A 144179-nucleotide genomic window follows, 5' to 3' on the forward strand; every position below is an offset into this window, starting at 1 on the left:
ATGATATCCAGGCGAATGGTCTCAAAAATCACATCGGTAACCACGTTTGCAATGCTCACAAGCACTCCTTCCATCTCTGCCACTTTCTCTAAACCCTTTCGAAGATGGGCTGTAAAAACAGTCTGTATATAGTTTTCCCTATTTTCCAGTAGCCAATCACATAAGGAGACTCCCACTTTTATTATGTGGAAAACGGATCCGTCATAAAAACGGATGGAAACAACGGATGCAACGGATCCAGTTTTTCGACGGAACCGTCTAGCGAATCGACGAGGCATCCGTCGAAATAATGTAAGCGTTGTATCCGTTTTCCTGTCTTTACGACGCATCCGTCGATGCGTCGCAACCACGCATTTCGACGGCCGCAAGACGACGCTAGTGTGAAAGCAGCCTTAGACACAAAATGAGAAATACCTGTGCTAAAAGCCTTCAGAGAAGGACAGCCTATGGGAGAAAACAAAAGCTGCAAACAGGTATATTGCACACCCAGTCAAATGTCTACAAATTTACATAAGATACACTCAAGAAACCATAAATAGGTATATACCTTTTGCGCTATTATGTTGGTCCCAGGCAGGGCCGGACTGGGACTAAAATTCAGCCCTGGCATTTGAAGTTACACAGGCCCACTTGTCACTTGGTGACTGTATAATATCTTTGTACACTTGTAGGCAGGGCCGGTTTTAGGCAAAGTGGGGCCCTAGGCAAACTTTAAAATGGGGACCCAAATGCTAACATATTGCACATCACACAAAAGCATTTCGGTTGTATTTACGTGCGGTGAGTTCAGGCCGCTAAATGAGTTTGATCAACAATACTGAAGTTGTTCAACACTTGTTTCCCGGCCTCTTTCCACCAGCTGAGGAATAATGATGAGACAGAACGATCACTAATAGATCACTAACAGATCACCATACAGCATCATGTTATCAGCAGCACATCTACAGTTTACACCGGCGATATACCCCATAGTCCTCCATATATTATAATATGCTCCACAGTCCTCCATATAGTATAATACACTCCCTATAGTCCTCCATATATTAAAATACACTGCTCAGTCCTCCACATAGTATAATACACTCCTCATATTGCTCCATATAGTATAATGCACCGCCATAGTCATCCATGTAGTACAATCCACTTCCCATAGTATAATGCACCCCATAGTTCTTCATATAGTATAATGTATTCCCCATAGTCCTCGATACAGTATAATGTAGCCCACATATAGTATAATGCAGCCACCACCCTACAGAGTATAATGCAGCCACCCCACAGAGTATAATGCAGCCACCCCAGAGTATAATGTAACCCCCCATAGAATATAATACAACCCACCTCCCCATAATATATAATGTATCCCCCCATAGAATATAATGCAGCCCCCCATAGTATATAACACAGCCTCCCCCATAGAATATAATATACCGTCCCATAGTATATAACACAGCCACATAGTACATAACACGGCCTCCCCCATAGAATATAATATACTCCCCATAGTATATAGCAAAGCCCGCATTGTACTGTATATAGCACAACCCGCATAGTATATAGCACAGCCTGCATAATATAGCACAGCCCGCGTAGATAACACAGGCCACACAGTAGTATACAGCACAGCCCACGTAGTAGTATACAGCACAGCCCGGTAGTAGTATATAGCACAGCCCACACAGTAGTATATACTGCACAGCCCGCGTAGTAGTGTATACAGCACAGCCCGCGTAGTAGTGTATATAGCACAGCCCACACAGTAGTATATACAGCAGAGCCCACACAGTAGCATATACAGCACAGCCCACACAGTAGTTTATACAGCACAGCCCACACAGTAGTTTATACAGCACAGCCCACACAGAAGTATATACTGCACAGCCCGCGTAGTAGTGTATACAGCACAGCCCACACAGAAGTATATACTGCACAGCCCGCGTAGTAGTGTATACAGCACAGCCCACACACTAGTATATACAGCAGAGCCCGCGTAGTAGTATATATAGCACAGCCCACACAGTAGTATATACAGCACAGCCCACACAGTAGTTTATACAGCACAGCCCACACAGTAGTATAAATTTTATTTACGGTGGTGGATGAAGCGACAGTTTTTTTGACGTTTCGGCCGAACTCCGGCCTTTATCACATAGTCGCTGGAAAAAATATAAAACAATATATACAATCAGAATGCTTCATATACAAATATACAAGATATTTACAAAATATAAGAGAGCTAGTCTATCCAGGTTGATGAGGGTGCAAATATGTTAGGCTGGCAATATCAAAAACGACACTGGGTATCAGTAGTACAGGAGTTGGCATAGAACGTAAATGATTAAGTACAGAGTAAAAAGACATAAAAAGACATGGAGCATACCCTTTAAGGTCACCGAAAGGTTATTGGCACCGTTTATTGGGATGTCTCAAATTGATGATGCTCGTATTCCGCATCCAGTGCAGCACACAATTACTGCACGAGCACGTTGTTGCTCCCGCAAGACTACTACGCCTTCTATTTCTGTGAGTACTGTTGCATACATCTAGCACCCACCCGGTAAAATGACTCCAGCGCTATCATATACCATATTCTTACCCTGACTACTTTGCCCATTGTAGCTCAATTATCAAAATCAGGACAGCACTCCTTTAGCTTGCCGCAAACCCCTCCTGGATCATCCATTAAACGGGTACATATATATATATATATATATATATATATATATATATAATTCTTTCCCCTCTTAGTTTTTTTCTCTCCTCTTGTTCCCACCCCCGGTCACGTCACACTATATCATTCAAGAGACGCACTACTACAAACTACATCAAGGTCACTGTTCTTAATGTTACACTTTGCCAGCGATTTCTAGGCCACCTTCTTAACTATTCTTCCCCCTCTCCTTTCACCTTCAGTAAGTATATCATCAATTTGAGACATCCCAATAAACGGTGCCAATAACCTTTCGGTGACCTTAAAGGGTATGCTCCATGTCTTTTTATGTCTTTTTACTCTGTACTTAATCATTTACGTTCTATGCCAACTCCTGTACTACTGATACCCAGTGTCGTTTTTGATATTGCCAGCCTAGTTGCATCTGCATATTTGCACCCTCATCAACCTGGATAGACTAGCTCTCTTATATTTTGTAAATATCTTGTATATTTGTATATGAAGCATTCTGATTGTATATATTGTTTTATATTTTTTCCAGCGACTATGTGATAAAGGCCGGAGTTCGGCCGAAACGTCAAAAAAATTGTCGCTTCATCCACCACCGTAAATAAAATTTATTCACTTGAAAGCATACCTTCTCTATTGAGTGCAGTGATTCTATAGCTATTTTTGGACTTTACGGAATCTTTGGTTCCTTTTCACTTGCACCTTTTTCTACGTGGTCGAGTGCTAACCATCTATACTAAAAAAAAAAAAATCACACAGTAGTATATACAGCACAGCCACGTAGTAGTATATACAGCACAGCAGAGTCCTGCATACACTGAGGCCCCTGATCATGTGACCCCCTGACTCCTCCCCTCCTGTGACCTCATCACAGGTCCTGTGTGCACAGAGCGAGAGCAGCCATATATGTGGAGTGCGGCTCTGCGGGTGGAGGTTGGTGCTGGAGGCCCCATTATTCTCTATGTGGAGTGCGGCTCTGCGGGTGGAGGTTGGTGCTGGAGGCCCCATTATTCTCTATGTGGAGTGCGGCTCTGCGGGTGGAGGTCGGTGCTGGAGGCCCCATTATTCTCTATGTGGAGTGCGGCTCTGCGGCTGGAGGTCGGTGCTGGAGGCTCCATTATTCTCTGGTTGAGCCTAGACTGTATGTTCTCCTTCCAGGTATATATTATTGAACATAGCAGACTTTATGGGCTGCTGCCTGGCCCTGACTGCTGCCTATACATGACACTAGAATGTATGTGCTCCTTCAAGGTATAAATTATTAATGCCAGCAGAATATATGGGCTCCTGCCGGGTCCTGACTGCAGCCCATACAGTCTAGCCGGCTCACTGGTGAAGACACTAGACTGTACGGGCTCCTGTCAGGTATATATTATTGTAGATATAGACTGTACAGGCTCCTGTCAGGTATATATTATTGTAGATACAGACTGTACGGGCTCCTGTCAGGTATATATTATTGTAGATACAGACTGTACGGGCTCCTGTCAGGTATATATTATTGTAGATACAGACTGTACGGGCTCCTGTCAGGTATATATTATTGTAGATATAGACTGTACGGGCTCCTGTCAGGTATATATTATTGTAGATACAGACTGTACGGGCTCCTGTCAGGTATATATTATTGTAGATATAGACTGTACGGGCTCCTGTCAGGTATATATTATTGTAGATATAGACTGTACGGGCTCCTGTCAGGTATATATTATTGTAGATATAGACTGTACAGGCTCCTGTCAGGTATATAATATTGTAGATACAGACTGTACGGGCTCCTGTCAGGTATATATTATTGTAGATATAGACTGTACGGGCTCCTGTCAGGTATATATTATTGTAGATATAGACTGTACAGGCTCCTGTCAGGTATATATTATTGTAGATATAGACTGTACGGGCTCCTGTCAGGTATATATTATTGTAGATACAGACTGTACGGGCTCCTGTCAGGTATATATTATTGTAGATACAGACTGTACGGGCTCCTGTCAGGTATATATTATTGTAGATACAGACTGTACGGGCTCTTGTCAGGTATATATTATTGTAGATACAGACTGTACGGGCTCTTGTCAGGTATATATTATTGTAGATACAGACTGTACGGGCTCCTGTCAGGTATATATTATTGTAGATATAGACTGTACAGGCTCCTGTCAGGTATATATTATTGTAGATACAGACTGTACGGGCTCCTGTCAGGTATATATTATTGTAGATATAGATTGTACGGGCTCCTGTCAGGTATATATTATTGTAGATACAGACTGTATGGGCTCCTGTCAGATATATATTATTGTAGATACAGACTGCACGGGCTCCTGTCAGGTATATATTATTGTAGATACAGACTGTACGGGCTCCTGTCAGGTATATATTATTGTAGATACAGACTGTACGGGCTCCTGTCAGGTATATATTATTGTAGATATAGACTGTACGGGCTCCTGTCAGGTATATATTATTGTAGATACAGACTGTACGGGCTCCTGTCAGGTATATATTATTGTAGATATAGACTGTACGGGCTCCTGTCAGGTATATATTATTGTAGATATAGACTGTACAGGCTCCTGTCAGGTATATATTATTGTAGATATAGACTGTACGGGCTCCTGTCAGGTATATAGTATTGTAGATACAGACGGTACAGGCTCCTGTCAGGTATATAGTATTGTAGATATACTGTAGATTGTACGGGCTCCTGTCAGGTGTATATTACTGATGATATCAGAATGTATGGGCCTCTGTGAGGTATATATTACAGTAGTGATGATATCAGAATGTATGGGCCCCTGTCAGGTATATATGCTGCGATTGTTCTCGTATGCTGATTCGGCATGTAAAAATAATCACAGATGTGATCTGCCCCATAGATTAACACTGGTCCGAGTGCCATGCGATGTTTTCTCACATAGCGCTCGTCCGTATTCTACGCTAGTGTGACCCCAGCCTTAAACTTATGAAGCGACACAGACCACCTGCAGTTCAGCCACCATCAATATTTAAATTACAAGTTTTTCACCATCCAAAACCTAGTTCAATAGGTTTCTTAAAGGGAACCTGTCACCAGGTTTTCCCCATATATAGTACCACCAGCACCTATATGCCCTTATACACACCCTTCTAGAGTGCTGTACCGTATATACTCGAGTATAAGCCAAAATTTTCAGCCCACTTTTTTGGGCAGAAAGTGACCCTCTCGGCTTATACTCAAGTCATTGTCGGCGGGGGAGCGGCGGCTGTCACATACTCACCTTCTGGCGCGGTCCCTGCATGTCCTATGGTCTCTGGGCAGCTCTTCCTGTGTTCAGCGGTCACGTGGTACCGCTCATTAAAGTAATGAATATGGACGCATATTCATTACTTTAATGAGCGGAACATGACTGCTGAACATAGGAAGACGCTGCTGGCTCCCGGAGACCATCTGACAGTGAGAAGCTGCCAGGGACCGCGCCGGGAGCAGGTGAGTATGACGGGGGGAGGTGAGCATTGTGCGATATTCACCTCTCCCCGTTCCAACGCAGGGCGCTGCTGTCTTCCGTCCTCTAGCTATGGCTGTTCAGGTCAGACGGCACAATGACGTAGTTAGTGTGCGCGACGCCCTCTGCCTGAACAGTCAGTGCAGAGGATGGAAGACAGAGCAGCGCACAGCGGTGGAATGTGGAAGGTGACTATCGCAAGTGCCGGGGGCCTGAGCGAAGAGAGGTGAGTATGTGATTTTTTTTATTTTAATTGCAGCAGCAGCATATAGGGAATAATGTGTGGAGCATCTTATGGGGCATAATGTGTGGAGCATCGTATGGGGCATAATCAGTGGAGCAGCTCATGGGGCATAATCTATGGAGCATCTTATGGGGCCATCAACCTTCATGCAGCATTGTATGGGGCAAAAGTTTCTATGGAGCATCTCATGGGGCCATTAACATTTGTGCAGCATTATATGGTGCATATTTTAATATGGAGCATCTTATGGGGCCATCATGAACTGTACTGAGCATTATATGGGGCTCCTGATTCAATATGGATATTCAAAAACACTTAACCTACTGATGTCTCAATTAATTTTACTTTTATTGGTATCTATTTTTATTATATATATATTTTTTTGACATTTACCGGTAGCTGCTGCATTTTCCACCCTAGGCTTATACTCGAGTCAATAAGTTTTCCCAGTTTTTTGTGGCAAAATTAGAGGGGTCGGCTTATACTCGGACCGGCTTATACTCGAGTATATACTGTATGTCTGTAAGCCAATGTGCATAATGTAAATAACTTCTTATACTCACCTACGGGGCGGTTCGGTGTTATGTTTGGTGCTGGTCTTCATCCGGTGCAGTCCTTCCCATGGATGATGTGTTCTACATCATCCACACTCCCTCCCTCATCACGCTTCTGTGCAGGAACATTTCTCTGCTGAGCACAAAGCAAAGTACTGCAAAGGGCAGAAAGAAGTGCACTTGCAAAGGAGCGCGATGGAAGACACCATGTGGATGACATAGGACGCGTCATCGACTCAAAGAAAGAAGGATGGTGATAGAAGAGAAGGCACCAGATTAAGACTAGCGAAGCCCATTGGATGGGGCTAGGCAAGTCTAATATGCCACTATCTTAAGGGCATACAGATAGTGGTTGTGCTTTATAAAATGCTGTATATAAGGGTATACAGGCAGTTGGCCTACTATATATGCACAGCATTTTAGAATGCTGTATATACGTGCATATAGATGGTGGCTGTACTTTATATGGGGGGGGGGGACAGAAACAATGATTGAATAACTTGTACTAAGTAAACGGCTATGGTGCAAGAAAATATAGGGTACTTAGTTAACACGTTTGTTTGATTAAAAAAAAATTGCAAAAGCAATCCCACCACTTCATGGTGAACCTAATTGGGACAGTCCTAACTAATATTAAAAACCTTAATATACACTGCTCAAAAATATAAAAACGGAACACTAAAATCCCACATCCTAGATATCACTGAATGAAATATTCCAGTTGTAAATCTTTATTCATTACATAGTGGAATGTGTTGAGAACAATAAAAGCTAAAAAAAGAACAACGTAAATCACAACTAATATAGCACAGAGGTCTGGAGTTGGAATGATGCTCAAAATCAAAGTGGAAATTGAAGTTATGGCTGATCCAACTTCAGCGGAAATGTCTCAAGACAAGGAAATGATGCTCAGTAATGTGTGTTGCCTCCACGTGCGTGCATGATCTCCCTACAATGCCTGGGCATTCTCCTTATGAGGCGGTGGATGTTATCCTGAGGGATGTCCTCTCAGACCTGGAATAAAGCATCCGCCAACTCCTGGCCAGTCTGTGGTGCAACGTGACATTGGTGGATGGAGCAAGACAAGATGTCAAAGATGTGCGCGATAGGATTAAGGGCTAGTGGACGGGCAGGCCAGTCCTTAGCATCAATGCCTTCATCTTGCAGGAACTGCTGACACACTCCAGCCACATGAGGTCTGGCATTGTCATGCATCAGAAGGAACCCAGGGCCCAATGCACCAGCATATGGTCTCAGAAGGGGTCTGAGGATCTCCTCTCGGTACTTAATGGCAGTCAGGCTACCTATGGCGAGCACATGGAGGGCTGTGTGGCCCTCCAAAGAAATGCCACCCCACACCATTACTGACCCACTGCCAAACCGGTCATGCTGAAGGATGTTGCAGGCAGATCTCTCTCCATGGTGTCTCCAGACTCTGTTACGTCTGTCACATGTGCTCAGTGTGAACCTGCTTTCATCTGTGAAGAGCATAGGGCGCCTGTAGTGAATTTGCCAATCCTGGTGCTCTGTGGCAAATGCGAAGCGTCCTGCACGGTGTTGGGCTGTGAGCACAACTCCCATCTGTGGTCGTCGGGCACTCAGACCATCCTCATGGAGTCAGTTTCTAACCGTTTGTGCAGACACATGCACATTTGTGGCCTGCTGGAGGTCATTTTGCGGGGTTCTGGCAGTGCTCCTCCTGTTCCTCCTTGCACAAAGGCTGAGGTAGTAGTCCTGCTGCTGGGTTGTTGCTTTCCTACGGCCCCCTCCATGTCTCCTGGTGTACTGGCCTGTCTCCTGGTAGCGCCTCCAGCATCTGGACACTACGCTGACAGACACAGCAAACCTTCTTGCCACAGCTCGCATTGATGTGCCATCCTTGATGAGCTGCACTACCTGAGCCACTTGTGTGGGTTGTAGAGTCCGTCTCATGCTACCACGAATGTGAAAGCTCAACCAGCATTCAAAAGTGACCAAAACATCAGCCAGAAATCATTGTTACCGAGATGTGGTCCCCACCTGCAGAACCACTCCTTTTATTGAGTGTCTTGATAATTGGCAATCAATTCCATCTGTTATATTTTCCATTTGCACAAAAGAATGTGAAATTGATTGTCAAACAGTGTTGCTTCCTAAATGGACAGTTTGATTTCACAGACGTTTAATGTACTTGGAGTTATATTCTGTTGTTTAATTGTTCCCTTTAGTTTTTTGAGCAGTGTATATTGATGTGGTTTTCCATTGCTGTGTCCAGTAGGTGGGCCCAATCCTTCTCATCCCTTATACACATGCATGTCACATGACAAAATAGTGTTTTTAATTTTAGACTTAGGACTGTCCAAATTACGGTCACCGTGGAGTGGTGGGATGGCTTCGGCTTTTTTTTTTTTTTGTTACATAACACTTTTTTTTAACTAAATACCCTATATTATTTTCATGCACTATGCTATTTATTTACTGCAGGGTATTCAATCATGTTTCAGTCTGTTTTTTTATCTGTTCAGAGGTGTCACGATATTGTATGACATGTAATATGATTTTGTAGCTTTGCCTGTCAGACCCATGCTGCAGGCTAAAACCCCCCCTTCTCTCTGTGTTTGTGTTTGCTGAGATGTGGACGTGTATAAAAGTTTTTATTGCTAGCTGTAAATTCCAGGCTCTGGGCAACTTACTCATCCCTCCTCCCATCTATAATCAGCTAGAACTGGTATAGAATTTCCCAAAATCCATGAAGTCCTTTGTTCCAATACTGTAAGATATTGGGCCAACAATTTGGCCTAGGAAAATAATAAGTACATATTGCTAAGGTCCATCGGCGGATCTGTGAAACACTGTAAGCATGAGCCTCTAGTTCAAACAGGGACAGAGTACAGATTTCTCCGGAACCGGGTGTCAAAATGAGCCCGAATTTAGTATCATTAGAAAGCCAATTTTAGAATAAGAAGAATGCTGGGTGTGTTATGATTCTGGCATGTTTGGGAATGAAAATACGAGACTTATAAGAATTAGAGTTAAATTTGGTAAGTTTGAAGGGAGAGGACGGACTGGGAAAGCCAGCCCTTTTGGTGATGTCACGGGCTGCAGTCTATAAGTCTCTGGCAGGCCCCCAGCAGTTGGTTTTACCTGAGGAGCCCTGACTGCTAGCCCTGATGAACTGGGACATATGGGAACTCCGCCCACTAGCCTGGTTGCCTGCAATGCCCTGAATACATGTAAGTGTTAATGTCTCATTTAACCCCTGTTATTTTTATAATTACCTTGTACATATTTTCAATTGTCTCATATTGTAACATCTTTATATGCCTTTTTGTAAACACTGCATTAATTTTTTACGGAGTAAAATATCTAAATACTAGTTTCGTTCTCCTGTTCTAAAACGTACCCTAAGTCTTCTGAAGGGAGTTACGCTACTGTTTTGGGTTAGCTTCGGACCTGTTTAATCGAAGCTGGTGGCAGCATACCTTTGTTCTGTGCCTTTGGGAGTCACCTTAGCGATGGCAGCGTTGATAATTATTGTTCCTGCCTGAGTGGGAGTAGTTATATCGCCTCGCTGCAGCTTGCCCAATAGCCAGTACAAAGCAGGCAGCCTTTCTGGCGACTAATTACCCTAGGTGCAGTACCTAACCTGACCTGAGGTTAAGGGGGGCGCCAGAGAGCTGCAAGTTCAAGCGTAACTGTAAAGCAGGATATACATAAATCCCTGCAGTTCGTGGTATATTGAAGAGCAGGGGGATAACTAAAATAAACCCCTGCTGTAAACGAAGAGGTCAATAGCCTTGTGTGTGTTTTTTCATCACATTGTAGCAGTGGAGGGATAACTAGGATAAGCCCCCCTGTGCATGTGATAGCCGTCTATTGGCCTAAAGTCACCCTGATCCGTGACGTAGGGTGTTATGACCTGGTGGTTAAGGAACAACACTGATATGACCTGGTGGTTAAAGAACAACATGGGACGAGCTCTGGTAGCTGTACTGACCGCAGTTCCTAATCCTAACACCAACACTAGCAGTAGCCGTGGGATGTTCCTGTCACTCCCTAGACACCTCATCACAGCCTGAGAACTAACTACCCCTAAAGATGGAAACTGAAAACTATCTTGCCTCAGAGAAAACCCCCAAAGGAAAGAGCCCCCCACAAATATTGACTGTGAGTGGAGAGGGAAATGACATACACAGAAATGAAAACAGATTTTAGCAAAGGAGGCCAATACTAATCTAAATAGACAGAATAGGAAAGGATACTGTGCGGTCAGTATTAAAAACTAAAAATCCACGCAGAGTTTACAAAAATGATCTCCACACCGACTCACGGTGTGGAGGGCAAATCTGCTTCCCCAGAGCTTCCAGCTAGCCTGAATATATCATAATGACAAGCTGGACAAAAAGAAACATAACATGAGCAGAGCAATAAGTCCACAGCAAATGGACAACAAGAGAACTAGCAAAAACTTATCTTTTGCTGAAATGGACAGGCCATAAGAGAAATCCAAGGGGAGATCTGAATCCAACCCAGAAAACATTGACAGCTGGCAAGAACTGAAGACCAGAGCCAGGTTAAATAGCAAAGCCAGGAGAGACAATGAGTGAAAGCAGCTGCTAAGCTAAACTCAAGGAGCAGCAGTTCCACTCGAAACCACCAGAGGGAGCCCAAGGGCAGAACTCACAAAAGTCCCATTCACAACCACAGGAGGGGGCCCAAGAACGGAATTCACAACAGTAGGGGTGACGGTCATGGTGTGAATCGTGACAAGAGGCCAGTGTGAATGTGTACTTACACGCTGCATGCAAACACCTGGTCACAGATTCCCTTTAACTCCTTAATGACCAATACACCTTTTTTACTGATCTAAAATGTAAGATCTAAGAGAATACCATCCCCAGACAGGTGGCAACCCTGCAGCTGTTGGCTGTACAACAGGGGTGTCAGACTGCATTCCTCGAGGGCCTCAAACCATGCATGTTTTCAAGATTTCCTTAGCATTGCACAAAGTGCTGGAATCATTATCTGTGCAGGTGGTTAAATTATCACCCGTGCAATACAAGGAAATCCTGAAAACATGACCTGTTTGCGACCCTCGAGGAATGCAGTTTGACACCCCTGCTGTACAATATAGCTGACAAAATGCTGCATCAGCCACAATCAGTGTTGGCACTGACCTTGGCTGTTTAAACCCCTTAAATGCTGCTGTCAAGTGACTTAAGCACCTAAATGGTTAAGGCTATGTGCGCACGTTGCAGATTTGCTTGAGGAAATTTCTGCATGGTTACTGCGTCTCTTAGCAGAAAACGCAGTGGAAATTCTGTACTTTTTTATGTGGATTTGATGCGTTTCTATAAATCATGAGCGCTAAATATATATTAAAAAAAATAAAAATAAGGAAAATGCATCACAATTCCTTTATTTATTCAAACTCTTCATGAGATACCCTCATTAATATTAACTAAAGACACACACACACACACTCACTCACTCACTCACTCACTCACTCACTCACTCTCACTCTCTTGTAGGAGCATTAACATAATTAACCTACATATGCTGTAAAAAAAACAACTAAGAAACCTGCGTGAAATGCAATGTTTATTTTTCAAAAAATTAAAATAAAACCTGCCTGGGCTCCCGCATAATTTTCATAACCAGCAGAGGGAAAGCTGACAGCTGATGTTACTATTCTGGAAAGGAGCCAATAACCATAAAGGCTCCCAGGCTATTAATATCAGCTCACAGCTGTTTGCTTAGCCTTTACTGGCTATTTTACAGGGAGACACAAAATATTGACATGGGGTCCCTCTATCAAATCCAACCAGCAAAGGTTAGGCAGACAGCTGTAGGCTGATATTAATAGCCTGTGAAGAGGCCATGGATATTGGCAGCCCCACAGGCTAAAAACCATCAGCTCTCAGCCGTCCCAGAAATGGCGCATATTATAGATGTGCCAATTTTGGCATTTAGCCTCGCTCTTCCTACTTGCCCTGTAGCAGTGGGGTTCATATTTGTGCGGTTGATGTCACCTTTTTATTGTCAAGAAACAACAAGCCCACAGGTTAGTAATGGAGAGGCATCTATCAGACATCTCTCCATTACTACGCTGGCCTAATGTCACCTTACAATACAAAGGTGACATTAACCCCTTATTACCCCATATGCCACCGCTACAGGGCAGTGAGAAGACAGAGGCTGAGTGCCAGAATTGGCGCATCATACAGATGCACCTTTTCTGGGGTGGTAATAACCATGGTCCCTCTCTAGGCTATAATATCTGTCCTCAGTCACTGGCTTTCCCTCTGTGACACAGAAAATTGTGCGGGAGCCCACGCCAGTTTTTTCAGTGAAGCATTTTTATTAAATACACACAGGCCCCAAATTTTACAGACACACACACACACACACTACTAACCGTATTAGTCACTGACCTATATAAGTCTAACTGTTCTGCAATGGTTTGCTGTATGTAAACCATGTCTCCTATCCTGTCAGCCTCTGCAATGATTTGACAGAAGCCAACAAATTGACTATCGGCTATTCTGCTGTCCGTGTGATAGATTATATGTATACACACACACACACACACACACACACACACACACACACACACACACACACACACACACGTTTAGACACACCTCATTTAAAGATTTTTCTGTATTTTCTCGACTATGAAAATTGCACATTCACACTGAAGGCATCAAAACTATGTGGAATTATATACTTAATAAAAGTGTAAGACAACTGAAAATATGTCTTATATTCTAGGTTTTTCAAAGTAGCCACCTTTTTGCTTTGATGGCTGCTTTGCACACTCTTGGCATTTTCTTGATGAGCTTCAAGAGGTAGTCACCGGGAATGGTCTTCCAACAATCTTGAAGGAGTTCCCAGAGATGCTTAGCACTTGTTGGCCCTTTTTGCCTTCACTCTGCGGTCCAGCTCACCCCAAACCATCTCGATTGGGTTCAGGTCTGGTGACTGTGGAGACCAGGTCATCTGGCGTAGCACCCCATCACTCATCTTCTTGGTCAAATAGCCCTTACACAGCCTGGAGGTGTGTTTGGGGTCATTGTCCTGTTGAAAAATAAATGATGGTCCAACTAAACGCAAATAGGATGGATAGCATGCCGCTGCAAGAAGCTGTGGTAGCCATGCTGGTTCAGTATGCCTTCAATTTTGAATAAATCCCCAACAGTGTCACCAGCAAAGCACCCCCACACCATTACATCTCCTCCTCCATGCTTCACGGTGGGAACCAGGCATGTAGAGTCCATCTGTTCACCTTTTCTGTGTTGCACAAAGACACGGTGGTTGGAACCAAAGATCTCAAATTTGGACTCATCTGACCAAAGCACAGATTTCCACTGGTCTAATGTCCATTCCTTGTGTTATTTAGCCCAAACAAGTCTCTTCTGCTTGTTCCCTGTCCTTAGCAGTGGTTTCCTAGCAGCTATATTACCATGAAGGCCTGCTGCACAAAGTCTCCTCTTAAGGGCTTGTTTCTATTTGCGAGAAACACGTCCGTATCTCGAATGTGGAAACCAAGCTGTGGCGCCGGCACTCCAGAGCGGAGCGTGCGGCTGCATACGAACACATGGAGCTGCACGCTCCGCTCCAAAGTGCCGGCGCCACAGCTTGGTTTCCACATGCGAGATACGGATATTTTTCTCGCAAATGGAAACAAGCCCTAACAGTTGTTGTAGAGATGCATCTGCTGCTAGAATTTTGTGTGGCATTGACCTGGTCTCTAATCTGAGCTGCTGTTAACCTGCGATTTCTGAGGCTGGTGACTCGGATAAACTTATCCTCAGAAGCAGAGGTGACTCTTGGTCTTCCTTTCCTGGGGCGGTCCTCATGTGAGCCAGTTTCTTTGTAGCGCTTGGTGGTTTTTGCCACTGCACTTGGGGACACTTTCAAAGTTTTCCCAATTTTTTGGACCGACTGACCTTCATTTCTTAAAGTAATGATGGCCACTCGTTTTTCTTTACTTAGCTGCTTTTTTTTCCTTGCCATAATAGAAATTCGAACAGTCTATTCAGTAGGACTATCAGCTGTGTATCCACCAGACTTCTGCACAACACAACTGATGGTCCCAACCCCATTTATAAGGCAAGAAATCCCACTTATTAAACCTGACAGGGCACACCTGTGAAGTGAAAACCATTTACGGTGACAACCTCTTGCAGCTCATCAAGAGAATGCCAAGAGTGTCGAAAGCAGTCATCAAAGCAAAAGGTGGCTTCTTTGAAGAACCTAGAATATAAGACATTTTCAGTTGTTTCACCCTTTTTGTTAAGTATATAATTCCACATGTGTTAATTCATAGTTTTGATGCCTTCAGTGTGAATGTACAATTTTCATAGTCATGAAAATACAGAAAAATCTTTAAATGAGGTGTGTCCAACTTTTGGTCTGTAGTGTGTCTCTTTAGATTTTATATACACCTATACTGTGTGTATATATCTATTCTATTGTAACCTGTCAGTGTGATTTTACTGTACACTTCACCTGAATTGTTGGCCTTTCATAGGACACCGTTGCGTATTTATCGCAAGTCACACTGATGGCCCGTGTGGTGCGAGTTTTTCTTGCACAAATAGACTTTCATTGGCGAGTCTCGGCTGATATACGGTGCAAATCACAGCATACTGCAATTTCACTCGCACATATAATAGGGCCGTGAAAAAAAAAAAAAAGTGATGGGAGATTAACATTGGTCTGAGTGCTATGCGATTTTTTTTCTCGCATAGCACTCGTCCGTATTCCTCTCTAGTGTGACTCCGGCCTTCAAGGGAGAATCATTCAAAATTGCTATTTTTTACAATTTGTAAAATTTCTGATTTTTTTACAAAATAAAGCAAAACAAATCAACCCAAGTTTACCATTATCATAAAGTCTAATATGTCACGAAAAAAAAAAAAAAAATCTCAAAAGCAATGGGATGTTGAAGCATTCCAGAGTTATTACTATATAAAGTGACACTGGTCAGATTTAAAAAAAATTGGCCCGTCACTAAGGGGCTAAGAGCTTGTACAAGTGAACATTGTTTCAAAAGTGGTTTACCTGTCTCAGGCAGGTTTCACACCAGCGTTCGGCAGCCTTCTTCCTCCGTTAAGCCCCCCCCCCCACTACTGCACCTCTTCCTTCAGCTCCGCCTAAGTCTGCATGCGTCCCCTATCTTTAACATTGGGTATGCAGGCATGCTTCATTTTGACGATGCGCTGAACTGCGTCGAACACAACATGTTGCATTTTATTGCGGTCGGCGCAGCGTTAAAACACATGCGGAGGCATCCGCTTGTCCTGCGTACCCAATGTTAACCCCTTAACGACCTTTGACGCATACGCTGCGTCATGAAAGTCGGTGCCAAAACGACCTATGACGCAGCGTATGCGTCATGGAATGATCGCGTCCCTGCAGATCGGGTGAAGGGGTTAACTCCTATTTTACCCGATCTGCAGGGAGAGGGGGAGTGGTGCTTCAGCCCAGGGGGGGTGGCTTCACCCCCCCGTGGCTACGATCGCTCTGATTGGCTGTTGAAAGTGAAACTGCCAATCAGAGCGATTTGTAATATTTCACCTAAAAAACTGGTGAAATATTACAATCCAGCCATGGCCGATGCTGCAATAACATCGGCCATGGCTGGAAATACTAAAGTGCCCCCCCCCACACCCACCGATCGCCCCCCCAGTGCTCCGTTAGTCCTCCGGTCCCCTCCGTCCGCCTGCCGGCTCCCCCGTCCTGCTGTCCGCTCCCTCCTTGCTCAGATCCCCCCCCCCCTGTGCTCCGATCACCCCCCCTGTGCTCCGATCCACCCCCCCACCACCCCTTCATACTTACCGATCCTCCCGGTGTCCGGCCGTCTCCTCCCTGGGCGCCGCCATCTTGGAAAATGGCGGGCGCATGCTCAGTGCGCCCGCCGAATCTGCCAGTCGGCAGATTCCTTACAGGTACATTTTGATCGCTGTGGTAGGTTCTATCACAGCGATCAAAATAAAAAAAATAATAAATAACCCCCCCCCTTTATCACCCCCATAGGGACAATAATAAAATAAAGAATTTTTTTTTTTTTTTTTTTCCACTAGGGTTAGGGTTAGAACTAGGGTTAGAACTAGGGGTAGGGTTAGGGTTACGGGTAGGGTTAGGGGTAGGGTTATGGCATGTGCACACAGAGCGGATCGGCCGCGGATCCGCAGCGGATCGGCCGCGGATCCGCAGCGGATTGGCAGCGGATTGGCCGCGGATCCGCAGCGGATCCGCAGCGGATTGGCCGCGGATCCGCAGCGGATTGGCAGCGGATTGGCCGCGGATCCGCAGCGGATTGGCAGCGGACCCGCAGCGGATTGGCCGCGGATCCGCCGCGGATCCGCCGCGGATCGGCAGCGGATCGGCAGCGGATCCGCAGCGGATCCGCAACGGATCGGCAGCGGATCCGCAGCGGATCCGCAGCGGATTGGCCGCGGATCCGCAGCGGATTGGCCGCGGATCCGCAGCGGATTGGCAGCGGATTGGCCGCGGATCCGCAGCGGATCGGCAGCGGATTGGCCGCGGATCCGCAGCGGATTGGCAGCGGATTGGCCGCGGATCCGCAGCGGACCCGCAGCGGATTGGCCGCGGATCCGCAGCGGATCGGCAGCGGATCGGCAGCGGATTGGCCGCTGCGAATTCGAAGCAGTTTTCCATCAGGTTTACAGTACCATGTACACCTAAGGAAAACCAAATCCGCTGTGCCTATGGTGCGGAAAATTCCGTGCAGAAACGCTGCATTGTATTTTCCGCAGCATGTCAATTCTTTGTGCGGATTCCGCAGCGTTTTACACCTGTTCCTCAATAGGAATCCGCAGGTGAAATCCGCACAAAAAAACACTGGAAATCTGCTGTAAATCCGCAGGTAAAACGCAGTGCCTTTTACCTGCAGATTTTTCAAAAATCGTGCGGAAAAATCTCACACGAATCCGCAACGTGGGCACATAGCCTTAGGGTTAGGGTTGGAATTAGAGTTAGGGTTGGAATTAGGGCTAGGGTTTGAAATAGGGTTAAGATTAGGCTTGTGGTTAGGGTTACGGATAGGGTTAGGGGTGTGTTGGGGTTACAGTTGTGGTTAGGGTTGGGATTAGGGTTACGGTTGGGATTAGGGTTAGGATTAGGGTTGGAATTAGGGTTACGGGTGTGTTGCGGTTAGGGTTGTGGTTAGGGGTGTGTTGGGGTTAGGGTTGTGATTAGGGTTATGGCTACAGTTGGGATTAGGATTAGGGGTGTGTTGGGGTTAGTGTTGAAGTTAGAATTGAGGGGTTTCCACTGTTTAGGCACATCAGGGGTCTCCAAACGCAACATGGCGCCACCATTGATTCCAGCCAATCTTGCGTTCAAAAAGTCAAATGGTGCTCCCGCCCTTCCAAGCCCCGACGTGCGCCCAAACAGTGGTTTACCCCCACATTTGGGGTACCAGCGTACTCAGGACAAACTGGGCAACAACTGTTGGGGTCCAATTTCTCCTGTTACCCTTGCAAAAATAAAAAATTACTTGCTAAAACATAATTTTTGAGGAAAGAACAATTATTTTTTATTTTCACGGCTCTGCGTTATAAACTTCTGTGAAGCACTTGGGGGTTGAAAGTGCTCACCACACATCTAGATAAGTTCCTTCGGGGGTCTAGTTTCCAAAATGGGGTCACTTGTGGGGTGTTTCTACTGTTTAGGCACATCAGGGGCTCTGCAAATGCAATGTGACGCCCGCAGACCATTCCATCAAAGTCTGCATTTCAAATGTCACTACTTCCCTTCCGAGCCCTGACGTGCGCCCAAACAGTGGTTTACCCCCACATATGGGGTATCAGCGTACTCACAACAAACTGGGCAACAAATATTGGGGTCCAAATTCTCCTGTTACCCTTGTGAAAATAAAAAATTGCTTGCTAAAACATCTTTTTTGAGGAAAGAAAAATGATTTTTTATTTTCACGGCTCTGCGTTGTAAACTTCTGTGAAGCACTTGGGGGTTGAACGTGCTCACCACACATCTAGATAAGTTCCTTGGGGGGTCTAGTTTCCAAAATGGGGTCACTTGTGGGGGGTTTCTACTGTTTAGGCATATCAGGGGCTCTGCAAACGTAACATGATGCCCGCAGACCATTCCATCAAAGTCTGCATTCCAAAACGTCACTACTTCCCTTCCGAGCCCCGGCATGTGCCCAAACAGTGGTTTACCCCCACATATGGGGTATCAGCGTACTCAGGAGAAACTGGACAACAACTTTTGGGGTCCAATTTCTCGTGTTACTCTTGCAAAAATAAAAAAATTCTGGGCTAAAAAAATATTTTTGAGGAAAGGAAACACATTTTTTATTTTCACGGCTCTGCGTTATAAACTTCTGTGAAGCACTTGGGGGTTCAAAGTGCTCACCACACATCTAGATTAGTTCCTTGGGAGGTCTAGTTTCCAAAATGGGGTCACTTGTGCGGGAGCTCCAATGTTTAGGCACACAGGGGCTCTCCAAACGCGACATGGTGTCCGCTAATGATTGGAGCTAATTTTCCATTCAAAAAGCCAAATGGCGTGCCTTCCCTTCCGAGCCCTGCCGTGCGCCCAAACAGTGGTTTACCCCCACATATGGGGTATCATCGTACTCAGGACAAACTGGACAACAACATTTGGGATCCAATTTCTCCTATTACCCTTGGGAAAATAAAAAATTCTGGGCTAAAAATCATTTTTGAGGAAAGAAAATTATTTTTTTATTTTCACGGCTCTGCGTTATAAACTTATGTGAAGCACCTGGAGGTTATAAGTGCTCACTATGCATCTAGATAAGTTCCTTGGGGGGTCTAGTTTCCAAAATGGGGTCACTTGTAGGGGAGCTCCAATGTTTAGGCACACAGGGGCTCTCCAAACGCGACATGGTGTCCGCTAACGATTGGAGCTAATTTTCCATTCAAAAAGTCAAATGGCACGCCTCCCTTTCCGAGCCTTGCCGTGCACCCAAACAGTGGTTTACCCCCACATATGAGGTATCGGCATACTCAGGAGAAATTGCCCAACAAAATTTAGGATCCATTTTATCCTGTTGCCCATGTGAAAATGAAAAAATTGAGGCTAAAATAATTTTTTTGTGAAAAAAAAGTACTTTTTCATTTTTACGGATCAATTTGTGAAGCACCTGGGGGTTTAAAGTGCTCACTATGCTTCTAGATAAGTTCCTTGGGGGGTCTAGTTTCCAAAATGGGGTCACTTGTGGGGGAGCTCCAATGTTTAGGCACACAGGGGCTCTCCAAACGTGACATGGTGTGGGCTAAAGATTGGAGCCAATTTTTCATTCAAAAAGTCAAATGGCGCTCCTTCCCTTCCGAGCCCTGCCGTGCGCCCAAACAGTGGTTTACCCCCACATATGAGGTATCAGCGTACTCGGGACAAATTGGACAACAACGTCCGTGGTCCAGTTTCTCCTTTTACTGCTGGGAAAATAAAAAAATTGTTGCTAAAAGATCATTTTTGTGACTAAAAAGTTAAATGTTCATTTTTTACTTCCATGTTGCTTCTGCTGCTGTGAAACACCTGAAGGGTTAATAAACTTCTTGAATGTGGTTTTGAGCACCTTGAGGGGTGCAGTTTTTAGAATGGTGTCACTTTTGGGTATTTTCAGCCATATAGAACCCTCAAAATGACTTCAAATGTGAGGTGGTCCCTAAAAAAAATGGTTTTGTAAATTTTGTTGTAAAAATAAGAAATCACTGGTCAAATTTTAACCCTTATAACTTCCTAGCAAAAAAAAAAAATGTTTCCAAAATTGTGCTGATGTAAAGTAGACATGTGGGAAATGTTATTTATTAACTATTTTGTGTCACATAACTCTCTGGTTTAACAGAATAAAAATTAAAAATGTGAAAATTGCGAAATTTTCAAATTTTTTGCCAAATTTCCGTTTTTTTCACAAATAAACTCAGAAATTATCGACCTAAATTTACCACTAACATGAAGCCCAATATGTCACGAAAAAACAATCTCAGAATCGCTAGGATCCGTTGAAGCGTTCCTGAGTTATTACCTCATAAAGGGACACTGGTCAGAAACGGCAAGGTCATTAAGGCCAAAATAGGCTGGGTCATGAAGGGGTTAAAGATAGGGTATGCAGGACGCATGCAGACGTAGGCGGAACTGAATGAAGAGTTGTGGCAGTGAGCGGGGCTTAGGCTACTTTCCCACTAGTCCGTCGGCCCGACGGACAGTGTGTTTTATGTAGCACAACGTGGGCAGCGGAGGCAGTTTTACAACGCATCCTTGGCCCATTGTGAGTTCCGGGGAGGAGGGGGCGGCGTTTCGGCGTCGAAAATGGCGGACTCGACGCACAAAAAAAAGTTACATGGAACTTTTTTTTTGTGCCGACGGTCCGCCAAAACACGACGGATGCGACGTGTGGCAATCCGTCCCAGTGTGTCGCTAATGAAAGTCTATGGAGAAAAAACGCATCATGCAGGCAACTTTGCAGGATGCGTTTTTTCTCCAAAACGACGCAATGAGACATGCCTCACACGACGCTAATGTGAAAGTAGCCTTAACGGAGGAAGAAGGCTGCCATCCGCATCCCTGCCGAATGCTGGTGTGAAACCAGCCTAAGGCTGTTATTATAGCACCTTACATGTGTTACACAGTGTAGCATGGCTAAAGGGTGTCTAATCGACGGGAGATATGTGTCACATAGATGGCTTACCGCTGTGATGTAACCATAGCTGTCAGTATGTGTGTCAGGACCTGTGGTGGGGTCACAACCACATGTCTGATCATGTGATGGGTTCTGGGTGTGGTTAGACCTATTAAAGAAAGCCTAATGCTAGCCTCCAGAGTGAGTGTTAGGCCATGTTCACACTTTGCGGTTTTTACCGCGGAACCGCCGCGATTTTGATGCTGCGGGTCCGCAGCAGTTTCCATAGCGTTTACATTAACATGTAAACCCTATGGAAACCGCAAACCGCAGTGCACATGCTGCGGGAAAAACCGCGCAGAAATGCAGCAGTTTACAAGCCGCAGCATGTCACTTCTTTGTGCAGAATCGCTGCGATTCTGCACCCATAGGAATGCATTGAACCGCTTACTTCCCGCATGGGGCTGTGCCCACGTTGCGGGAAGTAAGCGGTTAATGTGCGGGTGGTACCCGGGGTGGAGGAGAGGAGACTCTCCTCCAGGCCCTGGGAAGCATATTTGGGTGTAAAAAAAAAAAGAATTAAAATAAAAAATCATGCTATACTCACCTCTCAGCGCTGCCCGCGGCGTCCGGTCTCAGTTGCTGTGCGAACAGGACCTGTGGTGACGTCGCGGTCACATGACCGTGATGACGCCGCGGTTACATGACCGTGACGTCACGAAGGTCCTTGTCGGCACAGCCGCTTGCAGCGCCGAGGAGATCGCAACGTCAGAGGGTGAGTATAGCCAATTTTTATTATTTTTTACATTACTATTGATGCTGCATATTGCTGCATATGCAGCATCAATAGTACAGGAGTAATCCCGCAGCGGAAACCGCGGAACAAACCGCGATAAATCTGCAGGGATAACCGCAGCGGGTTTGCCCTGCAGATTTCTCAATTCCGCTGCGGGAGAACCCGCAGAGCACACCGCAAAGTGTGCACATAGCCTTAGGGATTCTGTCCTGGTGGACAGAGATCCCTGTGTCCAGGTGGGACACTACAGACAGGAGTCTGTGTGTGTGGAGGAGAGAGCCTCCACAGTGTGTTAAGGCTTCAGATAGAGCCTGAGTGCTGGACATTGCACAGCCTGTGTGCCCACAGGCCTGAGAAGAGCAGAGATCTTCTATGGACTTTTATGTTATGTTGGCCTGATGTACGGACTGTTTACCCGTTGTTCATGTTGCTATGTGGTTTATGGAGTGAATAAACCTACATGAACGCTAGAGAATGTGTCTCCTGTTTCCTCCAACGCACCTGAGCGAGTGAATCCTTACACAGATACATCAGGGGCTTGTCCTGCCCTACGCCTGAAATGAAAGGCTAAAATACAATGTGGAGACTTCATCAGAGCAATGTTTTATTTACATTCAGAACTGGTTTAAGAGGAACAAATTACCATTTCCCACAGAAATCTCAGACTTTTACTTATAGAAATACTGGATAAATATCATTTTACCATAAGATATAGAAACATTTCTAATTTTATAAAACTGCATTTATTTTGCATTGAATAACTTTATGCCTTTGCTTGTTTCATTTTATGCATTTCTAAAGTATTGTAAAACTGTAATATGCTGTTGGTGCATGCGGGCTGGACTGTCGGTTTGGTATGTGGCTCTGCCCCCCCCCCCAGGCCTTCCTCCGGTGTCTGAGGTTTCGGTGTCCCAGACCAGAGATCATAATACCGGCCTTGAATTGTGAAGGACACTGCAGCCGACCCTGAGAAACATCCAAGGTGGGAAAGCCCCATCATGTCGAAGAGTCTGCTAGATCCAGGCCTAGCAGACCAGTGCTGGTGGGTTCATGGATGCCAGAAGGGGGCTGGCCTAAAGGAAGGTCTCGTCTTTTCCTGGTGGGTCGGAGAGTTGTCCCGTCGGTTTTTTGGACAGAACATTTCCAAAACAACCAAAATTGAACAGCAGATCTCTTGGGAGGCAGACTTTAGTCCTCTGTTGCAGAAGCAAAGTACTCTTAAACTGATCGGTGCAGAGTAGGATGCACTAGAAAGTTGGCGTGCATGATTGTTCAGGGCACTGGTGGTGTGGACCGGCCACCAGAGAAGGCCTAGACCGAAGCCTGGATATTTTAAGAGCAGGGTCACAGGAGCCTCTGGAAAACATGGAGGCTGCATGAATAGGAAGGTTTCCTCAGGAGACGTCCATATTGCTCAGGGGCAAACTAGGACATATTTGTCCTGTCCTTTCCATTTTTTTTCTTTTTTTTTTTTTTAAAGTAGCCCCCTCACTGCCTGGTAGGATATACCTGTCCTGAAGATCACACATCATTCTTCGCAGACCGATGATGAAGATGGGCATGGAATAACCTGGACGCAGACCTTTCGGCGGCTGGCACATAACGGATTCGTCTTCCCTCCCTACTCTATCTGGCTCTGGGGGGGCGAGAGGGTAGGGGGATTCGTGGCATGGACCGTCCTCTGGGGAACCACAAACACTCTTGATGTGTTAGGGCCTTGCCTCGTAGACCACAGATGATACGGTAGTGACAATTCTAGGTGGGAGATTAGAGTGACAATTCCACTATCGCCCTCAAAAGCCGTAAAAAAAAAAATTAAAAGAAAAAGGAAAATCGTTAATAAAAAAAAACCCCCAAAACCTAAGTCAGAAACTGGGCTGGGCGGTCCAGACCCATGTCTGCCTCCTACTGACATTAAGCTAAAAAGGATTAGCTTCGTGCCAGTTGGTGGTGTAGCCTACTCTACAGGGAAATACCTAAAATTTTTTTTTTTGCATAGCATAAGCAGCATACACTCATACCCCCCACATCAACCAGATGGCCACACAGCATAACCTCGCTCCCCCAGTCAGAAACCTCCACCTCACATTAACCAGCGGACCCCACAGGATAAATCCAAAGCCCACCAGACATTCCCTCCCCCAAGCGTAAATCCAAATATGATGCCCCCTGACCCAACCATAAATCCCATCAGACACCCCCCCCCAATCGAACGCCACCCCAGCTTAAACTCTCATCGGAGGACATCCAACCCCCACAAACCCATCCCACGTCCAACCCCCACAAACCACCATCGGATGTCCAACCCCCACAAACCACCATCTGACGTCCAACCCCCATCGGATGTCCAACCCCCACAAACCCCCATCAGACGTGGACCCCCCACCCAGCACAAACCCCCAGATGCAGACCCCCCACCCAGCACAAACCCCCAGATGCAGACCTCCCACCCAGCACAAACCCCCATCGGACGTGGACCCCCCCCCCCTCCTACCCAGCACACACCCCCTTCGGATGTCCACCTCCCACCCAGCTTAAACCCTCTTCAGCCCCCCAAACCCAACCCATAAGCAGGTTGCCCCCCAATAAAAGGTATCCCCCAGTAAGCAGCAGGTCACCCCCTAATAAAAGGGTTCTATCCATAATCAGCAGGTCGTCCCCAAATCCCACCACGGGATCCCCCCCAATAGCCAGCAGCAGGTCGCCTCCCCACATTCCACGACAAGCAGGTCGCACCCCACAAACAGGCCGCCCTCAAATCCCACTGCAGGGGTCCCCCACAATAGCCAGCAGCAGCGGAGCCCCCCAAAATCCCACCGCAGGGGTCTCCCACAATAGCCAGCAGCAGCGGAGCCCCCCAAAATCCCACCGCAGGTCGCTCCCCACACAGACAAGTAGGTCGACCACCACAGGGCCTCCCCCCAATAGCGATCAGCAAGTAGCATTTTTTCACCCTGAAACCACGGAGCCCATACACTCTAGCATTTACCATTATTCTCTATGTGGAGGTCGGTGCTGGAGGCTCCATTATTCTCTACTAGACTGTGGCCCGATTCTAAAGCATCGGGTATTCTAGAATATGCATGTCCCCGTAGCATATGGACAATGATGATTCCAGAATTCGCGGCAGACTGTGCCCGTCGCTGATTGGTCAAGGCAACCTTTTATGTTACCAATTATATTATTCTCTATGTGGAGTGCGGGTGGAGGTCGGTGCTGGAGGCTCCATTATTCTCTATGTGGAGTGCGGCTCTGCGGGTGGAGGTCGGTGCTGGAGGCTCCATTATTCTCTATGTGGAGTGTTGCTCTGCGGGTGGAGGTCGGTGCTGGAGGCCCCATTATTCTCTATGTGGAGTGCGGCTCTGCGGGTGGAGGTCGGTGCTGGAGGCTCCATTATTCTCTATGTGGAGTGCGGCTCTGCGGGTGGAGGTCGGTGCTGGAGGCTCCATTATTCTCTATGTGGAGTGCTGCTCTGCGTGTGGAGGTCAGTGCTGGAGGCCCCATTATTCTTTGTGTGGTGTGTGGCTCTGTGGGTGGAGGGTCCACACCAGAACTGTAGCAGGTAAAGACCCCAATATTCACATGTGTCCCTTCTAATTGGAGGGGAAGCTATCATCTCTAATAATCCTCGGACAGTTCTGACAAACACGGAAAAGTGTCCCTTTATGGAGGTGACAAAGTCTGTTTAGTCACTTTAGCTCCATAGTATCAGCTCTAATCCAATGATAAGATAGCGATTTACCCTGAAGGGTCACAGATTGTGGGGTTGTTGTAAAATGTTATATTTAGGGTGTTTTGTGTTGTCTCCTTATAAGAATCACAATGGTTTTGTTCCTTTTCGCTGATAGATACAAACGACCAAAATATGAAAGACGGGAACCAAGGAAACATGTATTACTCTCATAGTACGGGGCCTCCACACAGTATTGTCGGGAAACCTTCATATAGAGGCCGGTGGGGATGGAGTCAGTGATGAACTCTGGACAAATCTGTTTCTAGAGCCGTAGTAGAAGATGAAGATGTCGTCCTCACCATGAAGTCGTTATTTCTCCTGTCACGTGTAATGAATATCTCCTGCAGTATTGCTAATGCCGATTCCAGGGTCGGTAAATGAGACGAGAATTAGCGATATGGAAGATGAGTCTATGAGAATCGTTTTCCGCTGCCGACTCCGAGGGAGAAACTGCTTGTTGTCTGTGGCCTAAATATATAGGGTTTATTAGTAGATGGAAAGAAGAAAACTAAACACTGTAAAATAGCAAATATACCATTGCTGCTTGGGTCCCCGCCAGTCTCTGATTGGCTGTAAGAATCATAACTTCGTTAGGACTGAGCAGAAAATACAGTCACCAAAGCAGTGAGTAACATAGGCAGTGATTGGGAGCATGGAGGAGATGTCTTAGTCAGCAATTCAACTTACGTTCCAGTCCATACAAGACTAGAGAATACAACATCTACAAGTTTTATCTTTTTATGTGTTTCCCCTTATTATCGCCAGGATTTTTATGATGTTACATCGGCTCATCTTTTTTTCATTCAGGTCTCTACAATATCCGATCCTCTGTGAAGATCTACTATAGAAGAGAATTTTCCTGATTTACCCATCAAAGATGGATATGGACAGAGACAAGATGGCGGAGAGGATATTACACCTCACCCTAGAGATCCTCTTCCGGCTTACTGGAGAGGTGAGAGATTCTGATGACGTCACATTACATCATTCTTATCTATGGGAATAACAGATGGACAGAACTGGAGAGGTGAGGACTCTGGAAATGTCTGTAGTGAGATTTATTAATGTGTCTCTCCATAACCAGGATTACACAGTAGTGAAGAAGACCTCTAGTGAGCGCTGTCAGGACCCTGTGTCTGAGGGACGGGGAAGACCCCTAAGCCCAATCACGGGACCTCAACCTCACCCCCTGATACATGAGAACATCAATGACCAGAAGATCCTAGAACTCACCTACAAGATGATTGAGCTGCTGACTGGAGAGGTGATACTGCTGGGAATGCTGGGACATTATACAGTAACGCTATGAAGGGATCGGGGGGATGACGGTGTCATTGTGTGTGTCAGGTTCCTATAAGGTGTCAGGATGTCTCCGTCTATTTCTCAATGGAGGAGTGGGAGTATTTAGAAGGTCACAAAGATCTGTACAAGGACATCATGATGGAGGTTCCCCAGCCCCTAAAATCACCAGGTAATGGACTGGACTAAATACAGACGGCCTATAATTATCTGTATGTAAAGAATAAATTCAGTCCCTGTATGTGTTTCTTCCAGATCTATCCAGTAGGAAGACAACACCAGAGAGATGTCCCCATCCTCTTCTTCCACAGGACTGTAAACAAGAAGATCCCAATATTCCTCGGGATCATCAGGTAGATAGAGAGGTGTCATGAGATCTCCCCTATGATGTGTAGACAACTGTGAATGTTTTGTGCTCAGTTTTGTTTTATCCACCATTATTGTGTTGTTTTTTTTTTCATTATCGCTGATCGCACCCACTGAGAGAAGGGATCCGTCCCCAGTAACAGGAAACCTACAGATGAAAAGGGGCTCACCTCCTCAGTTGGTTTCTTGTTCCTGCGGGAACCTGCACAGGAAAGGTTACCTGGGCCTGTGCCTGCCACCTGTGAGGTGTCTGGGGAACGGCAGGGGCTGCGGCACCTGAAGCAGCGTCTGGAGATCCCTGCCTGTCAGTCTTCACCCTCGTCTGATGGTGGATGATGTGAGGCCAGGATCCGGAAGAGGCTGTCCTGGCTCACGCGGTGCAGTAGGACCAGACCGGCACTCATCTTGTGGAGCGGGATGCGTGCATCGGCTGCCCTTCTCTTCCATCGGGCAGTGCTTTCGGATTTAGGCCCATGCATGCGCACTGCCCATTCAACATTACTGAACTGAAATTGCTTGGGTTCACTTCCAGGGGTCCGGGGAGGCTTGTTCCGGAGATGGACGGGCTGTAAGTATAAGATCCGGCGGCCTCCTGCTGCCAATGTGTCCCAAAGATGTCCTCTCCAGGAGAATCTGAGGTGCACCCACAGGTGGTGGAAGTGCAGCCGGACAGCAATCCCAATAACAGCAGTGGGCGCTTCCAAGAGGGCAACTCCACTAACAAGAGTGTACGGAGTAAGCTGTACCATCTAGAACTCGTGCTGTGCCTCCGCTTCCAGAACCGGTACCACATGACAGCTTCACTGGGTGAGTGTTACATGACTCTGCCTCAGGGTGGATTGATTTAAATCACGCCGATTTAAATCATGATTTAAATCACGATTTAAATCAAAAGATTTTTTTCTATTTAAATTGGATCGATTTAAATCATGATTTTAATCATGATTTAAATCACTGATTTAAATCAAAAGTTTTTTTTTTAATATAAATCACGATTAAAATGAGAAGTGAGAGCAGTGCGCATGTGCGCCCATAGTTACACAGACGAAACTAGGGGCAACGATCTAACGCCAGGGTGAGGGGGGGACCCCAAAGTAAGTAAAAATCTTTTTTGTTTTACTATATGGCAATAGGTAGGTGTTTAAAAGCAGCATGTCTTAATTGTATAAACTATTAATAGCCTCCACATTTTGTTCATACTGCCCCTTTAATTCCACACTTCTAGCTTGGTTTCACTTTTGGTTTAGTTTCTTTTTCCATTCAGTTGACATGCCCAAACTTGTTGGATAGTCAGCATCCTACAGAAACCTCTGGAAGAGCATGGCATTGTGAATGTTACACATATACAGCCTTTATTCTACTGAGTTAAACAACTCAGCTTTATCTCATGATGGAAGAACCTTTGGATGGTAAAATATTTCCTCAAAAAGCAGTTTATTGAAAAAAATCCGATTTAAATAAAAAAAATCCGATTTAAATCAAAAAAATCCGATTTTTTTGATTTTTTTAAAAAAACATTGATTTTTATCCACCCTGCTCTGCCTACTAAGCTGACTCACCTTCTTTCTGTGTACCTCCCTATCAGGCTAAGAAAACTAAAAAAGCCAAGCACAAAGAATGTGCCTTGTGCTCACAACCCCTTCCTGACCTCTATCTTAAAAGACTGTGTCAGAGTTGTATCAGCCAGACTTTAGAGGAGGAGTCCTCAGTTAGATCCGCTGATATATGATTAATGATAAGAGAGGAACTTCAGTCCTTAGGATGTTCAAACAGGCATGAGAAACATAAGTCTAAAGCAAGGAGTGTTACCCCTGTCTCCAGTTCTGCTTCCAGTAGTGACCAGGCTGGATTCTCTGGTGCTTCTGATTCATTGTCATCTGGTGAAGAAGGGCTATCTTTTTTTTCCCATAGAGAGTATGGATAACCTGGTGAAATCAGTTAGAAATAGTTAGAAATACCATGGGGCTTTTAGAGGTGAAAGAGGTTAGATCTACAAAGGAAATTATGTTTGCAGGTCTCTCGCAGAAAAAGACGAGCTTTCCCGGTTATTGGTGTGGTGAAGGATTTGGTCAGGATGGAATGGAGCAAGCAGGGACAGCGCGAGGGTTCCTCCCTTCATCTTCCAGGAGGAGGTATCCCTTTGTCCCTTTGAGGAAGATGACCGGACAGCTTGGTCCAAGGTGGACTCCGCAGTGGCCTCGACTTCTAGACATTTTGTCCTGCCTGTAGAAGATTTTGTGGTCCTATCTGACCCTCTAGACAAGTGTTTCTCAACTCCAATCCTCAAGACCCACCAACAGGTCATGTTTTCAGGATTTCCTTAGTATTGCCCAGTTGATGGAATTAATGCTTGAGCAGGTAATGAAATTATCACCTGCGCAATACTAAGTAAATCCTGAAAACATGACCTGTTGGTGGGTCTTGAGGACTGGAGTTGAGAAACATTGCTCTAGACTGCAAAGCAGAGACATTACCTAAAAGATCATGGGAGTCCTGCACCAGAGCCTTTAGACCGGCTATATCCAGAACATGTACAAAAATTGTACATGTTCTGGATAAAATTGTACAAAGTCTAAATTGTGCTCAATTCCATGCCAAGGTGAGTTCCTGTTTGGCAGTGTGCTCGATTAGATCCTCACCAAGGCGGGAAAGAGAAAGAAGGGGTTCCCTAAACAGTCTGTTCCGTCCTACAGGAGGGCCTTCAGAAAGTGACCATTCGGTAGAAGGTGGCCTTATGAAAACGCTGGGAGACAAAGGAGACCAAACAAAAAGGTGCCCATTTTAGCGGATCCTCTCCCAGGAAGAGTAATAAATTCCATTGACCCTGACCTCCTGTGGGCGGCAGGTTAAAAATGTTTTGCCACAGATGGCGGGAGATCACTTCTAATCCCTGGACCCTGAGCTTAGTAACATCGGGGTTGAAACTAGAGTTTTGTCGAATCCCCTCAGATTCCTTTGTCATCACCTCTCTTAGATCCCCGGCACGTCCAGGATAGTTACTACGAATGCTAGCCCTGATGGATGGGGAGCTCATATGGACGATGACCTGGCCCAGGGGCAGAGGTCCATAGAGGAGGCTCTTGACTCCTCAAATCTAAAGGAATTAAAGGCAGTCAGTCATGCTTTACATCGCTTTCTCCCACAGCTGCGGGGGACGCATGTGAGAGTTTTGTCGGACAATACCATGTCAGTTTCATTCGTATACGTAAATTGGCAAGGCGGAACTTGATCAAAATTGCTGATGTCTACTGTGGTGGATGTTCTCGATCTGGCCGAAGCCCATCTCTTGTCCCTCTCAGCCCTTCACATCAGGGGAGTGGAAAATCTTAAAGCGGCTTCCTCAGTCGTCATACGTTATATCAGAGAGAATGGGGTCTCAGTCACCAAGTATTCAGGAATTTAGTGGACTTGTGGGGACTTCCGAAAATAGACTTGTTTGCTACCAGGGACAACAGAAAGGTCCAAAGATTTGCCTCCCTGGACAGAGCAGATCAGCCGGAGTTGGTCGACTCCCTCCAGTTCCCTTGTCGCTTCAGTCTGGCCTATGTGTTTCCTCCAATGATGGTGCTTCCACAAGTCATCAGGCAGATCAGGGACGAGAGAGAAAGGGTAATTCTCTTCGCTCCTTTCTGGCCCAAGAGACCTTGGTTTTCATGGCTCAGAGCCATGTCCATATCTGACCCCTGGATCTTCCCATCAGATCCGGGCCTGCTCTCTTGCAGTCCATTCTGTCATCCTTGGGTGAGAGGTCTCCACTTGACGGCGTGGGACTTGAGGCAGTTGTTGAAATTAAGGGGGTTTTCTGACAACCTGATTAGTACCAGTCTGCAGAGTAGGAAAGAATCCACGACCAAGATATACAGTAGAGTGTGGAGGAAGTTCCTTAATTTTCATACTGGGCCTTTCTCTAGTGAGGTTCCAGTTGCTGCAATTTTCGAGGGTTGGGAGCTGGGTTTTTCAGTTAACACATTAAAGGATCAGATATCAGCTTTTGGGAGCCCTATCTAGTCCTAATATTGCAGGAGATAGATGGGTTGCACGGTTTATTTCAGCGTGTGAGCGTAGCGACTCTGTACACATTGCTCGCTTGCCTCCCTAGGACCTGAATCTGGTCCTTGATGCCCTGATAGGTCCGTCTTCTGTCTTGTCGCATTAAAGTACATATCATTAAAGTACATATTAAATATCCCTGAAGGCAGAGTACGGCTCTGTTTGTGTCTTTTCAGAGCCACAGGAAAGGGTTTGGAGTCACAAGGAGCACTTTATCACGTTGGATCACAGATACAATCTGTCTGGCTTACTCAGCAAAGGGTGAAGGTCCTCCGGATGGAATAAGGGCACATTCGGCACGGGCTATGGCATTCTCCTGGGCTAAGAAGGCGGACATCTCGATTGATCTGATATGTAATGCTGCAACATGGTCTTCACCATCTATCTTTTACAGCCACTATAGACTCAATTTGTCATCTGACTTTGTTTTCGGGAGACCTGTCCTCAATACAGTGGTCCCTCCCAGATGATGGTTCTCTGTAAGTCTCTCAGTGGGTGCTGTCATGGCGAGAATAAAAAAGGATTACTTACCGGTAATTGTATTTTATGGAGTCCACGACAGAACCCACTTCCCTCCCTTAGTAGCACATAATAGAGATGTGTATGTATTTCACTCCGGGTGATGGTAGTATACGTTGAAGTATATGTTTATACATATTGAGTAGTTTTTATGAAGATGTTCTAATGTTTTCTTGGCGGTTCCTCTTGTACTCTGTAATCCAACTGAGGAGGGGAGGGGGACCACCCCTTTTTATCTGTAGGCTTCTTGTTCCTGGGGGTGGATCCCCTCTCTCAGTGGGTGCTATCGTGGACTCCATAAAATACAATTACTGGTAAGTAATCCGGTTTATCCAGTTTGTAATAAGAACGGTGGAGATGGCAGGATTAGAGCTGATCATAGATGTGACTTCTCCATCTGTCTGTGACTTTTACAATATTTGTTTCAGTGTGAAGATCTGACCCGTATTAATACTACAGAGACGTATGTGAGGGGTGATGACGAGTGGTGTAAAGAGGAGATTCCTACATATGACTACCCAGGTGAGTAGTAACCACTAAATGCAGAGAAGTCACAGATTCTTCTCAGCCACTGTCTGTGGCTGCTTTATCGGTGGTGTAGTCTGGCTGGATCACAATCGTGTGATCACCATTTTGCCTCGAGACCACAACATTCTCCTCCACCCAAAACTGTTCAAATGACTTTGGACTTTAAAAGCCCTTTTCTATAGAATATATAGCCTGGAGGGCCAACCTACACCCTGAAATTAGGAGACGATGGTCATAACCTGCCCAGATCTGTAAACTCAAATGACAGTGTACGTAGAATGTGCTGACAAGTTAGAAAATCACTTGAAGAAAAATACTATGATGGGCCTGTAAGAGAAATTGGAGGGTAATGATGCTGTTGGCTTCCTATAACCTGTTATCTTATTGGATGAATCTACCTTCTTCCCCTTCTGTGCTGCTGAATGTGCTCATATGGTCCCCACAAGACCAGGTCCAGTCTTTCTGGACAAACTTTGCTTTTATGATCGACAACATTAAATGTGCAGTGAGGGCCTAGTGTGAATTTCTGTACTGTAAGGGTATGTGTCCACGTTCAGGATTGCATCAGGATTTGGTCAGGATTTTACATCAGTATTTGTAAGCCAAAACCAGGAGTGGAACACTTAGAGGAAAAGTATAACAGAAACATATGCACCACTTCTGCATTTATCACCCACTCCTGGTTTTGGCTTACAAATACTGATGGAAAATCCTGACCAAATCCTGATGCAATCCTGAACGTGGACACATACCCTAACAGTTTCCCTTTTATACTGAATTATCAATTTTACCTCTCACCACGACAGCACCCACTTGAGAGAGGGACCCGCCCATAGGAACAGGAAACCCACAGAGATAAAAAGGGCTGTCCCCCTCTCCTCCTCAGTTGGTTTCCTGTTCCTATCAGAAATCCCTGGATTCCTACAGATGGAGGTGGTTGGAGCACCTCCAGATTACCTGAGCCTGTGCACCCGCCTGTGTGGTCCTCTCGATGACAGCAGGGGCTGCGGCATCAGTAGTAGCGGCGGGGGAGCCACTGCATGCAGCCTCCCCCCTCGTCTGTTCACCATTCGACAGGTTCCGGACAACAAAGCCCGGCCTATGGAGGAGGCATGTGTGTGGGGCCGATCTTCCAGTTACCAGCGGTGGAGTGCAGTGCTAGAAGGCGGCGGAGGCTGCATCGTGCGGGTAAGTCCATGCTGCTTCATTGAACCGGAAGTGGTCGGAGCACTTCCGGTTCGCGGCGGGCGGCGCGCTGCAGATGACCGCGCAATTCAAATGGCTGTCCCCGGCGCATGATGAGCATCCACCAGTGGTGGAGCAAGATAGCGCTGTCAAAATCAGCACTAAGGGCTCAAAATCATCGGCAAAAAGGAGTTGTCGTTCCATGGAAGGATCTGACACTCACATGAGAAGTAAAACGAGGAGTAGAGATGCAGATCTACTCAGACCCCACACAGTGTGTCCACCTCCAGAACCGGTATGATGATGATGAAGATGATAGCTTCACTGGGTGAGTGTTTATGATCCTCTACCTATAAGCTGATCCCTTCCTTCTCTGCCTCTCCCCTTAGGCTAAGAAGACCAATAAATCTAAGTATAAGGAGTGTGCCCTGTGTATGCAACCCGTGCCCGACACGTATCTTAAAAGGTTGTGTCAAAGCTGTATAGATCAGACCTTACAGGATGAGGCGGCTGTTACGACCACAAATATCAGAGCCATAAAAAGGCAGGTGATCCAGTATCTGGGATCAAAATCCCTAAAGAAACATGGAAGTAAGCGCCTTTCTCCCGTTTCCAGTTCAGAGTCTGAAGAGGGCTTAATCTGATCCTTCAATACCTCAGGATCATCTCCCAGCTCTTCTGAGGATGAAGGCGGAGCATGTTTTCCAGTCGACAGTATAGACAACCTTATAAAATCCGTTAGGAACACTATGGGGTGTCCAGATACTAAGGAGGTCAGGTCGGTTCAGGACATCATGTTTGCAGGACTAGGCCAGAAAAAACGGCGTGCCTTTCCAGTCATTTCCGCATTTGACCTTGTCAAAAAAGAATGGTACAAACAGGGCAAAGGGTTTCTCCCATCATCTTCCAAAAGGCGTTACCCTTTTAGTGATGAGGAATTAGCAGTGTGGTCTAAAGTCCCTAAGGTAGATGCAGCGGTAGCATCCACCTCAAAGCAATCTTCCCTTCCGGTAGAAGATGCAGGAATCTTACTAGATCCACTAGATCGTAAGACTGCAGCTCTCCTTAAAAGATCTTGGGAGACGAACACGGGAGCCTTTAAACCGGCCATATCAGGCACATGCACAGCTAGGTCACTATTAGTTGGATAGACCAGCTGGAGCAACAGGTAAAAGGCAAGATCACAAGAGAAAAAATTCTCCCAGACAGTTCCACTGATCAGAAGTGCTGCGGCATTTTTAGCGGACGCTTCAGCGGATTCTCTCCGTCTGGCAGCGAGATCAGCAGGCCTGGTCAACGCGGTTCGTCGAGCCCTCTGGCTGAAAGGATGGAAGGGGGATGCACAGTCAAAATCCAGACTATGTACAATCACGTGCCTGGGTGAGTTCCTGTTTGCAAAGGTTCTTGACGACCTACTCAATAAAGCAGGAGAAAGAAGGAAGGGATTTCCTAAACAGTTTCTTCCTTCTTATAGGAGAGCGTTAATAGAGTAGTCACAAACATTTTACATGTACGAATATATAATCAATATTCTATCAGAAGAAAATTTACTGTGAATGTCACCTGCATGCATGTCAGGACTATAATCAGGAAAAGTGTTTTTTGTGATGTTTATATATGGAGTTTTGGCACAGTTAAATGCTCCCATAAAATGTATAAGTTTATTTAGAAACCAATAAAACATATATCAAAACAGAGGACAGATTAATGGATAACAATGAGGGAAGTGAAGCGCTATGTGGTGGTATAAGTTGCCCAAGGACTACAAGGCTCCATCACTGCACAACCATACCAATGATTATAATTAATAAATAAACGACCCATGGCCATATCAAGTAGAAAGGATCAATATCCCTATGTATGGAAGCATAATAGCAATACACCGGGGTCCGGGGTGGACTCTAGGCTTCCCGCTGTAACACATACCAGGTATTATTGTTGCATATTTAGATGCATGTGGCCATGATTTGTGTATTGCTATTATGCTTCCATACATAGGGATATTGATCCTTTCTACTTGATATGGCCATGGGTCGTTTATTTATTACCGTATATACTGGAGTATAAGCCGAGATTTTCAGCACACTTTTTTGGGCTGAAAGTCCCCCTCTCGGCTTATACTCGAGTCATACCCAGAGGTCGGCAGGGGAGGGGGAGCGGGGGCTGTCTAAAAATACTCACCTAGTCCAGGCGCGGTCCCTGGCTTCCCCGGCGCTGGCAGCAGCAGCTTCAGCTTCTTCCTGTACTGAGCTGTCACATGGTACCGCTCATTACAGTAAATGAATATGCGGCTCCACCTCCCATGGGGGTGGAGCCGCATATTCATGACTGTAATGGGCGGTAACGGTGACCGCTCAGTACAGTTAGAAGCTGCAGCGCCGGGGAAGCAGGGACTGCACAGCGCCAGGACCAGGTGAGTATACGGGGAGGGGAGCGCAGCGCTGTGCGATAGTCACCTTTCCTCGTTCCGGGCGCCGCTCTGTCTTCAGCAGTGACTCTCAGGTCCGAGGGCGCGGTGATGTAGTTAGTGTGCGCCCTCTGCTGAACGTCGGTGCTGAACATGGAGTGGCGCCGGAACGAGGTGCGGGTGACTATTGAAAGTGCCGGGGTCCTGAGCGACGGAGAGAGGTGAGCATGTGATTTTTTTTTTTTTTTTATCGCAGCAAATGGGGCAAATATCTGTATGGGCATCTATGGGGCCATAATGTTTGTGCAGCACTATATGGGGCCATAATGTTTGTGCAGCACTATATGGGGCCATAACGTTTGTGCAGCACTATATGGGGCCATAACGTTTGTGCAGCACTATACGGGGCCATAACGTTTCTGCAGCACTATATGGGGCCATAACGTTTGTGCAGCACTATATGGGGCCATAATGTTTGTGCAGCACTATATGGGGGCCATAACATTTGTGCAGCACTATATGGGGGCCATAACGTTTGTGCAGCACTATATGAGGCAAGTGTCTGTATGGGGCCATAATTAACGTTTGTAGGGCACTACAGTATATGGGGCAAGTGTCTGTATGGAGCATCTTATAGGGCCATAATCAAGGTTTTTGCAGCACTATATGGGGCAAATATCTTTATAGAGCATCTTATGGGGCCATAATCAGCATTTGTGCAGCATTATATTGGGCAAATGTGTCTATGGAGGATCTTATGGGGCCTTTATTAACCTTTATGCAGGATTATATGGGGCATATTTTAATATGGAACATCTTATGGGGCCATCATAAACTGCATGGAGCAATATATGGGGCTCCTGATTCAATATGAATATTCAAAAACACTTAACCTACTGATGTCTCAATTAATTTTACTTTTATTGGTATCTATTTTTACTTTTGACATTTACCCTAGGCTTATACTCGAGTCATTAAGTTTTCCCAGTTTTTTGTGGCAAAATTAGGGGGGTAGGCTTATACTTGGGTCGGCTTATACTCGAGTATATAAGGTAATTATAATCATTGGTATGGTTGTGCAGGGATGGGGCCTTGTAGTCCTTGGGCAACTTGTACCAACACATAGTGCTTCATTTCCCCTCATTGTTGTCCATTAATCTGTCCTCTGTTTTGATATGTTTTATTGGTTTCTAAATAAACTTATACATTTTATGGGAGCATTTAACTGCGTTTTTGTGATGTTTATTTATAGGAGAGCGCTTAGAAGACGGCCATTTAACAGGAAAAGGCCGTATGAGCCACAAAGGGATCGCTGGGAAACAAAGGAAACAAAACAGAAAGGTGCCTTATTTAGTTATCCCGAAACATCCAGACGTGGTAGATACCATCAGTAATGAAATCCCAGTGGGTGGAAGACTGAAATATTTTCACCACAAATGGGAATGCATAACTTCAAACCAGTGGATCCTTCGTCTAGTAAAATCCGGACTAAAATTAGAATTTTCCCAACTACCAAGGGATAATTTTATTGTAACATCACTGAGAGCACCGGAACAGCAAGAAGCGCTTCAGTCAGAAATTCTGAGTCTTTTGGCTAAGAATGTTCTTATAGAAGTACCAAAGCATCAGGAAGGGAGAGGATTTTATTCCTCTTTGTTTCTGGTTCCTAAACCGGATGGTTCTTTTCGTACTATAATTAACCTAAAAAGATTAAATTCCTTTTTGCATGACCACACCTTCAAGATGGAGTCAATAAGGTCCACTGTTAAATTTTTGTTTCCTAGATGTTTCATGACTGGTCTAGATTTGAAGGATGCGTACTACCATCTTCCCATCTATGCAGAACATCAACAATACCTCAGAGTGGCGGTCAACCTACAGGGCCGGATCCGTCACTTCCAATTTACGGCTATGCCATTCGGCCTTTCCATGGCTCCTCGGGTTTTCACAAAAGTCATGCTCGTGGTGATGGCTTATCTGTGTCATCAGGATACGTTAATCGTACCTTACCTAGATGACTTTTTAATAATTGCAAATTCAGCCTCGCAATGTAAAGAACGTTTGGCTAATACCATTTCATCTTTGCAGGCTTTAGGTTGAATTGTGAACTTCAAAAAATCCAGGCTTCAACCAGAAACACTTCAGTCCTTCCTAGGACTAATCTTGGACTCTGTAAGTCAAAAATGTTTCTTACCAGAATCCCAAAAATTAACCATAATTTCAAAAGTTACTATGGCAAGGTCTAATCCTCAAATGTCCCTAAGAGATGCCATGTCTCTTTTAGGCTTACTCTCCTCCTGCATCCCTGCGGTTCAATGGGCCCAATATCATACTAGGGCCTTGCAACATGAGATTCTGTATGCACAATCACACTGTCAGGGTCCTTTAAATACAAAAATTACCCTATCAAAAGACATGATTAATTCACTGCATTGGTGGTTAGATAAAAATCATTTGTCCAGAGGTGTCTCATGGACAATAATCCCCTCTAAAATAGTCACCACTGACGCAGGCCCAGAGGTGTGGGGAGCCCATTTCAGTAAAAATATAGCTCAAGGTTGCTGGAATACGGTAGAGATTCAGCAGTCCTCCAACTGGAAGGAACTAAAAGCGGTTAATTATGCCTTAAATGCTTTCCTTCCTCAGCTCCAAGGATCCCATATGAGAATCCTATCAGACAACACAACATCCGTCGCATATTTAAATCGTCAAGGCGGAACGCGATCAGGAAGTCTGTCTTCAGCGGCAAACATTTTCAACCTAGCAGAACCCAATTTTCTGTCACTCACGGCTCTCCATATTAGAGGAGTAGAAAATTAAAATGCCGACTTCCTAAGCCGCCATGCACTCCGCCAAGGAGAATGGACTCTCAATCCTCAAATATTCAGGAGCATAGTGAAGATATGGGGTCTTCCACAAATAGACCTGTTCGCCACCAGAAAAAACAGCCAAGTGCAGATGTTCGCCTCCTTAAATGTAGTAGATCATCCAGACATAATAGACTCGCTCCAGTACCCGTGGAACTACGACCTAGCCTATGCCTTTCCTCCAATGATGCTGATTCCGTTGGTCATCAAGAAGATAAGGGAAGAAAAGGCCAGGATCATTCTGATAGCAACATTGTGGCCAAAAAGGCTGTGGTTCTCTTGTCTTCGAGCGATGTCAGTTTGCGATACCTGGATTCTGCCAGTGATCCCAGACCTACTGTCTCAGGATCCATTTTACCATCCACAAGTGAAAGGTCTTCACCTAACGGCGTGGAACTTGAGAGGCAAATACTGACATTAAGAGGGTTTTCTCAAGAACTAATTAACACCTTAATGTTAAGCAGGAAGAAATCTACAACTTTAATATACAGTAGAGTATGGAAAAAGTTCCTGACTTTCTATACAAAACCCTTCTCTAGCAAGGTTCCTATTAAAGCCATCCTAGAGTTCCTACAAAAAGGCCATGCATTGGGTTTGTCAGTCAATACGTTAAGGGTTCAGGTGTCCGCTTTAGGAGCCCTCTATAGTGCTAACATAGCGGGGGACAGGTGGACAGCAAGATTCATTAGAGCATGCAAAAGATGTACCCTAGTACATATCCCACGTTTACCTCCCTGGGACTTGAATCTAGTTCTTGATGCTTTAAGTGAACCCCCTTTTGAGCCCTTACATTCTATTCCTCTAAAAAATCTCACGTATAAGGTAGCCTTATTGATAGCCTTGACCTCGGCCAGAAGAGTAGGGGACATCCAAGCTCTCTCCATAGACCCTTCTTTCTTAATGATATACCAGGACAGGGTGGTTCTCAAGCCTGATCCATCATATCTTCCCAAAATAGCATCCTATTACCATAGATCTCAAGAGATCGTGTTGCCTTCCTTTTATGACAATCCATCAAATCCAGAGGAAGAGAAGCTACATATGTTGGATGTGAAAAGAGCAGTCTTAAATTACAAAGAGAGAACCCAGTCCTGCAGACAGAGTAGGGCTCTGTTTGTATGTTTTCAGGGTCACAGAAAAGGCCACAGGGTTACGAAGGCTACCTTGTCCTGCTGGAACAGAGATGCCATCTGTCTGGCCTACTTATCAAAAAGCAAAAATCCTTCAGAAGGAGTGAAAGCACATTCGGCCCAGGCTGTATCATCCTCGTGGGCAGAGAATAAAGACATCTCCATCGAGCTCATATGTAAGGCCACAACCTGGTTGTCACCCTTGACCTTTTATAAGCATTATAGACTTGATCTATCTTCTACATCTGACTTGGCATTCGGGAGAGCTGTCCTCAGCACGGTGATCCCACCCAGGTGAAGGTTCTCTGTAAATCTCTCAAGTGGGTGCTGTCGTGGCGAAGGGTAAAAAGCCAGATTACTTACAGGTAATGCCCTTTTAATGAGCCACGACAGCACCCTGTCACTTCCCACCCTTGTTGCTATGTATGGTTACATATACGGTATATTTTGTTCATGGGTGAATATAAATAAGATAAAACGTACAAAAGTTTACGGATATATATTAATTTAACAACGGCGGTTCCTCTCGTACTCTGAAAAACAATTGAGGAGGAGAGGGGGACCCTTTTTATCTCTGTAGGTTTTCTGTTCCTATGGGCGGGTCCCTCTCTCAAGTGGGTGCTTTCATGGTTCATTAAAAGGGCATTACCGGTAAGTAATCCGGCTTTTCTTTTAAAACCAAATAACTTCAAGGAGAATTGTGATAAACTACATAAAAAACATTACACCTGTGCCATGATATATCTCTAAGCTGTGTGGCGCTGATGGCTGTAATATACAGTACAGACTAAAAGTTTGGACACACCTTCTCATTTAAAGATTTTTCTGTATTTTCATGACTATGAAAATTGTACATTCACACTAAAGGCATCAAAACTATGAATTAACACGTGGCATTATATACTTAATTTCAGTTGTTTCACACTTTTTTGTTATGTCTTATATTCTAGGTTATTCAAAGTAGCCACCTTTTGCTTTGATGACTGCTTTGCACACTCTTGGCATTCTCTTGATGAGCTTCAAGAGGTAGTCACCGGAAATGGTTTTCACTTCACAGGTGTGCCCTGTCAGGTTTAATAAGTGGGATTTCTTGCCTTGGTTGGGACCATCAGTTGTGTTGTGCAGAAGTCTGGTGGATACACAGCTGACAGTCCTACTGAATAGACTGTTCGAATTTGTATTATGGCAAGAAAAAAGCAGCTAAGTAAAGAAAAACGAGTGGCTATCATTACTTTAAGAAATGAAGGTCAGTTAGTCAGAAAAATTGGGAAAACTTTGAAAGTGTCCCCAAGTGCAGTGGGAAAAACCATCAAGCGCTACAAAGAAACTGGCTCACATAAGGACTGCCCCAGGAAAGGAAGACCAAGAGTCACCTCTGCTTCTGAGGATAAGTTTATCCAAGTCACCAGCCTCAGAAATCGCAGGTTAACAGCAGCTCAGATTAGAGACCAGGTCAATGCCACCCAGAGTTCCAGCAGCAGACACATCTCTACAACAACTGTTAAGAGGAGACTTTGTGCAGCAGGCCTTCATGGTAAAATAGCTGCTAGGAAACCACTGCTAAGGACAGGCAACAAGCAGAAGAGACTTGTTTGGGCAAAAGAACACAAGGAATGGACATTAGACCAGTGGAAATCTGTGCTTTGGTCTGATGAGTCCAAATTTGAGATCTTTGGTTCCATCCACCGTGTCTTTGTGCGACGCAGAAAAGGTGAACGGATGGACTCTACATGCCTGGTTCCCACCGTGAAGCATGGAGGAGGGGGTGTGATGGTGTGGGAGTGCTTTGCTGGTGACACTATTGGGGATTTATTCAAAATTGAAGGCATACTGAACCAGCATGGCTACCACAGCATCTTGCAGCGGCATGCTATTCCATCCAGTTTACGTTTAGTTGGACCATCGTTTATTTTTCAACAGGACAATGACCCCAAACACCTCCAGGCTGTGTAAGGGCTAATTGACCAAGCAGGAGAGTGATGGGGTGATACGCCAGATGACCTGGCCTCCATAGTCACCAGACCTGAACCCAATTGATGGTTCGGGGTGAGCTGGATCGCAGAGTGAAGGCAAAAGGGCCAACAAGTGCTAAGCATCTCTGGGAACTCCTTCAAGATTGTTGGAAGACCATTCCCGGTGACTACCTCTTGAAGCTCATCAAGAGAATGCCAAGAGTGTGCAAAGCAGTCATCACAGCAAAAGGTGGCTACTTTGAAAAACCTAGAATATAAGACATATTTTCAGTAGTTTCACACTTTTTTGTTAAGTATATAATTCCACATGTGTTTATTTATAGTTTTGATGCCTTCAGTGTGAATGTACAATTTTCATAGTCATGAAAATACAGAAAAATCTTTAAATGAGAAGGTGTGTCAAAACTTTGGGTCTGTACTGTACATTTATTCACCCCTGCAGGAGATGTGTTGGCATGGCTCGAGCCCTGGTTTCATGGATTCACTCCACATCATAAATTACCGTATATACTTGAATATAAGCCGAGATTTTCAGCCCATTTTTGGGGGCTGAAAGTCCCCCTCTCGGCTTATACTCGAGTCATACCCAGGGGTCGGCAGGGAGAGGGAGCGGTGGCGTCTAATTATACTCCCCTGCTCCTGGTGCGGTCCCTGCAGGTCCCTGGCGCCCCAGCTTCTTCCTGTAATGAGTGGTCACATGGTACCGCTCATTACAGTAATGAATATGCTGCTCTACCTCCCATAGGGGTGGAGCCGCATATTCATTACTGTAATGAGCGGTAACGGTGACCGTTCAGTACAGGAAGAAGCTGCGGCGCCGGGGAAACAGGGACAGGAGCAGGTGAGTATAACGGGGAGCGCAGCGTTGCGCGGTATTCACCTCCCCGTTCCGGGCGCCGCTCCGTCTTCAGCGTCTTCTGCAGTGACGCTCAGGTAAGAGGGCGCGATGACATGGTTAGTGCGCGCCCTCTGCCTGAATGTCAATGCAGAAGACGCTTAAGATGGAGTGGCGCCGGATCGAAGTCAGGTGAATATTGAAAGTGCCGGGGGCCTGAGCGACGGAGAGGTATGTTGTGTTTTTTTTGTTTGTTTGTTTTTTAAATCGCAGCAACAGCAAATGGGGCAAGTGTCTGTATGGATCATCTTATGGGGCCATAACATTTGTGCAGTACTGTATGGGGCAAGTGGTGTCTATATGGAGTATCTTATGAGGCCATAATTAATGTTTGTGCAGCATTATATGGGACAAATGTCTGTATGGAGTATCTTTATGAGGCCATAACGTTTGTGGAGCATTATATGTGGCAAGTGTCTATATGGAGCATCTTATGGGGCCATAATCAAGGTTTGTGCAGCATTATATGGGGCAAGTGTCTGTATGGAGCATCTTATGGGGCCATTATTAACCTTTATGCAGGATTGTATGGGGCATATTTTAATATGGAGCATCTTATGGGGCCATCATAAACTTTATGGGGCTCCTGATTCAATAAGGATATTCAAAAACACTTAACCTACTGATGTCTCAATTAATTTTACTTTTATTGGTATCTATTTTTTACTTTTGACGTTTACCGGTAGCTGCTGCATTTCCCACCCTTGGCTTATATTCGAGTCATTAAGTTTTCCCAGTTTTTTTGTGGCAAAATTAGGGGGGTCGGCTTATAATCGGGTCGGCTTATACTCGAGTATATGCGGTACATTAGGCTTTCAATCCTCAATAATTCTGATTAATGTACAATCTCTCCTGAAATGGGGGGCACTAATACTTTCTCTACTCTTCTAGACAGGACTCTCATAATTTTTCCAGTGGTTCACCATAAATGGGTGCTCTGGTTTAGTGTTTGAGCTCTCCCCTCATACATACGTTGTTGTTGGGGATGTATCATAAAATAAAAAGTCTATATTTTTTTTACCTGTTCATCTGTATGATATTTTGATTGTGGTGGGATCACCCTGCCTCAGTTATCTGAGTCTGTAACTCCGTGGTAGTCCTTAACCCCTTTCCGACATCGGGTCACCGATGGGTTGGCATGACAACCAGAGGTCTCCTGGAGACCTCTATGGTTGTCACTGCTGGCTTGCACGTGGTGGGAGCACATACAAGTGAGTAATCCTGCTACATCCAGGTGATCTGATCATCGCTTGTATGTAGCTGAGCCGATCGGGTTATGGCAGCTTCTAGTCCAAAATAGAAGTGTCCATGGAGACTATTGAAGCATGCCAAAAGTAGAAAAAAAAATGTTTTTAAAAATATAAAAAAATATAAAAGTTCAAATCACCCCCTTTTGCCCTATTTAAAACAATAAAAAAATCAAACATAAACCTATTTGATATCGCTGAGTTCAGAATCACCCAATATATCAATATTAAAAAAGAACTAACCTGATTGCTAAATGGCGTAGCGACCAAAAAAGTCAGTGCCAGAATTACTTTCTTTTTTTTGGTCTCCATGACATTGCATTAAAATGCAATAACTGACGATCAAAACATCATATATGCACCAAAATGGTATAATTAAAAATGTCAGCTCAGTGCGCAAAAAATCAGCCCTCACCCAACCCAAGATCACGAAAAATGGAGAAGCTACGGGTATCGGAAAATGGTGCTATTTATTTATTTTTTAACAAAGTTTGGATTTTTTTTTTCACCACTTGGATAAAAAAGAACGTAGACATGTTTGGTGTCTATGAATTTGTGGTAATCTGGAGAATCATACTGGCAGGTCAGTTTTAGTATTTAGTGAATATAGTAAAAAACCAAGACAAAAAACAACTGTGGGATTGCCCTTTTTTTTTCAATTTCACTGCACTTGGAATTTTTTTTCCCGTTTTCCAGTAAACAATATGTTAAAACTAAACTCTCGTTCAAAAATACAACTCAACCCACAAAAAACAAGCCCTCACATTACAATATTTAACAAAAAATAAAAAAAAGTTATGGCTCTGGGAAGAAGGGGAGCAAAAAATGAAAATGCAAAACCAAAAATACCTCTGGTCGTTAAGGGGTCAAAAAGGTCTCCATTCCCTTTTCCAAATGCTTGAGATCTAAATTTATCAAACGTCTGCTCTACACTATTGGGCTATATGCACACAATCCATTTTCGTGGCATTTTTTTTTACGTCTGTAAATGCTCCGGAAATGCAATGGAATACTAAAGCAAGGGAAATCAAAGACAATCCTGAAGTGTACTGCACATGATCAGTAAATTTCTGTCCGTATTTGTATTGTTTTATTTTCTGCAGCATGCCAATTCTTTTTGCGTTTCTGCTGCGTTTTTGACTCATTGACTTCAACTGAGTCAGTCAAATCTGCAGCTAAATCAGGTGTAAAAAGGTTTGCGGACTAGCTTCAGATTTGCTGTCAAAAACGCTGCAAATTGTCAAAGGGAAATACTGTCAAAAGGAGGAAAAGTGTGTAGGCGGAGAATATGTATGTGTCTGTGTGTAGGCAGAGAATATGTATGTGTCTGTGTGTGGGCGGAGAATACGTGCGTGTGTGTCTCTGTGTGTGGGCGGAAAATGTGTGTCTGTACTCAAGCGACGGACATGTATACCCAGGCGCCGTCTGATGGGACTACTACTCCCAACTGGCTACATCTTTTGACAGGAGGTAGTCGCTTCCGCAGTGTACCACTGAGCCACCGTGAAAGTTCACTGGAGTTGATTAGCTGATCAGCTCCGGTGCTCTCACTTACGGCATCGCTGTATGGGAAAGTTCTCACACAGCGTTAGTGCCCTAAGTGAGAGAATCGCAGCTGATCAGCTGATGAACTCCGGTGAACGCTCACAGCAGCGCACTGATACACTGCGGGAATAATTACCTCCTGTCAATGTATCACTGGTGGCCAGGTATAGCAGTCACATCTCCTGATGTGACTGCTTTACACGTGAGATCGCCGTGGGACACTTGATATTAAATGGACTACGGCGGACAGGATAGTATATGTTGGTTTATTATTGTTTTGATTGTTTGCGGGAGACAAGGGAGTTGGAGATTAGGCATTCAGTAAATATGGTATATTTTGATTCAATAAAGAAGTCTGTGATTATTTCAAATAAAGGACTTTATTCTGGGTGTCTGTGTTTTATACAATATCATTGGGGCTAGTAATGGATAGGTGTCTTATAGAAGTCTCTCCCTTACTAACCTGTGGGCTTGATGTCACCTGATAATACAAAGGCGACATCAACCCCACAAATATGAACCTCACTAGCCAACGCTACAGGGCAAGTGGGAAGAGCAAGTGGGAAGAGCGAGGCTAAGTGCCAGAACTGGCGCATCTATAAGATGCGCCACTTCTGGGGTGGCTGAGAGCTGAAGTTTCTAACCTGGGGGATGCCAATATCCATGGTTCCTTCCCAGGCTATTAATAACACCCCGCAGCTGTCTGTCAAGCCTTAGCTGGTTCGAGCTTATAGGAGGAACCCATGTCAATTTTTTTTCTGGGGTTTCCCTGTAAACTAGCCAGTAAAGGCTAAGCAAATAGCTGTGAGCTGATATTTATACTCGTAGCCTGCAAATCTTTGGCTTTTAGCTCCTTCCCAGAATATTTACATCAGCTGTCGGCTTTCCCTCTGCTGGTTATGAAAATTATGCGGGAGCCCGGGCAATTTTTAAAAAAATATTTTGAAATATAAAACAGATATTGCATTTCATGCAGATTTCTGACAATTGCTTTTTTGTTACAGCATATGTAGGTTAATAATGTTAATGCTCCTACATAGGCTGGTGTGTGTCTTTATTTAATATTAATGAGGATACCTGGCTGAAGAGGTTGAACAAGGAAATTACATCACAATTATAATTTATTTTTTTTTAAATATATCTTTATTTAGCTCTTTGGATATGCAAAAACACATAAAAAACCACGTGTATTGTCAGCTGCGTTTTTCTGCCAAGAGATGCAGAAACCGTGTAGCAAATACGCAATGTGCGCACACAGCCTTATATATAGTTTTATTTAAAAGTATATTTCTTGTTGAAATTAATGTGATAGTTTATATTGCTATCATAAAGGCCAATATTTTCTAAGAGCCACTGAGTTCCATACTCTAATTACCCTGACGAGGTTTTGCCGTTAGTTACTCATTTTTTCTTTTTATACTTAAAAAGACTGTTCAGCTTGATTATTTCAGTAGGTGTGTTATTTAGTTGCAGTTTTGCCCATCATCCTTTAACTTCTTTAACCCCTTTACATCTGGATTTACACACAGACCCCTAGGCTTGGACCACATTGATATTTGCATTTCAGTAGTATGAGATGACAAGAAGAATAGTCAGGTAGTCTGGCTACAACCGTGAGGGAAGAGAAAATACAAAATCAAAAGACACAAGAGTAACCAGTAAACAGGCCGGAGTCACTACAGGAAACAAATACCCAAGCTGGGAGCTGAGTACAGAGGACTGAACCAGAGGAGAACCAGCCTGTATCTCGCAGCTTCCAGCAATATGCTTCAAGCTTTAGTGGGGTGCGGTGCTTTCCAGTTGGCTGAAGTAAGGAGCAGATTACTCTAGCTGGACAGCGTGCACACCCAAACCCATGGATGGTACCCCTGCCAGAATGGATGGTGTCACAGGTTGCAGGCAACTTAAACTTGGTGGCTCGACAGTCTGCGCCCCCCAGAGCTTCTGGTTCTTATGTCTCCTCCATTACCAGCGCCACCTATAGAATGAATAAGCAGACGGCATAAGAGCAGATCCCAGAGAAGCTGGGACACAGCATTTGTAAAAGCCCTAATATGACAAAATGTCAGAAAACCAGAGCAGTAGAAATCCCTATAAAGTGACTCCATTTTGGACAGCATAACCCTCTGTGAATTAATCTTTAGGAGTAGTGACAATTTTGACTCCACAGCCACTTTCCGTTAATTAGCGCACAGTGGATGTTGGGTAATAAAATGGTAAATTTTCCATTTTTACTCTCCAACACATAGTGCCCAGATTGTGCTCCAGAAGACACACGCACCATAAATTAAGTGGGTTCTTCTCGCTATAGTAATGCCAAATACATGGATGCTAAATGTGGTTTGAGCACACTGCAAGGCTAGTAAGCGAGGGGGAGATTTAACTTTGGAGAGTGGATTTTGCTAGATTGGTTTATGGAAGTGATGTTGCTTTTCAAGCCACTAATAATGTAGAAACCTCTGTTTTTCCATTGACAGATGATGGACCTGAGAGGGGACTTGTTTTTTGTAATATGAGTAGAACTTTTCATTGGTATTATTTTGTCTACATAACATTGTTTGGTGGCTTTTTATTCCATATATGGGAGACAGCATGAACAAACTGTTGACTGTTGAACCCCACGCTCCACTGGTTCATCATATGATGTTTTCTATTAGACTGTGAACTGTCATTTTGTTGGTGAATAATTCAAATATATTACATAAGTTGCCATTTTTAATGACCGTTTAAGTAGAAATGTTCAAAAAATATTAAATTGTTGATATTTCGTGGAAAAATAATTGGTTTTATTCTTAGCAGATTACTGTACCAGGAGATCAGAGGGCCAGCTTTCATCTTCAATTTTTAAATCAGAGGATCTTGAGATCACACGGGATACAATTGAAGTGAATGTCATTACGCCAGATATACCATCATGCCTTCACAGCAAAGATCTGCCATCTGATCCTTTGAAATGGGTCCTGTCTTCTGATTCCTTACCAACTACTAAGGAAAATCAAAGTCACAAAATAAGCATTAAAAAACGAACTGCTCCTAAATCAAAGAAGCCGTTTTCACCTTCCGAATATGGAAATAGCTTTCCGCTTGAAAAGCATTTTCTTAAACATCAAACAATTCACACAGCAGAGAACAGATGTTCCTGTTCAAAATGTGGGAAATGTTTTAACCATAAATCAAATTTGCTTAAGCACCAGAGAATTCACACAGGGGAGAAGCCTTTTTCATGTTCAGAATGTGGGAAATGTTTTAGCCAGAAATCAGATATGCTTAAGCACCAGAGAATTCACACAGGGGAGAAGCCTTTTTCCTGTTCAGAATGTGGGAAATGTTTTAGCCAGAAATCAACTCTGCTTAAGCACCAGAGAAATCACACAGGGGAGAAGCCTTTTTCCTGTTCACAATGTGGGAAATGTTTTTGCCAGAAATCAGCTCTGCTTCAGCACCAGAGAATTCACACAGGGGAGAAGGCTTTTTCCTGTTCAGAATGTGGGAAATGTTTTTGCCATAAATCAGATTTGCTTAGGCACCAGAGAATTCACACAGGGGAGAAGCCTTTTTCCTGTTCAGAATGTGGGAAATGTTTTAACCAGAAATCAGCTCTGCTTCAGCACCAGAGAATTCACACAGGGGAGAAGGCTTTTTCCTGTTCAGAATGTGGGAAATGTTTTAACCGAAAATCAAATCTTGATTACCACCAGAGAATTCACACAGGGGAGAAGCCTTTTTCCTGTTCAGAATGTGGGAAATGTTTTAACGAGAAATCACATTTGCGTACGCACCAGAGAATTCACACAGGGGAGAAGCCTTTTTCCTGTTCAGATTGTGGGAAATGTTTTAACGAGAAATCAGATATGCTTAAGCACCAGAGAATTCACACAGGGGAGAAGCCTTTTTCATGTTCACAATGTGGGAAATGTTTTTGCCAGAAATCAGATTTGCGTACGCACCAGAGAATTCACACAGGGGAGAAGCCTTTTTCTTGTTCAGAATGTGGGAAATGTTTTAACGAGAAATCACATTTGCTTAAGCACCAGAGAATTCACACAGGGGAGAAGCCTTTTTCATGTTCAGAATGTGGGAAATGTTTTATCCAGAAATCGGCTCTTGATCACCACCAGAGAACCCACACAGGGGAGAAGCCTTTTTCATGTTCAGAATGTGGGAAATGTTTTATCCAGAAATCAGCTCTTGATCAGCACCAGAGAACCCACACAGGTGAGAAGCCTTTTTCTTGTTCAGAATGTGGAAAATGTTTTAGCCAGAAATCAGATATGCTTAAGCACCAGAGAATTCACACAGGGGAGAAGCCTTTTTCCTGTTCAGAATGTGGGAAATGTTTTAGCCAGAAATCACATTTGCTTACGCACCAGAGAATTCACACAGGGGAGAAGCCTTTTTCCTGTTAAGAATGTGGGAAATGTTTTATCCGGAAATCGGGTCTTGATCACCACCAGAGAACCCACACAGGGGAGAAGCCTTTTTTCTGTTCAGAATGTGGGAATTGTTTTAGCCAGAAATCAGATTTGCTTAAGCACCAGAGAATTCACACAGGGGAAAAGCCTTTTTCATGTTCTTAATGTGGGAAATGTTTTAAACGGAAATTGTATTTTCTTAAAGGAGTTGTCATCATGTTTTGCCTTGTTAAAATTAAAAAAAAAATCATTCACCTTCCGTACCGGTGTTATTCCAGTGGTATCGTCACTCACATTCCTGGGGCTCATGAGGTTGTTGCATCACACAAGCCCTGTGCCCAATCAGCCCCAGCTTCACTGTCCCTGCCCTCGATGTATTGAACATGAAGCCAGTAGGGTTGAGCGAAACGGATCGGACATTTTCAAAAATCGCCAACTTTCAGCAAAGTTGGGTTTCATGAAACCTGACCCCACTGTGGGTTCGGCCATGCGGTCGGCGATCTTTGCGCCAAAGTCGCGTTTCGTATGACGCTTTCCCCGCCATTTTTTCAGCCAATGAAGGAGTGTGGGCAACGTGATGACATAGGTTCCGGCTTGCTTTCTGCGGCGTCACAGGGGGTATAACTGCCATATTACCGTTTGGGATGTAGCGATTTCCACAGTCCAACACAACCAATGCTTTGCACGGAGGGGAGAGAGAGAGAGACTTTGATTTCCCATTGACTTACATTGGGTTTCGGTCGATCCCTGACTTTTCGCAATAATCGGCCGATTTCAATCGACTCGACTTTTGAGAAAGTCGGGTTTCGTGAAACCCGACTCGATCCTAAAAAAGTAAAAGTCGCTCAACCCTAGAAGCCAGTGCTGTGACTTCTCTTTGACTTCCTCTTATTGTTCGATTTGTTTGAAGGTGAGAACAGTGAAGCCAGCGCTAATTGGAAGCAGGGCTCATATGACATAAAAACCTGAGCCCCCGAATTGCAAGTGCTGACACTGCTGGAACCGCGCCAGCATGGGAGGTTTACAGAAGTGTTTATATTTTAACAGGACCAAACATGAGGAATGAGAAGTCAAAATCCCACACAGAGGAAATGACATTATCATACCTAGAGTGTGAAAAATGAATTACTGGAAAATAGTATTTTGTTGACCATCAAAAATAACTCAAACTATATACATTATTGACAAATTGTACAAAAACATATAAAAGACAGACTTATTATTGAATGAGAAAGGGAAATTACTTTAGAAATTACTATATTTCATGGTCTATAATACACACTTTTTTATTAGATAATTTTTATTAGGAAAATTACACAATAGTTTTTACAGAGACATCAGTATGACAAATATTTTCAATGTTACATGGTATCATTATATGTTATTGTTCTACATAAAATATAACAAAGTTGTCATCTTCCAAGGATTCGATTTATTTTTATTTTTTTTCATTCAAACTAATACAACCATCCCTCCCCGATAATACTCCAGAGAAATCTGTATTCATATTATTTTTTTGTGGTGTGTATACATTAGAATATCTGCCATTCAGTTATCATAATTAGTTTGCATGTGTACTCGCCCTACTTATCTCATTTAACCTGGATTGATGATACTACAAGTGTTCATGAAGCCAGAAATTGCCATATGTTATTTCTCTGGAGTACTCCAGATGGTAGACATGGAACATTCAACCAGGTTCCTCAGATGTTGTCAAATTTCCAACCAAATAATATTGTTTTGCTTATTTATTAACTCATTAACTGTCGGTGGTTGACCGTCTGGCCAATGTTGCGCAATAAGTTTGTTAACTTGATACAATGTTCGCAAAAGATCTACAGCTATTGGGGATTCAAAACTTCCATAATCCGCATCACATCTGCTTCCTATTTTAATGTAGCTGTCAGGGGATGGTCTCCCATGTGAGACTGTGAGAGAGTTGCTGATAATTTCAAACATCTAAGCCGGTGGTGTATTTTGCCGCTGCTATTGAGTCTCTAGTAAATATTTATTTCGTATATCCGGGGCCACAGCACTAAAATGAATTATGCATGCAGATCTAAGTTGTAGGTATCGAAAGAAGAGGCCGTGAGGCAATCTAAACTCTTTTTGTAGTTTGTTAAAGCTTTTAAGTGTTCCATTTCCTACTAACTGATCTAAAGTCTGAATTCCCCTTGATTCCCAACCTCTGAAACCAGTAAATTTGTCAAAGTCCACCAGTCGCTGATTTTGCCATAATGGGGTAAAATTAGAGTATTCCCTTATCCCCAACAGTCTCTCCTATGTCCCACACGTTGTACATTATTGCTAAGGTCTCAACAGGATAACTCCTAGCAATTGGCTGGAAGCCATTTTACAGGTGTAGTAATTATACTAAATGGCTCTGAAAAACAAGCTGGAGGGTATTTAGTATATGCTTGTGCTGCCCCTTTAAGAATGAAGGAGTGTGCACATGTGTGTACTAGGTGCGCCGCTACAGCACTCACACAACCAGGAAGCAGGAAAATGCAGATGATTGTGCCGAGGGTCTGCGGCAGAGAGTAAGCCGGCGTCACCAGGGGGAAGGTGACACCATGCAGGGATGCCAGTAGTAGTACTACAAACACACTACGCCGTCATGGATTAAAATCTTTCAGGGCACGCAAGGTCCTGATACTCACGCCAGCATATGTCAAGGCCCGTTAGAAGTTCGCCAATGGCCATCTGATTGATCCAGAGGAGGCAAGGGAGAAGATCATGTGGTCAGATGAGACAAAATAGTACTTTTTGCTATCAACTCCTCTCGCGATATTTGGAGGAAGAAGCAGAATGAGTGCAACTCCAAGAACACTGTTCCAACCATGGAGCATTGTGGGGAACACATCATACTTTGGGGTGCTTTTCTGAAAACCAGACAGGACAACTGCAATATATTGAAGGGAGGATGAATGGGTCATGGATCGCAAGATTTTGGCCTTCTTTCAGTAGGTGCATTGAAGTGGGTCGTGGCTGGGTCTTTCAGCATGACAATGACTCAAAACACACAGCAAGTGCAACTAAGGAATGGCTCCGTAAGAAGCATTTCAAGGTCCTTGTGTGCTTAGCCGGCCTCCAGAACTGAAACCAATAGAAAATCTTTGGAGAGAGCTGAATATCAATGTTACACAGCAACAGCCCTGAAATCTGAAAGATTTGGAGCAGATCTGTATGGAGGAATGGGCCAAAATCCCTGCTGCAGTGTGTGCAAACTTGGTCAAGAACTACAGGAAATGTCTGACCTCTGTTATTTCAAACACAGGTTTCTGTACCAAATATTTAAAACGTTATCTACTACCCTAATTCGTTTCATTTTTTATTCATTAATCTATTATTTGGCCAGTAAATGCATCCATACTCCTATTATAGATATATACCTTTATCATGCAGATAGCATCACTTGGTGTCTGCCAGATGCAACTCTGATGTTTTTAAATCACTTCTTGTCCCCAGGCGTACTGTTTTCTAATACTACAAGCTCCATCATGCGTTGCAGTGGCCTGTGAGCTAGCACTTAGCACGTCTTCTCCATTTTCCACACATATATATATACATAGACATATGCACACACATTTCCTATTCTTTTGCATGTTTGTCACACTTATATGTGTCAGATCACCAAACAAAAGTAAATATTAGACAAAGATAACACAAAATACAGTTTTTAAATGAAGGTCTTTATTATTACAGGAAAAAAAATCCAAACCTACAGGGCCGTGTGTGAAAAGTGATTGCCCCTTAAACATAATAACTGGTTGGGCAGCCCTTAGCAGCAACAACTGCAATCAAGTGTAAGACACCAGGGTCCTGGTTGTTACAGTGGCATTACTTTCCTCACGGGGAGAGTGATGTTACGCTTGGAAGCGAGGAAGGATATCTTTTATCAGGCAATCACAATACACACATGTTCACCCTCCAGGCCACAAGGGGGAGCTTTTGATCCTATTTCTAGGTGACTCCCCTGTGTGTGTGTGTGTATGTATGTGTATGTATATATATATATATATATATATATATATATATATACACTCACCGGCCACTTTATTAGGTACACCATGCTAGTAACGGGTTGGACCCCCTTTTGCCTTCAGAACTGCCTCAATTCTTCGTGGCATAGATTCAACAAGGTGCTGGAAGCATTCCTCAGAGATTTTGGTCCATATTGACATGATGGCATCACACAGTTGCCGCAGATTTGTCGGCTGCACATCCCAAAGATGCTCCATACAAGGCAGGATGGATCCATGCTTTCATGTTGTTTACGCCAAATTCTGACCCTACCATCCGAATGTCGCAGCAGAAATCGAGACTCATCAGACCAAGCAACGTTTTTCCAATCTTCTACTGTCCAATTTCGATGAGCTTGTACAAATTGTAGCCTCAGTTTCCTGTTCTTAGCTGAAAGGAGTGGTACCCGGTGTGGTCTTCTGCTGCTGTAGCCCATCTGCCTCAAAGTTCGACGCACTGTGCGTTCAGAGATGCTCTTAGGCCTACCTTGGTTGTAACGGGTGGCGATTTGAGTCACTGTTGCCTTTCTATCAGCTCGAACCAGTCTGCCCATTCTCCTCTGACCTCTGGCATCAACAAGGCATTTCCGCCCACAGAACTGCCGCTCACTGGATTTTTTTTCTTTTTCGGACCATTCTCTGTAAACCCTAGAGATGGTTGTGCGTGAAAATCCCAGTAGATCAGCAGTTTCTGAAATACTCAGACCAGCCCTTCTGGCACCAACAACCATGCCACGTTCAAAGGCACTCAAATCACCTTTCTTCCCCATACTGATGCTCGGTTTGAACTGCAGGAGATTGTCTTGACCATGTCTACATGCCTAAATGCACTGAGTTGCCGCCATGTGATTGGCTGATTAGAAATTAAGTGTTAACAAGAAGTTGGACAGGTGTACCTAATAAAGTGGCCGGTGAGTGTATATATATACAGTATATTGTGGTTTGGAGGGAAAGTGAGTCAGATAGTGCCGGACAGCAGTCTGAGGCAGGAAGAACATATGAGGGGCTGTGCAGCCACGAGAAAGTGCTTAGGCTCCTGGACAGAGGTTATTATTATTGTTTATTTATATAGTGCCATTAATTCCATGCTATAAATGAGAAAAGGGATTCCAGATAACGTTTACAGTAAACAAATTTACAATGACAGACTAGTGCAGAGGGGAGAGGACCCTGTCCTTGCGGACTTACATTCTACTGGATTAAATGAGATTATACTGAAAGCAGAACAGATTGCAGTGAGAGTGCAGGAGAGAGAAGCACAGGAGAGTGATACCAGTGGAACAGAGCAGTGAATTAGCTACCTCCCTGCCTGGCGCAGATTACAAGTAGCCGGAACACCGAGGTTGTGAGGGACTCTTAAGACTGACAGCAGAAACCGGCAGGACAGCTGGATTATATATCACCTGTTTGCCCTAATACCCAGGAGGCACAGTGACACATAGAGCCCGGGTCATGATAGAGATCCTGTAAAAAGACTCGAGTCACCTGCCATATGGGTTTATGTCCCACCTTCATGGAGGACAGAGAGAACTGTGAGGACCTTATCAGAAGTCATAGGCAGTAAGGGACTACAACACCACCGTGCTATGAGGAAGGCTTTTAACTCCACCTGGTAAAGGGGACTCTGTTTGCTTCCAAGCCAGTGGGACCCTGCCTGTCCTGTGATCTTGGTGCCCTGGACTGTGGCTGCCTGAAGTCTTCAGTAAACCAGGTAAAGAGACTGCAAACATGTGTCCTCAATCTTTACTGCACCATTTACCATCTTTCATCTACACACCGGGAGCCCTGGGGAATACTTCACCTGTGGGAAGTTATACCATCTAGCTGCCCTAACATCACCCCAGAGGACCCCTTAAAGCAGCGTTGGTGCCCACTGACAATACCACAGGTGGCGTCACGAATATTAACTTTAATCAATTTCCCTTTTGCATGGGCGCCCAGGGCCACGAACCGGGTCGCCACCGTGACATCCCCCTGTGAACACCGGACCCGGTAACTGGTACCCCAAGGCCCTGGAGGGTGACTTATTTTGGCATCACGAACAGGATGGACCAACCTTGAGAATCGGGTCATGTGTGCCTAAGAGACTTGTGTTGTGCTGAAAGACTGTTAATTGTGAATTGCTGCCAAAACTGCCACCATTATAGCGCCACGAGGAGCGCTGGAGAAGAAAGGTGCGCCATAATGGGGGGGACTAGCTGTGGGGAGTGAAAGCAATGGCCGCCCACTCCAAATACTTTTGCACCATGAGGGCATGCCTGTCAGCAACTGAGATCCGCCTCCTGATCCTGAATGGGAGGAGGAAGATGAAGCTCCGCCCCCAAAGGAGAGAGCGGGAACCAGATGAGAACGCAGCAAGGAACATGAAGGACGACATGGCGAGCAGACCGGACCCGGAGCGTGGGGTGGAAGGTAAGGACTCCCCCAGCCACCAGGATGGAAGCCGCGCCGAGCTGTCACCTGAAGTCCCAGAGTTCCTGAAAGAGGAGGTGAAGGAGCTGAGCGACCAACTCCTGCGGATGCAGCTGAGCGCCAAGACCAAATGGAAGGCGGCGCTGGGATTGAAACTGTAGGAGCAGCGTCCTATCCGGTGGCCCCTGATGACAGCGGAGGAGACCGGCACCAGAGACCCCACAGCAGCAGGTAAGGAGACCGACCGTGCCCCATTAGTTGAGGAACTCCTAGTGGGCCCGCTAGCTGCACCACCATGTTATGGATCGTGACGGATTCATATCCTGGGGGAATGGGACCAAGCCAATGGGATGGAAAGCCTTGTGAGAGCCCCGATCCCACCCACCAGTATGCCAGGCGAGATAATACGCTGAACAGACAGTGTATCACTGGAAGAACCCTGGGACAGGTCTAATGGGGTTCCCTGGGGCAGAAAGGCAAGAAGGAGAAATAATGGAGGTCCATAGCTGGGAGGAGTATCAGCAGCAGCTCGCCTATAAGTGAAAGGAAAAGGACAAGGCGTACCAAGGTGGGCGCAAAGCATTTGATAAAAGATCTATGCGCTAAGGTTCAGGCCTGCAAGGACAAACAGACTAACCAGGCCCCCGCTGAGGCAGGGCACTGTAGTGGCCTTTAAGCTAAAAAGAGTTTGTGGGTTCATCAAGGAGCCAGGCTTGTATGCTGAGGTGTTTGTCAACCGGGGAGATGTGGAATCTCACCTCGGAGAAGGACACCCGGACAGGGACTTATATCCAGGGGACAATGTAACTTTCACTCGGCATTTTGGTGACAAGTGATGGTATGCCTTACACGTAAGGAAACATAGACGCAGCTTCTAATTTAAAGGGTACCCAACCAAAGACACCAGCAGCGCCACCTAGAGCCAAAGTGGTCACCACTACTGCTCCAATTTCAACACCAACCCCTAAAGCCTTCACCAAGACCACAGTGTGTACCATTACCACAACTGAAACAGCAGTGGCTACAGTACCAGTGATCACGCGTACCCAGGCCATGCAAACTCCTATTGCAGGACATGACCTGACTGTACACGAATACAAGACACATGATGTCTACCTGTCACCAGGCGTAACCTTGACTTATGATCTTCCCAGGCCAGGAAGTAACCAGTGCCAAGTGTTGCCTTGAAAGCAGCCAAAATAGATAAGCTTGAATATGACTGTGAATAAGTTAACTGTTTGAAAGTTCGTTTTACCTGGCCAAGGTTTTTGCACTAAAGAGTTAAATTGTTTAACCCCTTCCCGACCCATGACGCCTATGCGGCGTCATGGAATGATCGCATCCCTGCAGATCGGGTGAAAGGGTTAATTCCTATTTTACCCGATCTGCAGGGAGAGGGGGAGTTGTACTTCAGCCTAGGGGGGGTGGCTTTGCCCCCACGTGGCTACGATTGCTCTGATTGGCTGTTGAAAGTGCAACAGCCAATCAGAGCAATTTGCAATATTTCACCTATGAAAATGGTGAAATATTGCAATCCAGCCATGGCCGATGCTGCAATAGCATCTGCCATGGCTGGAAATCATGTTCTGGCCCCCCCCACCGCCCCCGATCTCCTCCCCAGTCCTCCGTTCTGTCCGGTACCCCCCTCCGTCCCCCTGTTCGCTCCCCGGTGCTCCTGTCCGCTCCCCCGTGCTCCTGTCCGCTCCCCCCGTCCTCCGATCCCCCCCCCCTGTGCTCCGATCCACCCCCCCACCACCCCCTCATACTTACCGATCCTCCCGAAGTCGGTCCGTCTTCTCCCTGGGCGCCGCCATCTTCCAAGATGGCGGGCGCATGCTCAGTGCGCCCGCCGAATCTGCAAGCTGGCAGATTCGTTACAAGTACATTTTGATCGCTGTGGTAGGTTCTACCACAGCGATCAAAATAAAAAAATAATAAATAAACCCCCCCCTTTATCACCCCCATAGGTAGGGACAATAATAAAATAAAGAAAATATTTTTTTTTCTTTTTCCACTAGGGTTAGGGTTAGAACTAGGGTTAGAACTAGGGGTAGGGTTAGGGGTAGGGTTAGGGTTACGGGTAGGGTTAGGGGTAGGGTTATGGCATGTGCACACAGAGCGGATCGGCCGCGGATCGGCCGCGGATCCGCAGCGGATCGGCAGCGGATCCGCAGCGGATCGGCCGCGGATCGGCAGCGGATCGGCAGCGGATCCGCAGCGGATCGGCCGCGGATCGGCCGCGGATCCGCAGCGGATCGGCCGCGGATCCGCAGCGGATCCGCAGCGGATCGGCAGCATATCGGCCGCGGATCCGCAGCGGATCCGCAGCGGATTGGCCCCGGATCTGCAGCGGATTGGCAGCGGATTGGCCGCGGATCCGCAGCGGATTGGCCGCTGCGAATTCGAAGCAGTTTTCCATCAGGTTTACAGTATCATGTACACCTAAGGAAAACCAAATCCGCTGTGCCCATGGTGCGGAAAATTCCGTGCAGAAACGCTGCATTGTATTTTCCGCAGCATGTCAATTCTTTGTGCGGATTCCGCAGCGTTTTACACCTGTTCCTCAATAGGAATCCGCAGGTGAAATCCGCACAAAAAAACACTGGAAATCTGCTGTAAATCCGCAGGCAAAACGCAGTGCCTTTTACCTGCAGATTTTTCAAAAATCGTGCGGAAAAATCTCACACGAATCCGCAACGTGGGCACATAGCCTTAGGGTTAGGGTTGGAATTAGAGTTAGGGTTGGAATTAGGGCTAGGGTTTGAAATAGGGTTAAGATTAGGCTTGTGGTTAGGGTTACGGATAGGGTTAGGGGTGTGTTGGGGTTACAGTTGTGGTTAGGGTTGGGATTAGGGTTACGGTTGGGATTAGGGTTAGGATTAGGGTTGGAATTAGGGTTACGGTTGTGTTGCGGTTAGGGTTGTGGTTAGGGGTGTGTTGGGGTTAGGGTTGTGATTAGGGTTATGGCTACAGTTGGGATTAGGATTAGGGGTGTGTTGGGGTTAGTGTTGAAGTTAGAATTGAGGGGTTTCCACTGTTTAGGCACATCAGGGGTCTCCAAACGCAACATGGCGCCACCATTGATTCCAGCCAATCTCCAAAAGTCAAATGGTGCTCCCGCCCTTCCAAGCCCCGACGTGCGCCCAAACAGTGGTTTACCCCCACATTTGGGGTACCAGCGTACTCAGGACAAACTGGGCAACAACTGTTGGGGTCCAATTTCTCCTGTTACCCTTGCAAAAATAAAAAATTACTTGCTAAAACATAATTTTTGAGGAAAGAACAATTATTTTTTATTTTCACGGCTCTGCGTTATAAACTTCTGTGAAGCACTTGGGGGTTGAAAGTGCTCACCACACATCTAGATAAGTTCCTTCGGGGGTCTAGTTTCCAAAATGGGGTCACTTGTGGGGTGTTTCTACTGTTTAGGCACATCAGGGGCTCTGCAAATGCAATGTGACGCCCGCAGACCATTCCATCAAAGTCTGCATTTCAAATGTCACTACTACCCTTCCGAGCCCTGACGTGTGCCCAAACAGTGGTTTACCCCCACATATGGGGTATCAGCGTACTCACAACAAACTGGGCAACAAATATTGGGGTCCAAATTCTCCTGTTACCCTTGTGAAAATAAAAAATTGCTTGCTAAAACATCTTTTTTGAGGAAAGAAAAATGATTTTTTATTTTCACGGCTCTGCGTTGTAAACTTCTGTGAAGCACTTGGGGGTTGAACGTGCTCACCACACATCTAGATAAGTTCCTTGGGGGGTCTAGTTTCCAAAATGGGGTCACTTGTGGGGTGTTTCTACTGTTTAGGCATATCAGGGGCTCTGCAAACGTAACATGATGCCCGCAGACCATTCCATCAAAGTCTGCATTCCAAAACGTCACTACTTCCCTTCCGAGCCCCGGCATGTACCCAAACAGTGGTTTACCCCCACATATGGGGTATCAGCGTACTCAGGAGAAACTGGACAACAACTTTTGGGGTCCAATTTCTCCTGTTACTCTTGCAAAAATAAAAAATTCTGGGCTAAAAAAATATTTTTGAGGAAAGGAAACACATTTATTATTTTCACGGCTCTGCGTTATAAACTTCTGTGAAGCACCTGGGGGTTATAAGTGCTCACTATGCATCTAGATAAGTTCCTTGGGGGGTCTAGTTTCCAAAATGGGGTCACTTGTAGGGGAGCTCCAATGTTTAGGCACACAGGGGCTCTTCAAACGCGACATGGTGTCCGCTAACGATTGGAGCTAATTTTCCATTCAAAAAGTCAAATGGCACGCCTCCCCTTCCGAGCCTTGCCGTGCACCCAAACAGTGGTTTACCCCCACATATGAGGTATCGGCATACTCAGGAGAAATTGCCCAACAAATTTTAGGATCCATTTTATCCTGTTGCCCATGTGAAAATGAAAGAATTGAGGCTAAAAGAAATTTTGTGTGAAAAAAAAGTACTTTTTCATGTTTGCGGATCAATTTGTGAAGCACCTGGGGGTTTAAAGTGCTCACTATGCCTCTAGACGAGTTCCTTGGGGGGTCTAGTTTCCAAAATGGGGTCACTTGTGGAGGAGCTCCAATGTTTAGGCACACAGGGGCTTTCCAAACGCGACATTGTGTCCGCTAACGATGGAGATAATTTTTCATTCAAAAAGTCAAATGGCGCTCCTTCCCTTCCGAGCCTTACCATGTGCCCAAACAGTGGTTTACCCCCACATGTGAGGTATTGTTGTACTCAGGAGAAATTGCCCAACAAAATTTAGGATCCATTTTATCCTGTTGCCCATGTGAAAATGAAAAAATTGAGGCTAAAATAATTTTTTTGTGAAAAAAAAGTACTTTTTCATTTTTACGGATCAATTTGTGAAGCACCTGGGGGTTTAAAGTGCTCACTATGCTTCTAGATAAGTTCCTTGGGGGGTCTAGTTTCCAAAATGGGGTCACTTGTGGGGGAGCTCCAATGTTTAGGCACACGGGGGCTCTCCAAACGCGACATGGTGTCCGCTAAAGATTGGAGCCAATTTTTCATTGAAAAAGTCAAATGGCGCTCCTTCCCTTCCGAGCCCTGTCGTGCGCCCAAACAGTGGTTTACCCCCACATATGAGGTATCAGCGTACTCAGGACAAATTGGACAACAACGTCCGTTGTCCAGTTTCTCCTTTTACCCTTGGGAAAATAAAAAAATTTTCGCTAAAATATCATTTTTGTGACTAAAAAGTTAAATGTTCATTTTTTACTTCCATGTTGCTTCTGCTGCTGTGAAACACCTGAAGGGTTAATAAACTTCTTGAATGTGGTTTTGAGCACCTTGAGGGGTGCAGTTTTTAGAATGGTGTCACTTTTGGGTATTTTCAGCCATATAGAACCCTCAAACTGACTTCAAATGTGAGGTGGTCCCTAAAAAAAATGGTTTTGTAAATTTTGTTGTAAAAATGAGAAATCACTGGTCAAATTTTAACCCTTATAACTTCCTAGCAAAAAAAAAATTTGTTTCCAAAATTGTGCTGATGTAAAGTAGACATGTGGGAAATGTTATTTATTAACTATTTTGTGTCACATAACTCTCTGGTTTAACAGAATAAAAATTCAAAATGTGAAAATTGCGAAATTTTCAAAATTTTTGCCAAATTTCCGTTTTTTTCACAAATAAACTCAGAAATTATCGACCTAAATTTACCACTAACATGAAGCCCAATATGTCACGAAAAAACAATCTCAGAATCGCTAGGATCCGTTGAAGCGTTCCTGAGTTATTACCTCATAAAGGGACACTGGTCAGAATTGCAAAAAACGGCAAGGTCATGAAGGGGTTAAAGGACATTCGTATCATGGACAGTGAATGATTCACAAACTTTATTGTATATAGTTGGCACCTATTTAGTTGCTTTCTACTGGTTTTACAAAGAAGCTTTAAAAGAACTGTTTCAAATGTTGCCTTGAATATTGATTTGTTTACAGAGACCTGAAGATTGCGTTGTTCCGGTGTTCTGGAAGGAGTCCCCGGATCCAAGATGGCTCCTTCCGGGTCCTGAAGTGAAGTGGCTAGCCGGCGCCTGCTCACACAGTGCTATGCAAAGTGTCAGATCAGCGATCTGATCTAATATAATGATGTCCCACCCTGGGACAATGTTAGAAAGTAAAAAAAAAATATATAGAATGTATAAAAAAAAAAAAAAATCCCCTAATAAAAAATTTTTTTCCCCAATAAATCCTTTTATTTATGTAAATAAAAAAAAACAAACAATAAAAGTACACATATTTGGTATCGCCACGTCCGTAACAACCCGCTCTATAAAACTATCTCACTACTAGATAACCCCTTCAGTGAACACCGCAAAAAAAATAAATAAAAAGCGAGGCAAAAACCAACGCTTTATTATCATACCGGCGAACAAAAAGTGGAATAACACACGATCAAAAAGATGGATATAAACATGGTACCGCTGAAAACGTCATCTTATCCCGCAGAAAAAAAGCCACCATACAGCATCATCAGCAGAAAAATAAAAAAGTTGTAGCTCTCAGAATAAAACGATGCAAAAACAATTATTTTTTTACATAAAATAGTATTTGTGTAAAACCGCCAAAACATAAAAACAGATATAAATGCGGTATCGCTGTAATCGTACTGACCTGAAGAATAAAGCTGCTTTATCAATTTTACCACACGTGGAATGGTATAAACGCCCCCCCCCCTAAAAGAAATTCAGTAATTGCTGGTTTTTGTTCATTCTGCCTCACAAAAATCGGAATAAAAAGTGATCAAAAAATGTCATATGCCCGAAAATGGTACCAATAAAAACGTCAACTCGTCCCGCAAAAAACAAGACCTCACATAACTCTGTGGGCCAAACTATGGATAAATTATAGCTCTCAAAATGTGGTGATGCAAAAACTATTTTGCAATAAAAAGCGTCTTTTAGTGTGTGACAGCTGCCAATCATTAAAATCTGCCAAAAAACACTATAAAAGTAAATCAACGCCCCCTTCATCACCCCTTTAGTTAGGGAAAAATAATAATATTTGTAAAAATGTATTTATTTCCATTTTCCCATTAGGGTCAGGGTTTGGGCTATAGTTAGGGTAGGGTTGGGGCTAAAGTTAGGGTTGGGGTTAAGGTTGGGGCTAAAGTTAGGGTTGGGGCTAAAGTAAAGGTACCTTCACACTTAACAACGATAGCGATCCGTGACGTTGCAGCGTCCTGGATAGCGATATCGTGTTTGACACGCAGCAGCGATCTGGATCCTAAACAGCTAAACAAACCTACTTCTCATATCCTCCCTGTCTCACAACCCTAAACAGTTATTCAACACCTTCAATTCTCTCCTCCGTCCCCCAGCACCTCCTCCCTCCTCACTTATCTCTGCTGAAGACTTTGCCTCATTCTTCAAGCAGAAGATTGATAACATCAGAGACAGTTTTGGTCAACAAGCCCCAGAGCCCTTCCTCCCAACTTCCCTACCCTCCACCTCCAAAACCAACTACTCCACCATTACAGAAGATCAACTCGCCACTCTACTCTCAAGATCGCATCTCACCACCTGTGCACTTGACCCGCTCCCATCCCACCTCATCCCAAACCTCACCACAATCTTCATCCCAACCCTAACCCATCTCTTCAACCTATCACTAACAACTGGTGTTTTCCCCTCAAGCTTTAAACATGCCTCCATCACACCTATCCTCAAAAAGCCCTCTCTTGACCCATCCTCTGTATCTAGCTATCGCCCTATATCACTTCTCCCCTATGCCTCAAAACTACTGGAACAACACGTCTACCTTGAACTGTCCTCCCATCTCTCTTCTTGCTCCCTCTTTGACCGCTTACAATCTGGCTTCCGGTCACACCATTCCACTGAAACTGCGCTAACTAAGGTCACCAATGACCTCTTAACCGCCAAGAGCAAGCGACACTACTCTGTTCTCCTCCTCCTCGACCTGTCGGCTGCCTTTGACACAGTGGACCATTCCCTATTATTACAGACCCTCTCATCCCTTGGCATCACAGACTTGGCCCTATCCTGGATCTCATCATACCTAACAGACCGGACATTCAGCGTCTCCCACTCAACACCACCTCCTCACCTCGCCCCCTATCTGTCGGAGTCCCACAAGGTTCAGTCCTTGGGCCCCTGCTCTTCTCCATTTACACCTTTGGCCTGGGACAGCTCATAGAATCTCATGGCTTTCAGTATCACCTCTATGCTGATGACACACAGATCTACATCTCTGGACCAGATATCACCTCCCTACTAACCAGAATCCCTCAATGTCTGTCCACTATTTCATCCTTCTTCTCCGCTAAATTTCTGAAACTTAACATGGACAAAACAGAATTCATCATCTTTCCCCCATCTCACGTGACCCCCCCAACGAACCTATCCATTACAGTAAATGGCTGCCCACTCTCCCCAGTCCCACAAGCTCGCTGCCTCGGGGTTATCCTTGACGCTGATTTCTCCTTCAAACCACATATCCAAGCCCTTTCCACTTCCTGCCGACTTCAACTCAAAAATATTGCACAAATCCGTTCATTCCTCAACCAAGAATCTGCAAAAACCCTAGTCCATGCCCTCATCATCTCTCACCTTGACTACTGCAACCTCCTGCTCTGTGGCCTCCCCTCAAACACTCTCGCACCCCTCCAATCTATTCTAAACTCTGCTGCCCGACTAATCCACCTGTCCCCCCGCTATTCTCCGGCCTCTCCCCTCTGTCAATCCCTTCACTGGCTCCCCATTGCCCAGAGACTCCACTACAAAACCCTAACCATGACGTACAAAGCCATCCACAACCTGTCTCCTCCTTACATCTGTGACCTCATCTCCCGGTACTTTCCTACACGCAACCTCTGATCCTCACAAGATCTCCTTCTCTACTCCCCTCTTATCTCCTCTTCCCACAATCGTATACAAGATTTCTCTCGCGTATCACCCCTACTCTGGAACCCTCTACCACAACACATCAGACTCTCGCCCACCATCGAAACCTTCAAAAAGAATCTGAAGACCCACCTCTTCCGACAAGCCTACAACCTGCAGTAACCACCGATCAACCAAACCACTGCATGACCAGCTCTACCCTCACCTACTGTATCCTCACCCATCCCTTGTAGATTGTGAGCCTTCGCGGGCAGGGTCCTCTCTCCTACTGTACCAGTTATGACTTGTATTGTTCAAGATCATTGTACTTGTTTTTATTATGTATACCCCTCCTCACTTGTAAAGCGCCATGGAATAAATGGCGCTATAACAATAAATAATAATAATAATGATGTCGTTGGTCGGAGCTAGAAGGCCAGCACCTTATTTCATCGCTGGATCTCCCGCTGATATCGCTGAATCTGTATGTGTGACGCGGATTCAGCGATGTCTTCACTGGTAACCAGGGTAAACATCGGGTTACTAAGCGCAGAGCCGCGCTTAGTAACCCGATATTTAAAATGAAGAGATGATCCAGCTTCCATATATAATGTAAAAGTTTAATCCAACATATTAAAATGAGGAGACGACTCCTGGGACGGCATCATACACATAGTAAGGCGAGCGACGCGTTTCGACCTAGCGGACTTTATCACAGCTGATCTGCTAAATGACATATCCGGTATACAGGTCCTTCTCAAAAAAATAGCATATAGTGTTAAATTTCATTATTTACCATAATGTAATGATTACAATTAAACTTTCATATATTATAGATTCATTATCCACCAACTGAAATTTGTCAGGTCTTTTATTGTTTTAATACTGATGATTTTGGCCTACAACTCCTGATAACCCAAAAAACCTGTCTCAATAAATTAGCATATCAAGAAAAGGTTCTCTAAACGACCTATTACCCTAATCTTCTGAATCAACTAATTAACTCTAAACACATGCAAAAGATACCTGAGGCTTTTAAAAACTCCCTGCCTGGTTCATTACTCAAAACCCCCATCATGGGTAAGACTAGCGACCTGACAGATGTCAAGAAGGCCATCATTGACACCCTCAAGCAAGAGGGTAAGACCCAGAAAGAAATTTCTCAACAAATAGGCTGTTCCCAGAGTGCTGTATCAAGGCACCTCAATGGTAAGTCTGTTGGAAGGAAACAATGTGGCAGAAAACGCTGTACAACGAGAAGAGGTGACCGGACCCTGAGGAAGATTGTGGAGAAGGACCGATTCCAGACCTTGGGGAACCTGAGGAAGCAGTGGACTGAGTCTGGTGTGGAAACATCCAGAGCCACCATGCACAGGCGTGTGCAGGAAATGGGCTACAGGTGCCGCATTCCCCAGGTAAAGCCACTTTTGAACCAGAAACAGCGGCAGAAGCGCCTGACCTGGGCTACAGAGAAGCAGCACTGGACTGTTGCTAAGTGGTCCCAAGTACTTTTTTCTGATGAAAGCAAATTTTGCATGTCATTCGGAAATCAAGGTGCCAGAGTCTGGAGGAAGACTGAGGAGAAGGAAATGCCAAAATGCCTGAAGTCCAGTGTCAAGTACCCACAGTCAGTGATGGTGTGGTGTGCCATGTCAGCTGCTGGTGTTGGTCCACTGTGTTTCATCAAGGGCAGGGTCAATGCAGCTAGCTATCAGGAGATTTTGGAGCACTTCATGCTTCCATCGGCTGAAATGCTTTATGGAGATGAAGATTTCATTTTTCAGCACGACCTGGCACCTGCTCACAGTGCCAAAACCACTGGTAAATGGTTTACTGACCATGGTATTACTGTGCTCAATTGGCCTGCCAACTCTCCTGACCTGAACCCCATAGAGAATCTGTGGGATATTGTGAAGAGAAATTTGAGAGACGCAAGACCCAACACTCTGGATGAGCTTAAGGCCGCTATTGAAGCATCCTGGGCCTCCATAACATCTCAGCAGTGTCACAGGCTGATTGCCTCCATGCCACGCCGCATTGAAGCAGTCATTTCTGCCAAAGGATTCCCGACCAAGTATTGAGTGCATAACTGAACATTTTTATTTGATGGTTTTTTTGTTTGTTATTAAAAAACACTTTTATTTGATTGGACGGGTGAAATATGCTAATTTATTGAGACAGGTTTTTTGGGTTATCAGGAGTTGTAGGCCAAAATCATCAGTATTAAAACAATAAAAGACCTGACAAATTTCAGTTGGTGGATAATGAATCTATAATATATGAAAGTTTAATTGTAATCATTACATTATGGTAAATAATGAAATTTAACACTATATGCTAATTTTTTGAGAAGGACCTGTATATGCAACCTAACACCAATCAAATGCTAGATAAATATCATGTGATGCATAGGCTCAAAAAATTCAAAACAAATAATATGCGAAAAAATAAATGCAATAGATAATAAACAATGCACAATAAATAGAAATAAAACCGTAAAGAAATAAAGACTTAAAGAAATAAGAAAAAAAAAAAAAAAAAGGGACATTGCTAATAATGGAACATTAGTTCATTTCGTTTGTTCAGACCACCTGGAAACCTTGTACCTAAATTAAAGATCCAGAACGCTTCTCTAGTGAGTAACGCTCTGTGGATATCTCCACCGCGCGGAGGTTTTTTAATTTTCTCAATACCTGTTACTTTTAAAAAAGCTGTATTGCGGGAATGAAAATCAATAAAGTGCCTCGCCACCGAAGAAATGGTGCGACTATTATTTGTAGTACATTTAATATCATACAAGTGTTCCGATATGCGTTTTTTTAATTTTCGAGTGGTACACCCGATATATGACTTGTCACAGAACGTACAATCAATTTTGTAAACCACAAATCGTGTATTACAGTTGATAAATGTTTGAATTTTATATTGATTTTTATTCTCTCCGGTACCAAAAAACTTAACGGTGGTAAGATGTACACAGGTAGTGCAATTAGTTACGTTGCATTTGTAGCAACCTATACAATGCAACCAAGTATTAGTGGAATGTTTAGAAGAAAAGTGATTGGGAGAAATTATGTTGCCCAAAGTAGGCGCTTTCCTGGCTACTATATTGCATCCCTGAGACAAAATTTGAGCAAGAGTGGGATCTTCACGCAAAATAGGCAAAGCTTTGTTAATAATGGTTTTAATTTGATTGAACTGTGGGCTGAACTGTAGACACACATATGGTTTATTAGCTATATTAATTTTATTCATAATTTTTATTTTTATTATCTTTATTAATATCGCTTGTTCCACTGTCTACTTCTGAGGGAATAAGACTCGACTGCTCTTTCTGATCTACTATGTGTGCCGCTCTGTCAAGCATCCAATGCGGATATCCACGTTTTAAAAATTTATTTCGTGATTGAACTAGATCTTTAAATAAATCATTGTTGTTATTGCAGTTTCGCTTCAATCTCGTAAATTCACCCACAGGGATTGCCTTTACTGTGTGCCTGGGATGACTACTTTTAGCGTGAAGCAATCCATTACCTGCTGTAGGTTTTATAAAAGTTCGTGTGGAAATAAGTTCATTGGGAACACCTGTTAACTCAAGATCCAGAAAGGAAATTTTGGACACAGCTTGAACAGATGTAAATTTTAAATTGAAATTATTGTCATTAATATAATTTACAAAATCCTGTATGGCAGATACATCTCCACGCCAAATAAACAGCGTATCATCGATGTATCTGCCATACCAGTGAATGCATGCAGAAAACGGATTGGAAACTGCAAAGAGGTGTGAATACTCCCAATAAGACATGACCAGGTTTGCTAGGGAAGGTGAAAATTTAGCTCCCATGGCCACACCTGTGCATTGTAAAAAATATTCAGAATCAAAAGAAAAGAAATTATGCGTCAAAAGAAAATAAGTTACCTGTAAAATAAAATTAATCAAATCACTTGAATATGGACTATACTTTTTCAGATGGAATTGTAACGCTTGTATCGCAACATTGTGAGGAATACAGGTATATAAAGAGACAACGTCGCAACTTAACCAAGTATATTCTGATTTCCATTTCTTTTTTGTTATGATACCCAGTATATCTTTGGTATCTTTAATATATCCTGGGGTCCTGGATACCAATGGCTGCAGTAGCGAATCTAGCCACTGACCAAGAAATTCATTTAAAGATCCTACGCTGGAGACTATGGGTCTCATAGGTGGAAAAGCGGCTTGTTTATGAATTTTAGGAAGCCCATATAAAATGGGCATTACTGGATAAGGGACCCGTAAAAAATCAGCCTGTTTAATGGTCAGGACCCCCAAAGATATCCCCTCTTCAATGATTTTATCAATTTCAGATTTAAATAAAGGAGTAGGATCAGAAGTTAATTTTTTGTAAATATTGGTGTCCGTCAAAGATTTAAAAATTTCACTTTTATAATCAGAGGAATTCATGATGACAATTGTGCCTCCTTTATCACTAGTTTTTATAACTATGTCATTCATATCTTTTATCTCCTGAATAGCTCGTTTCTGGTTAATAGATAAATTATGTTTCACTGGAACCTTTTGATTCTGACTGTGAGCGCCAGCCGTAAAGTAAGAGCAGAGCACAGCGGTGACGTCACCGCTCTGCTTTGGGGCCGGCGCTTACACAGTGCAAGGAAGCGGATGCCGAGGGACGCGGCAGACACCGGAATGTAAGTATGTAGTGTTTGTTTTTTTTTACATTTACTCTGGTAACCAGGGTAAACATCGGGTTACTAAGCGCGGCCCTGCGCTTAGTAACCCGATGTTTACCCTGGTTACCCGGGGACTTCGGCATCGTTGGTCGCTGGAGAGCTGTCTGTGTGACAGCTCTCCAGCGACCACACAACGACGAAACAGCGACACTGCAGCGATCGGCATCGTTGTCTATATCGCTGCAGCGTCGCTTAATGTGACGGTACCTTTAGGGTTTGGATTACATTTACAGTTGGGATTAAGGGTTGGGATTAGGGTTAGGAGTGCGGTTAGGGTTATGGTTGGGATTAAGGTTAGGGGTGTGTTTGGGTTAGGGTTTCAGTTAGAATTGGGGGGTTTCCACTGTTTAGGCACATCAGGGGCTCTCCAAACGCGACATGGCATCCGATCTCAATTCCAGCCAATTCTGCGTTGAAAAGCTAAAACAGTACTCCTTCCCTTACGAGCTCTCCCGTGTGCCCAAACAGGGGTTTACCCACACAGATGGAGTATCAGCGTACTCAGGACAAACTGGACAACAAATTTTGGGGTCCAATTTCTCCTGTTACCCTTGGGAAAATACAAAACCGGGGGCTAAAAAATAATTTTTGTAGAAAAAAAAAATAAAAATTATTTTCACGGCTCTGTGTTATAAACTGTAGTGAAACATATGGAGGTTCAAAGTTCTCACAACACATCTAGATAAGTTCCTTGGGTGGTCTAGTTTCCAATATGGGGTCACTTGTGGGGGGGTTCTACTGTTTAGGTACATCAGGGGCTCTGCAAATGAAACGTGATGCCTGTAGACCAAATGACGCTCGTTCCCTTCCGAGCTCTGCCGTGCGTCCAAACAGTGGTTCACCCCCACATATGGGGTATCAGCATACTCAGGACAAATTGGACAACAACTTTTGTTGTCCAATTTTTCCTGTTACCCTTGGGGGAAAAAAATTGCTGGCTAAAAGATCATTTTGTGGAAAGAAAAAATGATTTTTAAATTTTCACGGCTCTACATTCTAAACTTTAGTGAAACAATTGGGGGTTAAAAGTGCTCACCACACATCTAGATAAGTTCTTTAGGGGGGTCTTCTTTCCAAGCTCTTCTTCCGAGCTCTGCCATGCGCCCAAACAGTGGTTTACCCCCCCATATGGGGTATCAGCATACTCAGGACAAATTTTTTTTACGGCTCTTAATTATAAACTTGTGTGAGCACTTGGAGGTTCAAAGTGCTCACCACACATCTAGATTAGTTCCTTAGGGGGTCTAGTTTCCAAAATGGTGTCACTTGTGGGGGGTTTCCACTGTTTAGGCACATCAGGGGCTCTCCAAACACGACATGGTGTCCGATCTCCATTCCAGCCAATTCTGCATTGAAAAAGTCAAACAGTGCTCCTTCCCTTCCAAGCCCTGCCATGCGCCCAAACGGTGGTTTACCCCCACACATGGGGTATCGGTATTCAGGAGAAATTGCACAACAAATTTTGTGGTTCATTTTCTCTTTTTACACTTGTGAAAATAAAAAAAATTGGTTCTGAGTAAAATGTTTGCAAAAGAAAAGTTAAATATTCATTTTTTCCTTCCACATTGTTTCAGTTCCTATGAAGCACGTAAAGGGTTAATAAACTTCTTGAATGTGGTTTTGAGCACATTGAGGGGTGTAGTTTTTTGAATGGTGTCAAGTTTGGGTATTTTCTGTCATGTACACCCTTCGAAGTGACTTTAAATGAGAGATGGTCCCTAAAAAAATGGTTTTGTAAATTTTGTTGTAAAACTTAGGGGTGTGTTGGGGTTAGGGTTGGAGTTAGAATTGAGAGGTTTCCACTGTTCAGGCACATCAGGGGCTCTCCAAACATGACATGGTTTCTGATCTCAGTTTCAGCCAATTTTGCAGGCCCTTCCGAGCTCTGCCATGTGTCCAAACAGTGGTTTACCTGCATGTATGGGGTATCAGCGTACTCAGGACAAATTGTACAACAACTTTTGGCGTCCAATTTCTCCCATTACCCTTGGTAAAATAAAACAAATTGGTTCTGAAATGCATTTTTTGTGAAAAAGTTAAATGTTAATTTTTTTTTAAACATTCCAAAAATTCCTGTGAAGCACCTGAAGGGATAATAAGCTTCTTGAATGTGGTTTTGAGCACCATGAGGGGTGCAGTTTTTAGAATGGTGTCACTTTTGGGTATTTTCTATCATATAGACCCCTCAAAGTGGCTTCAAATGTGATGTCGTCCCTAAAAAAAAAACGGTGTTGAAAAATGAGAAATCGCTGGTCAACTTTTAACCCTTATAACTTCCTAACAAAAAAAAAGTTGTTTGCAAAATTGTGCTGATGTAAAGTAGTCATGTGGGAAATGTTCTTTATTAACTATTCTGTGACATATCTCTCTGATTTGAGGGTATAAAAATTCAAAGTTTGAAAATTACAAAATGTTAAAAATTTTCCACATATTTCCTTTCTTTTCATAAATAATCTCAAGTAATATCGAAGAAAAGTTACCACTAACATGATGAACAATATGTCACGAAAAAACAGTCTCAGAATCAGCGGTATCCGTTAAAGCGTTCCAGAGTTCTAACCTCATAAAATGACAGTGGTCAGAATTGTAAAAATTGGTTTGGTCAATAACCCCTTTCTACCATTGGATGTACTATTCCGTCCATGTGGGGTGGGCCCTACTTCCCAAGGACGGAATAGTACATCCAGTGCGATCAACCACGCTCACGGGGGGAGCGCGGCCGATCGAGGCATGGACCGCCCCCGGCACATTAACCCCCGGCACACTGCGATCAAACATGTTCTGGCAATATAAGGAAGCATCGCGCAGGGAGGGGGCTCCCGGTGTGCTTCCTTGAGACCCTCGGAGCAACACGATGTGATCGCGTTGCTGCGAGGGTCTCTAACCTCCTCCTCCCTGCAGGCCCAGATCCAAAATGGCCGCAAGGCTGCATCCGGGTCCTTCAGGGAGGTGGCTTAACAGCGCCTGCTCAGAGCAAGCACTGGTAAGCGTCCCTGCTATGCCTGTGTAATCGCTGATCTGACACAGTGCACAGCAAAGTGTCAGATCAGCGATCTGTCAATAAAATGTGATGCCCACCTGGGGCAAAGTAAAAAAAAAAAAATTTTTTACATATGTGAAGAAAAAAAATATATATTTGTTCCAATAAATACATTCCTTTATCGAAATAAAAAAACACAATAAAAGTACACATTTAGTATCGCCGCATCCGTAACGACCCGACCTATAAAACTGTCCCACTAGTTAACCCCTTCAGTGAACACCGTAAAAAAAAGAAAAAAAAAGGCAAAAAACAACGCTTTATTATCATACTGCCGAACAAAAAGTGGAATAACACGCGATCAAAAAGATGGATATAAATAACCATGGTACTGCTGAAAACATCATCTTGTCCTGCAAAAAAAGAGCCACCATACAGCATCATCAGCAAAAAATAAAAAAGTTGTAGTCCTCAGAATAAAGCGATGCGGTGTGGCTTAGGCACCATCAAGAGAGGAAGCTTCTTCCAGGAGCTCCTGATCTCCAGCCTGGAAATCAACATCCATCAGCAACACTGCTGCTGTAAATCATCTTATCTTACCATCTAAGCCTCCATGAGAGTGTGCTGCATCTGGTGGACCGCAAGAAAATAGCTCTTACAGACTGTGAAGGGATCTCTGGAGCCTGAGCCTTGAGGCCTGGTGAGTGTAACAGGCCTCTGCTTCCCCTGTGGAGGAGGGCCTGTAATTTGCTCTCTGCACCTCTCGCTTCCCAAACATCTAACAGCAGAAAAACCAGCACTTTTATAATCTTCCAGAGGTTTCCTTAATCCTTCTCTGCTCATAGCCAGATCTATTGGGAGATTCCCCCTGAGCAGAGGGGTGATTACAGCCTGCACACACTTGCAATAGCCCTGTTCTCAGTGGGGGGGCCAGGACAGATCCAGAGGTTGGAGGAGTGTTTAAACTAGGGATTGGGGGGGAGGGTATTCATTTTATAGGAGGGAAAGATAGTGCAGATAGAGACCTGGGCACAAATAAGGAAGTTGGGGGTGGCATGGGGGATGGGGTTAGAACAGTTAATAATTTAAGAAAGAGTAGAGGTACAGAGAGTAACATCAAGTGCATGTATACTAATGCCAGAAGCCTCGCCAACAAAATGGATGAATTAGAACTAATGTTGGAGCATAATTATGACATGGTGGGGATATCTGAGACGTGGCTGGATGAGAGTCATGACTGGGCTGTTAACTTGCAGGGCTATAGCCTGTTCAGAAATGACCGTACAGATAAGCGAGGGGGAGGGGTGTGTCTATATGTAAAATCTTCCTTAAAACCCATCCTGCGTGATAATATAGGTGAATTTAATGAAAATGTAGAGTCCCTGTGGGTGGAGATAAGGGGAGGGGGAAAAAATAATAAATTACTGATAGGGGTTTGTTATAAATCTCCAAAAATAATGGAAGCAATGGAGAATATCCTCGTAAAGCAAATAGATGAAGCTGCGACTCAAGGAGAAGTCATTATTATGGGGGACTTCAACTACCCTGAAATAGATTGGGGAACAGAAACCTGCAGTTCCAGCAAAGGTAATCAGTTTTTGACAACTATGAGAGACAATTACCTTTCACAACTGGTTCAGGACCCAACAAGGAGGGGGGCACTGCTAGACCTAATATTAACCAACAGGCCAGACCGCATATCAAATATAAGGGTTGGGGGTCACTTGGGGAATAGTGATCACAAAATAATACGTTTTCATGTAACCTTTAATAAGATGGGTAGTAGGGGGGTGACAAGGACACTAAACTTCAGGAGGGCAAATTTCCAACGGATGAGAGAGGATCTTGGTGCAATTAACTGGGATGATATCCTGAGACATAAAAGTACACAAAGAAAATGGGAGACGTTTATTAGCATCCTGGATAGGACCTGTGCACAGTATATACCGTATGGGAATAAACATACTAGAAATAGGAGGAAACCAATATGGCTAAATAGAGCTGTAAGGGGCGCAATAAGGGACAAAAAGAAAGCATTTAGAGAATTAAAGGAAGTAGGTAGTGAGGAGGCATTAAATAAATACAGAAAATTAAATAAATTCTGTAAAAAGCAAATCAAGACAGCAAAGATTGAGACAGAGAGACTCATTGCCAGAGAGAGTAAAAATAATCCCAAAATATTCTTTAACTATATAAATAGTAAGAAACTAAAAAATGATAGTGTTGGCCCCCTTAAAAATAGTCTGGGTGAAATGGTGGATGAGGATGAGGAAAAAGCCAATATGCTAAATGACTTTTTTTCATCAGTATTTACAAAAGAAAATCCCATGGCAGACAAAATGACTAGTGATAAAAATTCCCCATTAAATGTCACCTGCTTAACCCAGCAGGAAGTACAGCGGCGTCTAAAAATAACTAAAATTGACAAATCTCCGGGCCCGGATGGGATACACCCCCGAGTACTGCAGGAACTAAGTACAGTCATTGATAGACCATTATTTTTAATCTTTAAAGACTCCATAATAACAGGGTCTGTACCACAGGACTGGCGTATAGCAAATGTGGTGCCAATATTCAAAAAAGGGGCAAAAACTGAACTCGGTAATTATAGGCCAGTAAGTTTAACCTCTACTGTGGGTAAAATCCTGGAGGGCATTCTAAGGGATGCTATACTGGAGTATCTGAAGAGGAATAACCTCATGACCCAGTATCAGCATGGGTTTACTAGGGACCGCTCATGTCAGACTAATTTGATCAGCTTCTATGAAGAGGTAAGTTCCGGACTGGACCAAGGGAACCCAGTGGACGTAGTGTATATGGACTTTTCCAAAGCTTTTGATACGGTGCCACACAAAAGGTTGTTATATAAAATGAGAGTAATGGGGATAGGGGAAAATATGTGTAAGTGGGTTGAGAGCTGGCTCAGGGATAGGAGACAAAGGGTGGTTATAAATGGAGCACACTCGGACTGGGTCGCGGTTTGCAGTGGGGTACCACAGGGGTCAGTATTGGGCCCTCTTCTTTTTAACATATTTATTAATGACCTTGTAGGGGGCATTCAGAGTAGAATTTCAATATTTGCAGATGACACTAAACTCTGTAGGGTAATCAATACAGGGGAGGACAATTTTATATTACAGGATGATTTATGTAAACTAGAAGCTTGGGCTGATAAATGGCAAATGAGCTTTAATGGGGATAAATGTAAGGTCATGCACTTGGGTAGAAGTAATAAGATGTATAACTATGTGCTTAATTCTAAAACTCTGGGCAAAACCATCAATGAAAAAGACCTGGGTGTATGGGTGGATGACAGACTCATATTCAGTGGCCAGTGTCAGGCAGCTGCTACAAAGGCAAATAAAATAATGGGATGTATTAAAAGAGGCATAGATGCTCATGAGGAGAACATAATTTTACCTCTATACAAATCACTAGTTCGACCACACTTAGAATACTGTGCACAGTTCTGGTCTCCAGTGTATAAGAAAGACATAGCTGAACTAGAGCGGGTGCAGAGAAGAGCAACCAAGGTTATTAGAGGACTGGGGGGTCTGCAATACCAAGATAGGTTATTACACTTGGGGCTATTTAGTTTGGAAAAACGAAGACTAAGGGGTGATCTTATTTTAATGTATAAATATATGAGGGGACAGTACAAAGACCTTTCTGATGATCTTTTTAATCATAGACCTGAGACAGGGACAAGAGGGCATCCTCTACGTCTGGAGGAAAGAAGGTTTAGGCATAATAACAGACGCGGATTCTTTACTGTAAGAGCAGTGAGACTATGGAACTCTCTGCCGTATGATGTTGTAATGAGTGATTCATTGATTAAATTTAAGAGGGGACTGGATACCTTTCTGGAAAAGTATAATATTACAGGGTATAAACACTAGATTCCTTGATAAGGCGTTGATCCAGGGAACTAGTCTGATTGCCGTATGTGGAGTCGGGAAGGAATTTTTTTCCCCATGGTGGAGTTACTCTTTGCCACATGTTTTTTTTTTGCCTTCCTCTGGATCAACATGTTAGGGCATGTTAGGTTAGGCTATGGGTTGAACTAGATGTACTTACAGTCTTCCTTCAACCTCAATAACTATGTAACTATGTAAGATCCTCCTTTGCTGAGCAAACAGGACTCCAGTGTGAGAGATAAGGGAGGCTGACAATATCCCTTCTAGTCAACAGAAGCTGATCGTCTACCACTGTCACTCTCCTCCATAAGAAGAAGATAAACTTCTTCTTCTTCTTTGGAATCCCACCCCTTTTCCAGCAGCAGCACCCAGGAGAACAATAAGACATATATCAGAGACAGTGTGCTTCCTGTATGTTTTTTCCTCTGCTTCTACAACATCATCACTGAGTTGTACCCTCAAGTACACTGTCCTGGGCTGGTCCCACACCTAACCTTGTCATGCTGGACCTAAAATGAGGTGATGAGCTTCGGCACCACCAGACATAACGCGGCTCATACCGGCTTTCACTGACTCTCCTGACCTCTGAGGCGCTTACCGCTAGCACCGCAGCACAACTGGGCACATGATGACCCGAGGCAGATCTAATAAGAAGGCCTCTCCTCCTCGCCTGCCAGACTTCTTTCCGCGGTCTCAAACCTCACATGCCGCAGGGAAAATGGCGGCGGTTTCTCCCTCCAGATCATCACACTCCTCCCGCGGCTCCCGGGGTTCAGAAAGAGGTGAGACTTCAGCGGGAGCACAATATAGCAGCTCTGCACCTATGACCAGGGGGGATATGAAAGAATTCCTCACATCTATACGCGCCTCATTAAAAGAGGATATGCAGGACATGTTGAAGGAGATAAGAGGAGACATTAACGCCTTAGGGGCCCGCACAGATCATTTGGAAAACAAAATGTCCGAATATGTCTCTGTAATTAACGCTCTGGTGGATGAAAACCAAGCTATAAAAGGTAAGTTAGCAGGGGCGTTTGATAAATTGATCGACTTAGAGGACAGATCCAGGAGGAACAATATTCGAGTGAGAGGAATCCCTGAGAATGTTGCAGATAAAGATTTAGCTGCTTTCCTCCAGAATTTTATGCAGGCTGTCCTGCCCTCACTTTCCTCGAGAGATCTACTGGCGGACAGGGTACATAGAACACCCAAGCCCAAGCATCTAGATCCATCTCTTCCTAGAGACATCCTTGCACGGATTCATTTGTACACTACTAAAGAGACATTCCTGCGGCAGATAAGAAGCCCCCCTGACCTACCCCCTGAATTCCGGGATCTCCTGGTCTTCCCGGATTTGTCAGCTGCTACCCTGGCCAAAAGGAGAGAATACGCCCATGTCTGTAAAGCATTGAGGGACATCAACATACGATACCGATGGTTTAATCCTGTGCGTTTGATTATCACTTATGAAGGACGCACGGTCGCCTGCTCCTCGCCTAAACAGGCAGAGGAGAGGCTTACGGCCTGGAAAATACCCTTTGCTCCCAGACCTTCGGATACAAAAAGGAAAATAGCCTCAGACTGGTCTACGGAATGACAGTGCCACACGGACGGCGTCTGGATTGCTGAGCCCTCCTACTGCACCCCTCAGTGGGCCTTTGGATTGTGAACCTCTCACTTCCACCCCTCCACGCAGATTCTGTTCTGCGGACTGTCTGGACTGTTCCGGACGTTCCTACGAGGATTCCTCGTATATTGACCTATGTTTTGTTTTTTTCCTTTGTTTTTACTTCTTTTTGTTTTTTGGTTCTTTTTACTCTGGCATACATTTAGAGTCTCCTTCCAATGCGACTACATACTTGCCCTTCCCCTTTCTTTCCTCCAGGTTTTTTCTCTCCAAATCCCCGGGCATTCTCTGTCTATATTGATTTTTGATTGTTATTATGAAACTGGCAGTTATTTGTATATAAATTTCGGTACACTACCAGTGGGGTCACTGGGTAATACCAGCAGTATAGACTTTAGTATAATGGTACCATGAGTTTACAAATTCTTTCTTTGAATGTCAGGGGTTTAAACTCCCCTGAGAAGAGATCTATGATGTGGAGGGAGGTGAAGCGGTCGAGGGCAGATATTATCTGCTTGCAGGAGACCCATTTGTTGGCGGAGGATAATTTTAGGCTCCGTCATCCCCTCTTCCCACACATTCTATTTGCTAATGGCCCAACCAAAAAGGCTGGTGTGTGCATCATGGTGAAAAATACAATCGCTTTTAAATTGATAGCGCAAAATAATTACCCCACGGGTAGGTGTTTAACTATCACGTGCCTATTGAATGGTGAGCTACACACGTTGACAAATCTTTATGCTCCCAATGAGGGACAACATAAATTCCTGAGAACAACCCTTCATGAAGTCTCTGCGAATGTGAAGGGCAGCAATATAATATGTGGTGACTTTAATCTCCCCATGCATGTGGACCTTGATTGCTCTTCTGGTAGCAGACGACCTAGAGGGGACTTGACTCTACTCACAGGCGAATTCCACCTGCATGATTATTGGAGATATTTGCATGCATCTGAGAGGGATTATACCTTTTACTCTTCCAGGCATTCCACGTACTCCCGTATTGATTATTTTCTAACAGATAGTGCAACCTTGTCCAGATGTAGATCCGCAACTATAGGTTTAATAACGTGGTCTGATCACGCTCCCATCACTCTAACTCTTACTTTAGCACACCAAGCTAACCCAGCCTTTAGGCGGCGATTAAATGACGCATTGCTGCTGAATGGGGAGGTGTTAGATAGAATCTCTTTGGAGTTGGAACATTACTTTAAAGAAGTTGTCCACTACTATAAAGTTTTTTTTTTTTTTTCATAAATCTTGCTATTATGTGCCACTGAAAACATCTACTGTGTTTATTTTAACAATATTACCTGTTATCATGCTGTAGCAGCACATCTTCAGTGCTGGATTCAGCTCTCATGGGGTTAATCGACTACTTCCTTATTGTGCCCTAATACTACAAGTTCCATGATGCTTTGCACTGTCCTCTAAGCCCGAACTTAGCACACCCTCTCCAAAACACACCCAAACCCCTCCCTCCTCTCCCTCCTCTCTCTTCAGGCTGATGAGGAGAGGTCACATCTTGGTCACAAGCTGTAAAGCAGCACCAGGAACTGCACAACCATGGTGATCAAGCTTTTAGCTTTTTTTCTTTCTCATCTATTTCATAGTATATATAGTTTAGTATACATATGATATACTGTAAAGAGATCCTACTGCGTATATGTCTTAGATATGTAAATTACACAGTACATGTGTGGTTATATGTGTCCATCTACATACGCTTGTGTGCATGTATATATTATATGTGTTCTTATTTTACACTATTTGTGCTCATATACAAGAGAGGCCCCAGTTTCAGAAACAATATATGGGCCATTTGCAGAAATAACAGCTCATCCTAAGTCACAATTCCACCTGCTTTCGAGGTAGAAATGGCCCCCATTGCATTTTAGCTGCACAGATTGCACCAATATGCGATCACACCTTTTATATACACACCAATATATACTTCTATGTGTATGTATGGAATAAATTATTTATTCATATACATACACTTTAATATTTTGTTGCAGTGATATATACATACATATAGAACTTTGAAGGGTTTGTCCACTATTCTAACAACCCCCTCTCAGTCTGTGTGTTTACTAGATTCCAGTGCCTGCACGTTCCAATAGTGTCGGCGCGGTGTCTCGCAGCGATTGTACCTGTGGTCAATCAGTGGCCGCATCACTCTCACCACCTTCTAAGCAAACTCTTATATCTGTAGGAAGTGAGTGTTGCTGCATTTTTTTTAAGAATTACCAAATGTAAGCCACTTCTTCCTAAGGCGAAGACAGTGAAGCAGCCACTGATTGTCCACAGGGTTCACATAATGACACTGACACAAATTCTCCGTGAGAGAAACCGTGGTGACAACATTGGGAGTATTCAAATCACATCCTTGTATTCACTCTCTGAGTGTAATATGAGTAACCAAAAATCTGCATTCACACTGAGAAATTACAGATTTGTAGACTGTAGTCTACACTGTGCATTTTATAGATTCAAAACAGTTTTAGTATCATATATTAAAGGGATTGTTCAGTACTTGTCCATTACTTTATATTTATGGTCTTTACTTTGGTTATGTCATCACTGGGATTGCGATAACCATATCTTCCACCCTCACCGATGATGCGTTTTTATAGAAAAAAACCCTGAAAAAACACCCACCACCATCAGGGTGATAAAGGGATCCAAACCCTAACCCTACCCCTAACCTCACCCCTAACCGTTTAATGAACATTTTCTGACAGTCATAGTGCCACGATATTTCAGTGCCACGTATTTCAGTGCCACGTATATAAGTGCCACGTATGTAAGTGCCACGTGCCACGTATATAAGTGCCACGTATGTAAGTGCCACGTGCCACGTATTTCAGTGCCACGTATTTCAGTGCCACGTATTTCAGTGCCACGTATTTCAGTGCCACGTATTTCAGTGCCACGGATTTAAGTGCCACGTGCCACGTATGTAAGTGCCACGTATGTAAGTGCCACGTATGTAAGTGCCACGTATGTGCCACGTGACACGTATTTCAGTGCCACGTATTTCAGTGCCACGTATTTCAGTGCCACGGATTTCAGTGCCACGGATTTCAGTGCCATGGATTTAAGTGCCACGTGCCACGTATGTAAGTGCCACGTATGTAAGTGCCACGTATGTGCCACGTGACACGTATTTCAGTGCCACGTATTTCAGTGCCACGGATTTAAGTGCCACGGATTTAAGTGCCACGTGCCACGTATGTAAGTGCCACGTATGTAAGTGCCACATATATGCCACGTGACACGTATTTCAGTGCCACGGATTTAAGTGCCACATATATAAGTGCCACGTATATAAGTGCCACGTATGTAAGTGCCACGTGCCACGTATTTAAGTGCCATGTATGCAAGTGCGATGTATGTAAGTGCCACGGATTTAAGTGCCACGGATTTAAATGCCACCTATGTAAGTGCCACGTATTTCAGTGCCACGTACGTAAGTGCCACGTGCCACGTATTTCAGTGCCACGTATTAAAGTGCCATGTATTTCAGTCCCACTCCCGTGTAGCGGTGGGATATGGGGTAATAAGGGGTTAATGTCACCTTGCTATTGTAAGGTGACATTAAGCCAGGTTAATAACGGAGAGGCGTCAATAAGACGCCTATCCATTATTAATCCAATACTAAAAAAGGGTTAATGAAACACACACACATTAGGAAAAAGTATTTTAATATTCTTCATTTAACCATACTTACCATACTCCAGCACCTGCAAAAAAGTAAAATAATAAACCGTATACTACCTGTCCGCTGTAGTCCAATTAATAACGAGTGTCCCACGACGATCTCCCCTATAGAACAGTGACATTGGGTGGTGTCACTGCTCTACAGGACCCTCAGTGACACACTGACAGGAGACAATGGCTCCTGTAGTGCATCACTGAGGTTACTAAAGTTCACTGGTCTCACTTTATGGCAAAAAGCTGCGTGGGAACTTTCTCATACAGCATGCCATAAAGTGAGACTAGGGACTATTTTCTCACAGGGGTGTAGGAATACATTGTGGGGAATACATTGTGGAAGGATACCTTCCTCCCCTCATTGTCTTCCTGGAGCCCCTGAAGAGTGGTTGCATCAGCAGAGGCTCCTGCTCTCCACGGGAGATCGTCGTGGGACACTCGTTTTAATTGGATTTCTGCGGATCAGGGAGTATAGTGTTTGTTTATTATTTTAATATTTTTTACAGATGACAATGGCTTCGGGGATCAAAGTGACAAGTGATGGTGAGTATGTAATCTATGTTATATGTACTGTATGTCTGTTGTATGTACGTACTGTATGTGGCATGTTTCATGTCGCATGTCACATGTTGCATGTCGTCGCATGGTGCATGTCGCATGTTGTCGCATGGCGCATGTCGTCGCATGGCGCATGTCGTCGCATGGCGCATGTCGACGCATGGTGCATGTTGATGCATGGTGCATGTCGACGCATGGTGCATGTCGACGCATGGTGCATGTCGTCGCATGGTGCGTGTTGCATGTCGTCGCATGGTGCATGTCTCATGTTGACGCATGGCGCTTGTCGACGCATGGTGCATGTCGCATGTTGACGCATGTGCATGTCGTCGCATGGTGCATGTCGCATGGTGCATGTCGCATGTCGCCGCATGGTGCATGTTGTTGCATGTTGTCGCATGGTGCATGTTGTCGCATGGTGCATGTCATCGCATGGCGCATGTCGTTGCATGGCGCATGTCGTCACATGGCGCATGTCATTGCATGGTGCATGTCGTCGCATGGTCATGTCGCATGTCGTCGCATGGTGCATGTCACATGGTGCATGTCGTCGCATGGTGCATGTCGTCGCATGGTGCATGTCGTCGCATGGTGCATGTCGTCGCATGGTGCATGTCGTCGCATGGTGCATGTCGCCGCATGGTGCATGTTGTCGCATGTTGTCGCATGTTGTCGCATGTTGCCGCATGTCGTCGCATGGTGCATGTTGCCGCATGTCGTCGCATGGTGCATGTTGCCGCATGGTGCATGTTGTCGCATGTCGTCGCATGGTGCATGTTGCCGCATGGTGCATGTTGTCGCATGTCGTCGCATGGTGCATGTCGTCGCATGGTGTGTTGTATGTATGTATGTATGTATGTATGTATGTACTGTGTTTTTTTTTTTTTTTTTACATTCAACACATTAGCCGGATGATGGGACTACTACTGTCCCATCATTGGCTAATGTGTCACTCACTGTCAGTGTAGCAGGCAGAGCCCGATGGGACTTGTAGTCCCATCGGACGATGCCTGCACACACACTCACAGCGCCGGCACACGCACACACAGCGCCGGCACACACGCATACACAGCGCCGGCACACACACGCACAGCGCCGGCACACACGCATACACAGCGCCGGCACACACACACACACACACACACACACACGCACAGCGCCGGCACACACACGCACAGCGCCGGCGGGCAGAAGCACCGGCGCCGGCGGTCACAAGCACCGGCAGACCCCCGGCGACCGAAGCACAGCCCAGCCACACATCATGATCCCAGCACTGAGCACGCAGTGAGCACACACAGCCCCGCCCGCCCCCAGCACAGCCCTGCCCACCCCCAGCACAGCCCTGCAGGCAGCCCCCAGCACCGCCCACAGCCCAGTCACTCTTGCTGAGTGACTGCTGACTGTGGGGGCTGGTCACGCCTGCTGCTGACGTCACGTCAATTTTCAGAGCCTGGAAATTGACGTGACGTCGGCGGAAATGAGCGGCGGCTGCAGTCTGGGGGTCATGTGACCCGGACTCAGCAGGAGGAATAGCGCCGCTCACAGGCGAAAACGTCAACAGAAGGTAATGGCACAATTCATTAGGGGCCCCGGGGGGGTACATTGGGGGGTTAATTGAAAGTAGTGGACAACCCCTTTAAGATAAATGATAATGGAGAGGTTTCTGATGAGTCCTTATGGTTGGCGCATAGAGTAGTGATTAGAGGTGTGCTTCTTCAACAAGCTTCCTACCTGAAAAGGAAGAGGGAGAGTGGCAGAGAGGTATTACTTTCCCATCTGCAATATTTAGACAATATCAACAAGTCTGCTCCCACGCCTTCTATCTCCAAGGAGATCTATCAGATTAGGTTTAAATTGAGAGAAAATCTCCTGGCCAGATATGCACATAACATGAAGAAATTCAAGACTAATCTATATGCCGCAGGTGATAGGGCAGGTGCACTCCTGGCGCGCAGAGTACGTAAGAGGGAAGCTAAATCAAGAGTGGACCATACCTTAGATAAAAATGGGAAGGCCCTCAGGAACCCTCAGGACATAGTCCAAGCTTTTGCAGAATATTATACCGGATTGTATAACTTAAAAGATGACCCTTCTACTCCCCAACCGGACCACCAATCTATTTATAAATATCTAGACTCTATAAAATTACCCCGTATTACATCTGAGCAGCTAAACTACCTTAATTCTCCCTTCACAGATGTAGAAATTAACTCGACGATTAAACAAACTAAATCTCATAAGGCCCCAGGCCCAGACGGGCTGACGAATGACTATTATAAATCCTTTTATCTGTTGCTGACTCCATATTTGCAGAGATTATTCTCGGTGTGGAGAGACTCGAGTACTGTGGCGGCTCCTGGTTTGGAAGCTACCATATCTACCATACCCAAGCCTGGGAAACCCCTCACACACCCTGGTGACTTTAGACCCATTGCTCTGCTCAATTCGGATGTCAAAATATTCACTAAAATTATAGCGTCCAGACTAAAGCTTATTATCCCAACTATAATTTCACCGGACCAAGTGGGTTTTGTGGCCGGACGTGAGACGAAAGATGGGGTGCGGCGCATGCTGAATCTGATTAAAATAGCGAAGCTGTCTGGCCTACCCAGTGCATTCCTGTCGCTTGATGCTGAGAAGGCTTTTGACAGGGTGCACTGGGGGTATCTTCGGGCAGTATTCGAAAGGTTTGGACTGTCGGGCCCAATATTCTCAACAATCTGTGCTATGTACTCGACTCCTTGTGCCAGGGTCTTGACGTCCGGTTTTTTATCTGGTCCGTTTCAGATCACGAATGGCACTCGTCAAGGTTGCCCACTCTCTCCTATTATTTTCACACTGTGCATGGAGCCGCTTGCTGAACGCATAAGAACCTCTACTAATATCACCGGCATCAGGGTTGGACAGATGGAGCACAGAATTGACTTGTATGCTGATGATGTTATTCTATCCTGTGTCAACTTGGAGACATCCTTGACAGCTATTACCTTGGAACTCGGGGAATTCAGTAATGTGTCATACTACAGGTTGAATCCTACGAAGTCCTTGTTGTTTCCGGCGGCGGTTCCATGCGCGGCCAAGTCGAAAATGGAGGCTGAGTTTCCATTTAAATGGATGACAGAGGGTATCCCGTACTTGGGAGTTATATTGACGGACTCTGAACAGATTGTTGAGAAGAATTTCTCTAAATTGATCACACAGGTTAGGGCACAACTTGACCATTTTCACATAGTTATGACAACCTGGATTGCCAGGATTAATGTTTTCAAAATGATGATCCTGCCTAAAATACTGTATCTCCTTAGGTGTATCCCATTAAAAATCCCCAAACGTTTGATTTTGAAATTACAAACTATGACATACGATTATATTTGGTCACACAAAAAATCTAGAATCTCTAGGACCTTGATGTACTATCCGTATAAACGGGGAGGGCTGGGAATGCCGAACCTCATGCTGTACCATAGAGCGGCCATAATAACTGGACTTAGAGACTGGTGGCAGGCGGACAAAGACCATAGATGGCTCCAAATAGAAAACTACTATGCCAAAACTAGATCTACCCGCACGATTCTTGAGGCCGAATCTATTGCAATCACTGATTATTCCCCTACCTTACCAACCATGAAAATCGCGCTCCACTATTGGAGGACACTGGTCCCTTCCTTGATTAAATTATCTCATGACTCCCTATCCTTAAAAGCCCTTGAGACACACATCCCATTTATTAATCTCCAGCCTTGGGTTGATGCTGGAATCGTAACATTACGGCAGATATTTGATACCACTGGCCTTATCCCCTTTGACCGCTTGGCCTCCAACTTCCCGAATGTCCGGAGATATTTCTATCAATATTTGCAGATACGTCATCTACTTCATAATTCCCCAGACTCGCCTTTCTTCAACTCCCATTTAAATAACAGGGTTAATGGTTATTTCTTGTTGCCTGACTCTGGCCCGAAGGGAATTTCAATATTATATAAAGCCTTAAATGACCCAGCAGAAGATGTTAAACTGCCATATATGATCAAGTGGGAACAGGATCTGGACTTCCTATCTGACCCGATGGATTGGGAGGAGGGACTGGGTGAAGTACTATGGGTATCTGCCTGCGTCAATCATCTCGAACAATTGAAAAAAGTACACCTTAGATGGTATCAATATCCGGTTCAGGTGGCTCACTATGACCCTGCCGGGTCGGATAAATGCTGGAGGGGGTGTGGTCACAGGGGAACTCTGGAACATACCTGGTGGTCGTGCCCAATTCTTCAACCCTGGTGGAGAGATATGGACCTTTTAATTGCACAGGTCTTGGGGATCCAGCTGACTCCTAGGCAGGTCATTCTTCACATCGGCCTGGAGGACATTCCACACATACTTCGAGGTACACTATCACATATTCTAATAGCTGCCAGGTTATTAGTCGCCTCAAGATGGAAAGACACTAATTCTCCCAATATTAGAGAATTAACTAATAAACTTAATGTCCACTGCCAATATGAACTCTCCTTGGCTCACTCCATTACTGCCAAAACCAAAAGACAAAATATTTGGCACCCTTGGTTACATAGTGGTCATTCCTCTATTGACCCACACCACCTTGTTTGACCGTTTACTTGAGTGGGAATAAGTAAGCATAATTGACATGTATGTTTTCGTGTTTGTAATATTCTTATTCTGCCACAGTTTACCAGGACCCCTTGTCTATAACTGAACTGCTAGATAATGTCTTGTGAATGCCTATACTCCTTTCCTCCCCCCCTATTCCCCCTACCGTACCAACCCCCCCCCCCCCCCCTTCTGATTGGTTTTGTTTTTCTCACTTATTTCTGGTAATTTTTAGTTGACCTCTGTTACTGTTATTACTGTTTGACTGTACTGTATTGTTTTGGAAATCTTCAATAAACACTAATTGATAAAAAAAAAAGAATAAAGCGATGCAAAAATAACTATTTTTTCTATAAAATAGTTTTTATCGTATAAAAGCGCCAAAACATAAAAAAATGATATAAATGAGGTATCGCTGTAATTGTACTGACTGAAGAATAAAACTGCTTTATCTATTTTACCAAACGCGGAACGGTGTAAACGACCCCCCAAAAGAAATTCATGAATAGCTGGTTTTTGGTCATTCTACCTCATAAAAGTCGGAATAAAAAGCGATCAAAAAATGTCTCGTGACGGAAAATGTTACCAATAAAAACGGCAACTCGTCCCGCAAAAAACAAGACCTCACATGACTCTGTGGACCAAAATATGGAAAAATTATAGCTCTCAAACTGTGGTAACCCCAAAAATATTTTTTGGAATAAAAGGCGTCTTTTAGTGTGTGACAGCTACCAGTCATAAAAATCAGATAAAAAACCTGCTATAAATAGTAAATCAAACCCCCCTTCATCACCTTCTTAGTTAGGGAAAAAATAAAAAATGTATTTATTTCTATTTTCCCATTAGGATTAGGGCTAGCGCTAGGGCTATGGTTAGGGTTAGGGCTAGTGTTAGGGTTGGGGCTGCAGTTAAGGTTGGGGCTAAAGTTAGGGTTAGGGTTGGGGCTAAAGTTAGGGTTAGGGTTTGGATTACATTTACGGTTGGGAATAGGGTTGGGTTAGGGTTAGGGGTGTGTCAGGGTTAGGGGTGTGGTTAGGGTTACCGTTGAGATTAGGGTTAGGGATGTGTTTGGATTAGGGTTTCAGTTATAATTGGGGGGTTTCCACTGTTTAGGCACATCAGGGGCTCTCCAAACGCGACATGGCATCCGATCTCAATTCCAGCCAATTCTGCGTTGAAAAAGTAAAACAGTGCTCCTTCCCTTCCGAGCTCTCCCGTACGCCCAAACAAGGTTTTACCCCAATATATGGGGTATCAGCATACTCAGGACACATTGGACAACAACTTTTGGTGTCCAATTTCTCCTGTTACCCTTGGGAAAATACAAAACTGGGGACTAAAATATAATTTTTATGGAAAAAAAAGGATTTTTTATTTTCACGGCTCTGCGTTATAAACTGTAGTGAAACATTTGGGGGTTCAAAGTTGTCACAAGACATCTAGATAAGTTCATTGGGGGGTCTAGTTTCCAATATGGGGCCACTTGTGGGGGGTTTCTAGTGTTTAGTTACAACAGGGGCTCTGCAAATGCAACGTGATGCCTGCAGACCAATCCATCTAAGTCTGCATTCCAAATGGCGCTCCTTCCCTTCCGAGCTCTGCCATGCACCCAAATGGTGGTTCCCCCCACATATGGGGTATCAGCGTACTCAGGACAAATTATACAACAACTTTTGGGGTCCAATTTCTCCTGTTACCCTTGGGAAAATACAAAACTGGGGGCTAAAATATAATTTTTGTGAAAAAATATGATTTTTATTTTTACGGCTCTGCATTATAAACTTCTGTGAATCACTTAATGGGTCAAAGTGCTCAGCACACATCTAGATAAGTTCCTTAGGGGGTCTACTTTCAAAAATTGTGTCACTTGGGGGTTTCAATGTTTAGGCACATCAGTGGCTCTCCAAAGGGAACATGTCATCCCATCTCAATTCCTGTCAATTTTGCATTGAAAAGTCAAACGGCGCTCCTTCCCTTCCCGAGCTCTCCCTTGCACCCAAACAGTGGTTTACCCCCACATATGGGGTATCAGCGTACTCAGGACAAATTGTACAAAAACTTTTGGGGTCCATTTTCTCCTGTTACCCTTGGTAAAATAAAACAAATTGGAGCTGAAATAAATTTTTTGTGAAAAAAAGTTAAATGTTTATTTTTATTTAAACATTCCAAAAATTCCTGTGAAACACCTGAAGGGTTAATAAACTTCTTGAATGTGGTTTTGAGCACCTTGAGGGGTGCAGTTTTTAGACTGGTGTCACACTTGGTTATTTTCTATCATATAGACCGCTAAAAATGACTTCAAATGTGATGTGGTCCCTAAAAAAATGGTGTTGTAAAAATGAGAAATTGCTGGTCAAATTTTAACCATTATAACTCCCTAACAAAAAAAAATTTGGTTCCAAAATTGTGCTGATGTAAATTAGACATGTAGGAAATGTTACTTATTAAGTATTTTGTGTGACATATCTCTGTGATTTAATTGCATAAAAATTCAAAGTTGGAAAATTGCAAAATTTTCAACATTTTTGCCAAATTTCCGTTTTTTTCACAAATAAACGCAGGTAATATCAAAGAAATTTTACCACTGTCATGAGGTACAATATGTCACGAAAAAACAATGTCAGAATCACCATGATCCGTTGAAGTGTTCCAGAGTTATAACCTCATAAAGGGACAGTGGTCAGAATTGTAAAAATTGGCCCGGTCATTAACGTGCAAACCACCCTTGGGGGTAAAGGGGTTAAGTAACAAATTGGCTCTGTCACTAAGGGGTTAAATTAGTCTCCGAACTATTTCTTTACATGGGGATGAGGGTTCATGTGGGTGGGGGCATCGGCTTCAACTGCCTAGGGCAACAAATTGCCTTGTTCCAGCCCCATGTACAGTAGGATGATCATACTAAGCATGCGGAGAGTACTCTGTTGGAATTAACATTGGGGGTATCTTACTGTGTTTGGGGGCAATTTAGTTGGCATCACACTTTATAGGATCAATTAAAGGGGAATCTAGGGCTTCAATAGGAGGAAAATTACTCTGTAAGTGCTGTAAAGTGAGATCTGCTCTTCTCGGCCCCATCATTTCTTGTGCACCCCTGATTATCATGTTTTCAAATCTATTTTTTACTGAAGTTCTTTGTTACCTGCTGTGACCTTCTTTCCTTGTGATTGTCATGTTTGATCATGTTTGTGACCAATTCACAATTGTATGTGCAATGAATAAAGACAGCAGTCGGAAACGTGTTTGCGTGTAACAGACGGTTACCGGACTTGTGACCTTATAAATATATTGTTCAATAGTGTTTTATAAAGATTTGGATGCTGGAATTTCTGGAGCTACCTTTTTCCTGTGGCACCACACGTTTCCTCTTCATGGATATTCCATATGTGGCTGAGCTGACCATTTTCTCCTTCTTTGTTGCCAGATTGGAGTTACTTCTGCGACGATCTTCCTGAATCAACTCCAATCTGGACAGATGAGTACTGAGGTGACTAGAATGTTGTTGGAAGCAGTGCCGCACCGCCAATGGCACAAACCTTGCAGCTGCTATGGGGTCTGTGAGGCAGAGGGTCCCACCCAACATCGTAGGTTGAATTGTATCGGCATCCTGGATGCCAACACAGTTGCAAGCAATGATGAAATAGGGAAACCATCACCATCATTCTCCCTTTGTAGGTGCGTCATTTAATTGTGTCGCTGTGCTGAGAAGTGAAGAGTTTCAGAGCACAGACTATGGAGACTGGAGAAGCAGGGAAACCAGGAGAGTTGAGTATTTTATTATTTTAAATCAGTGAGTACATTGTGGCCCATTATATTGTATGTGTGGACTATTATACTAAATGGAAGGCAATGTGGTGGCCATTATACTATATGGTGGACTATGTGGTAACATTATACTATTTGAAGGGTTATGTGAGGGCCATTATACTGTTTGCAAGGCCATTATACTTTTTTCAGCACTTTGTGGGGGCCATTATACTGTGTTCATGGCTATGTAGAGCCCATTATACTGTTTGAAAGGCTATTATAATGAATGCGAGTAATTAAATTGTGAAGGTTTGTGTGGGGTCCATCGTAATGTGTGGAGGGCTTGGTAGGAGTTTTTATGCTGTTTGGAAGGCTGTGTAGAGTGGATTATATTGTTTTAAGGGTTAGCGGGGGCCATTACACAGTGTGGATGGTTGTGTTGGGGCCATTATACTGTCTGTGGGCCATTATAATGTATGTAGGGCTATGTGGGGGTCATATTTGGACAGTTGGGGTATCATACAGTGTTGGGGTCACCACAGTTTTCCAGGGGAGTTGAGGTGGGGGGTACAGGAGGGTCATCATACTGCCTATGTGGTGGAATTCAATGTGAGGGTATCATACCATATTTGGGTGGGCAGTTTTTGTTGGCCTCATTCTTTATAGGTGCAATCAAAAGACAATCAATGTGCGTCAATAGGAGGAAAATTAATTTGTAAGGGATGCAAAGTTGTGAGATATGCTCTTCTGTGACCGCACCAAATATTTTTTGTGGGCATTCCAATTAGACACAAAATGAGAAACACCTGTGCTAAAAGCCTTCAGAGAAGGACAGCCTATGGGAGAAAACAAAAGCTGCAAACAGGTATATTGCACACCCAGTCAAACGTCTACAAATTTACATAAGATACACTCAAGAAACCATAAATAGGTATATACCTTTCGTGCTATTATGTCGGTCGCAGGCAGGGCCGGACTGGGACTAAAATTCAGCCCTGGCATTTGAAGTTACACAGGCCCACTTGTCACATGGTGACTGTATAATATCGTTGTACACTTGTAGGCAGGGCCGGTTTTAGGCAAAGTGGGGCCCTAGGCAAAGTTTAAAATGGGGCCCCAAATGCTAACATATTGCACATCACACAAAAGCATTTCGGTTGTATTTACGTGCGGTGAGTTCAGGCCGCTAAATGAGTTTGATCAACAATACTGAAGTTGTTCAACACTTGTTTCCCGGTCTCTTTCCACCAGCTAAGGAAAAATGATGGGACAGAACGATCACTAATAGATCACTAACAGCCCACGTAGTGTATACAGCACAGCCCACACAGTAGTATATGCAGCACAGCCCATGTACTAGTATATACAGCACAGCCCACACAGTAGTACAGTATATACAGCACAGCCCACACAGTAGTATATACAGCACAGCCCACACAGTAGTATATACAGCACAGCCCGCGTAGTAGTATACAGCACAGCCCACATCTCTTCCCCCCCCACTCCCCGAGAATGGCCCCACAGTCCTGGAAAAAAACAACACACTCCTCACCTCTCTTGCCCACGCTGCTCCCTGCTCCTGTCTCGGCGTTTGCAGTCTGCCCGGGACACAGCAGGTGCGCGATGATATGATGTCATCGTGCACCCGCAGTGTCAGAGGCAGAGCGGGGAATGATGGGAGAGGCAGCGTCTGTAGACGCTCTCTCATCCATCATTGCATTCAACTGTACCGGCGTCATAGACGCTGGTATAGTTGAATGCGACGGCGGGGGGGTGAGTCGGCGCTGGCGGAGGGGTGAGTCGGCGCTGGCGGGGGAGGCGGATCGAGCAGCCCACTACTGGCACTTGCCCTTCTGGCATTTGCCAGTAGTGCCCGATGGCCAGTCCGGCCCTGGTCCCAGGAACACGTAGGACTCACAGCGAGTATGCTAAATTGAAAAAACTTTATGTATACAGTACATCAACAGCACAATACGTATATATGTAAATGAAAACCAATAAAAACACAATATGAGGTAGTTTGTGTGCACTGTACACCGAATAGCAAACTTTGGGGTAGTGACAAACCAGGCTGCAAACAGGTGATTTATAGAAATTAAAGTATGGAGATCAGCCTAATCTGCCCACCCTGCCATCGTAGCGTATGTGCCAATATGCATTCAGCTACACATTAAAAACCTCAACAAACAGAGGAAACACTATACAGTAATGAAGTATGTAATTACCCCATTCCCCGCTATGCAGTCCAGCAAAGTTCTTAGTTGCATCCACTTGAAACAAGAGCCGCACTCGGTGCTGTACGGAGGTCCTTGTCGAAATAAAGAAGCAAGTAGAGCTGCGGGCCTGGATGGTGATGTGTCTGAACACAAAAAACAAGGCAATACGGGCACAGGTACAGCAGCGTGTGACGTCACATAGTCCACGGAGCAAGAAAGCCGATGCGATACACCAGTCCTAGTCCTTACACGTTTTGGAAAACTCGATTTCCTTCTTTAGAGGATGTAATGCCGGTGGGTTTGTACCTTGTTTCTCCGGTGTTACTCTGCATGTCTCTGCTTTAACCCTTTGCTCCTCTCCGCCTAACTAGCAAGGATACTGTTGTCTGTTACCTGTATGGATGCAGCTCAGTTCCCTGCTCCTCTGTGTAGCTGTACATGTGTTGTGATGGCTTTGCTCTGCTGCATGACCATCCGCAAGTGCGGTTCCTGGCTGCCGCTGTGGAAGCTATACACGGGTTGCAAGGTGCTCTGCAGCTGGTGCATGACTTTCCACATGTGTCCAGGCTTGCAGCCGCTGTCAGGTGCCCTAAGCCTTAGTTTCTGTGTTAACTGTTCTGTAATGGTTTCTGTTTGTGCTTAGGGTGGGCGTGGCCACACCTTCCCTGCTTTTATTAGGGTTAGTGTGTGCACCTGAGTTGCCTTCCCCAGCCTATTGCTGAGGGGCAGCTCCTATATAAACTCCATCTTTCCTGTTGGGCATTGCCAGAGCTTTACAATAAGTCTGAGTCTTGCCATGTGTGTGCGGTGTTCAGCTCCTGTTCTGCCTGCATTCAGTTCTGGGAAAGCTGACCCCTGTTCTTCCGCCTGCTCTGGGGGCTGAGTACCCAGATCCGTTTCTGTTTGTGTCTTGTTTTTCCGCCTGCACTGGGGGCTGAGTACCCAGATCCGCCTTTCCTGGAGGCTGCAAATCCAGGCCCGTTTCTGTTGTTCCTCTACCTGACCCTGTCTGAACTGTGTCCTCTGTGTTATGTTCCTGAAGTCCCTCTGTGTCTGAAACCCTGTACCCAGTGACTGTGAACTAACCTGGGTTCATCCTTTAAAGATGGAATCCGGTGTTTTTGCTGAGGGTTTACTATGCTGTGCTCAGCCTGCTATGCAGTGCTAACGCAGTCTGGCCCCAGTCCAACTCAGCGGTGCTGGCACCATCCAGCTTGAGTACCTTCCTAGGTCCGATTCCCAGAGCCTGACGGCCATAGTTAGAAGCCTGACAGCCACTGCCTGGAGATGATGTCCGGAGACTGGCGACTGCTGTCTGGTTCCCGGAGACCAACCACCGCTGACTGGTTCTGTGCCATCCATGTCCCAGCCGATGACCTAGGCCAGCACACCGGTGTCCCAATGTCATGCTGGTGCTCCAATGTCCTGCCTGTGTCCAATGTCCTGATGTCCAGCCTGTGCCCTGATGTTCAGATGTCCAGCCTGTGTTCCGATGTCCTGATGTCCAGCCCGTGTCCAGATGTCCTGATGTCCAGCCTGTGTCCAGATGTCCAGCCTGTGTCCTGATGCTCCGATGCACAGCCTATACCCAGCCTGTGTCCAGATGTTCTGCCTGTGTCCCGATGGTACCCCGGGATCCACACTGTGATGTCTGTCCTGGGTCGGTGTCTGATGTTATCCTACTGAGCCTGTGCTATGCCTAAGGCCTGATAGAGAGGCCGTCCTAGTATGCCCGTGCCAGATGACCCTGGACTACATCAATCCGTGATGTCCTCCTGCCTTCGTCTGTTTCCCTGAGACATGTATCCTTTCTTGACGTGAGTAATCGGGAGCCTGGCATAGTTATGTTCTGTTTATGTACTGTGATTTTGTTAGAGTAAACTTTATCTTTCTTCTTACCTGAAATTGTGCGGTGTTACCTAGTTCTGCATGTCACCATCTTGTCCACAAGCTCAGCTGCCACAGACCCTGCTCGCTGCCCTTCCCTAGTCTGGGTAGGTCCAGGTTCCCTTCTGTGGTCCAGTGGGTCCACATTCCATTCCCACTTGGGACACTCACCCCACGTCATCGTGGTCTGGCGACGTGGATGCATCTGCATTCGCAGCTGTAGCAAAGGGGACTGGTAACAAGCTATACTGAGAGGCTTTTGTGTCCCTTTAATGCAGCAGAAAATGTAAGTAAAATATGCAAATTATGGATATGCAAATACTGCCTGCACTTCAGAAGATGATGAATATATAGATGCATACACACATCATAAGATATTAATCGCAAAATATATGGGTGTCAACAAAGGATACACACAGCCATCTGCACATGCTGCCCACAAGAGGGAAAGACGTTTAAAAATCTATTTTTTTCTTCCACTCAACTTCCCATTAATATGCTTGGATGCAGCACTCTGTGAACAGCCAGCTTCTTTAGCAATGGCCTTTTATGGCTTACCCTCCTTGTGGAGTGTCAGTGACTGCCTTCTGGACATCTGTCAAATCAGCAGTCTTCCCCATGATTGTGGAGCCTACTGAAACAGACTATGGGATCTTTTTAAATGCTTAGGAAGCCTTTGCAGGTGTTTTTTGTTAGGCTAGGCTCACATTTGCGTATTTGGGTGCAGCGTCGTCGACGCAACACATGATGCACTGAAAACGCACGCAAAACGCAGCATATTTTGATGCATGCGTTGGACGCATGCGTCGAAGAAAAAAAAGCTGCGCTTTTTTCAATTTACGTTGCGTTTTTTGTAAAAAAAACGCTGCGTTTTTTGACGCATGCGTCGTCATACAATGATGTCATTCGTTACCCAATTGCAGGAAAAAAAGCCCCAATTACTGTCTAGACACTAGATAAAGACCACCAATGGATAGAAGAGGGTGGGTGTAATGGAATTTGTGTATATATACCCTGGCAGAGATGAATTCCTCCCATTTTGCTTGTGGTTACAGCATCAAGATGCAGCGTCCCATGGAGAGTATCTACATGAATATGAAGTTGGATTTTGCCTTGGCTAATGCTTATGCTATTGCCTTTCATGAACAAAGGAAAAGAGAAAAACGGAGGAGTCATCGGCGCTTTTGGCTACACCCAATACTTGAAGTCCGTGAGAGCCGTGGAGCCTACCATTGCTTATTTGGTGAGCTGAATGACAATCTGGAAAAATATTTTGAATATACCAGGATGTCACAAGACAGCTTCCGCTATCTGCTGCGTCTTGTGGAAGGATCCATTACCAGGCAGGACACACAGCTACGGAGATCAATTTCTGCAGAGGAACGGCTGCTGGTGACTTAGGTTTGGAGTCTCCACACTTTCCAGAATTGTTGCCGACACATGCCGCGCTTTGTGGGACAATCTCCGTGAATAATTTTTACCCCTCCCTACTACTGAATTATGGGAGGCCAACGCCAAAAAATTTGAATAAGTTTGTTCTTTCCCAAACTGCATTGGAGCTGTGGATGGGAAGCACATTAGGATTACAAAGCCTGCAAGAACTGGATCTCAGTTCTTTAATTACAAAAAATACTTCTCCACAGTGCTCATGGCAATTGCAGGTGCAGACTGCAGGTTTATCGCCGTGGACATTGGAGCGTTTGGCTGGACAAATGACTCGCGGACATTTAAAGAGTCAGATATGGGCCGAAGGTTATATGGGAACAATTTTAATTTCCCCCAGCCACGACCTCTTCCCAACACCGAAGGCCCGGCAATGCCATTTGTTGTGGTTGGGGATGAGGCATTTCAAATGTGTGACAACCTACTGAAACCCTACTCCAGTCAGGGCTTGGACCACACCAAAAGTGTTTTAATTATAGACTTCCAGGGCCAGAAGAACTGTGGAGTGCGCCTTTGGGATCCTTGTCTCCAAATGGCGTATTTTAGGATCCGCCATTAATCTGAAAATTGAGACAGTGGATGAGGTGGTGAAGGCTTGTGTGTTTCTCCACAATTATATTATTGCTAAAGAGAGACTGAACGTGGAACTAGATGAACCCATATCAAACCCTTTGCCCGATTACCATCATCCTCTGAGGACAACTGTTGAAATTGGGCAGATGAGGGATCGATTTGCTTCCTATTTTGTTTCTGATGTTGGCCGTGTGTCATGGCAAGATCAAATGGTGTAGTGTTTATGTTTAACAGTTATACTTTATCCTGCTTTTAACTTACAATAAATTTATTGTGCTTAAAATCAAATAAAATACTGACATTTAAAGATTTTAACACTATTGTGTCCTTTAAATGTAACTAGGTGCCTAATGTAATGTTCTTTTAATTTTGTAATGTTCCTAGATTTTGTACTGTGTTGTGTTTTGAATAAACGTACTTTATTGTGCCTTTCCTTTATAAAAACTGCTCATTTTTTAAAAATTTTTTGTTGTCAATAAAAAAAAATTTAAACTATTCCAATGTCCATTTTAGTACCAACTGTGTGTACCACAAAAAATGTACTCAGGTGATCACCAGTTCCCAAATAGACTCTGCCAAACCACCCCACTTATGTTCACATAGCCGTGTGTTCCATAGTTGAGTGAACATGATCGGCTCCCTCCTTGTCAAGCTATGAAGCTTGCAGACTAGTTGCATATGGAACCCGGCTTCATGTAGCGCGCTGGCTGAAGCAGTTTTCAGCCGTTGCAGCTGCATGTGCCGCGGCTGTGTGACAGGCACTACACATGCATGGTGAGGCCAACAAATAGGCCTGGGTTGTGCATGTGTTCTGCCTGTCACACAGCCTCGGAACATGCGGTTGCGGTGGAGGAAAAATGCAGATCATAATCCGCACTCCAGGAAGCCGGGTTCCATATGCTAGTAGCCGGCAAGTGTTATAGCTTGCCAAGGAGGGAGGCGATCATGTTCGCTCAACTCTAGTGAGTTAACACTATTGAACTCAGGATGCTGGAAAACATCCTGAGTCAAATAGTGGCGACACTTGGCCACGTGACTATTGCTACCACCTCACCTGACCCATTACCTTAAAGGGCCACTGTCACCCCCCCCCCAGGCGTTATAAACTAAAAGAGCCACCTTGTGCAGCAGTAATGCTGCAGTCTAACAAGGTGGCTCTTTTAGTTTTTGATTAAGTTATTACCGCAATAAAACGTTTTAAAAATTGGCCAAACGTACCAGCGATTGTACCGGGAGGCGGTCCGAAGCGTCCTCTATGAATCTTCAAACTGCCGTCACTCTTCTCTTCAGGGCCGATGGTACCCGCCCCCTTCGCGTTGTTGCTTCAAATCCGGCGCCTGCGCTGTGCGTGCCTGCCTGGGGCCTGCGCAGTCTTCTTTGGCCGTCATCACTCACACGCAGGGTGCCTGACTGCGTCTGTGCGGGCAGTGCGGCCGCCCTGTTACTGAATCCCCGCCCCGCACTGTGTTATTCATTATGCACACTGCGGGGCTGGCATTCCTGGGCATGCGCACTGCACTGCGCTGTTCAGGCCCTCCCCCATCTCGGACGTTCTCCCTTGTCTGATGTTCCCCCTGTTCCCCCGCCTTCCGGCATTATTTTCGGCTGCCAGATTCCAAAATCTGGTGAGGATTAGTGTATATGGCGGCAAGCTGCTGTGTGCTTTGTCTCTCTCTATGTGTTTGTATGTTTTAATGCAAAGGCATATTTACACCAGCAGCAATGAAAATTTGGTACTTGTGTGGGTGGCCATAAATTACAAAGCACTGATGATCAATACTGTTTTTTGGGTGAGCATTATAGGTTTACATTGCGTTCGGGCAATACGTTTTGCGAATATAGCTAGCGTATTGCACCAGCGCAATGTCTTTAGCGGGATTGCTTTTGCCGATCCCGCTATCGCAGATCCACAATCTGCGCTAGCGAGGAACGGAGCTGGGACGCTGAAAGCAGCATCTGAGGTCCGACTGAAAATAACGGCACATCGCAAGGGCGTGCCTAAAAAATGGCATGCGCTAGCGATGCGATCCAGATCCTAAACACATTGCCGTCAATGGGTGCGCTAACGGACCCGTTGCATGGCGTAACTTGCGACAATCACGCCATGCAGCGTACTCCTTTAGCGTTAACCCATTAACGCTTAGTGAACCTATTCGTAACGCACTGAACATCACTAAAGGAGGAGGGGTCTGCATTATACCACATCAAAGAACAATAAACGTTGAGGGGTGACCATTATTACACCGTACTGCAGATCAATGCACGGTCAGGGGTCTGCATTATTATACCGCACTGATCATCAATAAACGGTGAGGGGGGATCATTATTATTCCGCACTATAGATCTATAAACGGTCATGGTGGAGCATTGAGTGGAGCACTTAAATACGTGGCAATGAAATACGTGGTACGTGGCACTGAAATACGTTGCACTGAAATACGTGACACGTGGCACTGAAATACGTGGCACTGAAATACGTGGCACGTGGCACTGAAATACGTGGCACTGAAATACGTGGCACGTGGCACTGAAATACGTGGCACTGAAATACGTGGCACTGAAATACGTGGCACGTGGCACTGAAATACGTGGCACGTGGCACTGAAATGCCGGAAGGCGGGGGAACAGGGGGAACGTCAGACAAGGGAGAACGTCCGAGATGGGGGAGGGCCTGAACAGCGCAGTGCAGTGCGCATGCCCAGGAATGCCAGCCCCGCAGTGTGCATAATGAATAACACAGTGCGGGGTGGGGATTCAGTAACAGGGCGGCCGCACTGCCCGCACAGACGCAGTCAGGCACCCTGCGTGTGAGTGATGACGGCCAAAGAAGACTGCGCAGGCCCCAGGCAGGCACGCACAGCGCAGGCGCCGGATTTGAAGCAACAACGCGAAGGGGGCGGGTACCATCGGCCCTGAAGAGAAGAGTGACGGCAGTTTGAAGATTCATAGAGGACGCTTCGGACCGCCTCCCGGTACAATCGCTGGTACGTTTGGCCAATTTTTAAAACGTTTTATTGCGGTAATAACTTAATCAAAAACTAAAAGAGCCACCTTGTTAGACTGCAGCATTACTGCTGCACAAGGTGGCTCTTTTAGTTTATAACGCCTGGGGGGGGGTGACAGTGGCCCTTTAAAGTATGTTTAAAAATTGTAATTTTTTTTTAATCCTCTTTGTGTTTGTAACACCTCATAGTACAATGAGAGACACGAAAAAAAAGATTAAAAAATGGATAAAATAGTGTCTGACATTGCAGATATGAGGTGTGAAAAACAAAAGATTTGTGTACACGGCGCACGGTGTGAGTTGCCGGCAACTAATTTTAGAACAATAAAAAGAAATTGAGTTTGCAACATAACATTTTTATTGGGGAAACAAAAAAAAAAGGGGGAAAGATTCTTAAGGGGTATCTACGTCAGCAATTAAGGGCGACTGATATCCACCGGTTTGGGAGTGGGTAGAGGAGGAAGAGGAACCGTACTCAAGAATGCTGGACGGTATCTCAGACCACCCTGTGGCCGACGGTGGTGAGATTGCCAATGCAGGAGGGGAGGGAGGAGGCACGACCAGTCGACGAGTGACTGTTGACTGGCTCTGGCTACTCCTGCTCCGGCTTGGCCCCGGCTGAGAGCTCGGTGTGGGTATTGGAGCAGCCAGAGCCACCGTAGCTGTCCGGGTTTTTAGTTTTTCCCTCTCTCCCTCTGGGTGTTCCTCTGCATGCCGTCTTCTGGAACTTGATGGCCTGGCAGGAGCAGGACTCGGCGGCTCGGTGCGATGGTGTCGGTGGCAGCATCCCTCAGCACCCGGACCTCGGTAGAGTTGCTGTGCAGCAGGACTAGGAGTCATGCTTGCCAGCCTTGGTACAACTGGCATTGTAGTCGCTGACTGCATGATCCTAGCCTGCTGCAGAGCACTCACACAGGCGTTGTTGCAGGCCTGCATCACCGAAATCTGGAGTTCCGGTGTAAGGTGTTCCACCATACCCTTAGCAATGGCACTAAAAAAATGTTTTGCCGGCTTCATGAGCTCGGATTCCATTGATTCAAGGTGCCGGTCGATATTGGACAGAGCAGTGTCCATCCTATCTCCCAGCACCTTGAAACAATTTTGGAAAACCGTGCCCAAATGAAAATATTCGGGCATTAGCGGCCTGTCCAAGGACCGCTGATGCTGTCGGGAATACCCGAAAGAAGGAGCGCCTGAGGCCTCGGCCAGGGGAACACCAGATGGACCGCCTGCCGGTTCTCCAGATGGTGGTGCATGCCTGCTCTCGCTGTGGGACGGCTGTGACTGCTCAGATGGCGATTCATGAAGGACCGCTCCAGATGGCCGAACAGGTTCGAGGGTGCTGCTGTGTGTTCTGTGAAAGCATAAGGAAAACATTAGTATACAAAATATAACATTTCACATTCGCCATCTCCTGTGTAATATAAAGTTAACATTACATCACAGAACACTATAAAATAATTTAACATAATTGTAAAGGGTCACTTCCGTCTGTCAGTCTGTCTGTCATTCACTCACGGTTATTCATTCGCTGATTGTTCTCGCCAGCTGCCTTTCATGGCTGACGCGACCAATCAGCGACGGGCACAGTCCTGAATAAAATGGCCGCTCCTTACTCCCTGCAGTCAATGCCTGTCGGCCGCATACTCCCCTCTGTCATCGCTAAACACAGGCCGGCGGTAACGCACCGCGTTATGCCGCGGGTTAAGCAATCCGTTGCCGCCGTTAAACCTTGGTGTCACCAACTTTTTACTATTGACGCTGCCTGTGCCGCATCAATATTATAAAAATTTAACAAATTTGATTTTAAAAAATACCATGCTATACTCACCCTCCGTAGCCGTTTGCGATGGCCGCCATCGTTTACGCTTATCGCCGGACCGGCCATGACGTCACGGTCATGTGACCGAGACGTCATCACAGGTCCTGTGATCAGACAAACCCTGGGAACGGAAACTGCCGTGAACTAGAAGGTCTCCCGTGGAATTTTTTTATTTTTTTTAAACTGTGACAAACCTGGATGGGCATTATACTACGCCACTATGAAATATTGTATGTGGCTGGGCAATATACTATGTGGCTCTGTGCTGTATACTACGTCACTGGACTATACTAAATGGTTGGGCAATATACTACGTGGCTGGCCAATATACTACGTGAACATGCATGTTGTACAATACCCGATGTGTTGGAATAGGTACAGGGCCGGCTCCATGTTTTTGAGGGCCCCGGGCGAACGAGTCTCAGTGGGCCCCCCCCTTTAACACATTCATACCACATTTATATATAACGCACAGCCGGTGAGTCTATGACGCAGTATATAACACACAGCCCACGCAGTATATAAACACACAGCCCACGCAGTATATAACGCACAGCCCACGCAGTATATAACGCACAGCCGGTGAGTCTGTGACGCAGTATATAACACACAGCCCACGTAGTATATAAACACACAGCCCACGCAGTATATAACGCACAGCAGCCCACGCAGTATATAACGCACAGCAGCCCACACAGTATATAACGCACAGCAGCCCACGCAGTATATAACGCACAGCAGCCCACGCAGTATATAACGCACAGCAGCCCACGCAGTATATAACACACACAGCCGCGAGCCCACACAGATCACGTCACAGCGGCCACGGAGCCCCCATAACCACGTCCAGCGCACAGTACCCCCGGCCTGAGGGCAGTGCAGCCAGCACCCACATCATCACTGGCACTGCGCGCAGCTTTCAATTCTGCCCATTTTGCTCCTGAATGAGCTTTATTAATTTGAGGGTGTCACGCAGCACGCAGGCTCAGCAGACCCAGCCACTGCCAGGCTCAGCAGCAGGCATCTGATATTCCACTCCCTCCCCCCCGCAAAGCGCAGCGTTGGGACGGGACCCTCACTCACCCCCTCACCGAAGACGAGTCACTGACTCACTCACTCGTTGTGGACACAGCAGGAGAGGGTGCACCGACCGTGCACCGTCCTCACTGCAGGCTGCAGCTGCTGCTCGTCTTCTCCTCCTGCTTGGCGCTGCCGGACCTGTCCTCCTCTCTTCATGTCCTGGATGGTGGATGCTGGGACGGATAGATTCTGGAGTCTGGACTGCAGTGGAGACTAGTGGAAGGCTTCAGTGGCGCTCTCTCTGTCCTCTCCTTCTTGCGAGTCTAGCATGACGAGCCCGCCGACTGGATGTAACAGGAGAGGAGATGACCCAGCGATCCGGAAGTGTCTTCTTGTGTATCCATGGTGACTGGTGAGGGGGGCCGGCGGAGGTGTGTATTGCGCTGCTATTGCAGCTGCGCAGCGCCAGACCAGGCAGGCGCCAGCGAAACGGCCTCAGGCTCAGACAGAGCTGACTGTCTGTGCCCCCTGCAGCAAAGGCGCCGCCGGCGCCGGGCGATGTGCATGTAGTCAGTGAGTGACGCTCACGTCACGTGTACTACCATAAATGGGCCCCCCCGTCTCGCCAGGGCCCCGGCACTTGCCCGGGTACGCCGGGTTCTGACGCCGGCCCTGAATAGGTACTTAATACTTACTCTCGGCGGCCAAGGATCGGTCTCAGGAACTGTAGAAGTCGTGTGTACTTATACGTTGATGTCCTTGCCGCAGCAGCACCACTTCGAGCCTGTTCCTCCTCCTTCCGCAGGCCCCGATTGAAACGGTCCTTCATGGAACGCCATCTTGTCTTCAATTTTTTGACTGTGAAAAAGCCAAAAAAAAAAAAAAGGTTGCAGATTGAACATTTTCAAATGATAACACAACCGTGTGCGATGCAACAAACTTGCAGGAGTTGATCACATCACACATGGTTGTGTTATCCTGGCCTAATGGGTCAGAGCGGCGTTTCAGCAATACTTACCAAAGTTAGCTTTGTCCGTGGATGAAGCACTGTCAAAGCCATCCCACAGCGATTTGGCCACCTCAGCCCACATACGCCTCAACACGACCTGGTCCGCGTGCCGGGGGTCACGGCTGTCCCACAACGGGCCTCGCTCTTGGATACAGGTGACCATGAGATCAACGTCAATCCCCTCATCTTGGTCCCGTTGTGAAACCTTAAATAATTGAAAAACATTAATGTTTTCAAGCTACATAAAAATAGCTACCCCCCACTCCCCCCCCCCAAAAAAAAAAATGATATAAAAAAACAAAACATTCCTAATGTTGTTTGAAAAAATATACTTACTCGCCGTCTTGCCACCACAGCTTGGCCCCGAGGTCGCTGCTCCTGCTGGGTCGCTTCCTCCTCACTTGAAGAAGCCTGGAAAATATTTAAAAAAAAAATAGTGACACGTGTACAAATACAACGAATAGTAAGCAACAGTAGATCATGTACTCACTGAACTCCCCTGCGGCGTTGTGTGGCTTGAGTCTGTGGCCATTACCACGATAAATTCTGCAAGGAAAAATTGAAAAAATTATTACATTAACAGAATGCACAATACACAGCCACATAGAAGAAAACATCAAAAATACCATACATAACATTACGACCACAACGAACAGTGCACCCATAGGAGAATGCCAACTGAACAAGCGCTGAGCAAACCACACCGCCATACATTGAAATAAAAATCAATGGCAGAGACGACACAATGCCAGAGTATAGCAAAAGCAGAATACAACATTCCCAGAAAAGATAACAAAACAAATAATAAGCAACTGCCCCCTATGTACAAATCAAAAAAAGACGCATATACCTTTTTTTAAAAAAAAAATATATTTTTCAGAAAGGGCCAAGAAAAGGCAATCCATTATAAACCACCATACTTTACAATAAAAAACAACAAGACAGGAGCCAAGAAAAAGCCATACGGTTACATATAACCCCAGAAATAGAAACCAGAATTAAAACCCCAGAAACCATAAACCACATTACCCCAGAAACGGAATAAAAAAAAAATCATATAAAGAAAAACCACAGTGGAACCACCGCATGCAATTACAGAACAACCCAAAAAGCGAACCCCCCCCCAAAAAAAAGGGAAAAGAAAAGTCAATGCTGGATAAACCACCATACTTTACAATAAAACCAACAAGGCCGGAGGCAAAGAAATGCCATCATAACACCAGAAATACATCACAACCAGATAATAAAAAAAACACCAATTTCCATTAGGCTACTTTCACACTAGCGTTAACTGTAAACCGTCTAAAAACGTCTTTTTTGCCGAAAAAATGGATGCGTCAAAAAAGTGCAAAATGGTGACAAACGTATGCTATGCATACAGCATTTCGACGGATACGTCGCAAATCCGCTAAACGTTTCCGTCGAAAATACTGGATACGTTGCATCCGTTTTACCATCCGTTGCATCCGTTTTTCCGACGGATCCGTTTTTTAAATGGGAGGCTCCCAAATTGATTGGCTCCTGGAAAATATGGAAAACTATATAGTTACTGTTTTTACAGCCCATCTTTGAGGGTTTTAGTTTTGTGGCAGCGATGGAAGGTGTTCTTGTGAGGATTGCTAGTTTGGTTACCGATGTTATCTTTGAGACGAATCGCCTGGATATTATAGTGCGGGAGAAGGAGGCGGCAGCGGAAAAACGTAGGATGCTTCTGCAGCAACGGAGACGGAGACGACTGTGGATTCATCCGATTAATGAACTACGGATGACCCGGGGTGTCCAGTCCACTCTGTACCTCGAGTTGCTGCACAATCCACACAAATTCTACAACTACGTGCAGATGAGGATGGAAAATTTTGACTTTTTGCTTGCAAAAATGGAGGATGTCACCCGAAGACAGGACTCAAGGATGAGGCTTGCCATCACACCGGCGGAGCGGCTGATGGTGACCCTGCGGTAAGCCTCTTTTTTTTTATGTCATTGCTCATATTTAGTGTTATATTACATGCTGCAGACAATAATGCGCTAATATTGCGTTGCATTTTTTGCAGTTTTTTTTTTGGGTGGTTTGTTGACATGCAACTGCTTGTTTTTATGTCATTGGTCATTTTTAATGTTTATTACATGCTGCAGACAATACTGCGCTGGCATACTGCGCACTATTTTCTGCAGCATGTAATTTTGGTTTTCTTTGCGGACATTCCACTGCTTTTTTTTAAATGTCATTGCTGATATTGAATGTTCTATAACAGACTGCAGAAAATACTGCGCTGAAATATTGCGTTGCATTTTCTGCAGTTTTTTTTTTTTGGGGGGGGGTTGGTTGACATGCAACTTCTTGTTTTTCTGTCATTGGTCATTTTTAATGTTATATTACATGCTGCAGACAATACTGCGCTGGCATACTGCGCACTATTTTCTGCAGCATGTAATTTTGGTTTTCTTTGCGGACATTCCACTGCTTTTTTTTAAATGTCATTGCTGATATTGAATGTTCTATAACAGACTGCAGAAAATACTGCGCTGAAATATTGCGTTGCATTTTCTGCAGTTTTTTTTTTGGGGGGAGGGGGTTGGTTGACATGCAACTTCTTGTTTTTCTGTCATTGGTCATTTTTAATGTTATATTACATGCTGCAGACAATACTGCGCTGGCATACTGCGCACTATTTTCTGCAGCATGTAATTTTGGTTTTCTTTGCGGACATTCCACTGCTTTTTTTAAATGTCATTGCTGATATTGAATGTTCTATAACAGACTGCAGAAAATACTGCGCTGACATATTGTGTTGCATTTTCTGCAGTTTTGTTTTGGGGGGGGGGGTTGGTTGACATGCAACTTCTTGTTTTTCTGTCATTGGTCATTTTTAATGTTATATTACATGCTGCAGACAATACTGGGCTGACATACTGCGCACTATTTTCTGCAGCATGAAATTTTGGTTTTCTTTGCGGCAATTCCACTGCTTTTTTACACCGGTTTCATGCTGGTTTTATTGGGTGTCCCGTCCTTAAAAAAAATTTCACAGTGCCATATTGAATCTTGTTGGTCTGTGCAATTTTTTCTAACATTTTTTTTTTTTTTTTACAGTTTCCTAGCTACGGGTGAATCTATTGTCGGGGTCGTAACGACAATATACCCTCATTCACCAGTCATTCCAAATTAAACTATAAGCATGTGGTACCGGGTAAGAATGAGTCAGACAGGTAGCTGGTTCAATCTCAGTGCATGCTCGTGTGACTATATGTGTCAGCCACGGTCACAGCAACTGACCTTTATTTTAGAATACACAATACTATATTGAGTGTTAGGGGAAGGCGTGCATTGGGCGGGGTTTAAGCTAGCATTCAGTCTTTCTGATTTGTTCTGACATCTTCTGGTGGATCCTCCTTTTCTTCACATTCCTTAGGTTTCGATTTCAGAAGAAATGAAACTTAACCCTTCGGACACTAGACTAAAGTAAAAATAAACACTGGCGGCCATCTTTAAATACAGTTACATTTGCAAGCAGATAGGAAAAACGTATTGTTTTACAGTATAAGATATAAAAGTACAAAAAGTATATAAGGAAATATATTTTCACCTTGACAATCCCCCCTAAACACTAAGTTTTTCCCTTAAGGAAAGATCCTTTGAGACTGTCCATGTGATGGGGAAAGGGAAGGTGGATTTCTTCATCCAGACACCTCAGAAACTCTCCCCTAGCGAGAGGCCTCCAGGCAGCTGAACCCTTCACTAACCTCACATGGAGTTCTCCCACTGTCCCTAAACTAAATCTCTTAGCATCATCTGAGAATGGGGGATTTAGTCTACTCTCTTGAGGGGAATATACTTAGTGATCTCCCCTGGATCAGTACCATTGTACTCTGGTGGGTCTACTTGATTGAGGAAGGTGCCAGTCGGAGTTGCTTTGGCAATAACCTTTTTATACAAGGGAATAACACAACAGAGAATTATCGATTCAATTATAAGGAGGGCAATCAGTACTAGACAAGCTTGTTGAAGGAATCCCTCGATCCCACCTAACCAACTGGAAAAGAAAGATGTGTCTACTCCAGCATACATGACACGTCGTCTTATTGTCCTAATTTGTTCAACTTCTTTAGAAACCTTCAGGTCTTTTGGATCTACATTTCGCCATTTAGGTCTGGCTGTCTATATTTCGTCTCGTAAGTCTTTGGTCATACCGTCAATGAATGTATTCACCAATACTCTAACATCATGTGGGTTTATGGGACTGTACCCCATGTCTTAACCGTCCAAAGTATAGCTCTACACTCTCTCCTTTTGTCACATTTGTAAAAAGTCTTAATTTGCATCCTAGCACGTCACCTGCTTTTGTGTTCACTAACTACCTAGGCCTGCCCAGGTGCACTTATACGTCCATCATATGATCATTATTTGTATGTAAAATGAGAAAGGTTGGTTCTCAGGGTCAGCCAATTGCTTTTGGGTAGCTAGCTAGTCAGAGGGCCTCCAGGGATAATACTCCTGTATCTGTCTTACCCTACCTGATGTGGTTGGTTCTCTGGTGGTGAGGAGTGACATGACATGCTGGTCTACAGCTCCTTCCCAAAAGGATTACTGTCAGCCTACTCCTAAAAGTTAATGTCCCCACTATCCACCAACCACAATCCTGTGTCAGCTTCTTATGTCACTACATGTGATCTTGTCTGGACAGGATTCAGTGTAATTCTCTTAGGTCGGGTTGCAGCACGGGTCATACAAGCGTTAGGGCCCAAATCCTCCACTATACCCTTAAAAGGCATCACAGCTATAATTGACGAACCTTTGTTCACTGTAATATATATATATATTTGATCCATTCAACATTTTTATTAATCTGCACCTGTGGGATTATAGAAGCAATGTCGGCATAAATCTGGTTCTGGGCTTTAAACTGGTCAGGCACCCCCCTTGGCACCAATATATATCAGTGGATCTTCTTCATAACTCATGTGGAGCTGATCAAGGCTTCTCCTCTTTCTGGTAGGTTTATCAGGTGCCTCTGGATCCCAAGGTAAAATCTTGAACTGCATGGCTAGTTTAACAAGAGTGCATTGGCCTATCCAGGCATTAGGCAACCTGGGACAGAGCTTACCATCTCCACATAACCAATAAATATCGTACATATATTGTGTATGTTTAATTAGCAAGTCAGTATCTAAGGAACTGTTCTCCTTGCAGAAACCTGTCTCGAAGATCCCTACTGGTGTACCTGTGGTGTCGTGGGAATTATAGCAGGTGTAATTGTCAGCTAATACGGTTACTTCTCCTGGGACCTTTAGTCTGGGTTCCTTATGAATTAGTGGGACGTAATCTGGGCAATCAGTGGGCTTCAAACCTTTCAACAGATTCATGACACAGGCAGTGGTGTTGTCATCAGGAAATAGCAATACATGTGTGTAGAGATTTGTATTCGCAGCAGCACAAGCAATACATCCTACAGAGATATTCTAGACTCTTACATTGTATCTCACCCATTCTAACCATAGGTTTTTTTTCTTGGGGCTGTTTGTGTTTCTATGGAGAAAACTTCTCGCCAACTGAGACCTGGAATGGGGATTACTTAATTAACTACATTTCGCAAACGCTCACCTGGGCCTGTTTTAGCTGTACTGGTAACAGGGGCCTTGGTTGGTCTGAAACTAATATCCTGGAGCTGTATATGACCTAAATTCCCATGGTATCCACCATTAAATACATAATGATAATGCCTTCCCAGTACAAACGTCTGCAGATCAGCAGATTGGGGGCTTTCAAGATTCAGGAGGAGGGGGTGACAGTTTCTTCCCCATTTACAGCCTCTAGGTGGTTGCGGAAGGGCTGTTAGATGCATTCTCCCACAAAGACTCCTACCCGTCCCATCCTTAGGGAACATGGCTTCGCTAGGTTTATATCCCCAATCATCTCCTGTATTCCAGGCAGCATCTGACCAATAATAACAGTTATTGTTGTCATTTCTGGTAACACACATATAAATCTGGATGATCCCCTCTACCACCCGTCCAGTCTCAGGGCACTTGACTACATCACAGAAATCAAATCGCCAGATATTTACCGGGGCTGTCAGGTTTACCCAGAGAATAGTGGGACCAGAATTCTTATTTACAATAGAGGCCGAAGAGGTAGGGGCGAGGATGGCCCCCATTTCCAGGATCAAAAACAACAGCAACATTTCTCTTCAATCACTACTGTGACTAAACACTGGTTCGGTCTCTTTTACAATATGAGGCGTGGATCCAGGTGCTCTTTCCTTCAAGTTTTACTGCAGTGGGGGTGACCAGGATCACCGTGTGAGGTCCTTCAAATCTTGTCTGGAGACAATCTCTGCGCACAAACTTTTTCACATACACCAGGTCTCCTGGCACAAAGGGATGATGTCCAGGAACCTTGTCTGGGTCTGGAAGAGAACTGAAGACAGTTAAATGCACTTTGGCAAGGTGTCCATGTAAGGCCTGCACATAGCTAGTCAAGTCCTGGTACTTGAGTTGCGACTGTTGTGGAAAGAAACATTCAAAATTGGGGCTCCTGCCAAACAGAATCTCATACGGTGACAGTCCTGTCTTCCTGTTTGGGGTATATCTTACTGAAAACAAAGCTAGAGGAAGGCATTCTGTCCATGGTTTACCAGTCTCTGTCATTGCCTTCTGGATTTTAGGCTTAAAAGTTCCATTTAGTCTCTTCACTTTTCCACTGCTCTGTGGATGGAGTATGCAATGCTTGACTTACCCCCAGTGCTGCCATTACCTCTGACATGATCTCTCCAGTAAAATGGGCACTCCGATCGCTTTCAATGACTTCAGGAACTCCATACCTGCATATGATCTCAGCCATCAGTTTCTTCGCCGTTGTCTTAGCCGTAGCTTTGGCAACTGGGTAGGCTTCTGGCCAACCTGAAAATAAATCAATGCAGACCAACACATACTCATACGTCCCTACCCTAGGCAACTGAACATAATCAATCTGCAGTCTCTGGAATTGGTTAAAGGGCCGGGGAGTGTGTTTGGATGGGGTTTTCACTGTCCTACTCTGATTATGTGTGGCACATATCATGCAGCTCTGTACCTGCCTTTCTGCACAGGTGGAAAACCCCGGGGGCAATCCATTGTTTCTGTAGGGTGTCACACATGGCCGTCTTCGAGTGGTGCACATTCCCGTGCAAAACCTGTGCCATCGTTGGGTACAGTACCTGTGGTAGGCAGACCTTTTCACCCCTCCCCCATAGTCCAGTGACAGTATCAGAGCAAGCCCCTATCTTTTGCCACCTATTTTTCTCCTCCTTACTTGCCTGTTCTTGTAACCGGGCTAAGATGTCTTTCAACACAAGTGGAGATGGTGGGGTGTCTAGGTGATGTACTTGAGAGGCTACAGGAGTGCTTGCTGCTTTCTTGGCAGCCTGGTCTGCCAGTGCGTTACCCTTTGTCCGTCCATCAGTGCCTTTGGTATGTGCCTTTACCTTTATGATGCCTGCTTGGGTGGGAAGCTGTAGTGCATTCATAAGTTGCTGGACTGCCTCAGCATGTTCAAAGGGGTGGCCATTTGCTGTCAGGAAAGCCCTGGCTCTCCAGATAGGCCCATAATCATGTGCAATGCCAAAAGCATACCTGGAATCAGTGTAGATATTTACAGTCTTACCTTCTGCTAGTTTGCACGCTTCTATGAGCGCCTTGAGCTCTGCTTCTTGTGCAGACATATGAGCTGGCATTGACGCTGCCTTGATTACCTCATGTTCTGAGACCACAGCATATCTGGTACAGTAGCGCCCTTGGTCATCTTGGTGACGGGATCCATCTACAAAAAGCTCAAAATCAGCATTAGAATAGGCACACTAGAGACCAGCCGTTTCTTGAGACATCAATTCTAGACAATCATGTGGTTTGGAAACCTAATCTTGTTCCTCTGGATCCATTCTAGAAAGAAAAAGAAGAGTGTCCTTTTCCATGTCACCTACTCCTCCCCCCTTTGGATCCATAGGAACTAGGAGAAGAGTAGCGGGGTTTAGGACAGTGCACCTTTTCAAAGTCACATTAGTAGGCATGAGAATAGCACACCAAAGTCGCAGCTGTCCAGCCATGGACATGTGGCTAGATTGTACCTGATTAAGGATACTATGTACATCGTGTGGGGTGTGGACCATCAGTGGGTAATTCAAAACAATCTCTGAAGATTTGTGTAACAACAGCTGGACAGACAACACAGTCCAAACACAGGAGGAACTTCCTCTTGCCACCGTATCCAGGCGGCCGCTGTAATAAGCAACAGATCTCTGTTTGTCTCCATGAAGCTGAGTCAGCACACTTGTAGCATGTCCTGCATAGGTGAGCTCTGTCTGCAAGGCAGTCTGCAATACTGTACGGCAGTGCTCGGGTGTCTTGTAATCATATACGGGGCCTGCAGTGTGTAACACTATATCACAGGGCAAATTCCCTCTTTGGGTGGACATAGCATCTCCTGGATGCAAGGGGCCATAAGCGGCAAGGTAGGCCTGACACTCTTGGGCTATGGCTGCCCCCCCCTCCTGTTGGCTATCTGTTGGGCCAAACCACCTCTATGTGACAGGGTAGAATTAGCTGGGTTCACTATAGCTCCTACCTGGTGGGTAATTATGTCCCCATACCCTACTGAGAAAAGAACCTGGGAACCCTGAGGTGTGATGTAGTAATGTGAATGACAGGGAAACCAAACTTCAGATTCCTGGAAAGTCTGGCCTTGTAAGTGTGAAGGTTTCACAGGAAGAGGAGATGTAAGGGCCTTTCCGGGCTGGGGGGTCTGCCATTTACACCGATTAAAACAAGCTCTTGGTCTGAAAATTGACATAACGAGGCTGGGGAGGGAGTGAGATTCCCATACAGGGTTAAAGGCGTATTGGAGTGTGAAGCTGGACTTGTGTGTGAAGTGGGGGGAGGCAGAAACTGGAGTCTGTTACATGGAGATAAGAAACACTGTGACCTCGCAGCTGCAGCGGTGGGGGCCAGGTAGCGAGTAAGAAGCGCTGCTGATTTAACCCCTTTCCTTTCCTGCTGGGCTAAATTCTTTTGAAAACTCTTTACTATTTTAAATCTTTTACCAATCTTTCAATTACTTACAAGTTTTCCTCTAAGACTAGGCACAGGTCTATTTCACTTCCAATTTCATACAGTACTTATTGCTTTAAACATAAATCTCTCAGCGTGTACTAAACCAAGGACAGAGAAAACTTAGAATGCAATACATGGCCCCCCTTTCCTCTGGCCCACAGCACCGAGGGGAGAAATTTCAAGCAGGTCGCGCAGGGACTCACTCACCCCCTCCCATCCAGTAACACGGAGATAAGAAAAATCACTGCATTCCTCAGCGCAAGAGGGAGAAGCAAAGCCCATCTCTATGCCCCCCCCCTTTCTCCGGCTCGTAGCATAGATAAGGAGGAAAGAAAAGAAATCTCAAAACAGTCACGCAGCGGTTTTCAGACTTAATTTCTACAAAACTTTCCTATGATCCTCCGTGGTCTGGGCGGAGCCCCAAGGACGGCCCGTACACGCACACGGCAGGTTTCCACCCAGGTTGGATTCTGCACAACACAAACAGGACACACCCACGCTTCTGGAGAGCTCGTCCCGTCGCCATTATAGGGCGGTGGCTGGGACTGCGTTTTCATCATCAGTGGCACGGCGGCCATTTTACAATCTATAAGATCACAGTTCAAAGGCATTTTATAACCAAACATGGGTTCTACATTCTCTGATCCTCCCTCTCCATCAACCACTTTTCATCCTTTGTTCTTTAAGCCTCGCGCAACTCGCAGATGAGCTTGTGCTTGTTCTAACAATCCTTTATCTTTCAACATGCCTCGTTTGTTCTCTATGAGATTATGCCACATAGCCGGCTGCAATCTCCCTGACGAGGGCAATCCTACATGCTTATACAATCTCTCAACATTCCTGACTGCCTTCTTTCCCTCCCGTGACTCTACTATTGCATTGACTTCCACAGCATCATCATCTAACTTGTGGGGCACTGACTTCTTCTGCTTTAAGATACGCAACATGACTCTTACAGAATACTATGGTTTTCTGCAGTAAACCACTGACAGCGATATCAACACTGGTGTTCTAAAAACACGGAGCCTCTCGCTCAACGTATAAGGAAAAGAGCCTCGCGCTCAATATTTCCTGTCCCCTAACCTGAACAACAGTGATTAACAGACTATCCTGCCACGATATTCCAAACCGTTGGGAGGCGGTCTCCTAGTGAGAGCCCTCCACAAAATTTCTGGTGGTCCCGTACGGAGCATCTTAATTACCTGTTTCTGGTGGTCCCGTTTCGGGACGTCTTAATTACCTATTTCTGGTGGTCCCGTACGGGGCATCTTAATTACCTATTTGTACTCAAAATTCTGGTGGTCCCCCACTTGGGACGTCTTAATTACCTGTTAGTACAATATCACAGAGGCTGCGTCTCCTATCCCTTTCTCTAAGCTGCCCCACAATCTACAACTAGCTCAATCTTTCACTCCACTTCACTACTAGATAATAGTCACGGGTAGGATGGTTGAATGGAGTACAATGACCGGTGGAGGAGGTGTGGTGTACATGAGGACGCGCAGGATGCGACGTCTCTCAGTTGCTGGTTCAGAGCATGGCACAGGATCGCGCTCGGTCTCACCACTCGACCGGTCACCCCTCAGACCCAAGGAGACCACAGACAAACCAATAACGGCTGAGACACTAGCAAGTGTGACACATACAGTGTATATGATCGCCACTTACCGTGTTCGGAGGGTGATCAGTCCTCGAGGTCAGCCACTACGGGTGTCATCCACGGACATCCAGGCATGGGTCCAGAGGGTCTCGGATCGCTGTCCACGCCCCACGTTGGGCGCCAAATTGTCGGGGTCGTAAGAATGAGTCAGACAGGTAGCTGGTTCAATCTCAGTGCATGCTCGTGTGACTATATGTGTCAGCCACGGTCACAGCAACTGACCTTTATTTTAGAATACACAATACTATATTGAGTGTTAGGGGAAGGCGTGCATTGGGCGGGGTTTAAGCTAGCATTCAGTCTTTCTGATTTGTTCTGACATCTTCTGGTGGATCCTCCTTTTCTTCACATTCCTTAGGTTTCGATTTCAGAAGAAATGAAACTTAACCCTTCGGACACTAGACTAAAGTAAAAATAAACACTGGCGGCCATCTTTAAATACAGTTACATTTGCAAGCAGATAGGAAAAACTTATTGTTTTACAGTATAAGATATAAAAGTACAAAAAGTATATAAGGAAATATATTTTCACCTTGACACTATGACTTCGCTCCATTACCAATTCCGGCTGGGCATTTCCACTATTTCAGGAATAGTGAAGGACACATGTCAGGCTATTTGGACCACTTTACAACCAGAGTATATCCCCCAACCATCCATGGAAATCTGGTTGCGAAGTGCAGAACAGTTTCAGCAAATTTAAAATTTCCCAAATTGTGTGGGTGCAGTTGACGGGAAACACATACGGATTGCGAAACCGGCAGGAACAGGATCGGAGTACTATAATTACAAGAAGTATTTCTCCATCGTCCTTATGGCTATTGCAGACGCCAACTGCAAGTTCCTTGCCGTGGACATAGTAGCGTATGGACGGTCCAACGATTCGCATGTTTTTAAAAACTCACCAATGGGTCGTTGCCTTTATGGAGAGACCTACGATTTCCCGCCAGCCAGACCACTGCCAGGAACAAGTGAACCAGCCATGGAATATGTTTGTGTAGGTGATGAAGCCTTTCAACTGTCGCCGCACCTACTGAAACCGTATAGTAGCCGGAACTTAACCCATACCAAGCGGGTCTTTAATTACCGGCTTACTAGAGCACGAAGAGTAGTGGAGTGTTCTTTTGGCATATTGACGGCGAAGTGGCGAGTTCTGCTGACGGCTATCAAACTGAAAACCACAACTATAGACGAGGTAGTTAAAGCCTGTGTGGTGCTCCACAACTTTGTCCTTTCAAAGGAGCCCGTTTCCTTGGATGACGAAGAGTTGGAGACCACCTTGTGGGACTACCGCAGCAGCTCGGTTCGCTCTACAGGTTCTGTTACAAGGATGAGGTACCAGTTTGCCGATTATTTTGTGTCACCAGTCGGGCGGATCCCATGGCAAGACATGATTGTGTAACCTGTTTTCCATGTGTTTGTTTATGTAAAAAATGTGTTTCTTCAGAAAAAAAAAAAGTACAAAAGCGTGGTTTTCTTGCTAGTAAAACCAATATGTTATACCTTTCACACGTCTGGTGTTTATTTTTATTTTACCTTTGTTATTAGTTACCATATGACCTTAATAAATCCACACACACACACAGAGTAGAATTTTAATCAAACTGAATTTTATTTGAACTCTTTTTTTCAAAACTTTATTTTATTTCCAAAAAACATATATATATTTTTTTATGTTCAAACTTTTTTAAAAATATTTTTTTACATTTTTGGGTAGAAAATAACTTTTTTAACAAACAGCCATTTATAAGTCTTGAAAGTGTGGGGTGGAGATACGAGGGGAGGAGGGGCTGGAAGGTTGGACCACGTCGATAGGTGGGGAAACCCTACTTGTTTGGGGTGCAGTGGAAAGGGGGGGGTAAAACCAGGAGGCTGACCAGAGGGGGGTGGTGTTGGGGTAGGGGGAAGACTTACTGGGGAAGAAAAGCTGGGCAAGGAAGAAAACATTGGGGAAGAAATTTGGTTTGGGGGCCGGGATGGGTATGGGGACTGGGTTTGGTGTGGGGACTGGATTGGGTATTGGGACTGGGTTGGGTATTGGGACTGGGTTGTGTATTGGGACTGGGTTGGGTAATGGGGCTGGTGTGGGGATTGGGGCTGGATTTGGTATTGGGGCTGGTGTGAGTATTGGTGCTGGGTTTGGTAATGGGGGTATGGTGTGGAAATGGGGCCTGGAGTTGGGCATGGTGTGGAAATGGGGCCCTTGGTGGGGCCTGGGGTGGAAATGGGGCCTGGGGTGGAATTGTAGTGGAGGTGTGGGGAGGTGTGTGGGTAGATTGGGGGTCGTTAATGGCCTTCAGTAGAGCATTATGGCAGGTATTCATTACCCGCATCTGTTGCTCAAAAGAAAGCTTCTCCATGCTCCTGAGCATGGATTGAAAAAAAATATTGGCCGGATCTGGACTTACAGCTGAATGCAGCCTATCCAAGCGACTGCTGGTTTCCTGGCTTGTTTCACTGATGCGTGATTGCACCATGTTGAAACCAGCAGTCACTTGCTCTCCCAAAATTTTGAAAGAGCCTTGGAAGGATGCATTCAGGTGTAAGAACTCAGGAGCATAGCTCCTTTCCTGACCCCTCTGTCGCTGCCGCCAAGAACCTAATGGTGGTCTAGAGGTGGCAGGATCAGAGGGGTGGGGTAAAGGGAACGCTAACTGTTCAGCATCAGATGCGAGCAATGAAGGCTGCAATAATGCTCCACTGCTTGGGGCGGATGAAGTGGAGGGGACAGAGGGGTCAGAGGAGGGGTCAGTGGTGTGGGGCCTACCGACGTGGCCCTCAGTGGCGGACTCAGGAGCGATCGCTCCAGAGGGCGCAGAGGAAGATGCAGGCGCCCGGTGGCTGGAGAAGGTGCTGTGAAAGAAAAAACAAACGAAATTAATACATTGATATGAAAAAGCCCTGACTGAAAGCAAACTAAGTAGATAGGTTAACATGGTTATTAGTGGGCTGTAGAATACTTACAGTCTGCTCAGCATTGTTCGCCTCAGGAAGGAGAGGGCCTGGCCATGTTTATATTTGCTCCTCTTCCTTCCTGCAGAGCCACTCGGGGCCTGCATCTCCTCGTTAAATTCCCTCTTAAAGCGATCCCTCAGTGACCGCCACCGCTTCCTAACCTTTTGACCTGTGAAGACAAGAATCAAAAGAAAAAAAAAAAATGGTAAATGAAATACATTACAGTCAGCTCAAAACATCACTGGAAAGTGAATACTTACCTAGTTTGCTCAGCTGCTGAGGATGAAGGCTCTCCCACCTTGGAAAGAGGTTGTGACACACTTCGTCCCAGAGCCGACGGGTGACACCCGTATCGGCATGCCTGCGGTCAGCCATGTTCCACAGCGGCTCCCACTCGCGAACCTCCTCGATTAGACAGTCAATGTCGATGTCATCATCGTAGTCTTCGGCGGGAGCATGCTGTGAAGCCTGTGCAAAAAAAGAAGAAAAACAAACAAATGAGTACACTGAAACACTAAAGTACCAATAGAATCCCCCTCCCAACAAAAAAAAACTCACTGATGGACGACCGCGGCGACGATACCGCCGACTCTGGGAGTGTCTTGGAGAACCTTCAGCGGCAGCAGCAGGAGCAGCAGCAGCAGCAGCCTGAAATAAAGGAAACAAATTCTCAGTAATGTAGGCATATATTTTCTGTGTTATGTATGAAAATCTGTTTTGTGTATGGTGCAGTGTGATGTGCGAAGCAACTGTTTCACCACTACTTACACTTGGTTCCTCCTCCACTAGCATCTCTCCACCCGTCTCGCCCCCTTCTGACAGCTCCTCATCTGATTCAGCTTCCTGTTGAAACATAATTTATGCATGTAGTGATCCACAAAAATGTAAATTTAAAAAAACAAAAACATTTTTTGTGTTAAGTTTTACCGATACACGCTGTTGCTGTGGAGGAGGGCTGTCAGAAGAGGACATTGTTGCTGTATCTTGCTGTGGTCCTGGTGTTTCTGTAAGTTAAAAAGACACTTGCAATCTGCTCTACACATTGAAGTAGCAGATTGGGGGTCTTCAAAACTTACTTTTAACAATTGGTGGCTGTGGTCCTGGTGGGCAAGGCAGGCAGCGGCTGTGGTCCTGGTGGGCAAGGCAGGCAGCGGCTGTGGTCCTGGTGGGCAAGGCAGGCAGCGGCTGTGCTATGGACCTGGTCCCTGGTGTATCTATAATAAGTATAATGGATTTATAGTTAGACCACCCCCTAAACTAGGTAATGTTTTAATAAACACCTTTGTAAAATGATGTGAGAAAAGTTCATTAAATGTGAACACCAAAACCCAAAAACAGGTGCACGTTATACCATTCATTTCCATGTTCCAAAAAAAATATTTTTAAATGTGAACCCACCATGTAAACATATATTTACCACATTTTATTTTCAAAAATCACCTCCCCCAAAAATCCTTTAAGTGTAACTTTTTTTAATCTTTAAAGAGTCCATAATAACAGGGTCTGTACCACAGGACTGGCGTATAGCAAATGTGGTGCCAATATTCAAAAAGGGGACAAAAACTGAACTCGGAAATTATAGGCCAGTAAGTTTAACCTCTACTGTGGGTAAAATCCTGGAAGGCATTCTAAGGGATGCTATACTGGAGTATCTGAAGAGGAATAACCTCATGACCCAGTATCAGCACGGGTTTACTAGGGACCGTTCATGTCAGACTAATTTGATCAGCTTCTATGAAGAGGTAAGTTCCGGACTGGACCAAGGGAACCCAGTGGACGTAGTGTATATGGACTTTTCCAAAGCTTTTGATACGGTGCCACACAAAAGGTTGTTACATAAAATGAGAATGGGGATAGGGGAAAATATGTGTAAGTGGATTGAGAGCTGGCTCAGGGATAGGAAACAAAGGGTGGTTATTAATGGAGCACCCTCGGACTGGGTCGCGGTTAGCAGTGGGGTACCACAGTGGTCAGTATTGGGCCCTCTTCTTTTTAACATATTTATTAATGACCTTGTAGGGGGCATTCGGAGTAGAATTTCAATATTTGCAGATGACACTAAACTCTGCAGGGTAATCAATACAGAGGAGGACAATTTTATATTACAGGATGATTTATGTAAACTAGAAGCTTTGGCTGATAAATGGCAAATGAGCTTTAATGGGGATAAATGTAAGGTCATGCACTTGGGTAGAAGTAATAAGATGTATAACTATGTGCTTAATTCTAAAACTCTGGGTAAAACCGTCAATGAAAATGACCTGGGTGTATGGGTGGATGACAAACTCATATTCAGTGGCCAGTGTCAGGCAGCTGCTACAAAGGCAAATAAAATAATGGGATGCATTAAAAGAGGCATAGATGCTCATGAGGAGAACATAATTTTACCTCTATACAAGTCACTAGTTCGACCACTCTTAGAATACTGTGCACAGTTCTGGTCTCCAGTGTATAAGAAAGACATAGGTGAACTAGAGCGGGTGCAGAGAAGAGCGACCAAGGTTATTAGAGGACTGGGGGGTCTGCAATACCAAGATAGGTTATTACACTTGGGGCTATTTAGTTTGGAAAAACGAAGGCTAAGGGGTGATCTTATGTTAATGTATAAATATATGAGGGGACAGTACAAAGATCTTTCTGATGATCTTTTTAATCATAGACCGGTGACAGGGACAAGAGGGCATCCTCTACGTCTGGAGGAAAGAAGGTTTAAGCATAATAACAGACGCGGATTCTTTACTGTAAGAGCAGTGAGACTATGGAACTCTCTGCCGTATGATGTTGTAATGAGTGATTCATTACTTAAATTTAAGAGGGGCCTGTGTTGTGAATTTGGTTTTGGGCTCCCCCGGTGGTCACTGGTGGTACTGGACTTGTCTTCACTTTCTCTGTTCACCTGTTTCCTCCAGGATATGGGAGTTTCTTATTTAACCTTGCTGCTCAGTCATTGCCTTGCCGGTCATCAATGTAACCAGAGCCTTCTGTTGCATGTTCCTGCTCCTAGTCTTCTGATCAGCTAAGTTGGACTTTTGTCCTGAGTTCTATTTTTGCATGTTTGTTCCAGTTCACAGTTATTGTATATTGCTGTAGCTGGAAGCTCTTGTGAGCTGAAATTACCACTCCAGTCTCATGAGTTGAGACTTGAGTTTAAAGTAATTTCAGGATGGTTTTGTAAATAGGGTTTTCAGCTGACCGTGAAGTTCCCTTTCTTATTTTCCTACTATCTAGTAAGTGGACCTCGCTTTGCTGAACCTGCCTTCATACTACATATGTCTTTTCCCTCTGAACTCACCGTCAATACATGTGGGGGGCTTCTGTCACCTTTCTGGGGGAATTTCTACTTGAGGTAAGTCAGGCCTGTTTTTCCTCTGCCAGGGTTAGTTAGTCCTCCGGCTGGCGCTGGGCGTCTAGGGCACGTAGGCACGCTACCCGGCCACTGTTAGTTGTGCGGTAGGTTTAGCTCACGGTCAGCTCTAGCTTCCATCATCCAAGAGCTAGTCCTGATTTATGCGTTTCTGTAGTTCTCTTGTCATTGAGAACCATGACAGTATGACCGGCCGAGTGTTAAAACTATTGGCAGAAGAAAGGAGTGAAAGAGAAGTCTGCAAATTTTTTTTTTATTTTTTTTCCTGAGCTTGCTCAATAGTTGGCTCTTTAGCATTTCTGCTTAAATTGCAGCCTTAGTCTCTCTCTCCTTCTAATCCTTGAATGACTCTGATCCCACCTGGTTAAAATGGATCCTCAGAGTTTAGCTACAGGTTTGAATAATCTTGCTATGAAGGTTCAGAATTTACAGGATTTTGTTGTTCATGCTCCTGTATCTGAACCTAGAATTCCTTTACCAGAATTTTTCTCCGGGGATAGATCTCGTTTTCAGAATTTCAAAAATAATTGTAAGTTGTTTCTGTCTTTGAGATCTCGCTCCGCTGGAGACCCTGCACAGCAGGTCAGGATTGTAATTTCCTTACTGCGGAGTGACCCTCAGGATTGGGCATTTGCATTGGCACCAGGGGATCCTGCGTTGCTCAATGTGGATGCGTTTTTTCTGGCTTTGGGGTTTCTTTATGAGGAACCTAATTCAGAGATTCAGGCTGAAAAAGCCTTGATGGCCCTGTCTCAAGGGCAAGAGGATGCTGAAACATACTGCCAAAAATTTCGCAAATGGTCTGTGCTTACTCAGTGGAATGAGTGTGCCTTGGCGGCGAATTTCAGAGAGGGTCTCTCTGATGCCATTAAAGATGTTATGGTGGGGTTCCCTGTGCCTACAGGTCTGAATGAGTCCATGACAATGGCTATTCAGATTGATCGGCGTTTGCGGGAGCGCAAACCTGTGCACCATTTGGCGGTGTCTCCTGAGAAGGCGCCAGAGAATATGCAATGTGATAGAATTCTGTCCAGAAGCGAACGGCAGAGTCTTAGGCGAAAAAATGGGTTGTGCTTCTATTGTGGTGATTCAACTCATGTTATATCAGCATGCTCTAAGCGTACAAGAAAAGTTGATAAGTCTATTTCAATTGGCACTTTGCAGTCTAAGTTTATTTTATCTGTGACCTTGATTTGTTCTTTGTCGTCAATTACCGCGGACGCCTATGTCGACTCTGGCGCCGCTTTGAGTCTTATGGATTGGTCCTTTGCCAGGCGCTGTGGGTTTAATTTAGAGCCTCTGGAAGCTCCTATACCTCTGAAGGGTATTGACTCTACGCCATTGGCTAGTAATAAACCACAATACTGGACACAAGTGACTATGCGTATGAATCCGGACCATCAGGAGACGATTCGCTTTCTTGTGTTGTACAATCTACATGATGTTCTGGTACTTGGATTGCCATGGCTGCAGGCCCATAATCCAGTCCTTGACTGGAAAGCAATGTCTGTGTTAAGCTGGGGATGTCAGGGGGCTCATGGGAACGTACCTTTGGTTTCCATTTCGTCATCTATTCCCTGTGAGATTCCGGAATTTTTATCTGATTATCGTGACGTTTTTGAGGAGCCTAGGCTTGGTTCACTACCTCCTCACAGAGATTGCGATTGTACCATAGATCTGATTCCGGGCAGTAAATTTCCAAAGGGTCATTTATTTAATCTATCTGTGCCTGAACATGCTGCTATGCGAGAATATATTAAGGAGTCCCTGGAAAAGGGACATATTCGTCCATCTTCCTCTCCCTTAGGAGCCGTTTTTTTCTTTGTATCTAAAAAAGATGGCTCTTTGAGGCCGTGTATTGATTATCGACTCTTGAATAAAATCACAGTCAAATATCAGTATCCTCTGCCACTGCTGACTGATCTGTTTGCTCGAATAAAGGGGGCTAAGTGGTTCTCTAAGATTGATCTCCGTAGGGCGTATAATTTGGTGCGAATTAAGCAGGGGGATGAGTGGAAAACCGCATTTAATACGCCCGAGGGCCACTTTGAGTATCTAGTAATGCCTTTTGGTCTTTCAAATGCCCCTTCAGTTTTTCAGTCCTTTATGCATGACATTTTCCGTGAATACCTGGATAAATTTATGATTGTGTATCTTGATGATATTTTGATTTTTTCGGATGACTGGGACTCTCATGTCCAACAGGTCAGGAGGGTTTTTCAGGTTTTGCGGCCTAACTCCTTGTGTGTGAAGGGTTCTAAGTGTGTTTTTGGGGTTCAAAAAATTTCTTTTTTGGGGTACATTTTTTCCCCCTCGTCCATTGAGATGGACCCTGTCAAGGTTCGGGCTATTTGTGATTGGACGCAGCCTTCTTCTCTTAAAAGCCTTCAGAAATTTTTAGGCTTTGCTAATTTTTATCGTCGATTTATTACTGGTTTTTCTGATGTTGCTAAACCTTTGACTGATCTGACCAAGAAGGGTGCGGATGTTGCTGATTGGTCCCCTGCCGCTGTGGAGGCCTTTCAGGAGCTTAAGCGCCGCTTTTCCTCTGCCCCTGTGTTGCGTCAGCCTGATGTTGCTCTTCCTTTTCAGGTTGAGGTCGACGCTTCCGAGATCGGAGCGGGGGCAGTTTTGTCGCAGAAAAGTTCCGACTGCTCCGTGATGAGACCTTGTGCTTTCTTTTCTCGAAAGTTTTCGCCTGCTGAACGAAATTATGATGTTGGTAATCGGGAGCTTTTGGCTATGAAGTGGGCTTTTGAGGAGTGGCGTCATTGGCTCGAGGGGGCCAGACATCAGGTGGTGGTATTAACCGATCACAAGAATTTGATTTATCTTGAGTCTGCCAGGCGCCTGAATCCTAGACAGGCGCGCTGGTCGTTGTTTTTCTCTCGGTTTAATTTTGTGGTTTCATATCTACCGGGTACTAAAAATGTGAAGGCGGATGCCCTTTCTAGGAGTTTCGAGCCTGATTCCCCTGGTGATTCTGAACCGACCGGTATTCTTAAGGATGGTGTAATATTGTCTGCTGTCTCCCCGGACCTGCGACGGGCCTTGCAGGAGTTTCAGGCGGATAAACCTGATCGATGCCCGCCTGGTAGACTGTTTGTTCCCGATGATTGGACCAATAGAGTCATCTCGGAGGTTCATTCTTCGGCGTTGGCAGGTCATCCGGGAATCTTTGGTACCAGGGATTTGGTTGCTAGGTCCTTCTGGTGGCCTTCCCTGTCTCGAGATGTACGAGTTTTTGTGCAGTCTTGTGATGTTTGTGCTCGGGCCAAGCCTTGTTGTTCTCGGGCCAGTGGATTGTTGTTGTCCTTGCCTATTCCGAAGAGGCCTTGGACCCACATCTCAATGGATTTTATTTCTGATCTCCCTGTTTCTCAGAAAATGTCTGTCATCTGGGTGGTGTGTGACCGTTTCTCTAAGATGGTTCATTTGGTTCCTTTGCCTAAATTGCCTTCCTCATCCGAGTTGGTTCCTCTATTTTTTCAGAATGTGGTTCGCTTGCATGGCATTCCGGAGAATATCGTTTCTGACAGGGGGACCCAGTTCGTGTCTAGATTTTGGCGGGCGTTCTGTGCTAGGATGGGCATTGATTTGTCGTTTTCGTCTGCGTTCCATCCCCAGACTAATGGCCAGACCGAACGAACTAACCAGACATTGGAGACTTATTTGAGGTGTTTTGTGTCTGCGGATCAGGATGACTGGGTTGCTTTTTTGCCGTTGGCGGAGTTTGCCCTCAATAATCGGGCCAGTTCTGCCACTTTAGTTTCTGGAATTTTTTTGCAATTCGGGGTTTCATCCTCGTTTTTCTTCTGGTCAGGTGGAGTCTTCGGACTGTCCTGGAGTGGATGCTGTGGTGGATAGGTTGCATCAGATTTGGGGGCAGGTAATGGACAACTTGGAGTTGTCTCAGGAGAAGACTCAGCGTTTTGCCAACCGTCATCGTCGTGTTGGTCCTCATCTTCGTGTTGGGGACTTGGTGTGGTTGTCTTCCCGTTTTGTCCCTATGAGGGTTTCTTCCCCTAAGTTTAAGCCTCGGTTCATCGGCCCGTATAGGATTTTGGAGATTCTTAACCCTGTGTCCTTTCGATTGGAACTCCCTGCATCTTTTTCTATTCATAATGTCTTCCATCGGTCATTATTGCGCAGGTATGAGGTACCTGTTGTGCCTTCCGTTGAGCCACCTGCTCCGGTGTTGGTTGAGGGTGAGTTGGAGTACATCGTGGAGAAGATCTTGGACTCCCGTGTTTCCAGACGGAAACTTCAGTATTTGGTCAAGTGGAAGGGTTACGGTCAGGAGGATAATTCTTGGGTGACAGCCTCTGATGTTCATGCCTCTGATTTGGTCCGTGCCTTTCATAGGGCTCATCCTGATCGCCCTCGGGGTTCTTGTGAGGGTTCGGTGCCCCCTCCTTAAGGGGGGGGTACTGTTGTGAATTTGGTTTTGGGCTCCCCCGGTGGTCACTGGTGGTACTGGACTTGTCTTCACTTTCTCTGTTCACCTGTTTCCTCCAGGATATGGGAGTTTCTTATTTAACCTTGCTGCTCAGTCATTGCCTTGCCGGTCATCAATGTAACCAGAGCCTTCTGTTGCATGTTCCTGCTCCTAGTCTTCTGATCAGCTAAGTTGGACTTTTGTCCTGAGTTCTATTTTCGCATTTTTGTTCCAGTTCACAGTTATTGTATATTGCTGTAGCTGGAAGCTCTTGTGAGCTGAAATTACCACTCCAGTCTCATGAGTTGAGACTTGAGTTTAAAGTAATTTCAGGATGGTTTTGTAAATAGGGTTTTCAGCTGACCGTGAAGTTCCCTTTCTTATTTTCCTACTATCTAGTAAGTGGACCTCGCTTTGCTGAACCTGCCTTCATACTACGTATGTCTTTTCCCTCTGAACTCACCGTCAATACATGTGGGGGGCTTCTGTCACCTTTCTGGGGGAATTTCTACTTGAGGTAAGTCAGGCCTGTTTTTCCTCTGCCAGGATTAGTTAGTCCTCCGGCTGGCGCTGGGCGTCTAGGGCACGTAGGCACGCTACCCGGCCACTGTTAGTTGTGCGGTAGGTTTAGCTCACGGTCAGCTCTAGCTTCCATCATCCAAGAGCTAGTCCTGATTTATGCGTTTCTGTAGTTCTCTTGTCATTGAGAACCATGACAGGCCTGGATACCTTTCTGGAAAAGTATAATGTTACAGGGTATATATATTAGATTCCTTGATAGGGCGTTGATCCAGGGAACTAGTCTGATTGCCGTATATGGGGTCGGGAAGGAATTTTTTTCCCCATGGTGGAGCTTATTCTTACGACATGGTTTTTTTTTGCCTTTCCCTGGATCAACATGTTAGGGCATGTTAGGCTATGGGTTGAACTAGATGGACTTAAAGTCTTCCTTCAACCTTAATAACTATGTAACTATGTAACCTTTATTAAAAAAAGAGCCCTCAACCAACTCTGTATTGCATGTGTAATCATTGGTACCTACACCAGTTTTAAATTTCCCTTTCTGAAATGATACTACGGACATTTTTTTAACAAACATTTTATTATTTTTTTTTTTTCTCTCTTTTTTTTTTTACATCAAAATTAGGAGCTGAAATGCTCTTTATTTTAAATACAAGTACATCAACTGCGAATGGTTTCAACAGTAATAATAAAATCAACACTTTGAAATAGAAAAAAAAAAAAACACGCTCACACGTTCAAACCACAAGCTGCAGACCACTATACTTTGCAAAAATACATCCGATTTAAAAACAAAAAAAAAAACATTTAAACCACATGCTGCACAGACCACTATACTTAGTAAACACATCACGAAAAGGCAATTAACCAATTAAGGCATGGACAAATGCACATGCAATCAATAAGATGCGCACTAACATTTTGTAATCCAAAACCAGAAGTGTAACAATTAGGAAAAGTATAATAAAAAAAAACATGCACCACTTCGGCATTTTACACCCACTCCTGGTTTTGGCTTACAAATACTGATGAAAAATCCTGACAAAATCCTGATGCAATCCTGAACGTGGACACATACCCTCCCACATGAACAGGCATAAGATTGGCAAAGGCATAATAAGGTACAGGCACATAAAGACATACTTACAAAAGCACACAGTCGTACAAAAATACACACACACACACACACGCACATAAGCTTTATGCAAATACACATATGTACAACAAAGGCAGAAAGGTGAACCCAATCAGAAGACGCATACACACACACACACACAACACACACACGTAAAAAAGGCTGACAATCCTTTGGCTGGAGCTGCAGGTCTTCACAGTGGCTGGCATCAGGGTGGATCTGGACTCTAGCATGGTACTGGCTGGTGCAGGACGATGGCAGGCCTCAGGTTCTCTTCAGGTTTTAAGCTCTTGCTGTAGTCAGTACCTCATACACACACAAATGCACAGGCACACAGATGCACACAAAAATTGCAATACTCACACTGCCTCTATAGTGGCTGGAGTCTTGTGGCTGGGGTCTTGTGGCTGGCAGTCTTCTCTCTTGGGTCTTGCATGCATATGTGGGGTTGAAGGCCCAGGCCAGGTTTATATAGTTTTGGGGGTGTCTGGCCAATTGGCAACAAAATCCTGCTTCTGAGCATGCTCAGTGTAAAAAAAAACGTATTGCAGCGCTGTATTGCGTCGTACGACGTGTCCCGACGCATCCGTCGCTCATAGGCTTCCATTGCAGCCAACGACGTATGCCGCAGGATGCGTCGCAACACGTTTTATATGCGGAGACAAAAAACGTTACAATCAACGTTTTTTGCCGACGACGTGTCGCCAAATTTCGACGCATATGTCGTAAGACGGACACGACGTATGCCAATACGTCGCAATACGTCGCCAATACAAGTCTATGGGGAAAAAACGCATCCAGCAAAAACTTTTGCTGGATGCGTTTTTTCTGAAAAAAGACGTTTTTAGACGGTTTACAGTTAACGCTAGTGTGAAAGTAGCCTTAAACAACCACAGTATAGCCGGATTAAAGTGCAGAGCAAACATTAAATTAAACATCCACAAATTGCAATAAAAAAATTAAAAAATAAAACACACATAAAAAAGAAAATGCGCAGATACATTCTATACTTAGATCTCTTGAAAGCAGATCTGAGAGAGAGCTTGTCTTGTGTGTGTCCTATGCTGCAGGCAATTGACAAACCAAGAAAAAACTTTATCTATATATATATGGGTTGTTTTGTCACTGTCTAGACACCGTCTAGACGCTTATCTTGTTATTTTATTAAACGACGCATGCGTCACACAACGCGCTGCGACACACGGACTTGCGCCCTCTGCGTTCTCAATTGACTTAAATGGGGTTTTTGACGCATTGGCGACGCATGCGTTTTTTAAAAAAATTTAGACGCTACAAAACTGCAACATGTAGCGCCGGCCGCGCCCTGCCAGGTGCGCCCAAACGACACATGCGTCGGAAAACGCGTGAAAACGCATAACAACGCATGTCCATGCGCCCCCAATGTTAAAGATAGGGGCGCATGACGTATGCGTCGACGATGCTGCGTCCAAAGGCGCAAATGTGAACGTAGCCTTATACTAATTTACTGAGATAATGACTTATGGGTTTTCATTGGCTGTAAGCCATAATCATCAACATTAACATAAATAAATACTTAAAATAGATCACTCTGTTTGTAATGACTCTAGGTACTATATGAGATTCACTTTTTGTATTGAAGCACAGAAATAAATTAACTTTTTGATGATATTCTAATTTTGTGAGAAGCACTTGTATTTGAGTTAGTCCTGAAAAGGGCTGTTGGTTTAATGTAACACCAGCAGAAACTCTCCCTACACTATGTCCGTGTGCAATGCTCCAAACATGGCGTCACCAGGTCTTAGGCTACGTTCACACGATCCTTTTTTTGCTGCGGATCCGCAGCGGATTTTGCACTGCGGATCCGCAGCCGTTTTCCATGCAGGGTACAGTACAATGTAACCCTATGGAAAACTCCAACTGCTGTGCCCACTATCCTTTTTTCCGCTGGAAAATCCGCGCGGATTTTCTGCGGAAAAAAAGAAGTACCATGTCAATTCTTGCTGCGGATTCCGCTCCTGTTTTCAACATGCACCAATAGGAAAGTGCTGTTGAAAACCCGCAGAGGAATCCGCAAAAGAAACAGTCGGAAAATCAGCAGTGCAGTTTTGCACTGTGGATTTTCCAAAACAGGACCTGAAAAAAAAAGGACCAAAAAAAGGATCGTGTGAACGTAGCCTTATACAGACTTGATGGTCCTATACGGCGGACAGACAGAGTAATGCCAGTAGCCAACATGTTTATGGCGGGCAATCCTGTCTAATAGCCGCTAAACACGTGAGTATAACACCCAAATACCCGGATACTCGATCAAGTACTGAGCCCGCTCTCCCATCACCACACATCAACCTTCTTGATGCATAGAAAACCCCCAAAGGCTGATTATAATCATGGCTCCGCTCCATACACCTCATACACACACGGCTCCGCTCCGTACACCTCGTACACACACGGCTCCGCTCCGTACACCTCCTACACACACGGCTCCGCTCCGTACACCTCATACACACACGGCTCCGCTCCGTACACCTCGTACACACACGGCTCCGCTCCGTACACCTCGTACACACACGGCTCCGCTCCGTACACCTCGTACACACACGGCTCCGCTCCGTACACCTCGTACACACACGGCTCTGCTCCGTACACCTCGTACACACACGGCTCCGCTCCGTACACCTCGTACACACACGACTCCGCTCCGTACACCTCGAACACACACGGCTCCGCTCCGTACACCTCGTACACACACGGCTCCGCTCCGTACACCTCGTACACACACGGCTCCGCTCCGTACACCTCGTACACACACGGCTCCGCTCCGTACACCTCGTACACACACGGCTCGGCTCCGTACACCTCGTACACACACGGCTCGGCTCCGTACACCTCGTACACACACGGCTCGGCTCCGTACACCTCGTACACACACGGCTCGGCTCCGTACACCTCGTACACACACGGCTCGGCTCCGTACACCTCGTACACACACGGCTCGGCTCCGTACACCTCGTACACACACGGCTCGGCTCCGTACACCTCGTACACACACGGCTCCGCTCCGTACACCTCGTACACACACGGCTCCGCTCCGTACACCTCGTACACACACGGCTCCGCTCCGCACACCTTGTATACACACGGCTCTGCTCTGTACACCCCGTACACACACGGCTCTGCTATATCCACACTGTAAACCCCTCCTGACCCCACACATAAACTTCCCCTCATCCAGCACCATGACAACCAGCACAGCAGAGTCCTGCATACGCTGAGGCCCCTGATCATGTGACCACTGACTCCTCCCCTCCTGTGACCTCATCACAGGTCCTGTGCGCACAGTGCAGCCATTCAGCTCCTCTGCTGGAGTTGCCCTTTAAGATCACAGACCACCTGCAGTTCAGCCACCATCAATATTTAAATTACAAGTTTTTCACCATCCAAAACCTAGTTCAATAGGTTTCTTAAAGGGAACCTGTCACCAGGTTTTCCCCATATATAGTACCACCAGCACCTATATGCCCTTATACACACCCTTCTAGAGTGCTGTACCGTATATTCTCGAGTATAAGCCAAAATTTCCAGCCCACTTTTTTGGGCAGAAAGTGACCCTCTCGGCTTATACTCAAGTCATTGTCGGCGGGGGAGCGGCGGCTGTCACATACTCACCTCCTGGCGCGGTCCCTGCATGTCCGATGGTCTCCGGTCAGCTCTTCCTGTGTTCAGCGGTCACGTGGTACCGCTCATTAAAGTAATGAATATGGCCTACTATATATACACAGCATTTTAGAATGCTGTATATACGTGCATATAGATGGTGGCTGTACTTTATATGGGGGGGGGGGGACAGAAACAATGATTGAATAACTTGTACTAAGTAAACGGCTATGGTGCAAGAAAATATAGGGTACTTAGTTAACACGTTTGTTTGATTAAAAAAAAAAATTGCAAAAGCAATCCCACCACTTCATGGTGAACCTAATTGGGACAGTCCTAACTAATATTAAAAACCTTAATATACACTGCTCAAAAATATAAAAACGGAACACTAAAATCCCACATCCTAGATATCACTGAATGAAATATTCCAGTTGTAAATCTTTATTCATTACATAGTGGAATGTGTTGAGAACAATAAAAGCTAAAAAAGAACAACGTAAATCACAACTAATATAGCACGGAGGTCTGGAGTTGGAATGATGCTCAAAATCAAAGTGGAAAATGAAGTTATGGCTGATCCAACTTCAGCGGAAATGTCTCAAGACAAGGAAATGATGCTCAGTAATGTGTGTTGCCTCCACGTGCGTGCATGATCTCCCTACAATGCCTGGGCATTCTCCTAATGAGGCGGTGGATGTTATCCTGAGGGATGTCCTCTCAGACCTGGAATAAAGCATCCGCCAACTCCTGGCCAGTCTGTGGTGCAACGTGACATTGGTAGATGGAGCAAGACAAGATGTGCGCGATAGGATTAAGGGCTAGTGGACGGGCAGGCCAGTCCTTAGCATCAATGCCTTCATCTTGCAGGAACTGCTGACACACTCCAGCCACATGAGGTCTGGCATTGTCATGCATCAGAAGGAACCCAGGGCCCAATGCACGAGCATATGGTCTCAGAAGGGGTCTGAGGATCTCATCTCGGTACTTAATGGCAGTCAGGCTACCTATGGCGAGCACATGGAGGGCTGTGTGGCCCTCCAAAGAAATGCCACCCCACACCATTTCTGACCCACTGCCAAACCGGTCATGCTGAAAGATGTTGCAGGCAGATCTCTCTCCATGGTGTCTTCAGACTCTGTTACGTCTGTCACATGTGCTCCGTGTGAACCTGCTTTCATCTGTGAAGAGCACAGGGCGCCTGTAGTGAATTTGCCAATCCTGGTGCTCTGTGGCAAATGCGAAGCTGTTATGACCCCAATGGCAGAGGGTCTCAGAAATAGTTTCTAAGTCTGCAAACACAAAAACCAGCTCATAGGGCAGTGGTAACTGATCTGACCATATATCTAATCCTAGCACCACAAATAACAGCAGCCGGGGAACGTGCCTACGTTGATTCTAGACGTCTCGCGCCAGCCGGAGAACTAACTAACCCTAGAAGGGAAAAGAAAGACCCCAAAAGTTGGATACAAGCCCCCAACAAATAATAACGGTGAGGTAAGAGGAAAAGACAAACGTAAGGATGAGCTAGGTATTTAGCAAAGAGAGGCCCACTAGCTAATAGCAGAATATAGTAAGATAACTTATATGGTCAGCAAAAACCCTATCAAAAATATCCACGCTGGATATTCAAGAACCCCCGAACCGTCTAACGGCCCGGGGGGAGAACACCAGCCCCCTAGAGCTTCCAGCAAGGTCAGGAATCACATTTAGTACAAGCTGGACAAAAATGAAAGCAAGCAAATAACCCAAAAAACAAAGAAGCAGGACTTAGCTTAATTTTGCAAGAACCAGGACCAGCAGATAGGAGCAAACAAAAAGGATCTGATTACAACGATGCCAGGCACTGGACTAAGGATCCAGGAGGTTTATATAGCAACACCCCTGGACTAACGACCCAGGTGGGTGCAAACTGAGGAAAGAAAATCCCAGAGTCATATCACTAATAACCACCAGAGGGAGCCAAGAAGTCTAATTCACAACAGTACCCCCCCCTTAAGGAGGGGTCACCGAACCCTCACCAAGACCACCAGGGCGATCAGGATGAGCAGCGTGAAAGGCACGAACTAAATCGGCTGCATGCACATCAGAGGCAACCACCCAGGAATTATCCTCCTGACCATAGCCCTTCCACTTGACCAGATACTGAAGCCTCCGTCTGGAGAGACGAGAATCCAAGATCTTCTCCATCACGTACTCCAACTCGCCCCCAACCAACACCGGAGCAGGAGGCTCAACAGAAGGAACCACAGGTACAACGTACCGCCGCAACAAGGACCTATGGAACACGTTGTGAATGGCAAACGACACCGGAAGATCCAAGCGAAAGAACACAGGATTAAGGATTTCCAATATCTTGTAAGGACCGATGAAGCGAGGCTTAAATTTAGGAGAGGAGACCTTCATAGGAACAAATCGAGAAGACAGCCATACCAAATCCCCAACACGAAGTCGGGGACCCACACCGCGGCGGCGGTTGGCAAAACGCTGAGCCTTCTCCTGTGACAACTTTAAGTTGTCCACCACATGATTCCAGATCTGCTGCAACCTATCCACCACAGAATCTACCCCAGGACAGTCAGAAGGCTCCACATGTCTCGAGGAAAAACGAGGATGGAAACCAGAGTTGCAGAAAAATGGCGAAACCAAAGTAGCGGAACTAGCCCGGTTATTAAGGGCAAACTCAGCCAACGGCAAGAAGGTCACCCAATCATCCTGATCTGCCGAAACAAAACACCTCAAATAAGCCTCCAGAGTCTGATTAGTTCGCTCCGTTTGTCCATTAGTCTGAGGATGAAAGGCAGACGAAAACGACAACTCAATGCCCATCCTAGCACAAAAGGATCGCCAGAACCTGGAAACAAACTGGGATCCTCTGTCAGACACAATATTCTCAGGAATGCCGTGTAAACGAACCACATTCTGAAAGAACACAGGAACCAGATCGGAAGAGGAGGGCAGCTTAGGCAAAGGCACCAAATGGACCATTTTGGAAAAGCGATCACATACCACCCAGATGACAGACATGCCCTGAGACACCGGGAGATCAGAAATGAAATCCATGGAAATGTGTGTCCAAGGCCTCTTCGGGACAGGCAAGGGCAAGAGCAACCCGCTGGCACGAGAACAGCAAGGCTTAGCTCGAGCACAAGTCCCACAGGACTGCACAAATGACCGCACATCCCGTGACAAGGAAGGCCACCAAAAGGACCTAGCCACCAGATCTCTGGTGCCAAAAATTCCCGGATGACCTGCCAACACCGAGGAATGAACCTCGGAAATGACTCTGCTGGTCCACCTATCAGGAACAAACAGTCTGTCAGGTGGAGAAGGGTCAGGTCTACCAGCCTGAAATCTCTGCAACACGCGTCTCAAATCAGGAGAAATGGCTGACAAGATAACTCCCTCTTTAAGAATACCAACTGGTTCTGCGACTCCAGGAGAGTCAGGCACAAAGCTCCTTGAAAGAGCATCAGCCTTCACATTCTTTGAACCTGGTAAATACGAGACCACAAAGTCAAAACGGGAGAAAAACAATGACCAGCGGGCCTGTCTAGGATTCAGGCGTTTATCAGACTCGAGATACATCAGATTTTTGTGATCAGTCAAGACCACCACACGATGCTTAGCACCCTCGAGCCAATGACGCCACTCCTCAAATGCCCACTTCATGGCCAGCAACTCCCGATTGCCGACATCATAATTCCGCTCAGCAGGCGAAAACTTCCTGGAGAAGAAAGCACATGGTCTCATTACCGAGCAACCAGGGCCTCTCTGTGACAAAACGGCCCCTGCCCCAATCTCAGAAGCATCCACTTCGACCTGAAAGGGAAGTGAGACATCAGGCTGGCACAAAACAGGCGCCGAAGTAAACCGGCGCTTCAACTCTTGGAACGCCTCCACGGCTGCAGGAGCCCAGTTAGCAACATCAGAACCTTTCTTGGTCATATCCGTCAAAGGTTTAACAACGCTAGAAAAATTAGCGATAAAACGACGGTAGAAGTTAGCAAAACCCAAGAACTTCTGAAGACTCTTAACTGACGTGGGTTGAGTCCAATCATGAATAGCTCGGACCTTGACTGGGTCCATCTCCACAGCAGAAGGGGAAAAAATAAACCCCAAAAAGGGAACCTTCTGTACTCCAAAGAGACACTTTGAGCCCTTAACAAACAAAGCATTCTCACGCAAAACCTGAAACACCATCCTGACCTGCTCCACATGTGAGTCCCAATCTTCAGAGAAACCCAGAATATTATCCAGATTATCAATCATAAATTTATCCAGATACTTCCGGAAAATATCATGCATAAAGGACTGAAACACTGAGGGCGCATTAGAGAGCCCAAAAGGCATCACCAAGTACTCAAAATGACCTTCGGGCGTATTAAATGCAGTCTTCCATTCATCTCCTTGCTTAATCGCACAAGGTTGTACGCACCACGAAGATCTATCTTGGTGAACCACTTGGCACCTTTAATCCGGGCAAACAAGTCCGACAACAGAGGCAAAGGATACTGAAATTTAACAGTGATTTTATTCAGAAGCCGATAGTCAATACAAGGTCTCAAAGATCCGTCCTTCTAGGCCACAAAAAAGAATCCCGCACCAAGAGGGGAAGAGGATGGACGGATATGCCCCTTCTCCAGAGACTCCTTGATATACGAACGCATTGCGGCATGCTCAGGTACAGACAGATTAAATAATCTTCCCTTAGGAAATTTACTACCTGGAATCAAATCTATGGCGCAGTCACAGTCCCTATGAGGAGGCAGAGCACTGGATCTGGACTCGCTGAATACATCCTGATAATCAGACAAATACTCAGGAACTTCCGAAGGAGTAGAGGAAGCAATAGACACCGGCGGGGAATCAGCATGAATTCCCTGACAGCCCCAACTTGACACAGACATTGCCTTCCAATCCAAGACTGGATTGTGGGTCTGTAACCATGGCAGACCCAAAACGACCAAATCATGCATTTTATGCAGAACAAGAAAACGAATCACCTCCCGATGTTCAGGAGTCATGCACATGGTTACCTGCGTCCAAAACTGCGGTTTATTTTCCGCCAATGGCGTAGCATCAATACCTGTAAGAGGAATAGGATTTACCAACGGTTCAAGAACAAAACCACAGCGCTTGGCAAATGACAGATCCATAAGACTCAGGGCAGCACCTGAATCCACAAACGCCATAACAGGGTAAGAAGACAATGAGCAAATTAAAGTCACAGACAAAATAAATTTAGGTTGCAAATTACCAATGGCGACAGGACTGACCACCCTTGTTAGGCGTTTAGAGCATGCTGATATAACATGTGTAGAATCACCACAGTAAAAACATAACCCATTCTGACGTCTATGATTTTTCCGCTCATTTCTAGTCTGAATTCTATCACATTGCATTAAATCAGATGTTTGTTCAGACAACACCACCAGAGGATTAGCGGTTTTGCGCTCCCGCAAACGCCGGTCAATTTGAATAGCCAGCGCCATAGAATCATTCAGACTTGTAGGAATGGGGAAACCCACCATCACATTCTTAATGGCTTCAGAAAGGCCATTTCTGAAATTTGCGGCCAGAGCACACTCATTCCACTGAGTAAGCACGGACCATTTCCGAAATTTTTGGCAATACACTTCAGCTTCATCCTGGCCCTGAGAAAAAGCCAGCAAGGCTTTTTCTGCCTGAACTTCAAGATTGGGTTCCTCGTAAAGCAATCCGAGCGCCAGAAAAAACGCATCAATATTTGCCAATGCCGGATCTCCTGGCGCTAGCGAAAAAGCCCGATCCTGAGGGTCGCCCCGTAAAAAAGAGATAACAATTTTCACTTGCTCAGCTGGATCTCCAGATGAACGGGGTCTCAGAGAAAGAAACAATTTACAATTGTTCCTGAAATTCCTAAACCTAAATCGGTCTCCAGAAAACAGTTCAGGAATAGGTATTTTAGGTTCAGACATTGGACTACTGGTAACAAAATCTTGTATGCCCTGCACACGAGCAGCAAGCTGGTCTACACTTGTAATCAAGGTCTGGACATTCATGTCTGTAGCAAGCACAAGCCACTCAAAGGTAAAGGGGAGGAAGAGAGGAAAAAAAAAAACTCAGAATTTCCTTTCTTATTATCCCACTTCTGCAATGCAATAAACATTCAATGTTGGCCTGGCATACTGTTATGACCCCAATGGCAGAGGGTCTCAGAAATAGTTTCTAAGTCTGCAAACACAAAAACCAGCTCATAGGGCAGTGGTAACTGATCTGACCATATATCTAATCCTAGCACCACAAATAACAGCAGCCGGGGAACGTGCCTACGTTGACTCTAGACGTCTCGCGCCAGCCGGAGAACTAACTAACCCTAGAAGGGAAAAGAAAGACCTTTCTTGCCTCCAGAGAAAAGACCCCAAAAGTTGGATACAAGCCCCCAACAAATAATAACGGTGAGGTAAGAGGAAAAGACAAACGTAAGGATGAGCTAGGTATTTAGCAAAGAGAGGCCCACTAGCTAATAGCAGAATATAGTAAGATAACTTATATGGTCAGCAAAAACCCTATCAAAAATATCCACGCTGGATATTCAAGAACCCCCGAACTGTCTAACGGCCCGGGGGGAGAACACCAGCCCCCTAGAGCTTCCAGCAAGGTCAGGAATCACATTTAGTACATGCTGGACAAAAATGAAAGCAAGCAAATAACCCAAAAAACAAAGAAGCAGGACTTAGCTTAATTTTGCAAGAACCAGGACCAGCAGATAGGAGCAAACAAAAAGGATCTGATTACAACGATGTCAGGCACTGGACTAAGGATCCAGGAGGTTTATATAGCAACACCCCTGGACTAACGACCCAGGTGGGTGCAAACTGAGGAAAGAAAATCCCAGAGTCATATCACTAATAACCACCAGAGGGAGCCAAGAAGTCTAATTCACAACACGAAGCGTCCTGCACGGTGTTGGGCTGTGAGCACAACTCCCATCTGTGGTCGTCGGGCACTCAGACCATCCTCATGGAGTCGGTTTCTAACCGTTTGTGCAGACACATGCACATTTGTGGCCTGCTGGAGGTCATTTTGCGGGGTTCTGGCAGTGCTCCTCCTGTTCCTCCTTGCACAAAGGCTGAGGTAGTAGTCCTGCTGCTGGGTTGTTGCCTTCCTACGGCCCCCTCCATGTCTCCTGGTGTACTGGCCTGTCTCCTGGTAGCGCCTCCAGCATCTGGACACTACGCTGACAGACACAGCAAACCTTCTTGCCACAGCTCGCATTGATGTGCCATCCTTGATGAGCTGCACTACCTGAGCCACTTGTGTGGGTTGTAGAGTCCGTCTCATGCTACCACGAATGTGAAAGCACAACCAGCATTCAAAAGTGACCAAAACATCAGCCAGAAAGCATTGTTACCGAGATGTGGTCTGTGGTCCCCACCTGCAGAACCACTCCTTTATTGAGTGTCTTGATAATTGGCAATCAATTCCATCTGTTGTATTTTCCATTTGACAATCAATTTCACATACTTTTGTGCAAACAGTGTTGCTTCCTAAGTGGACAGTTTGATTTCACAGACGTTTAATGTACTTGGAGTTATATTCTGTTGTTTAATTGTTCCCTTTAGTTTTTTGAGCAGTGTATATTGATGTGGTTTTCCATTGCTGTGTCCAGTAGGTGGGCCCAATCCTTCTCATCCCTTACCCACATGCATGTCACATGACAAAATAGTGTTTTTAATTTTAGACTTAGGACTGTCCAAATTACGGTCACCGTGAAGTGGTGGGATGGCTTCGGCTTTTTTTTTTTTTTTTTTTGGTTACATAACACTTTTTTTTTAACTAAATACCCTATATTATTTTCATGCACTATGCTATTTATTTACTGCAGGGTATTCAATCATGTTTCAGTCTGTTTTTTTTTCTATTCAGAGGTGTCACGATATTGTATGACATGTAATATGATTTTGTAGCTTTGCCTGTCAGACCCATGCTGCAGGCTAAAACCCCCCCTTCTCTCTGTATTTGTGTTTGCTGAGATGTGGACGTGTATAAAAGTTTTTATTGCTAGCTGTAAATTCCAGGCTCTGGGCAACTTACTCATCCCTCCTCCCATCTATAATCAGCTAGAACTGGTATAGAATTTCCCAAAATCCATGAAGTCCTTTGTTCCAATACTGTAAGATATTGGGCCAACAATTTGGCCTAGGAAAATAATAAGTACATATTGCTAAGGTCCATCGGCGGATCTGTCAAACACTGTAAGCATGAGCCTCTAGTTCAAACAGGGACAGAGTACAGATTTCTCCGGAACCGGGCGTCACAACAAGCCCGAATTTAGTATCCTTAGAAAGCCAATTGTAGAATAAGAAGAATGCTGGGTGTGTTATGATTCTGACATGTTTGGGAATGAAAATACGAGACTTATAAGAATTAGAGTTAAATTTGGTAAGTTTGAAGGGAGAGGACGGACTGGGAAAGCCAGCCCTTTTGGTGATGTCACGGGCTGCAGTCTATAAGTCTCTGGCAAGCCCCCAGCAGTTGGTTTTACCTGAGGAGCCCTGACTGCTAGCCCTGATGAACTGGGACATATGGGAACTCCGCCCACTAGCCTGGTTGCCTGCAATGCCCTGAATACATGTAAGTGTTAATGTCTCATTTAACCCCTGTTATTTTTATAATTACCTTGTACATATTTTCAATTGTCTCATATTGTAACATCTTTATATGCCTTTTTGTAAACACTGCATTAATTTTTTTACGGAGTAAAATATCTAAATACTAGTTTCGTTCTCCTGTTCTAAAACGTACCTTAAGTCTTCTGAAGGGAGTTACGCTACTGTTTTGGGTAGCTTCGGACCCGTTTAATCGAAGCTGGTGGCAGCATACCTTTGTTCTGTGCCTTTGGGAGTCACTGTAGCGACGGCAGCGTTGATAATTATTGTTCCTGCCTGAGTGGGAGTAGTTATATCGCCTCGCTGCAGCTTGACCAATAGCCAGTACAAAGCAGGCAGCCTTTCTGGCGACTAATTACCCTAGGTGCAGTACCGTACCTGACCTGAGGGTAAGGGGGGTGCCAGAGAGCTGCAAGTTCAAGCGTAACTGTAAAGCAGGATATACATAAATCCCTGCAGTTCGTGGTATATTGAAGAGCAGGGGGATAACTAAAATAAGCCCCTGCTGTAAACAAAGAGGTCAATAGCCTTGTGTGTGTTTTTTCATCACATTGTAGCAGTGGAGGGATAACTAGGATAAGCCCCCCTGCGCATGTGATAGCCGTCTATTGGCCTAAAGTCATCCCGATCCGTGACGTAGGGGTGAAGGTCACGGTGTGAATTGTGACAAGAGGCCAGTGTGAATGTGTACTTAAGGTACCGTCACACTAAACGATATCGCTAGCGATCCGTGACGTTGCAGCGTCCTGGCTAGCGATATCGTTTAGTGTGACAGGCAGCAGCGATCAGGATCCTGCTGTGATGTCGCTGGTCGCTGAATAAAGTCCAGAACTTTATTTGGTCGTCCGATCGCCGTGTATCGTTGTGTTTGACACCAAAAGCAACGATACCAGCGATGTTTTACACTGGTAACCAGGGTAAACATCGGGTTACTAAGCGCAGGGCCGCGCTTAGTAACCCGATGTTTACCCTGGTTACCAGCGTAAAAGTAAAAAAAACAAACAGTACATACTCACCTGCGCGTCCCCCAGCGTCTGCTTCCTGCTCTGACTGAGATCCGGCCCTAAAGTGAAAGTGAAAGCACAGCGGTGACGTCACCGCTGTGCTGTTAGGGCCGGAGCTCAGTCAGTGTCAGGAAGCAGATGCTGGGGGACCCGCAGGTGAGCATGTACTGTTTGTTTTTTTTACTTTTACGCTGGTAACCAGGGTAAACATCGGGTTACTAAGCGCGGCCCTGCGCTTAGCAACCCGATGTTTACCCTGGTTACCCGGGGACCTCGGCATCGTTGGTCGCTGGAGAGCGGTCTGTGTGACAGCTCTCCAGCGATCAAACAGCGACGCTGCAGCGATCGGCATCGTTGTCGCTATCGCTGCAGCGTCGCTTAATGTGACGGTACCTTTAGACGCTGCATGCAAACACCTGGTCACAGATTCCCTTTAACTCTTTAATGACCAATACACCTTTTTACTGATCTAAGATGTAAGATCTAAGAGAATACCATCCCCAGACAGGTGGCAACCCTGCAGCTGTTGGCTGTACAACAGGGGTGTCAAACTGCATTCCTCGAGGGCCTCAAAACATCCATGTTTTCAAGATTTCCTTAGCATTGCACAAAGTGCTGGAATCATTATCTGTGCAGGTGGTTAAATTGTCACCTGTGCAATACAAGGAAATCCTGAAAACATGACCTGTTTGCGGCCCTCGAGGAATGCAGTTTGACACCCCTGCTGTACAATATAGCTGACAAAATGCTGCATCAGCCACAATCAGTGTTGGCACTGACCTTGGCTGTTTAAACCCCTTAAATGCTGCTGTCAAGTGACTTAAGCACCTAAATGGTTAAGGCTATGTGCGCACGTTGCAGATTTGCTTGAGGAAATTTCTGCATGGTTACTGCGTCTCTTAGCAGAAAACGCAGTGGAAATTCTGTACTTTTTTATGCGGATTTGATGCGTTTCTATAAATCATGAGCGCTAAATATATATTAAAAAAAATAAAAATAAGGAAAATGCATCACATTTCCTTTATTTATTCAAACTCTTCACGAGATACCCTCATTAATATTAACTAAAGAGACACACACACACTCACACTCTTGTAGGAGCTTTAACATAATTAACCTACATATGCTGTAAAAAAAACAACTAAGAAACCTGCGTGAAATGCAATGTTTATTTTTCAAAAAATTAAAATAAAACCTGCATGGGCTCCCGCATAATTTTCATAACCAGCAGAGGGAAAGCTGACAGCTGATGTTACTATTCTGGAAAGGAGCCAATAACCATAAAGGCTCCCAGGCTATTAATATCAGCTCACAGCTGTTTGCTTAGCCTTTACTGGCTATTTTACAGGGAGACACAAAATATTGACATGGGGTCCCTCTATCAAATCCAACCAGCAAAGGTTAGGCAGACAGCTGTAGGCTGATATTAATAGCCTGTGAAGAGGCCATGGATATTGGCAGCCCCACAGGCTAAAAACCATCAGCTCTCAGCCGTCCCAGAAATGGCGCATATTATAGATGTGCCAATTTTGGCATTTAGCCTCGCTCTTCCTACTTGCCCTGTAGCAGTGGGGTTCATATTTGTGCGGTTGATGTCACCTTTTTATTGTCAAGAAACAACAAGCCCACAGGTTAGTAATGGAGAGGCATCTATCAGACATCTCTCCATTACTACGCTGGCCTAATGTCACCTTACAATACAAAGGTGACATTAACCCCTTATTACCCCATATGCCACCGCTACAGGGCAGTGAGAAGACAGAGGCTGAGTGCCAGAATTGGCGCATCATACAGATGCACCTTTTCTGGGGTGGTAATAACCATGGTCCCTCTCTAGGCTATAATATCTGTCCTCAGTCACTGGCTTTCCCTCTGTAGCACAGAAAATTGTGCGGGAGCCCACGCCAGTTTTTTCAGTGAAGCATTTTTATTAAATACACACAGGCCCCAAATTTTACAGACACAGACACACACACACTACTAACCGTATTAGTCACTGACCTATATAAGTCTAAGGCTACGTTCACATTAGCGTTAAGCTAATGTGCGTCGGGTTTGCGTCGGCGACGCAGCGGCGACGCATGCGTCATGCGCCCCTATACTTAACATGGGGGACGCATGCGTTTTTTTTTGTTGCGTTGTGCGACACATGCGTCTTTTTTGCCGCAAGCGTCGGACCAAGAAAACGCAACAAGTTGCATTTTTCTTGCGTCCGATTTTCGGCAAAAACCGACGCATGCGTCGCAAAACGCAGCGTTTTTGCGTGCGTTTTGACGCGTTTTTGCGTGCGTTGTGCGTTGCGTCGCCGACGCAGCGGCGCACAACGCTAGTGTGAACGTAGCCTAACTGTTCTGCAACGGTTTGCTGTATGTAAACCATGTCTCCTATCCTGTCAGCATCTGCAATGATTTGACAGAAGCCAACAAATTAACTATCGGCTATTCTGCTGTCCGTGTGATAGATTATATGTATACACACACACACACACACACCAAATGTTTAGACACACCTCATTTAAAGATTTTTCTGTATTTTCTTTACTATGAAAATTGTACATTCACACTGAAGGCATCAAAACTATGTGGAATTATATACTTAATAAAAGTGTAAGACAACTGAAAATATGTCTTATATTCTAGGTTTTTCAAAGTAGCCACCTTTTGCTTTGATGGCTGCTTTGCACACTCTTGGCATTTTCTTGATGAGCTTCAAGAGGTAGTCACCGGGAATGGTCTTCCAACAATCTTGAAGGAGTTCCCAGAGATGCTTAGCACTTGTTGGCCCTTTTTGCCTTCACTCTGCGGTCCAGCTCACCCCAAACCATCTCGATTGGGTTCAGGTCTGGTGACTGTGGAGACCAGGTCATCTGGCGTAGCACCCCATCACTCATCTTCTTGGTCAAATAGCCCTTACACAGCCTGGAGGTGTGTTTGGGGTCATTGTCCTGTTGAAAAATAAATGATGGTCCAACTAAACGCAAACCGGATGGAATAGCATGCCGCTGCAAGAAGCTGTGGTAGCCATGCTGGGTCAGTATG

General features: G+C 45.1%; 2 protein-coding genes and 1 long non-coding RNA gene across 4 annotated transcripts; 1 reads left to right on the forward strand and 2 right to left on the reverse strand.

Moving 5' to 3' along the window:
- Positions 1–3572: 3572 nt before the first annotated feature.
- Positions 3573–51870, forward strand: LOC143766549 (uncharacterized). 2 transcript variants are annotated; one of them, XM_077254320.1, is made up of 7 exons: positions 3573–3838; positions 26920–27067; positions 27197–27376; positions 27460–27583; positions 27667–27764; positions 32775–32868; positions 48920–51870. In XM_077254320.1, exons 2-7 carry the CDS (start codon positions 26990–26992, stop codon positions 50527–50529), a joined length of 2184 nt encoding a protein of 727 aa, XP_077110435.1. In that variant the 5' UTR covers positions 3573–3838; positions 26920–26989; the 3' UTR covers positions 50530–51870. The 2 variants fall into 2 exon arrangements, with proteins under 2 accessions (XP_077110435.1, XP_077110436.1); XM_077254321.1 differs by having other exon boundaries at positions 3577–3838; positions 48923–51870.
- LOC143766556 (uncharacterized) lies at positions 22971–24178 on the reverse strand. Its single transcript, XR_013213593.1, has 2 exons — positions 23889–24178; positions 22971–23735 (listed from the first exon to the last, which is right to left on the reverse strand). It is a non-coding gene; the product is annotated as an uncharacterized LOC143766556 (long non-coding RNA).
- Positions 51871–101022: 49152 nt separating the features above from the next.
- LOC143769321 (uncharacterized) lies at positions 101023–105226 on the reverse strand. The gene is made up of 5 exons (XM_077257813.1): positions 105183–105226; positions 105029–105103; positions 104702–104897; positions 104379–104541; positions 101023–102195 (listed from the first exon to the last, which is right to left on the reverse strand). The coding sequence occupies exons 1-5, from the start codon at positions 105222–105224 to the stop codon at positions 101235–101237; spliced, it is 1437 nt and encodes a 478-aa protein (XP_077113928.1). The 5' UTR covers positions 105225–105226; the 3' UTR covers positions 101023–101234.
- Between the last annotated feature and the right edge of the window lie 38953 nt (positions 105227–144179).

The sequence above is a fragment of the Ranitomeya variabilis genome, chromosome 4 (assembly GCF_051348905.1).
Source record: "Ranitomeya variabilis isolate aRanVar5 chromosome 4, aRanVar5.hap1, whole genome shotgun sequence".
Lineage (NCBI taxonomy): Eukaryota > Metazoa > Chordata > Amphibia > Anura > Dendrobatidae > Ranitomeya > Ranitomeya variabilis.

Excerpts from the sequence above, each read along its gene's own strand:
- LOC143766549 (XM_077254320.1), top strand. The coding sequence starts at position 26,990 with ATGGATATGGACAGAGACAAGATGGCGGAGAGGATATTACACCTCACC. Across the intron at positions 27,377-27,459 it reads TTGAGCTGCTGACTGGAGAG|GTTCCTATAAGGTGTCAGGA; the intron begins GTGATACTGCTG and ends TGTGTGTGTCAG. Across the intron at positions 27,584-27,666 it reads CCAGCCCCTAAAATCACCAG|ATCTATCCAGTAGGAAGACA; the intron begins GTAATGGACTGG and ends TGTTTCTTCCAG.
- LOC143769321 (XM_077257813.1), bottom strand. The coding sequence starts at position 105,224 with ATGGCCACAGACTCAAGCCACACAACGCCGCAGGGGAGTTCA. Across the intron at positions 104,898-105,028 it reads CTGTGGTGGCAAGACGGCGA|GTTTCACAACGGGACCAAGA; the intron begins GTAAGTATATTT and ends CAATTATTTAAG. Across the intron at positions 102,196-104,378 it reads CCGATCCTTGGCCGCCGAGA|AACACACAGCAGCACCCTCG; the intron begins GTAAGTATTAAG and ends ATGCTTTCACAG.